This window comes from Equus asinus, chromosome 2 (genome assembly GCF_041296235.1).
Source record: "Equus asinus isolate D_3611 breed Donkey chromosome 2, EquAss-T2T_v2, whole genome shotgun sequence".
NCBI lineage: Eukaryota > Metazoa > Chordata > Mammalia > Perissodactyla > Equidae > Equus > Equus asinus.
This window is the reverse complement of record NC_091791.1, coordinates 183101833-183233100: the sequence shown is the minus strand read 5'-3', so window position 1 is coordinate 183233100 and position 131268 is coordinate 183101833. Positions and strand designations below refer to the sequence as shown.

The following is a 131268-nucleotide window of genomic DNA, read 5'->3' as shown; positions in this document are numbered from 1 at the left end:
TAAGTTAGACATATAAATTGGTCATAATCTTAGCAGATATAAACATTAAAAATTTAAAGAGAACTGTAAACATCATTTTTAAAAATGTATCTAACAGGATCTAAATGCCATAGTAATTCAGTACCTAATACCATCCATCCATTTAAAAAATGCATTAAGCTCTTGGTCATTTGGAAATTTTACATCCTTCAGTTTCCTCCTTAAGCTCACATAGTGTGTCAGTTATCAAGGTACTGCCCCAGCTCCGAATGCGCCCGTCAGTGTCTGCTCTCTGATCAGGGAACTCCTTTAAGTAGCCCACCTTTAAACTCAGATGAGCTTCAATTTTCTCAGCGAGGGCCCCGGGGACAGGGTAGAAGGAAAAGGCCCTCCTGTGGTTCCCGGGCAAGCCGGGGCTGGCAGCCTGCTGTGAAGACATCGGTGGAGCCTGCCCCAGCCGGGGGCCCTGACCTGGTCCCTCTGTCAGCTTGCAGCCTCAGCCTGACCTGCCATCAGCTCTCTTGACACACAAACCCACCCACAAGCTTTGAAGGCCTGCCTGCACTGGCACCCGGACTCCCCCTGCCTGCCCTGCTGTGAGCAGCCTGCGTGCTGCCCTGTGATGCGGAGGGTCACTCGTGGGGCTGCCGCTGTCCAGCCCACCCGCTGGCCGCAAGACCATGCCCTTCTCCAGCCCCCGGGCCTCCCCCTGCACACCCACGTCCCTCATTGCTGTTCGCCCGCTCCCACCTGCACTCTGGATGGTGCATCAGCATCTGCAGACCAGCTCAGGCCTCTGGAGCCAGCAAACATCCCTGCTCTCCCGGGGGCTGACCTGCACCTTTGCAAGGAGCGCAGAACCCCCCCTTCCCAGCCTGGCCTCCGGTGAGTGCCCTCCCTCAGCCCAAGGGGGCCAGAGAGAGCTGTCTGACCTCATGATTGCTCTTATCATAGCTAATCATTCTTTACATTAAACTCTCCCTCTTTAAACGACTGTGTGCTTTGTCTCCTGATTGCCCCAGGATGCTGCAAATACCCTTTCCCAAATGCCCCAGGCTGCTGCAAATACCCTTTCCCAAATATCCCACAGCTTTTTATCCAAATGTAACATACGTTTGTTAGGCTTTCATTGATTACTTATATATTTTCTGCAACAAAAATATATATAATTTAAAAAGTGTAATTTTTTTCTTATAAGACTATGTTAAAATCTTTTCTCCTAGATTTAGTTTTTATACACTTAAATACTTAATTGGTCAAAAATGTAAATATTATTATTCATATATATAAATTTATATATATACACATACTGATTTAAATGAGTATAAAGAATAAACTTATTAGAGCTGTATTTCTTAATGCAATGGATGAGACTGGGTCTTTTTTTCCCAATTAGTTCCTACTCCATGGGTGACTAGTACTTATTCCTGGAATGAGTCAGATCCAGCATCAATTCTATTCCTAGTTTTCATTTTTATAAACACAAGTGCTAAAAAATACTTTTCACGTAAATAAGTAGATGGGAAGAGAAAGAGTTTTACTATAGCAATGTCGCTCGTTCTTTGAACTCCTGAGCTTATAGGACCAAAAGCACACACTGGTCTCTCATCAGAAATTATTTTAGATAAGTGAATTGGTTGAAAGCAATCTATTCACTTTCTCAGCACTAACACCAGTATTTCAAATTTCTCTTTGGAGCTCCAGAGGTTTGTACACTTTAATATGATGCATCCAGGTAAGATTAGGACCGGGTGAAAGGTATGCATCCTTTTATAACATGGGAGAAAGGAAATTGCAAAAGGGAGGGTAGGAAAGGAGAAGCTGCACCTTCCTCATAAGTTCATCCTTGGGCAGAACAGCTTTGGGAAAGAATACACATGGACGGTGAAATTCTGTGGATTTTCCTAAAAGCATACCTGATACTGCTCGGAAATTCTTGGCATACTCCAAGGGCATATACCCCAATGTGAAAGCTCTAGAGAACTACTGTTTATGTGGCAAAGAAACACTAGGATGCTTATTTCCACATTATTTGTAATGAAAAACTAGCAGCAACTTACTATCCATCAATAACAGAATGCATTTACTGTGGCATATCCTCAGTGGAATACTATACAGCAGTCAAAAATAACTAAACCTACGTTTATTAACATGGATGAGTCTCAAACAGCATTAAGTGAAAAAAGCCAACTTCTAAAATATATATATAATACTATTGATGTACATTTTTTTTTTTTTTGCAGAAGATTAGCCCTGAGCTAACTGCTGCCAATCCTCCTCTTTTTTCTGAGGAAGACTGGCCCTGAGCTAACATCCGTGCCCATCTTCCTCTACTTTATATGTGGGACATCTGCCACAGCATGGCTTGATGAGCGGTGCCATGTCCGCACCCGGGATCTGAAACAGCAAACCCCAGGCTGCCAAAGCAGAACGTGTGCACTTAACTGCTGTTCCACTGGGCCGGCTCCTATTGATGTACATTTTTAAAAGGCAGGAAAAATAGACTTACATATTGTACATAAACACATTTAATTAGAAAAACAAAAAAATTCACATACTCTTCACAAGAGTGCTTACCTCTGGGACATGAGGGCATTCCATAAATTTTTTTCTTGGAAAAAAAAATGGCAAAATGTTAAATTTGTTCTATCTAGTAAGTAAAGGAGTATTCATTATATTATTTTGTTCTTTCCCATACTTTTTAAATATTTGTAATTTAAAATGTCAGTATGATCCGAGTTACCAATAAATGCATGACTATGGATTGACTGGTTTCATGATCCTGGCTGAGTCTAAAATGTGGCCAAGACAGGAGGATGGAGCATTGCCTTCCGCTCACGCACGCACGAGTGCGTCACATTCAGCTGAAAGAGGCTCCAAGAGCTACCGAGAGTTTAAAGACTATTTAGTTGTAGGTACAAAAGTTCCAAATGGACTTTTTTCTAATATGTCACTGTAGCTGACTCAGTTGTATCTCAATTTAAAGTACTATTGTCACTAGAGGGATACTCATTCAATATGGACGTTATATAAAACAGCCCCGGTTATTTGGAGTGTTGGCAAGGGTCCAGAAGTAAGTATCTAAGACTCGGGGGGCCTGCACTTTATCATCATCCCCTGCAGTAACGCTCAAAGGTGTCGCATTCAGAAGAGTCACTTTCACTTCCTTTAGCTCACTTTTTCTTACTTTCAGCATAATTCTAAGAAGCCTGTTCGTCTGGTTTCTCCATCTACAGTAGATTAGAAGTGGAGGGGAGGCGTGACTGGAGGGCATGGATGTTTACACACCTGAGAAGACAGCATGACTAATCTTAAGCCATTTGTGGGCGAACTTCAGTCAGACTTACACGCCCCGGTAACGTGCTTGAAATACATGGCAATGATAAATATCTGTAATGACCCTGAATCAACAGGAAAGTATATTATCTTCAGAATATCTGTGTAATATGTTAATAGAATATTTTTTTTTTAAGTTTGGCACCTGAACTAACTGTTCCCAATCTTCTTTTTTTTTCCCCTCATTCTTCTCCCCAAAGCCCCACAGTACATAGTTGTATATTCTAGTTGCAGGTCCTTCTAGTTGTGGCATGTGGGACGCTGCCTCAGCATGGCCTGATGAGCGGTGCCATGTCCCTGCCCAGGAACTTAACCAGTGAAACCCTGAGCCACCAAAGCGGAGAGCACGAACTTCACCACTCGGCCACGGGGCCAGCCCCTTAATGGAACATTTAATACATTTTAGAAATATTTTCACACAAGATAGTTAAGAGTTTGTGTGTAAAAGAATGGACTTTAGTCAATCAAGAAATATTCACTTAAGTGAAATTTTCTGAGAAAATACTGGATAAATTAGCTAAGAAATATGACTGGCATGTATTGAATATTTACTGTGTGCCAAGCATTACTTTAACCACTTCACAAGAAAGTATTTAATTCTCACAGCAACCCTGCGGTACATATCACCCCCATTTCATATGTGAGGAAACTGATGTACAGAAAAGTTGAGACTCTTGTCCAAGGTCATAAAACCAGTAAGAGGTTGAGCAAGATTTGGACCAAGATGGTAGAACTCCTACATTATACAACCTGCAGCCTGCCACTCTTAAATACTACAACTAGACTATTACTAGGCAGTAATACCGTTTTTCAACTAAGTTTTTCAAATATACAGATATTAAACTTTAAATTTCCATACTCTCCATGTACCAGTATTCTTGCTGTGTTTCTTGAATTGTGTTAACTGTCTGGCATATTTTAGAGTGTGTGTGTGTGTGTGTGTGTGTGTGTGTGTGTCCCCATATCACCAATTCTATTGAATCTTAGAGCCACAGAAAGATCACGTAGGTGTATGAATTTGCGTCTAACACACAAAGTGTGTGTGTGTGTGTGGAGACACACGGTGAGAATGTAAATGTACTACATAATCTACTGTATGTGTGTAATTTTATTTTATTCTAATTTGTAATGAGAAAAATTATCCAGTTGGCGTATGGTATATGGTTAGCCTACCTACTGGCGAGAGACAGTCAAGGTAACTGTAAACTCAGAACAGTTACTACCTTGTAACCGTAACTGTTTCTGGAAGCTAAGAACTCTACTTACCTGGGATGACACATTGTTAGAGATTTTCAAGTGATTGGAATATATATAATCTTGGTCCTTTATAAACATTATTTCAGCTATGTTTGTAGACCCAACAAATGGAGAAAATTTTTAAAAACTAGCTGATCAAATTACAGTTTTGTTAACATAATATTAGCTGACTAATTTGATCATGTTTTTCACTAAATTAATAAAATCGAGAGTATTTTCGCACCTTGTAATCCCAAGGGGTCATTAAATTAACAGATCCAAAATTTTCAGACCTAGGTAGTTAATTACCTGACTCCTTTCACCAAAATAAGGAAATTAAATTCTCTTTTGATAGGAGTGGATTCTTTGATAGTACTTCCTATTACACTAATAAGTATAAATTTATTAAAATATCAACTAGTTAAGTGAGAATTTAAGATTTCCTTATATAGACTTAAAGACTAAAATAAAAGATACTCTGAGAGCAAACTATTTCAAAATATAAAGTTAACATAAATATTTAGTAATTTGAAAAAAGTCAAAAACGACTTAAACATAAGTTCAGAGAAAATGAATTATCTTTGGTTGAAATAAACATAATTCAAAATAAGTTCCAACAAAGAAATGGTAATAAAAATTTTAAAGCACTTTGTATCATTTCTAAATAAAGGAGAGTCAATATAATTATGGTTTTAATAAAATAACATGTCCCCAAAATTAGAAATAACAAAGTGGAAATAGAGGGCATGTACCTCAATATTTATAAAGGCTATATATGAAAACCCATAGCTAACATCAAACCCAACAGTGAAAAACTGGAAGCTTCTCCCCAAAGATCAGGAATGACAATGGTGCCCACTCTCACCACGCCTATTCAACATTGTATTGGGAGTCCGAGCCAGAGCATTTAGCCAAGAAAAAGAAATAAAAGGCATCCTGAAATCAGAAAGGAAGAAGAATACCATTCTATTTGCATGTGACATGATATTATACACAGTAAACCCTAAAGGCTGCACCAAAAACCTATTAGAACTAAATGAATTCAGTAAAGTTGCAGGACACAGTATTAATATACAAAAATCAGTTGCATTGCTAAACACTAACAACAACCTATCCAAAAAGGAAATTAAGAAAGCAATCCCATTTACAATGGCATCAAAAAGAATAAAATGCTTACAAATAAATTTAAACAAGGAAGTGAAAGATCTGTACACTGAAAACTGTAAGACATTGATGAAAGAAATTGAAGACACAAATAAATGGGAAGATATTCCATGTTTATGGACTGAAAGAATTAACATTTTTAAAATGTCCATAATACCCAAAATGATCTACAGATTCGATGCAAGTTCTATTCAAAATTCCAATGGCATTTTCCACAGAAATAGAAAAAGAAATCCTAAAATTTCTATGGAACCACAAAAAACTCCACATGCCCAAAACAATCTTGAGAATGAAGAATAAAGCTAGAAGCATCACACTTCCAGATTTCAAACTATATTAACCAAATCTATAGTAACCAAATCAATATGGTATTGGCATAAAAACAGATACATCATCCAGCAGAACAGAATAGAGAGCTCAGAAATAAACTCATGCATATATGTCAACTAATTTTCAACAAAGGAGCCAACAATATACAAAGAGGAAAGGACAGTCTCTTCAATAAATGGTCAAACTATTCACATACAAACAAATGAAACTTGACCCCTCTCTCACACCGTTCACAAAAATCAACTCAAAATGGATTAAAGACTTTCACGTAGACGTGAAACCATAAAACTCCTAGAAGAAAACACAGAGGGTAAGCTCCTTGACCTTGGTCCTGGCAATGACTTGTTGGATTTGACACCAAAAGAAAAGACAAAAAAAATCAAAAACAAGTGAGACTACATCAAACTAAAATGCTTCTGCACAGCAAAGGAAACCATCAACCAAATGAAAAGGGAACCTATGGAATGGGAGAAAATATTTGTGAACCACATATCCGCTAAGGGGTTAATATCCAAAATAGACAAGGAATTCATATAACTCAACAGCAAAACAACAAATAACTCAATTAAAAAATAAGCAGAGGATACGAACAGACGTTTTTCCAAAGAAGACATACAAATGGCCAAGAGGTACAAAAAAAGGTGCTCAACATTACTAATCACCAGAGAAATGCAAATTAAAATCACAGTGAAATATTACTTCACTCCTGTTAGGGTATCTATTATCAAAAAGACAAGAGAGAACAAACGCTGGTGAAAACGGTGGAGAAAAGGGAACGTTAGGCACTGTTGTTGGGAATGTAAACTGGTGCAGCCACTATGGAAAAGCAGTGTGGAGGTTCTTCAAAAAATTAGAAGTAGAACTACTGTATGATCTAGCAATCCCACTTCAGGGCATTTACCCAAAGGAAACGAAACCAGTAACTTGAAGAGAAATCTGCACCCCAATGTTCATAGCAGCATTATTTACAATAGCTTAGACACGGAAACAACCTCAGTGCCCATCTGTCAATGGATAAAGAAAATATGGTGCACATATTTATATACATATATATACACACACACACACAGAATATTTTTCAGCCTTAAAAAAGAAGGAAATCTTCCCATTTGCAACAACATGGATGAATCTAGAAGGCATTATCCTAAGTGAAATAAGTCGAAAACATAGAGAGTAGTATGGTCATTGCCAGGGGATAGCGGATGGGGAAAATGGGAAGGGACTGCTAAAAGGGTATAAACTTTCAGTTATAAGATAAATAAGGTCTGAGGATCTAATGTACAATATGGTGAGTAGAGGTCATAATACTGTATTTTATCATTGAAATTTGCTGAGAGTATAGAACTTGTGTTCTCCCCCCAAAAAAGAAGGTAAATAGGTGAAGTAATGGACGTCTTAATTAACTCAGTGGGAATCCTTTCACAATGTATACGTATATCAAATCATCATGCTGTACACTTTAAAAATATTACAATTTTGTCAGTTATAACTCAACAAGGTAAAAAAAGATATAAACGCCATAGATACACTATTGTTGACAAGAAGGCTATTCTCAGTCTGACAGATTATTTGTCCTTCTCACTGTTGCTTTTAGAATTTTATGTCCTTAGTATTCTACGTGTTCCCAAGGACACGTCTAGACGTGGGTATCCTTTCATTAACCTGCTTTGGACTCAGGGTGCTTCTCCAGTCTGAAGAACTATGTCTTTTATCAACTCAAGGAAATTCTCAGCGATTTCTTTGAAAGTTACCTCTCTTCCAGGCTCTCCCTCTGGAACTCACACAAAGCTCCTCTTGGACTCTCCATTCTGTCCTCCACGTCCTTTCACCTCTCCTTCATAATTTCACCCTCTTATCTCTGCACCACATCCTGGTCATTTCCTCAGATCTGTATTTTAGTTCTCACATAGCTGGGTCCAGTTTGCTGCTTAACTCATCCCTTGAGTTCTTCTAATGAATGTTTTTTCATTTCTAAACATTGTTTGATTTTTTACAACTCTGCCTTGGCCTTTTTCATACTGTCCTGCTCTTTCTTTGTGGCTTTCTTCTTTCTTTTGTCTCTCAAATTATTTTTAAAATATATGGTATAATCTCATTCAGATTACTCTTCCAACGCAATTACTTGGGTTGTTAATGTTCCCGTCTGTTATGTCTACTGGTTTCCCTGAGTGGCACATATTTTTTTGAACTCGATTTTGGTAGGAAGGATGGGCACGCACATTCACGGCAGTAGAAGGATTACTACAGTGCAGCTTCTGCCAAGTCTTCTAGAGATTTCATATTCAGCTTTGAGTGCTCTTTTTTTTGAGGAAGATTAGCCCTGAGCTAACTACTGCCAGTCCTCCTCTTCTTGCTGAGGAAGACTGGCCCTGAGCTAACATCCGTGCCCATCTTCCTCTACTTTATATGTGGGACGCCTACCACAGCATGGCTTGCCAAGTGGTACCATGTCCACACCCAGGATCTGAACCAGCGAACCCCGGGCCACCAAGAAGTGGAACATGTGAACTTAACCGCTGTGCCACCGGGCCAGCCCTTGAGTGCTCTTTTAAGAGTCCCAGGTTTGTGTTGGAGTCTCTATACCCATTCAGATACGAAAGCATCACTGGTCCACTGCAGGAGTGCAAGTCTCCATCAGGTCTGAAGACCCCCAGTTGGTTCTGGTACCAGGGATATTTCCCCTCTCTACACTCTTAGCTCTCTCATCTCAACATACCCTCAAATCATTTAATATTTACTAAGCTGACACAACCTGCAGACACATTTAACAGATGACATCCAGAATAGAACAAAGTTATCCGACAACTGCTGCTTATTCTCATTTGGATATCGAAGTTCTATTATGTAAATCCTTAACCTCTTCTAGCAACTACATCAGATTATTCTGCTGCATACACACTATGCTCTACTCACTTAAAACTCATAGAGCTTTGACACAGGAACAACAAATAATTTTTTAAAATCTAAAAATGATACTTTATATTTATCCTGCATGAAGTTTTACATTTTTCACACAAACCTGTCAGTACCACACAGCAAGTTGGAAACCCTAAAAAAAAAACAAAAGGGAGGGAGAGATAAGGTAGTCCCTGCTTGTGATGGACCCTACTGTTTCTGCCTGCCCAGCAATCCATTCTTCTAACAGAGCTCTTCTTCTTATGAGAAATGTATTCATGTAATTCAGATGGGGACTACGGTTCCCATGCACAGTGGGGAGCTCCTGATCCCATGCCCCGGCCACAGGGGAGTGGTTTAGAAATCACCTTTACCCCAAGCCAAAAGAGTAAGAGCCATCCCCAGGAAGTTTGCTGGGACTTGAAAAATAAAGGCTCTCCCCCGTCCTGAGATTATAAACAGCAAATGCCATGTGCGTCCAGAGATGCTGCAACTACTTGGAGAGAGAACATTCCTGAGAATGGAACTACTGGAGAAAAGCAGAGCTGAGAAATTAGGAGAAAGACCTTGTTTGGATGATACAATTGAAGCCATTGGATATAACTGTGAAACAGTTGAAATTCTCAGTTACACAAACCAATATTATTCCATTTATTTTTCTCAAACTGCTTTGAGCTACATTTCCGTCTTGCAAGCAAGAAACCAAATACAATGTAGTAAGCTTAACTGCTCTTTACAGACAGCTATCAGAGAGCTCTTACATTCCACCAAAAAACACCCCATCTCTTTTGTAGCACTCATATCCAATTCTGTCAAAGTAGCCGCTACTTTGAAAGAAATAGGAGGTTTAGTCTGCAAAGGTTATAAGGCTAGAATCTAAACAGACTCGTGGTGAACCCTGAACCACACCTGCAAAAGCAGACTAAAAATCGCCAACTATACTCACAAAGTAATTTTATAGTACCTAACCACGTCTACAAGTCTTCTGGCTTCAAAAAATAACAAAACTTTTTTCAACCAACCTGGTTCAAAAAATGTGACCTATTTTTTATCTTAACTTTCTCTTAGCCTTCTCTCCCCTGCCCCAAATTCTAGCTCCAGAATACATTTTATGACTATATCCCTAAAAAATTATCCTAAATCCAGGAGGGGGAAAAGTCTACACACCAAGATATTACACGATCATATATAATTCTTCAAAAGTTCTAAAAAAAATAAAGGGAAAACATCTTAAGTGTTCAGCAAGAAGAAAATAGTCAAGTAAACTATATTCACCAAAGGGGAAAGTTATACAACCATAAAAATGAAGTTTACAAAGACTACATAAAAATTACTTATATTAGAGGACTAAGTTTAAGAAAAGAATATAAAATTATAGACACACATAATTACAACACGAAAGAAACTTGGAGGGTAAAAGGCCTGAAGGAAGCACAACACAACTGCAAAGAGTACTTGTTTTGGTGATGACCCTGGATGACTGTTTTGTCCTCTGCTTTGACCATTCTTTAACATTTTTTATAGGACTATGTATTACTTTTCTATTTAAAAAATTGTAAGATCAAACTAGAGGGAAAAGTTACTCAACCAGGACCAAGAAGTATTCTTCCTTGAAATGTTCAAGCCTACTGCATATCAACCCAAAATAATGCTCAGTCCAACATCTTGAACTCTGACCTATCCCTTTAACCATCCCTTCCAATGGTGAAGACAACAGCAACAAGAGAAAACTTGAGCTTCGAGACAGCAGACTAAGTACTTGCATTTCCACCTGCCTCCTGAGGCTCCAGTGAAATAAACACAAAGAACAACCAAGAGAAATAAACCCCGTAACACTGAAAAGAACAAAAGAGGTTAACACCAAATGAGAGGTTTCAAAATTCTGGAGGACAGAAGGAACAGACGGGATTAGGTCGGAGGATAAATTAGGTAGAGAAAGCCACAGCTTAGACCCTGTCACCAGGGGCTGGGAGACGTCTGCCTGACAGCGCCTGAAGCTGGGCTCAGAGCCAGGTGGGAGGCCGTGCACCTGACTGAGGAATGAACGTGAAAATAGGGAGAGTGGGTGAAGATCTGTGCACAGAATAACTTAGAGTTGGTACCACCATTCCCCTGCCACAACCCCAAGCACAAGGCAGTGAGCCAGGATTCGCCTCCAGCTAAAATACCGTACAGATATTCCCTAAAGAAATTAAACTGTTTCCAACCAGCAGAAGCTCCTAGTGTGAAGTGAGGTGACCTAGAGGAACCCCCTCTCGTCCTGGTACCTGGAAGGCCCACCCAGTCAGCCAGCTCCCCATCTGCTCAGCCTAAGGCACAGCCTATTAGTCACTGATTCCCTGTCTCCACCCCACACCCCGCCGCAAAGAGCTCCCAGCCCGATTCCCCACTCAACAAAGAGATCTAACAGGCAATTCAGGCCTTCTTATCTAGAAAAAGGATACATCAGAATCAGCTAACTAGTTCATCTTCATTAAACAGGGACGACTTAAGGCTTACCGGGCACACGAGGAGAGGAAGCTCGAGATGAACAAACAGAGGAAACAGAGAGAATTCAAAAGAACACTTTCAGAAACCTCTGATTTAATATGGAGAAATTCAAGATACTAGATCTTTACAAAAAGGACAGGATCTATGAAAAAGGAACAAAGTATAATAAAGAATGATCTTAAAGATTAAACATATGCTTGCTGAGAATATAAAATTTAAGGATCAAAATATAAGGTTGAGAAAATTTTCCAGAAAATAAAGAGAGAAATAAAAAAATAAAAGAGAAAAAGTAGGAAAGGAATTTACCAAAGATAAAATACAATTTCCCAGAGTTGGAGGACACGAGTCTTCAGAGTTCAAGTGCCTAACAAACTAACAGCGAGGAGCGCCCTCTGGTCCTGCCTCCCTGAGAGAGAGACAGAGAGAGACAGAGATAAGAGAGACAGACAGAGAGACAGAGACTGCTGCAGGAGGAGGGTTGGCGGACAGCCTCTCGTTGCGGCACCTCCAGCATGCGCACCATGACCAGGTTGTCCCCGGGGGCTCCCAGCCAAGGACAGAACACGCAGGGGCCTAGAGCAGAGCCATTCCCACCCAAGGAGGGCCACCTCTCACAGGCCATCTCTGCCGGGGCGCTGCCATCGCCTCGGCTCAGGTTTTCTCAGAGCCGCACTATAATCTGAGGCTCTTCCCACCCCGTCTTCCCTCCTTCCCTCTCTCCTTTCACAGATGCCAGCCCTGCACCACACTCGGCACTCTCTCCCCTAAATTCTTCCCAGGTGTTCTCCCTCAATAAATCAATGGCTAATTCCAGCTTGGAATCTGCTTCTCAGAGGACCTGAACTAACACAAAAATAAATGAAAAAAGTCTCACATGTAGACACATCAAAGTGATTTCTAGAACACCAAAGATAATGAAAAATCCTAAACAAACGAAAGATAACAAAAAAAATCCTAAAAGTTTCTATAGGAAAAAATCAAGTTACCAAGAAGAGAACAGAATCAAATTCCCTTCAGACTTCTCACCAGCAACAACAGATATTAAAAGGCAATATACTGATATTAATTATGTTAAAAGAACAATATATCCAAAATTCTGACCAATAATTCGATATCCAGATAAACTAACACCAAAAAAGGGGGTAGAGGAATAAAATTTTCAGACATGCCAGGATCCACAAACTTTACATTCCCTGCATCCTCTCTTAGGAAATTACTGGAGAGTGAACTCCAGCAAAACAAAAGACTTAAATTAAATAAAACAAAAAACAGCAAGATAGAGGAGAAACAATGGAGCAATCCCAAGAAATCAGTCAAAACGCAGGCTCTGTTCACGGCCTCGAGCATCGAGCAGCCAGTCTGGTCTGCGGCGGGAAGTCACAGGCCTCCAAGATGGTCCTTAACAAACAAACACACATCCAACAGAAAAGACACGAAAGAGAATTTTTTTAAAAATCAGGACATGACAATGTCAAATAAAATGAGAGGAAAACAAAGAAAGCACGTGAGAAAAGTGGGAGGCGGGTTGTATACTCTGCCCAAGTGTAAAACTAACCAAAACATACCATTATTTTAGGCTACTATTGGTAAATGAATAGAGAGTGGAGCAAGAAAAAATTATTCATTTCACTCTGATGTTTAAGAACATTCTCTTCAGAGTGACCCAGAAACTATGGGTCTAGGATTCGTAGAAGAGGAAATATAAATTTAGTATATGATTTGGCTTGATTGTGAACAATACTGAAATGACAATAATGACATAAATGCTACTTATTGATTTTTGTATTTTAGATAACTATGGACCAAGTATAAAAGCTGGGTTATGCTTGTAGGCATGATATAATTATTAGCAACCTTGAAAATATAAAGGTTTAGCTAAGAGAAAATAGGATTTGGGCCAGCATGGGGAAAGAGAGGAAGTGGAATAATGAGGAGTCCTAACAGAGCTTTAAATATATTAAAATTACAAAAGAAACAACAGAAAATTTTAATCTGGATAAATATCAGACATGAAGAGGAAAAAATGGGGATGGGAGTAGTGTGTGTTAAGTCCTGACTTTTCATCTCAAGGAATCAATACGCAAAGTGATAAACTTACTAAATCGAGTTAATAAATCAGAGATTAGAAACATAGTCACTCCAGTCAGAACGGCTGTGATTAACAAGACAGGAAACAAGCGTTGGAGAGGGTGTGGAGAGAAGGGAACCCTCGTACACTGCTGGTGGGAGTGCAGACTAATGCAGCCACTACGGAAAGCAGTATGGAGATTCCTCAGAAAACTAAGGATAGATCTACCATATGATCCAGCTATCCCACTGCTGGGTATTTATCCAAAGAACTTGAAAACACAAATGCTCAGAGATACACGCACCCCTGTGTTCACCACAGCATTATACACAATAGCCAAGACTTGGAAGCAACCAAGGTGCCCATCAAGGGACGAATGGATAAAGAAGATGTGGTATATATACACAATGGAATACTACTCAGCCATACGAAATGACGAAATCTGGCCATTTGTGACAACATGGATGGACCTTGAGGCTATTATGCTAAATGAAATGAGTCAGAGGGAGAAAGTCAAATATCGTATGATCTCACTCATAAGTAGAAGATAAAAACAATGACAAACAAACACATAGCAATGGAGATTGGATTGGTGGTTACCGGAGGGGAAGGGGGGAGGGCGAAAGGGATGATCAGGCGCATGTGTGGTGATGGATTGTAATCAGTCTTCGGGTGGTGAATATGATGTACTCTAACAGAATTCAGAATTATATTACGATATACACCTGAAAGTTATATAACATTATAATCCAATGTTACTGCAATAAAAAAATGTTAAAAAGTCAGGTTAAAATAAATAAGAGATTAGAGGTATAAACATTTCTTCTAAAACTCTAAAATCACCAGAATTAAATAGAGAAAAAGAGTTAAAAGAGAAACTAACTAGGAAGTATAACTGGGGATAAGGAGTAAATGGGGGAAAACTTGCTTTTCATCCTAAAATACTATTATTTGACTTATTCTCATTTGGTTATATTACTTTAATGAAAATGTATTTTAAAGCTAAACATGTTCATTTATTCTGGAACCCCACAGGACTTTAGACCACTCAGCCCACGTGAAGCCTCCCGTCCTCCACGTGCTCCTGTTGAGCGCTCTCCTTGCCCCCTCGACGATGTCTCCTCAGTCTGTGACCTCTCTGTTTACCCTGTCTGATGCGTCTGCTCCTCTGTCCTCTCCTCTGTACTAAGCCAGGACAGGTCTTCCCTGTCTGAAGGCAAACGACAAAATTTCACTTGACTGGAACGTTCTGCATCACACCTGTCCGACTGCTCTCTTTATTTTCACTTTCCAACTTAAAAAAGTCATCTTTATTTCCTCCTGAAATCTGGCTTTTAAACACCAAATGTAATGATGCTTTTACAGTCTTCCTTCTCTGTAATATTTTATCCAAGCATTTCACACAGAGCCTTTCTTCGCAGCCTTGTTTTCTCAGGCTGGTGAGAACGGAGAAGGAATGGCAATACCTCACCAGCACAGCGCTCCAAGGCCAGTCGGGCAAGGCTGGCAGGAAGAGTTCCAGTTACAAATGCATCATGGCTTTGTTCAGGAATATCTACTCTTCTCTCTTTTGGCACCGAAGAAAAACTCCAAGTAAACAACTAGAAACAACCATCTTGTCAACATAAGTACTGTAATATTTATTAGCTATACTTAGTCGGCTTTCCTTTCGTATTCATACTAACGTGCAAGAAGACTAATAAGAGAACACAAACCTAAGTTAGGGAAACATTCTGAGGATATTGAGCCCAAAGCTCAAAATGATGACACTGCCTCAGTACAGTTATCCTATAGTAAATCTCTACATTCCCCACTAAAAACAGTAAACATCTTACAAAGGAAGAGAAAAACAAGAAAGAAAGAAAATTGTACAGGAAACTAGTGAATGAAGAAAATTCCAATTCTGAAATTTACCATTAGACAATATCCTGGCTTTCTTTAAAATATAATCAGTTTTCACTTTTAAAAGTGGATTAATTTGTTGCTTTTGGTCATTCCTGTCTATTTGCAAGAAAGAGGGCACATTTTTGGTAAGATAATCAAATGAGAAAGATCCATATAAAGCATTAATTTTGAGCCTCAAAACTACTGAGAGAAGTAAAAAGACTAACTAATAGAGCCATATTTATGAAAAAACTAGCTGATTTTACTATCAATGCCGAACAAGTCTTTAAATCAATTAAAATTTATTTACTTAGGCATAAAGTTACTTTCACATTTGTCTACAACCACAGTAAATACAGTTCTTGGCATAGACACAGCCTTTGGAGTTTAAAACATTCCCCACTGCAAGATTACATATATAAAACTCCCACTATTGTTTATGTGATAGTGGATTCATTAACCAAATTAAAATAATTATACTATCTAGAACAAAATAAAATGAAAATAATTTACTCGTAAGAGTCATATTTAAATCATCTTTATTTACAAAATACTATCCTGAGAATTATAATTCCAATAAGCTTCAATTTGAGCAAAAGTATAATCTCTTAAGTAACAGCAGTTACTTAAACTGAAAAGGAGAGAAAAGTCACAATCACTTTTGAAGAGAGACCAGAAACATTGTCAAGTTTCCTGCGCTGGTTCTGGATGTTCAGTAGTCGGCTCATTTGAAGGTGGAGTCAACCCTGATGGGAGTTCACTTCTACTTTCAGGCTGTGGGGGTGGGGGGAAAAATCCAGGTCTTGGGGCAAAGTACTGAGGAAAACCTCTGGGTGCATAGACATTTCTCACTGTTCAAAGAGATTGGGAAAAGACATTTTTTAACTTTAAGCACCCGTATTGCGGTAACTTCCACTACCTATCTTTACATTCAAAAACTGACATCGGCATAATTATTTGATTTAACAAATGAATTATTACAACATTAATACTCCCTTTACACACAAGGAAAGGGAATATTATTGATTTTAGACAATCTTTGTCCTACGGAAATCTAACATCTTGACACCTTTAAAAAAGGAGAATTACTTCAAAATATACAAAAAGTTTCATGTAATACAATTTCCACCAGACTTAGAATGTAGTTCAGTAATTCTCAATTCTAATTTGATATTATCCTAAAATATTTCCAGTTAATCAAAGGCCATCTTGAAATTCCCCAAACAAAATCATTTTAATTCACCTTAAGCTTTAAAAATAGAGGAGCAAAGAAGGAAGGAATGACTGCATCAGGTAAATAATAGACTTGTATCTAATGTTTGATAACCATGTATTTATTCTGTAGAAACCTACAGCTCTAAATGGCAATGATAGGTATAAAAGCAATAAATTACTCCTTTTTTCTTATGTGAGGCTACGAAAGAATTTCAAGAAACTCAACAATTAGTCTAAACATGATAAACATTTTAGTTTTTAAATAAGAGGGACTGCATGGGAACCACCTAAGAAAAAGATTTAAAGAAATACTTTAGTCAGTAATTTTAGCGTTAAAATAGAAAATAATTATTTTTACCAATTGACACAGTAACCAGTTTCTATCAAATAAGATACAAATAACATCAGTCTTAACTAATCCTGCAGAAAGCCAATGATGTTCTTGATCCGGAAATACAAAAACAATTGCACATTAAGACGAATCAAGGTAAAGTCCCACTACAGTCTGCTGATGGCTGGCCACCTGCCCAACTGGGAAATTAATGGTACACCCACAGCACGTGAGAAAAATGGTCTTCCACTGTTTCACTACGTGAACAGAAAGTAGAATAAATATCTCTGATTTACTCTATAAACACATATTAATTTAAAAAAACAAACAACATACTTGAGAAGGGCGGCGGCGGCGGGCCCGGGAAATCCCTGGGTGGAAAGCAGTCTCGGGGAGCCGCGTACACGTGTCCCGGGGGCGGTGGAGGAAGGGGCGGGCCGCGTCTCACCATCGGGCCCCGCGCATCCACTGCAAACAACGGGGCTCTGACCGGCGGGACTGGCGGCGGGACAAAGCCGGGACCCGCTGCTCCACTTTCGGCGGGGAGAGATGAATCAGGCACATTTAAATTCTGTAACAAATTGACACCCGGCAGTCACTAAAACAGCAAAACTTCCAGTCGTTTTCCTGAACATCCTGGGCTTAGAAGCAAGCACCTGGGCACCCAGGCAAAAGCAGGCCATGCTCGTCTCAAAGGGCGCCAGAGAAAGACTGTTTTCTACCTCAGATGGATTTTGGCTATCACAAATATTTTCATTCCACAGAAAAAAGTTTTACCCAACAAAGTAAGGTTCTAGCTAAAGAAATAAACCCAAGAATCGTCCAAGAGTACCAAAAGAAACATTCTTTTATCAAGCATAGACTGAAAAAAAAGGAAAGATGCTTATGTTTATATTTTCAGGGTGACTCAACCCAGGATTGTAAACGTACTAAACAAAAATATACTTTCAAACATTCAAATAAAAATCTAAGGGGGAAAATCCAAATTCTTGCTTAACTATAGTAAACTCTCTAAAGCCTTTAGTCTAGAAGTTGTACTTTATCACCACAGAGCACAATCCAGAAAAGAAACAGCTATAATGCTGGGTAGGAAGTACATTTGTCAAAATAAGAGAAGCAGCTTTATATCAAAACTAGATTGCCGGTTAAATTTCTATTCTAGTAAATGTACAGACTAGAAGGCTCATGAACACATGGATAAAACTCCATTTTCAATACTTACACCAAGATCGTCTTTGCTATCATTTGTACTGGATTCCATTTCTGAAGACACCAGCCCATCTAAACATAAAAGTTAAACCATGAAAATGTATGATTTACCACTCCGTTCCTGGAATATCTCCAGATCACAAAGGACATCGATATCTTCCCACCCACCCTTGTTAGTGCCTAAACTAGCTTGATACCAGCATCCCAAGCTGGGGCCACAAGAACAGCTTGAGATCCTGGAGATGTCGGCAGACTCTGCAAGGGCACACGGCAGTGATGTCCTAGCTTGCTCCAGGCAGGCGGGCAGCAGCATCAGATTTCCAGGAGGCAGGAGCCCACCCCCTCCTTTCTTCCCTCCTTCCTTCCTTCCTTCTTGCACTTTTCTCCCATCTTTTTTCCATCCTTTCTTTTCTCCCTCCCTCCCTCCCTCCTTCCCTCTCTTCTTTCCTCCCTCTCATCCTTGCTTATTCCTCCATCAGGTAACATGGACTAGCATTTCAATTTAGCCACTGTTTCTAAATAAATGTTCCGTAGACGTTGTTATCAAGAACTGCTCTCTCTGAGACCATAAATTCAAACCAGCCCTCTCTGACCACAAGCACCTATCCTGTCCCAGCTTTCACAATGACCACTCTCTCTATACCTGGACTTGCCAGTCACTGAAGCTTCCAGCGCTCTGATCTAACAGCCTCCTCCTCTCTCCATTTCCCTCCCTAAGTCACCAGACTTGAGCGTCCACCGCTTCGGCCAGTCATCACCGTCCTCGCTCTCCCGGCCATTTTTCACACGTGTGTGACACCATTCCAGCCCTAGATTAATCCAGCTCTCTGCTTCCACTTGGTCTCCACCTGAGCCACTAAGCACTTCTGGTGCTAAACAGCAAAATAAACCACAGAGCCATGTAGACCGGCAGCACTCCAGGCTAAGGGCTCTGCAGCCACCCCTCCAGCTGCCTGCTGCCCAGCCTGCCTTCCGTGTCTTCTAGGCCAGTTTTCTCCTCAGCAGTTTCAAACCTCCATTCTCCTCAAACCGACTACACCAGTCACTTAGAAAGCCGCTGAACTTTTTGTACTCAAACATATAAATGGATCAGCAACTATACTCCATGATCTTTCCTCCTATTATCATGGAAAAGGATCCTCCTAGACATCTATAACCCTGATTCTGAGCTCAGAATCCCTCGCCTCCAGCTTCCTCACGTATCATCTTGTTTCCCCCTCCTCGCTTTCTGCTGGATCATTCTATCAGCAAGTCTCTCCCAACTGCTATTTAAACAAGAGAGAGAGGGAAAGAGAATACCCCTAGGCTACCTCTCTCCTTCACAATCAAGGATTCTTCTACATAAAGAGTTCGGAATTCCTCCCATTTTGTTCTCATTTTACTGCAATCTATTTGCAATAACCACTGCTCTACTGAAATTACTTGCACCAAGATCAAAAATAGTCTCTTTTTTGCTAAATTAAAATTGACACTTTTAGTCCATAGTTATGTGGTTTCTCACCATTGTTGACTGCTCCACCCCCTCTTGAAAGCTGGGCTCCCAGCCTTCAGCTTCTGTGATGGTCCCTTCCTCCCTCTCTCCTTTCTAGCCGCTCCTTCTCAGTCTCTTTAGTGGGCTGCACTACGGCTGGCCATCCTTAAATGGGGGTCCCCTCAGAGTTCCACCCTCAGCCCTATTCTCTTCTCTTCTCCTCCTTGAGAAATCCCATCCACTCCCACAGCTTTAACTTGATGTCTAACACTAAGGACTTCCAGATGCGTCACTCAGCTCCAGATATTTCCCCCAGGACTTCAAAGCTTGAGCGGCCTGCTTGAATATTCATGCAGGTGGATCACAGGTGCTGCTAATTTTGTAAGTTGAAAATGTAACATAATCTTTCCTGCGAAACTTTCTGCTGCTCCTTGTTCCTAGTTTCAGACCAATGAATGGCCCCAGGTGCCACAGCCAGGAACCTGGACATCAGCCAAGACTCCTCCTCCCTCACTCCCACATGCCTTGAACCCTAAATTCTCCCAATTCTATATTCTGTCTGTCCACATCTATCTATCCCCTCTGCTAAATCACCCACATCGCTCATGTAGATTTCTGGCACAGTCGCCTAAAAGGTTCCCCTCCTTTCAATCTTGACTGCTCCCTCCAATCTATTCACCATAATGCAACGAGAGTAATTTCGCTGAAATGCAGATCTGATTGTATTATTTCTCTGTTTAAAATCCTTTTTTAATGTGTTCGCATTATCCTGTGAATTGGGTCCAAATTTCTGAACAGGTTTGCAAGGCCTTGAAAACTGTATGCACTGCTTACCTCTTCACTGCTTGTTTCAGTACTCCCTGGCTCACGCTCCATGTAACCGCCATAATTTCCTAGGCACTCAACTCTAAAGCTTTAAAGATGCTATTCTCTCCTCCTGGAACATTATCACCATCATTTTCATCCAGCTAATTCTTCCTTTAATTACCAGCTTGTATGTCACTTCCTCCAAGAAGACTTTCTTGACCATCCCACACTCAAAACACCAACACCTCCTCCTGGGGAGTGCCCTAAAGCTCCCATAATCTTCTGTACTCATTACTTTTGTCACCATGTAGTGCTGTCGCCTCAGGCCTTTACTAGACCTCAAGGGATAAGGAATGCTCATCCTATTTGCCACTGAAACAGAGCCACTGCCATCAATGCCTGTCATTCAGTAAGCATTCTATAGACATTCAGTGCATCAGTGGCTGGTCCTCTCACTTCCATAAAGTACAGGGATCAAGACCATGGCTCTGGTGTCAGACAGACATGGCTTCAAATCCTGCCTCTGATACTTCCTACCCGAAATCTTGAGCACCTTTCTGAGCCTTGGTTTCTTCATCTATAAAACAAGGATAACAGTATCTACTTCATCGGTTCATTGTGAAGATCAAATGAGATAATTCACTTTTATTCCATAAATGTTTACTGAGCACTAAGTGCCAGTTGATGTGTTTCAACCATCTCTCTCACCATTCTCCTTCATGTAAATACCATATATGGACAAACCAGTACTAATCTATTACACATGTATAGAACTTTTCTGTTTACAAAACACTTTCAACACACATTAATTCATTTAGCCCTAAGATCTTATTAAGTGATTAATAACTCAGCTTTACAGCCATTATCCATCAATGACTCATGTTGTCTCTTTTCTTTGTTTTGCTTATGTTGCTCATTATTACTGGCACAGACCTCCACCTCTCAACTAATTTTTCAAATTCCCTCAAAAGCAGCTCAAATGCCACCTCCTTCATGGAGTTTTCCCTGATCCTTCAACTAGACGGGAGCTCTCGCTTTCCATGAACACAGTATATTCTTTCATGGGACTTACAGTATTAGTTAAATATTTAGGTTTTTGTCTTTTTCCCCTATTTAATTATTAGCTTCTTGCAGCCAAGCACTGTATCTCATTATAATTATATTATCTGCCATGTCAAGCAGGGTACCTTCTAAACAGAAGGCACTTAAAAATTACTTGCTAAATTGGATATTGTTCAATGCTTTAAAAGAAAAAAAAAGGACATGTAAAAAATTTTAAATGGCATTAGTTGAGAAACAGATGTTCAATCCACATATACTTTCATTCCATTAAGCTTGAATTAATAAGGGAAAACAACTTCAAAAGCCAAACAGTTAAAAAGAATTAACTTGATTATAACTAATAACAGAAATCCAGGCCACAGGTGTGCTTCTTTGCTTATTACTCAAAAAAGATTGATTTTCTAAAATAATAAAGATTATAACTGGTAATGCCCTCCCCCAATATATATCTTTTCCTGAGGAATTTTTTATCAATAAATTTATCTTAATTTTCTACTTATTTTTAATCTTTTTATGTTCTTAATGTTATGTACTCCAGACTGATACACTGGATATATGCTTTTCCCAACGTCAGTGGGTTGGTGAGGTGGTTTAAGTAAAAGAGTGTCTGACAAATAGTAGGCTGCTCAGTAACTGTTAGTTAAATCTTAGTGTAAAATGTTTAAACAAGGTTGACTGACTAAACCATCAACGGAGCATGCACTCAAATTATTTTTCTGGTGGACGCTCACATCCATTCACACTAGCCTAACTTCCCTGATTACTAAACAGGACATATGTAAGTTGACTGGAAAAACTAGAATATAAATCATGGAACAGAGTAAAATTTACCATCAAAGGTACACACAGTCAACCCATTACCAGGTGCCCTAACCAGCCAACGAGGAACGTGTAGATGCCATGGACGTGTACAATATAACAAGAAACACAAAACCAGGAAGTTTTCAGGAAAGAGATTTTGGCCTTAAGAGCTACCAGAGACGGCAATTATATTAGTCCTTTGTTCAGCTTCCTGCTCTTTAGAATGCCACCATTATCAAGAAACACATACGCACACACCAAGCATTTCTTACCTGCTTTACCCACAGATGGCATAGGGACACTCCTGAGTTCCGCTGGTCCAGACAGTCTACCAGAATTGGGATAAAATCTGTCATGCCTTGGCGGAGGGAGCGCTGGATCAGGATATGGCCGACCTAGAAAACGAGTTTTAAAAATATCTTCATTACTATAAAAGTAACTCGAGTTTCTTTAAGTTTAATATATTGAACACAGACATTTCTCCTGCTTCCTAAAACAAATCTTGGACTGCAAAAGTTTCCTGAGTAACTATTTAAGGATTTGTTCTATCACACAACAGTAACACCAGCATGGTTAAGAAGAGAATTACTAAGATGGATAAAGGATTCAAATGTTTTCAAGTTGAATACCGGTAACTAATCAAGTAAAAGCAGCATCGGCACTTAGAACACGAAGAAATAGTTTAATCTAATGATTGAGACATTTAAATGGAATGGAAAGAAAAATTCCCAGAAAGTAGCTGATAAAAGCACTGATCTATTCATATCATAGGTTACGACTCTGGGATAAAGATACCAATGGTATAGAAAGAATGTCTAAGAAACAGACCTAGGCAAATATGGACATCTGATTTAACATAAAAGTAATATTTCAAACTGATGAACGAATATATAGTATTAAAATAACGGCCTATCCAATGGGGAAAAAACTCCTCACACTAAACAGTAAAACAAAAATAAAATCCAGATTAAAGGCTTAAAAATCAAAACAAAATTTTAAATTTTTACAAGAAAACAACATATATTTTTGATCTAGGGATAGGTCTTAAACAAAACAAAAACTCCATAAAAGTAGGGATGGATTAAATTCACCCATAACATAATTTGAAATTTATGCATAACAATAGCATACAAATAACAGAGAAAATATTTGCAAAAAGACAAAAGATTAGCATTCAAAATATGCTAAGAATTCCTATTGAGCAAGAGATAAAATGGATCAGGCAATTTACAGGAGGAAAAACAAATGACCAACAAATGTGAAAAGATGCTCAAGCTCACCAATAATCAAAGAACCACCAAGAGAAATGATTAGATAAAAATTTTAACTCACATGGCTGGAAATATTCAAAACAGTCTTACATTAAGTAATAGCTACTCTCAAATACTTCACACATAACCACACTTGAGGACACTATCTATTAAAACCAAAAACACGCATAACCTTTGACCCAGCAATTTCATTCCCCAGACTCATCTCTAAAGATAAGGCGCAGAAAGGCAGTTCACAGCAGCATCATCAGTAAGGTGGGACACTGCAGACAGCCTAAATGCTCATCAAAGGAGACTGAGAAACATCTTGTGGTATATTTATACACTGAAATACTATACAGCAATTAGAGTAATAAACTCTATACATAGTAAAACGGAAAGAATTCAAGAACATAATGCTGACAAAGAAACTTGATAAAACAGAAATATACCTTTTTTTAATCATATATGGACTGTAAGTTTACACCCACTACTCATGAGTAGCTATGTCTGGGAAAGAAGGAAGGCCATGGCCCCGGGAAAGGGCACAGAATAGACCTCATTCATTTATACAGTGTGCTATTTCTGTTTATGTTTTAGTTACGCACACGTGCATGCACACACACACATATAAATCTGAAGCAAATACTAATATGTAAATTCTGGGAGGTGACATACAGGATTTTGCTACATATCTGTGTTTCTGTTTCTTCATCTGCAAAATGGGACAAACACTCTTAAGAGTATTAGAATGATTCATAAAAAGCACTTAATACCTGGCAAAAAGTAAACACCCCAAAGCAATTGTAATGATCAATTAAATTTTTATAAACTATGTTAAAATATAGTATCGACTAGTCTCCAATTTATGACCATAAATTTCAAATGGATACTCAACACTGCCCTGTAACATACCACACTTCATCGAAGTTTGAGCTCCTTCACTCTCAACGACTCCTGTATGACTTTTTTCTCCCTCTTCAACTCTCTGGCCATCCCCTCCGCGCCCACCCCAAGTTAATGAGCTTGCCAAATCAACAAAACATGCAACTAGATCCCCTCACCGACCCTCACCCAGTCTCTACATCTGCACCCCTTGCTCCACCTCCCTCTTTTTACAATAGATAAAGTGATTCAGCTCCTATCTAACTTCTCAGTTACACTCTGGATCCCAGCCTTTCTGTTTCCTACTCAAGGGCTTACTTTTATAATTATACCCTCTCCCATACATCATCAACTTCTCCTCCTATCCTGGATTATTCTCAACAGCAAATAAACATGTTGTAATATTTTCAATCTTTACAAATCTCATCTCTCACTTTTACTGAAAGCAAATTTTTTCAAAACGTCGTCTGCATTTGGTCCCACATCCTAACCTCCCCTCAATCTACTCTCTTTAGGAAAAGTGAAAATTAAAGTTTATGTGTATAAAACATACACAGCAGTACTTTATCAACCAAATACTAATCATCAGAACTTATACAGGATCATTATACAAGAAGATATAAGTGATACGAGCGATATATACACTCCCAAAAAACTGGTAGCCCCAAAATTCGGAAAGAGTTTTAAAGTAAATATCATCCTCTAAGAAGATAAAACCATTGCTGAAGATGTTAGGACCCCTTAAGTTTATGAGGACTCCAAAACCTCACCAATGAGATTAAAAAGAGCCTAAGTTAAGACAAACTGTAATTCCATCAAACAAATCTCGTCTAAAAATATGTTCGCAATCCAGGACAATGGTCTGCAGGAATGTCTACGAACCAGAGCGAGTAAAGTAAAATCTACGCCTGTGCTTCTAAAGCCAGCAAACCATTCTGATCTGCTCAGCCTGCTTGTCTTTCTCAAAGAAAAATTTAAGACCATCCTCATCAACCTGGCTATATATGTCTATTTGTCCAGCTCTTCAAGAAAAAGAGACGAAAGTAAGTTTTTATACATGCAAGGCTGAAGACCAGACTTAACTCACGGCAATACCACCAAGGTAACAGCCGCTCAGCCTCTTTGCTACCCCTTACATAAAATATATTATCCAAACCAGAAAAAGATAAGCTCTGACAAAATAACAGAAGCCAGGAACACACTCCCTGCTCTTTCAATAACTAAGACTAAGAATATTAAAGCTCAAAAAAGGACAAGGTGGAGAAGCGACATAATTCCCCTTTAATTCACACCTCTCTACCCCACGTCGTATGAGATTTGCTGAGAATTCATATTCTTTATTCTTCTCTATTCCTTTTCCCTGTTGGAAAAGGAGGCTGTACGACTAGACAGAGGACTAGAAGGATACTGAAGGCGAGCTCTGATCAGGAGGAGCACTGAGGATCAAGAACGCCAAAGAGTAAAAAAATGATAAAAACCGAAACTTTGTTTCATTAAAGTATCTGTGGTTTTCTTACTCTATTTTTTAAGTTAAAATCCTACCAAAATAAAATATTTACATGAACTTAGGCACAATTACGATCTTTCTTGTTAGATTCATGAATATAATTATTTACATATGATGAATTGTTACTCGGGTTAACACCAGCACTATAAATTATTTATAACTTCCCTGTAGACATAATTCTCAAGAATCAGTTAAAAGGCTAAAAGCCAAGAATTCTGCAGGTTCATTCTCTCACAGTCAAAAAGCTATCATTTAAATTCTAGCATTACTTTTCTCATTTAAATTATTTGTTACTAATATTGTTGAAACATGTTACTAATTATATAGTTTATATAAGGCAGAAGAATATTTTAATATCCATGCTTCTTAAAATGTATTAGTAACTACTAAATATGGGAGTTAAGAGATCAATTGTTAAAGATTTCCTAAAGACTTGCTGAGACTATTACACTTCAAGATTGCTTAATACGCACAGCTTTCTAAACAAGAACTGCAAAGGCAAGACAGTTACTTAGAGGCCATTTATCAGAAAAGGCTAACCAAGAAAATGAAATATTCCTTTCTTCCAAAGACTAATTTAAAACCCAAGAAATTGTAGAACACAAATATACTTTTTTTAACACAGTTATATAATAAGTTAAAATACATTATATAAATATATTCCCTCTGGTAAATTGCATTCATGACCTCAATTCTTTACCCTTCCTTGCATCCTTGTCCTCAAGAGGTGGGATATATGTCCCGCCGAATGAGTCTAAATTCTGTCATGTGACTTGCTTTGGTCAATCACATGTTAGCTGTTGTGACTCAAAGAGAGGCTTAAAAAAACACTTGCATGTTTTTTGTGAGTTTTTTTTTTGGTGAGGAAGATTGGCCCAGAGCTAACATCTGTTGCCAATCTACCTCTTTTTGCTTGAGGAAGATTGTCGCTGAGCTAACACCTGTGCCAGCCTTCCTCTATTTTATGAGGGACACCGCCACAGTAGGCTTGACGAGCAGTACTAGGTCCATGCCTGGGCTCCGAACCTGTGAACGCCAGGCCACTGAAAGTGGAGCACAAAAACTTAACCACTATGCCACCGAGCCAGCCTCAAGCACTTGCATGTTTCTGTTTTTCTCCTCCTCTACTTCAGCAGAAGGATGAGAGATTCACAGAATGAAGTTCCCTTTGTTATGGAATGAAGCACTGAGCAAGGTAAGTGATAGTGGTTAAATTTTTGTTGCAGCTCGGTACCTAAGAATTTATAATTGACTGGTTATCTCCAGAACATTTCCTGCTAAAACTCTAATTCTGATTACTATAAAACATGTGAATATTAACAACTTATTTATATTATTCATCAAGAACATTTTTTCTGCTTAAATTATAAAAATTTCTAACTAAATTCATAAGATGAATAAAACAAACTGAAAATGTCTGTTCATCTCAATGCTGGTCACAGAGCTGTGCTCAAATCTGAAAAAATCATCAAGTTAATGCGTAAGAATACTTGCACTTTCCTATTTGTGTATAAGGCTTTTTTTTTTACTTTTGATTTTAAAATAAAGATTCACAGAAAGCTGCAAAAATAACACAGAGAGGTTCTGCAGACATTTTACCCAGTTTCCCCCAGCGTTTACATCTTTTTTAACTACAATGCAACAAAATAACCAGGAAACTAACACTGGCACAATGCACGTGAATAGCTCCTGCCATTCTGTCACATGTGCAGATGTGTGTAACCACCACCAGACTCAAGATACAGAACTACTCCAACGCCAAAAACATCTTCCTCGGGTTCCCCTCCACAGTCACGTCCACTCTCCCCACCCAACTATCCCTAACCCATGGCAACCACTAATCTGTTCTCCATTTCTAGAATTTTGTCATTTCAAGAATGTTATATACACGGAATCACACAGTATCTGAGCTTTTGGAGAATTTTTTTTTCATTAACATAATGAGATCTATCCAACATTTGAGATCAACATCAACATCTGAGATCTCTCCAAACTGCTGCATGTACCAAGACTTCACTATTTCCAGTTGATTTCCACTGTGGGTGAGAACACACTGCATGATTTCCATTCTTTTCAATGGGCTGAGGTTGTCTCACCACCCAGGATACGATCTATCTCGGGAAATGTTCCATCTGGTCCTGAACGGGATGTGTATTCTGCTGCTGTTGGGTGACGTGTTCTATAAACACAGACGAGGTCCCGCTGGTCAGTGGTGTGGGTCAGTTCTTCTGTATCCTCGCTGGATGGTCTGTCCAGTTGTTGTATCAACTGGTGAGAGTGGAGCTGAAATCTCCAACTGTAATTGTGCGTTTGTCTGTTTCTCCTTTCAGTTCTATCACTTTTTGCTTCACAGGACTTTGCAGCTCTGTTGTCTGGTGTGTACACATTTAGGATTTGCTGTGTCTTCTCGGTCCATTTTATCATTATGTAATGTCTTTCTCTGTCCCTGGTAATTTTCTTTGCTCTGAAGTCCACTTTATCTGATACTAATAACAGCCCCTCCTGCTTTCTTTTGACGACTCTTTGCATAGCATATCTTTCCCATCCTTTTACTTTCAATCTACCTACCTACACTGTTACACTAGAATGAGTTTTGATGAGACACAATAGCTGAATGGTGGTTTGCTGGCTTGTTTTTTAATCCATTCTGCCAACCTGTCTTCCAATTGCTGATGTTAGGACAGTTTACATTTAATGCAATTATTGATATGTTAGGGCTTAAGTCTGCCACTTGCTTTTGTTTTCTGTTTCCTCTGTTTATTTTTCTTTTCTTTTTCCTGCCTTCCTATGGGTTACTTGGACATTTTTAGAATTCCATTTTGCTTTATCTGACCTAGAGTGTTTTTCAGTACGTCTTTAAAAACATTTTCCAGTGGTTGCTCTAGTTATTACACAACTTACCACAGCTTACCGGTGTCAACATTTACCAGTTCAAGCAAACTGTGGCTTAACCTGGAGCAGGAAGTCTCCCGGTAAGTTTTTAAAAAATGAACAAGGGGTGTTCACCGACGAGTTTAGACAGGAGTGCTGGAAGCAGTCTTTGGTTTTACTAACACCGTATATTATATGTTACTTGGTCTAACCACCTAGACTGAAAATTATCTAGCAAATCTCAATATTAACCATTAATACCTGGCTAAATTTTATATTACGCAGCTAAACAGACTACACAGATGACGCAGTTCCTCTCTGTCACGGTGTAAAAGACTCAAGTCCGAACAGGTAAAGCAAGTTTCAAAAACCACACAAAAAGATAAAAAGCGAACACTGGAAACCAGACTTCTTCAATTCCAGTCCGAATGCTTTCTCACCTAAACCATTCTTGCTCTACAACATGCAATCTGAGTCACAAACATAGAATAGAATCTCAGATGAGCAGATACAGCGCACCACACACTCTTCAAATCGATTTTGTGTACAAACTGTGCCAAAGTCAAATCAGCCTTATCCCAATACAGTGACCAAATCTGTGCGTTAACCTTCACTAATCATTTATACTCCACACAGAGTTTGGGAAGAAAAGATGACTAAAACTTATACTCGTCTATAAGAAGACTGAATCTCCAGCTAAAAATAATGAGACGAAAATGTTGAGTACTTGAAGAAACTAGGTCCCTACTTGCTAACAAAACCTCTAAGCAATAAAAATGTCTGGGCTAGAATACATAGGAAAAAGACAAGTTATAGTGTATCTTTTCTATATATCTCACTATATAAGGTGAGAAAGATTTTCACCCTCTTCAAAGTAGTTAACAGTGCAAAAACAAAAGATTCCTTGGAACAATGGAATCATTTAAAATTATTTCTGCTTACTCATCTCAAGTCAATGAAAATTTTAAAAATTTCTGCCAAGTACTAATATGTTAAGGGAATATATGAATTTTATGAGGTATGCTTAATAGGACTAAATTACAGAAAATCGCCAACAACTACAGAATACATACTCTTTAGAAATTTAGTTATTGTAGCTGTCCTATTATTTTTTAACACAAATGTCTTACACTAAAATATTTTCAAATTTAAGAAAAATTTTAAAGGCACAATTACTAATTTTCCGGAAAGCAGGACTCTGCACGAGTCCTGACAATTCAACATAATATAAAATGTAAGGGGATTACTTTAGATTATCGCCCCCTCTGTCTTATGGAAGTCCATACTTCAGAGCTGAGAAAACAGTGACAGGTAAAATGAAATGCTCAAGATTACACAAAAATTCACAGCAAAGATAAGGTAAAGCCAAATCTCCTCATTCTTTGTTCTCTAATTTACCAATTAGCTAACTGTAAAACAAAACACAAGAAACACCCCGGAAACCTGTCAGTGACTCTTTAGACGGGATGGCAATGTACCAAGGGCAAACGCTGAATCCTTTTGTAATTTTACTCTAGGTGGGAACACGGCTAATAGCTAAATGCATTTATCAGCTTTCCTCCAACTCAAGCCAGAGTCTCAGGACTCACTGAACCCCGCTCGTCCATAAAGTTTAGTCTCTAAAACTCCCTGCTGTGTCTGCAGAATTATCCCATTTCATTAAAATTAGAGATGGCACAGGTGATCGCTGTGTTCAGTCAAACCAATCAGGTACAGTATTTGGAGACACTCTCTATAGAATGGATGCATATCTCTTCTATGAAGACATCAATTCAGAAGCTCACAATTTTGAATTTTTAGTTAGACTTTGAAAATAATGAATACCAGGTTCCATTTCTAGCATGGCGGAGTAAGCTCACAACAGATTGGCCCTCTCACATAGAATAACTCTGGACAATCTACAAAAGAAACTACCTGTAGTGCAGCTACCACAGAAAGCAGAATGGAGGCTCCTCAAAAAAATCAAAAATAGAACCACCATATATAATTCAGCAATTCTACTTCTGGATATTTATCCAAAGTAAATGAAAACACTAACTCAAAAAGGTATCTGCACCCCCATGTTCATTGCAGCATTATTTACAATAGCCAAGACACAGAAACAACCAAGTGTCCACTGATGAATGAATGGATAAAGAAAATGTGATATATATATACATGATGGAATATTATTCACCTGTAAAAAAGAAGGAAATCCTGCCATTTGCAACAACATGGATGGAGCCTGAGGGCATTATCCTAAGTGAAATAGGTGTGACAGAGAAAGAGGAATACTGTGTGATCTCATTTATATGTGGAATCTAAAAAAAAAAAACAAAAAACAAACTCACAGAAAAAGAGATCAGATTTGTGGTCACCAAATATGGGGGGATGAGGCACGGAAACTGGATAAAGATGGTCAAAAGGTACAGACCTCCAGTTACAAGATAAACAAGGACTAGGGAAGCAATGTACAACATGGTGACTATAGTTATCGCTGCTGTGTGACATACAGGAAAGCTGTCAATAGAGTAAATCCTCAAAGTTCTCATCAGAACAACAAATTCTTTTTTCTCTCTCTTTTATTTTCCATCTATATGAGATGATGGATGTTACGTAAACTTATTGTGGTAATTATTTCACGATTCATTGTACTTATGATGTAAGTCAAATCACTGTGCTGTACAACTTAGACTTACACAGTGCTGTATATCAATTATATCTCAATAAAACTGGGAAAAACTAAAAGATAATAAAATAAAATAACTAGGCTTTGAAGCATGAACAAAAGTAGGCAGATTTGAGAAAGGAGTGGGAACTTGGGGGAAGGGACTGGCATGGGGGAAGTTTTCCACTTTTCATGGTTTAGCCTGAAGGCAGACCATAGTCCACCAGCAGCATAGAGCAGTCAAAACTCATAGAAGCTTCTGGCTTGAAAACTCAAAGGACAGAGCCCAAGAGAACCAGAGAAGTAGAGCCTAAAATTCTGAGTTTTCTGCCCAAGTCTATGGCTGACCCCTGAACCACACATCTGTGAGAAAAACTAAGCAGTTTCCAGCTGAGGCTAAAAACTGAACTGATATTTGAGCTGCTGCCCACCAAGGAGAGAAAGTCTACAGTCTGACCAACTCAACTGTCTTGTAAAACGAAACCAACAATACTCTTCAGAGACAAATCACAAACTCCAGAATTTCCATAACATCTAGGATACAATTCAATACTACTCCACACGCCAAGAGACAGGAAAATGTGACCCATTCATAAGGGAAAAGACAATCGGTAGAGGCCATCCTCAAGACGACCCTGACGTGACAGTGGTCACACAGGACTCTAAAGCAGCCTTTAGAAAACTGCTCAATGAGTTTTAAAAAAAATACTTCTAATGAATAAAAAGACAAGAGATTTCAGCAGATAAATCAAAATACAAAAGAAAAAAAACAAATGAAAATTCTAGAACTGGAAAATACAACATCTAAAATAAAACTTTTACTGGATGGGCTTACTAGGAGAATGGAGATGACAGAGGGAAGAGTCCATAAACTTGAAGATGGAGCAATAGAGATTATTCAACCAAAAGACAAAAGGAAAAAAATTGGAAACAAAATGAAAAGAGACTCAGGGATCTGTGAGACAGTATCAAAAGGTCTGAAAAATTATAGGTTTCAGGTAATTTTTTTTCTCTCTTTTTTTTTCTTGAGGAAGATTAGCCCTGAGCTAACTACTGCCAATCCTCCTCTTTTTTCTGAGGAAGACTGGTCCTGAGCTGACATCCGTGCCCATCTTCCTCCACTTTATACATGGGACGCCTACCACAGCATGGCTTTTGCCAAGAGGTGCCATGTCCGCACCCGGGATCCAAACCAGTGAACCCAGGGCCGCCGAGAAGCAGAACGTGCAAACTTAACCACTGCACCAGTGGGCCGGCGCCCTCAGTCAATTTTTAAAGGACATATGAAATACTTTCTAATTTTATGAATGAACAATAACAACAAAGTCATTGCTGTCTGAGTTCTAGGCTCAGCTGTTTGCCCAGCTAACTCGACTGTCAGCTAACCTCTCAGGGAGCTCAGTGCCCGTCTCCATAAAGTAAGGGCAACGGATAGATCAGTGGTTTAAATTTAGCTTTCCTCAGAACCTACTAGGGAGTCTTCTAGAAATACAGGCCTTGCCGCCAGAGTTCATGTTCAGGTCTGATCTGAGGTGAACCCAGGTAGCTGCATTTTCCTGAGGTTCCCTAGGTTCTTTCCGGTGATAAGCCAAGTCTGAGAGCCACTACACTAAATAACACTTGGTGAGATGGGCAGAGCGTGTGACGAGGACTCTTGGCACTGACAGCTTGTAAATGCTCTAAAGGAAAGTCCTCTCACAGATGCAGAGATAGGATATCCACCAAAATCTTGCCATCAAGCCCCTTAAGAAAGGGGCTGTAGTTTACTCACCTTTATTTTTGTCACACCTAAACTTTTTAATGACTGCTAAAGTCAAGAAAGAATCTTTGAAAGATGACGTCCTATGCCACCCCCAACAGATGCTTAGTTTGTAAGTCACAGCATATATATTTCTAAATAAGAAAACAATAAGAAAAAATACTCAGCTTTCTCAGAATTCTTCAGGTATTTATTCATTGAATAAATATTTACTGAGCCAATACTACAGGCCTAGCGTTGTTCTGGGTGCTGGGGACACAGCAGTGAACAAAGTGACACAAATCTCCATCTTTACGAAGCTGACAGTTCAGTGACATCAAACAGAGGAGAGCCAGCGTATCAGAAGCTACGAGTCCACAGAACAGACACACAACCACAGCAAAGGCTGACTCCTGCAATTAAAGTTTTCCCACCACAATATTCTTCCCTCTCCAATTTCTCAGGAACGAATCTGAAGTAGCATATATTTTTTAACGTAATTAATTTATACATAGCAGGCACAGCTCACTTCACATAACTGCCCCTGAAACACTGTGCATAAATAAAAGTTTAGCAAACTAAATAACTTTAAATACATTCCTTGGGAAAGTAGGGGCTATTCAGAGAAGAGCAGGGACGGCCTGACAGGACGTTCTGCTGGGACTCTTCTGGTAAGTCTATTTATTTTGGCAGTTAATCTAAGATACAGTGTTCAATGAGAAAAGACAATTACAAGAAGGTGAACAGTATAATGGCAGAGAAACAATGAAGGGATTTGTACACCTATGTTTATGAACGTATACCCAAAAAAATCCCCAAAGATAGAAAACTAAATTCTGGGAGGCGCATGCTAAAACGACGAGGGGGATTTTTTTACTTTCCTAATTACGCCTTTTCTCCCTTGTCTGGATTTTCTAAAATAAACATGTACTACTTCCATGAGCAACAAAAACAATAAAGACATTCCATTTGGGGGGGTAAAACCGCTTTCTGTAATGTGAACAATTACCCCTAATTATTCTGTTTGGAAATCTGTTATTGTTGTTCTCTAATGTATATCCTGGTTTTTCTTAAGACACGGCACACGCGTCCTCCTCTTTTCTCCCATTCCTGTATGTGGCACTTACTGGTTGCCTTTCAAACATAAATCACAGTGATACTCTCTCCATACCTGCTGGAGGGATCATCATCCTGCGGTCCTGGTCCCAGGGAGGTGACAGGGACCCCGTGTCGGAAGGCGCTCTATGAGGGTCAGTCAGCCTATCACAGCTTGACTCTCCTCTTTCATTGCTAATCTGCTGGTCCAGAGGATTCCCTGGGCCTCTCAAGCCTAATTAAAGAAAAAAAATACAACTCTGTTTTATCTAAAAAGGGAGTATAATATCTATCATCAAATAAGATCCAGACACTTTTTAAAAAGTGAAAACAATCAGATTCCAACAAAGTTTCCCCAAGACACATGAGACTAAACTCTATCCTGCCAAAGCCATTTCTAGGACAATGAGGACAAATAACTTTGCCACGTGCATAAACAAACATTTGCCTATAACATTCACTTTTAAATGTTATCACCATCATCATTTACATATATAAACCAGTGGTTAAACTGTAAATTATAAATACTAAGTCTGAAAATAAGAGTAGAAAGTGAATTGTAAAGATTTCTATACCAGATGAATAAGATAACTCTAAAATGAGGGTTTTGTTGCTTAAACTAACTTGCTAATAGTCAAAGAGAGCGTGACTCCTTTAAAACAGTAATAATTCTGCAACAACTCAAAGTATTTTTTAGAACAACTCTCTTAGAAATGTACTGATTAACCTAAGAGCCACTCAAGAAATTGCATCTCAATGTTGCAATGTCTCTCTCTACTTCTGCCCCAAAATAATTTTAACCAGTCTGATTACAAACTTTATACCCACCAGATAAATTTGGCTTTAAATGGTTTTTAGCAATTTATAAATATCAAATTCACCTTCAAAAAGAGGTCACAACTCTGAAGGCAAATCTAAAATAAGAGTTTCAAAAACAACATCACCATTAGAATAAACACTTTGAACATGATAACGCTCATCTGGATAAGAAAATCTTTACATTTATAAAGGAGGCAAATCATTTTAAAGTTCCCTTCTTATGACCATAGAAAGGATGGTACCTCAGTTAATAACTCATATTCAATTAAAATGGAAAAGACAAATGTAAAAAAACTTTAAACCATTAAATAACAAAATATATTAATACCTCATTTATCTGTCATTTAAGGGGGAATGAGGTCTTCTCTAAATTATATTACCCAGAAAACAAAAGCTTATTCCCTTCATGGAACAGCTTTAACAAAAACAAAAATTGAATAGAAATCTTTCTAAAATGCTTCCCACATTCAGTACCTCCTTTAAGAAAAGAGACAAATTAATTTGACCTTTTTTTAGTACCTTGTGCAAATCAGTATAAGCATTTTTTTTTAATATATAGTAATCTTTTTTAAAGTTTTCTATCTACTCTTTTTTGTAAAGCCAGGAGGTCAACTGACTTTTATGTCAGAAGGACAACTATCTCTTTTCTCTATAGTTGTACATTCTTGTAAATTCCCCGAATCTTCCCTTCTAGCTTGCTCATGCTTCTAATCAGCTCATTAGAAGAAAAAGGTGGGAAAGCAGAAAGTTAAATTGGTAAGAAATTTGCAAGAGTCAACGAGGCTGAGTTCTTCTAGAGGGAAGCATAGATCTCTAAGGAGACATTCAAAGGCTTCTCCTGACTGCTCACTTCCAGAGGACCACCGTACAGGCCGATGGACCACCATACAGGCCGATGGACCACCATACAGGCCGATGGACCACCAGGTGAAAACCTGCAAACTGGAAAATGCTAAAGGGTACAACATTTCATTCAGACCAAATGTTACACACAATTTACCCTAAGAAGAAATTATTTTCCTTATACTCAATCTTGTTTAAACACATATCTCATCCAAACTCTCAAATTTAAAGAGAGAATAAAAGGAAGGACGAGGAAGGGCACTGCCCACCCTTCTTCAGTGGGTCATAGAAACTTTCAGTCCAAAGCAACTCTTTTAAGACCTGCTGGTAACTTACCTAAAACTTCTGTAGCTTTTCTAACAAATAGTAAAACACCCTTGCAAATTATCTAAACGCATCGTATCTTGAAAGTAACTAAAAAGGAGAGGGAAGTAATTTAAATAGGAGAGGAGAAATGAAAGGTAATTTTCACTCTAATTCCAAGTATTTCGTTGGCTACAAGCAGTCCTTGACTTATGCCATTCAATTCCCAGTGATTCACATTTGCAGTTTAGCCAATTACACCCTTATTTCTAGGGCACTGTTTTTCAGGCTGGTAGCTGCAACCTGTTGTGGTATACGAAATCAACTTAGTCTTAATCCACATTTTTTTTTAATGAAATGGAACAGAACTGAACAGACAATATCAGAAAGCATCAAAACTAGTAAGGGTAGGACTCGTGCATGTAACAGGTTTCAACTGCATTTATGTTGGTGTGTAATATGACATGAGATAAAATATATTTTTCACTGTAGGACAAGGTAAAAACTTGGGGGAAAAACAGATTTGGGGCACTTACGGCACACATGTGAATTTCTAAACTAGTCCCCTTCCTGGAGTGCTCAGAACGAAGCTCTCCTGGAATCCAGTGTCAGACTGCAAGTCAGCCTCTTTCCCTCGCAGCTTTCGGTTCAAAGCCCACAGAAGCAGAGGCTCTCTCTGAAGCGTCCCCAGGCTGAGGACCATCTGCAGCGGGACTGAGTCCACAGACTCCCTGAGAGGCTATTTTGATGAGCAGTACCCTTTTGAATATACGCGCATTGGCAGGTTGGGTTTAGCTTTGGTGTTTTATTTAGCCTCATTACTTTCTGTTCCTACCACAGATTCAATCTGCTAGAATCACTGATAAAAAGCGGGGGAGGGGGACACGACATGGGAAGAAGGCCACCAGCTCTTACTAGACACAGACTTGGGCTAAAAACCTAAGACTTCTGATCCTGGAATAAACAGGGCTTTCTATCGTTGAATTTTGCCACAATTCAAGGGGAAATTTTAAAGCAACTTGACAAAGTGAACACAATATGGTGAGCGATCAAAGGAAGAAATCCAGGTGCACAGGGAACACCAGGTGAGCGCTGACGCGGCAGATGCAGACAGCCCAGCAGCGAGCGCGAGCTGGAAGCAGCTCCTGAGATCCCCAAAAACACAGGAGGCGGCAACAAAGCGGACAATCTCGGGCCAGTCCCACAAGCACTAGCAAATGAGTTAGGTCTCCTTTAAGGTTCCCATGAAAACCCTGCCTACAAGAGAACACCTCTAAATTCCTGGACTCTAAAAAGAGGTGCCTTCCTTTCTGATTTTCTATAGACAAAGATCATGATAATGAAGTAAAAAAAGATTTTAAAAATTCTACATTCTAGTAATGCTTCATTAAATACAGTTTTATGCTAGGTTATATTATTATTGTATGTTCTGTATTCTTTATAAAACTTTATATTGCATAGTATGATATGTCGTTTTTAAGAAGTCAAATATGATTTTAAAATATATGCATCAAGCGCTTGATCAAAATGTAATCTATTATAACACCGTTTCTAAGAGAAAAATATTTTAAAATTAGATGTCATAGAGCTCCTTTTCCAGACAAAAGTCACCCACAATAAGTGCAAGGAATGCCTGTATTTTCCAAAGGTTTATTTTAAAGATCATTTGAAAGATAAGTGGAGATGAAAATATACAGGAAGGAAGAAATCTAGAGCAGTAAAGATGTTTAAACAATATACCTCTTCCTCGTCCCCCTGGAAGCAAAGGTGAGAGTCTGAGTGGGCCCTCCAACAAAGTGGGAGGGGAGAGAAAAGCTCTCGTTTCAGGTGAAGGTCGACCCAGTGGTGAGGGACCATATGGGGAATGCTCTGGAATAATTAAAACAGCATATTTAAAGTCATAGCTTCAATTAGCTACACTACAGATTAGAATTCCATGTCAACAATTACCATCAGGTCATCCCACTGCAATTTACGGTTAATCCATGTCCTGAAAATTAATTATGCCTTGGGCTTTGCTAATATGAAATAGAATTAAATATGGAACCCTGTGTTTTTGAGGTCTGTCTAGCAAATGGACGCTATAGTCAATAAAAACATTATCCTCTTGGTAAGTAATACGCTTAAATAACCATACAATATTAAGCAAGGGATACTGGTGATATTTTGGAGTTATAAGAGGATTTGGGGGCGCATAAAGTTTGGTTTGGTTTTGTTTTTAACGGTATTAAGCTTCCAGATATTTCAGCTGGCGAGGGTTGTAATATGGAAGGGCTCAGTTTAAAGTAGAGCCAGATAGGCTGTATTGGGCCACGAATTATTTGAGTAAAGTTCAGATTTTGAAAAGTAGGAAAAACACACAAAATACTCTGAACTATCAGAAATTACTTTTGATTCATTACCAGTGAAAATTCAATTTGCATATACTAATTCATCAAATAAATCACTTTATCTACAAACTATATAACCAAGAGCCCTATCATTTACAAACTTCACCCCTCCCAAATTACAGTTATGCTTCTAAAAATCAACAGCAACATCAAAAAACTGAAATACCACCAAAATAACACTCTTTAAACATGTTAAATTTATTGCGTAGCTTATATAATATTCAAATATAGTTACAACAAAAGATCAAGGCATTATTTACCCTGAGACTTCTGCATTAGGTTCAAACAAAAATTTTTTCTGCATAATTCCCCCCACTCCAAACTTTGTTACTATTTGAAATTCATAATAACCTGCTATTTTTAAAATGTAGGGGGCTGGCCCAGTGGCACAGTGGTTAAGTTTGGCGTGCTCTGCTTCAGCGGCCAGGATTCAGTTCCTGGGCACAGACCTACAGCACACCCTGGCAGACATGCTGTGGCAGCATCCCACATACAAAATAAAGGAGGCATGGCACAGATGGTAGCTCAGGGACAATCTTCCCCAAGCAAAAAGAGGAAGATTGGAAACAGATGTTACCTTAGGGCCAATCTTCCTCACCAAAAAAAAAAGTAGAACTAGACTTTCACGTTAACGAAAACTGGACTCTCAAAAGTGATTTTTAAAACTTTTCAACGGCTATTAAAATGGGATTCCACCTATATAAAGATAGGTTTCTTTTCACTGCCTCAGGAGCTTAATTTCAACTCAACTGAAATTACTTTGAAAAATCTAAAGTATTTGGGATAGTATTAATGCTAACTCATTAACGAATGGACTGAAATCTTAAATACATCTTCCAAAAAACTTGTTCTCTCTTGGGGATAATTAAAGCAATCAAAGCTCAGATTATTAAGGTTTTCCCACTTTTTTAATTAATACTTTTCAATAATTAAAACCCAACTGTTTTAATTCTTACTTTTATAATGCAAGCAAAGTCCAAAGAATAGTTAATATGTAAACAGTCACAATGTTATTCCATTTAAGCATTCCTTATTCATTCTCCCCAAAATTAATTAATGAGTAGCTTACTTCATGCCAAGCACTTTGCTTTTCAAGGAGCTCAAGGTACTAAACATGTAGCATCTTATAAAATTGCACTGAGAAAGGGAGGCAGCAATTATTTCCATTATTGCTAGGGAAACAAAACTCAGAAACTTGGGAGACTACGAGAGAACTAAGATTACAACCCTGGGTCCAAAATCTAAAATATTTATAAATAATAGTGTTAGTTTACACTAATATAAACTCTATGTGCAATATATACATATATATGTATTTTAAATGAGGGGTTAAAAAAAAAAAAATGCTACCTCTGCCAAATGCTGCATTTGGAACATCAAGTGCATAAGGATCTTTTTCTAAAAGTTCAAATTTAAACTCTGTTTCTGTTAATCTGCAAATAAAGAACAAACATCTCTAAGTTACTCGTCCAAGAGAAGCACCCACATTTCAAGAAAAATGCCACTATCAAGTATGAGCTACACTTCACTATCTCAATATCTGCACAGAAGAAACAGATCTTTTCAAGTTATTCTGACCAAAGCACCTTTCTACATCCCCCACTAGTTATTTTGGGGTAAGAGGTTTCTTTTTGCCTGGTGGCAGTGATGTTTCATTGAGGTTTGGAATTGTTTTGTTTTTTCTTCAAAAACAGACTACCATCAGTACTACTGCACAGAATCCACATTTTACAAACAGCAGGGTCCTCCAAGGTCAACCAGTTCATGTCTCTCATTTTACAACTACGGAAACTGAGGCAGGAATTTAAATGATTTACTCAAAATAAAAGTGCCTGGAATAAAACACAGGGCTCCCGCTCCGACTCATGTGTGCTTTCCACTGTAATGCTAGCCATATAATTCCAATCATAACATAAAATACAAATCCGACTAACTCTTCCTACTATTTTACTCCTAAACCGTTTGTCTTGAAATTTTTTAAAGAATCTTATTTCTAGTTCTTGGTCATCAGATCTGAAATAAAACATTTAATCTTTTAGTTTTAATTTCTGAGTAGAAAAGCCAAGCAAGAAAACTAAAACTAACATTGGATAATGTTAATAGTACATTCTAGCAAGAAATGATAACACTCTGGGAAGACTGTCACAATCCTGACAGAAAAGCATCTACTGTTCCCTTCGATCATACCTTGTAAATTTTTATTCTCCCTTTCATTTTATTACTGTAAAGCAAGGCCACCCAATACGATAAAACCAGGGGATGAGGAGAAATAATAAACATTTATTCTGTCCACTTATAAACTAAAAGATGTCGATACTCTGAGAATTACTACGTCAAAGAGATTCATTCTTTCTCTTTCCATCCCTTGTAACCTCCTTCTACCTATTCCAGTTTTTAAAAAAAATTTTTTAAGTTACCCATTTTACAGAAGAATATGTGAACAGTTTCCTTCTTCCGTTAGAGTGATCTCTCTAAGACAAGAGTTTCAAACAAAAAAATCTAGTAACTTATAGTAAAACTAATAAATATTTCACCACTAAATATGCTGGATTCACTGCAAGTTTTCTTGTTTATCCTTATAAAAGTACTAACTAATTAATAAAATAACTAAGAATAAAAGTAATAACGAAAGTTTTTAAAGTGTTCCCACTAAAATACTTACTTTTGTCTGTTGTGAGCATTTTCTTTCCTTAAATCATTGAGGTTTCTTTCAGCATTCCGTGCTGCCAACTTAAAGAAAATAATACATTTTTAAAATACATTTATACAAACTTAAAATGAAAGATACACATACATAAATATCACAATGAGAACATACAAAATCACAATCAGTTAAGTAAGGATCTATTTCAGGAAACTCAATGTAAAGACTTTTAATTTCAGAATTTTTTTAAAGGGAACGAGTTTCATGTAACCAGAAGATATGAGCCTAAGGTTGGAGCTTCATCATGTACGTGCCAATGAATGCTGTTATCTAGATGCAAAGTCAAGGATTAGCATTATTTGACACTGTAATATCCAAACAACATGACAAGAGCCGTGAAGTAAGAGGACCCAAGCTCAGGTGATGGGAATGGGGCCTCAGGGCCATTATCCATGGGAGCACCCACCATGAAAGCAGGTAACTGTCTCTGGAGAGAAATCACCGCGACTCTGTGAAACCATAAAGGTCTAAAACAGTTCATAGGATGTGACAGGGGCCATTTTTTTAAATGGCTGAATATAAGTAAAGCATGCTGCTTTAAGTACACAGCACTGTAAAGATTCTATTCCTATAGGCTTTCATATTTGTTTAGTGACACTTTAATAAAATAAAAGGTTAGAAAAATCAGAGCATATATGTTATAGAAAACAAAGCTTACACTTATAATAAATACCAAGAACATGCACTATTTCCAAATAGCGGTGGGCACAGGTGAGACTTGCATGGAACAGTGCATGTTCCCCAGTCATTCCGTGGACTCTGCAGATCAGAGGCAGCAGAGCACGGAACGTCAGACCTGCCAAACTAACCAACCCACTGGGGCAAGCGCATCCATCCCACAGAGGTAGGTAAACTGACTCAGTCTATAACCACAACTCTTTACAAGCAAAAAGAACTCTGCTATCAAATACAGTCACTTAAAATTGTGAACTACACGTGAGAATTGACTTTAACTGGCCAAAGAATAAATTATGTAAATATTCACACACACGAAAAAGCTTAACCATATTTTAGCACTCGCTATCAAAAAGATTCCACATGTAAATCATTTCCCAGTATATAATCATATAATCAATTTTGTACTAACAAAAAAGAATGACACCATAACAATTTTAGTTAATAAAATATCAACTCATTTAACTTACAACAAGGCAGAACCAAAATTACTTCTAAATGTTTTCTACATAGGATAGTATGACATATCTACTCTTAAGTATAAGGCACAAAACAATGCATAGTTAATAAGTCAAAAGTAAATTCTACTGTGATTATAGTGCTAATAATATTAAAGATATACTTACAAAAAACATATAAAAATAAATGATGGCAAATAATTACAGGCTCTTGAAAAGCTTCCAGTTAAAAGTTAGGTAAAACTGTAATTTCAATGAATGACCATGCTGTACTGTAAAACACCGTATTCAGAAAGTAAATACTTATAATTTGCAAAAAAGCATTTTATCAGGTACAGATGTTAAGGGAAAAGAAACAGTCGCTATCTTAAGAAGCTTAAATCTGTGGTAGGCACAAATACAAATGACTACGGTACTCGCCATAGGACACATAAAAACAAAGTACCATGTGAGTTCAAAGGAAGAAAAGATTATAGCTAACAGGATGCAGCAAAGAAATGCTCAATGGAAAAAGTAACATCTGAAATTATGAAATTATTTATAACAGTAAAAAAGTAGAAACAAACTAAAGGTTTATCAAATAGAAAAGGTTTATATAAATTATGAACCATTCATAGAAAAATACCTATGATATACTAAGTAAAGAAAGCAGGTTATAAAACAGTAATATATAATATGATTCCATTTTTTTAAACATATATGTGCTTTTATGTCTAAATGTATTCAAAAAAGTATGGAATAATTGAAAGTGATATTCTTGGTTACTTCTTTGTACCTTTCTATATGGGCTGAACTTTTTTTGTTTTGTTTGTTTGTTTTTTTATTTTTTTCGGATGTACATCATATTTCGAATTCTGTATACATTACATCATGTTCACCACCCGAACACTAATTATAGTGCATCCCCTCACATGTGAGCCTACTCACCCCTTTTGCTCCCCTCCTCCCCCCTTCCCCAATGGTAACCACCAGTCCAATCTCCAATGCTACGGTTTTTTTTTTTTGTCATTTTTATCTTCTACTTATGAGTGAGATCATATGAACTTTTATTTAATGAGTATTTATTATTTTTATAAAGCCTGAAAAATATCTTTTCATTTTAAGACATAAGGGCATTTCTGCAAGTTTAAAAAAAAAGTTAATGTCATTTACTAAACAAGAAATTCAATATACAGTAACAGAAAAAGCACAAGACTTAGAATCTAAAAGGTCAAAATTTCAATCTCTATTCTTTACCCTCTGAATGTGTGACCTCGGGCTGTTCTGTCATCTGCAAGACCTGAATTATAATGCCTATTTTATGGTTATTGTGTGGACTGATTGAGTAATATATATAAAATGCCTTTAAGTACAGTCCCAAGAACACAAGATATTAATAAACTCAATTCCTCTCCATCTTTAAAAAATAATCTGCATCTGAGTGCTTAGAAAGTGGTGAGGAAGGGTCGGCCCCATGGCCTAGTGGTTAAAAGTTTGGTGCGCTCTGCTTCGGCAGCCTGGATTTGCAGGTTTGGATCCCCGGCATGAACCTACACCACTTGCCAGCCATGCGGTGGTGGCAGCCCATATATAAAGTGGAGGAAGACTAGCACGGATGTTAGTTCAGGGTAATCTTCCTCAGCAAAAAAAAAAAAAAAAAAAAGGAAAGTGGTGAGGAGTGGTGAAGAAGACTAAAATCATCATTTCCAAGCTCAGCTTAATTTGTTAACGAATCTTCACTGTATTGAGCGAGCCCTCAAGACAGAAGCATACAAAATCTTAGAATTGGAAAGGAACTTGACATTCAATGTATCTAATTTCTCACCCTATGCTGGAATCTCCACTCCAAGAAATATCTATGCCTAAGATGCCTAAGAAATATCTTCCAAGCTTCAGTATAACATAGTGATAATGACAGCTAACACTGAGTGCTCTACATGTCAGGCACCTGGCTGACAGCCTGACATGAGTTGTCTTATTTAATCATCACAATAACTCCGGGAAATAGGAACTACTGACACTTCTAACTTACAGGTGAGGAAACTGGTGGCAGGTGATGGAACCAGGATATGAACAAGACAGGCCGACTCCAGACCCCATGTCTGTACCCACTATGCAAAGTGCCTCCCCTTGTAGACTCTTAGGGCCAAGTCCCCCAAAGGTCAGCTATTGCAACAGCTCCACATGGTAGAAGGGTCATTCTTATCATGAGTCAAAACCTGCATCCCGGTCCTTTCCTCATACAGGTCTCCCCTGGGGCACTGACATGCCATTTCTCACAGTGGCCTTTTCCTTAAAGTCTATCAAGTATTCAACAGTGAGAAGCAGATACCTGAGCTGTCTGACTTTTAGAACTAGAAGGGATGTTAGATATCACTGAGTCCAATCCACTGTTTACAGAGGAGTAAGCAGCCCCAGAGAATTTTAAGTAACTTGCCCCTAATAATCAGTGGCAATCCAGCGCCCTGAAAGAATGAATCCATGAACATTACATCACTGTCCCCAGAGAGAGGATAACTCCTTGCAAAGAAACAATGCTGAAAGCAGAGACGGAAACATCAGATTCTTTGAATAACTATGTTGTAACAAGGTATTCAGTTCATAAGGAACACAATTTCACGACTGGTGAATTAAAAGAAACTGATTTTTTAAAACTACCATTACTTTTGGTGTAAAAGTGTACCTATCACACCGCTCATTTAAATTAGGAAAAAGAACAATTTGACAAAAGAGCTTAAGAGTAATTAATACTTACCCAATTATCATGTGCTTTTTTCTCATGGGAAATAATCTGAAAAAGAGAGTCATTAAAATACTACTGGTAACTTAAAAACATTCACATCTACCACTATGATTTAGGACACAACTCATAAACTCAAAAAATCACAAGTATCTCTGAAAAGTCAGTCAGTAACATTTTAAAGCACATGTCATATACACACGCTCTACTCTATTACACTTTTAAAACAGACACTGAATGTAAAGACAACTAAAATTTTTGTCCAGTAAACTTCTATTTTATGCAATAATCAACTACAACAGGAGCTGCCAATTAAGAGATAACCGGCCCAAATGAATGTGAGACCAGATGCTGACAGGTTTGTTTGTTTACGCAATCCCCAATCCCAGCACAGCGGGAGACACTGGCAACTTTAAACAGGGTCTCTCAACCAGAACCCCGGGCTCCCTGGAAATGTTCCACAGCCACAGGCAAACCTCAGGAGAGGCACACAACTAGTCAGGTAACTATACTCCTGCATCACGACAGAGATACCAGTTCAAACACATCAGAACTGTTTGAAGTTACACACACACACACACGCACACAACACACACACACACACGCACACAACACACACACACGCACACACATACCTGCCCTTGATAAGAACGAATAGTTCTCTCCAATTCTTCTTCAAGATCTTTGGCTCTCTTTCTATAAAGAATAAATAATCATTCTACTATTAACATATACTAAGAAATGATAGAACAGAGTATCTCTACTGAAAATAATAATTAGGACATCTAGAGTGCTTTGTTTCATGTAAAAAATAAGTGCAGAACTCTACACAATAATCACCTTTGAGAGGTTCTAAAGTATATTTTTTCCTGATGTAATTTCAACATTAATTAAGCTTTACTTAGGATGACCTAAACCAAAGGTCATGCAAAGATTTATATGCTATATTGGTTCATTTTTTTTTAAGAGGCATGATCTTGAAAGATTTATTCAGATGACTATAATCTTAGAATTCTTGGAAATCAACAATCTGTGTGAAGTAAAATGCTACTTATTGGCTTTACAAGACTAACAAGATAATTCCTTCTTTTGGATAAAACTCAAGCTTACTCTTCCCAACGTAAAATGAAGTCTCATGACTTTTGGGGACACTGCTGAATCTTGCCCCTTATTTTCTCTGGGTTTTCTATTATTTTCATGGAACTAATGAGGAGCAAACCAAGGTAAAAACTAGACTCATAGTCTTATAAACAGAACTTTAGTTGTGGTTCACTCTTCTTTTTATGGCATACTTCCTCAGCTCATTAATATTGTATACACTCCTCTCCATTTGAACCAAAGAGGAAAGACCTTGAAATTAATAGCGATTCATAAATTTCTTGACATTAACATAAAATAGGATTGCTCACATTCAAATACAACTAATGCACAAGATTTAAAATCACACATGCTAAAAGAAAAACATTTTTTCTTTTTCCTATTTTCTGTAAAATTGAAGAATAGCAAGACATCAAATGAAACAAAAATATGTTGTTTTATTTTTTTTTAGTTGCTTTATCATTTTTCCTAATATTAGGTTTTTGGATATTCTCCCAACCTCAAAAAGAAAAGGGTAAAATATATTTAATACCTATAGGTCTCCAGCTCTTCGGCCGCATGGCTGATCTTTTCATCTGCTTTGGAAAGTTTCTCCTCTTTCTCCAGCCGGTAATTTTCCTCTACTGTTAATTTCCTTAAAACAAAAAGCATTTTATTTCTTTTACTACATGTCATAAAATAATCAATTATATCTTTTTAATTATAGCACAAGTGGTGCTTCCCAAAGCAATTTGCATAATACCACTAAAAACATCATATGCAATTAAAAAAAGTATCTGTGTAAATACTCCTGGTGCGGAATTGAATATTGTAAAGCTTCTTATCTAATACAGCATTACTAATATAGAAGCTTCAAGAGTTATCTCTAAGAACTTGTCACAGAAATAAGATTGTCAAAGGTAAATATTAATAAAAACTATGATGACTACATATTATTTATCATGCCTTTTTGTAACGAAACATTGCATGTATTAGACAAGAAGTCACCAACTAACAAACTGGGTTTCAATAATCTTTAAATTGGTTGTTCAGTTGTTAAAGTAGTGATCAGGCTTCCAGGTCAGTTCATCCAAAAAAACCCTCATAATGAACCCAGAGTAAATAAAGTGAGTGGTAGCACTAGTCCTACTGACTACTTCTAGAGTTCTTACAATGATAAGAGCTAACTTATTGAGCCATTAGTATACGTCACAAACAGTCCTCAGACTTTTATATGTATTATCATCTTCAGTTACCACAACAGCTCTACAAGAAGGGTACTATTTTACAAAAAGGAAAATGAAGCACAGAGAAACCAAATAACGGGGCCAAGGCCTAGACCTAGCAAATCGTGACCCCACTAAACCCACGCTGCTTCACATGGGATCAGGAACAACACTGCCCTGGAGAATATTTCTTGAACACCACAGGAAAACACATCGGGACTCCCAACTATGGATGTCTCCCTTTCTTCATGATCTCTGGGCAGGAACATGACAAAACCACTGAAGGACTTCTGCAGGGCAGCAGTAAAAGTTTTCTGTTCTACACGCTACCTCACCTATGGCTTAGAAAGCGCTCCTCAGGTCAATCGCTTCACAGGTGTCGTAAGAAAATAAAAGTGATCTCCCTAGGAAGAGCCTGAAAGTGTGATGGGCTTAGAGACGCAAGAGAGCTGTGTTCTTACAGACTGCGAAGATTGAAAAGGGCCAGAAATTCTCTGACACCCCTCCCACTGCGAGGTAAAGTCTATGACCCTTCCCCTTGAATTCGGGCAGGCTCATTAATGACAGAAATCACGGTGTGAAAGAAAGCCTAGTGATACGACTAAACGACAGTCACATCTTACTGCACATACTTCAAGCAACACATCGAGCTTCTGTGTCCCCCTATTTCCTTCTCTCCAATATGAAATTTGGAAAAGTGCTAGTAATGTAATGTATCAGTCATGAAAAACATCAATATAGCATCTAAAAAATGACTGAATCAGTCTGATTCAGGCAAGAGTTTTAATTTAACATTTTTCTAGGACTATCAACTCTCTATAATCTACTCTGAAGAACAATCAGAAGCATAATTCACTGAATTTGAGTTAACATTTTAATTTAAATATAAGAATGGAATATACAATATTTTGGGAATTCAAAGCATTTCAGGGTAATAAATGAAATCACGATATGAACAACACAGACACAGCTAGGATTCTACTCAGCTTCCCATCCCTGCTTTCAATACCTACAGAAAACATCTTTTCTTCTTTGAAATTTTAAACATTACTCATTAAAATTCCATAAGCAACCATTTATTTTTTTCTTCAAAAGATACCCTCAAAAGTATTTCTTTCATCCCAAATAATCCCTTTTATGTACAAAATTTACTCACGGTATCTTTCATCCTAACCTAAAAAGAAGGGCCCATTCCTAGGTTTGCTGACGGAAACCATAAGGCTCCTCCGCAGGTCTTGCATTTGGTCGAGTTTCTTTCTCTTTCATACCCTGAGCAGTCCCACGTGGCCCAGAATTCCATGAACAGCAAGGTTTTAAATTCTGAATTGAATCCAAAGCACGAGGGAAGTATGCAACTTGGCAGTGAAGGAGCCTAAGCAACCACCCAGCATCCTGACCTCAATGGAGTGTTAATGTCCTCTGCCAGTTTCCAAATACACACAGCAGAATCTCATTATTCCTGCTGGTCGCATTCTATCAAGTAACCACAAACCCTCAATCAGCAAACACTGAACCCCTGCTCCTAGGGGAGTCACAGGGTTCGGTTCCTGGGAGCTCTGGTCACAACATTTTCATCAATCAATACACAACCCTGTTTTCCGTGTTTCTGTTAAAGACATTTGATTCAATATATTTTCTTGATTCATTAACAACAAACTCACAGCCAACAGGATTAAAACTTATGCCCCAGAAAAGCTTATCTGACACATGTATTTCTCTACAAGGCACACCACAGCCTTCCTGCACTTAGGAATACTAGACAGCACTTCAGTACTACACGTGGGGGCCATTTTAAACAGCTAAATCACCAACAAAAAGCATAAAAAATGTGGGGGCTGGCCCAGTCGTGTAGTGGTTAAGTCATGCACTCCGTTTCAGCAGCCCAGGGTTCACTGGTTCAGATCCCAGGCGCAGACCTACACACTGTTTATAAAGCCATGCTGTGGCAGGTGTCCCACATATAAAATAGAGGAAGATGGGCAGGGATGTTAGCTCAGGGCTAATCTTCTTCAGCAAGAAGAAGAGGATTGGTGGCAGATGTTAGCTCAGGGCTAATCTTCCTCAAAAAAAAAAAAAAGCATAAAAAATGTGGTAATAAATACACTGAGTAAAGAACACTCATGCACAGAATAAGAGCTAAAATAAGAATGTGGAGTATCGCCTTGTTTGACCTCAACTGGAATCATGCACAGTGGGCAATTCAAATTTTTCACCACTCTGTGCATGTCTCTGAATGACCACTAAAGCTCCATGAGTATTGATTCTGGGTTACAAATAAACTTTCTCAAGTAGGTGAATTCACAAATATAGTCTACAAATAACAAGGATAAACTCTATAACTTTTATTAAGTATTCAAAAGGGCCTGAAAGATTGTTATATTTTATTTCCTTTTCTGATGAAAAAAATGTGCTATATTGGTATTTGAAAATCTGGAGTCTCCAAATAGGTATCTCTAGGGTCTTCTGTGTACCTATGCATTCAGGCACAAGCACACTCATGCACACACTCTTTCACACCAATATACAAAGGCACTAAACATATTTATCCATATACTCAACAAATACATAATGAATAGCTACCACGTGCCAGGCATAGTTTTAGGCACTGGGAATATGGAAGAGAAAAAAATAAAGCAATTCTCTCTTGGAGTTTACATCTAAGGTGGGGAAAACTAAATAAATAAAGACAATCCATGAATCATCAGAGGATACTAAAGCCTACAGAGAAAAACAAAGCCAGATAAGGGGAGAGGGAGTAGCAGGTATTATTCCAGTTAGGGCAGGCAGACAAGGATTCTTTGAGGCAACACTTGAATCTAGATCCAAGAGAAATGATGGACTGAACCTTCTATGGAGGAACAGCGAGGAACAGCGTTTCAGGCAGAAGAAGCAAGAGTCAAAGAGCCTGAGGTAAAGACGCGCTGGCATGCCAAAGAGCATCAACCAGGCCAGTGGCTGGAGGGGAGCCAGGGAAAAAGAAAATGAATAAGCTGAAATTAAAGAGGTATCCAGCGGCCAGATCTTGTAGGGTCTTCTAGGCCACGATTAAAGCTTTCGATTAAATTCTAATCGTGATATGAAGGCACATGGAAGTTCCAAGCAAGATAGTGACAATACCCATAATTTAGGTTTTAGAAGGATCATGCTGCTGAAAACACAGTGCAGGGAGTTAAGAGCGAACAGAGAAAGACCACTCCTGAGGCTAGTGCAATAGAGCAGTACTCTACCACACTATTCTGTACTACACCGCGCAATGAGGCGGTCCTAAGTGATGATGGCTGCGATCGGGGGAGGACGGGAGGAGGTGAACAGTGGTTAGATTCAGGATAGAGGAAAGCTAACAGAATTTGACAATAGAATGAATATGGGATATAAAAGAAAGAGAGGAGTCAAGGACGTTTGAGCGGCTACCCTGAGCAACTCAACTCAGCAAATGACACCCCCATGAGACGAGGAACATTTGGGCAGGAGCGATTTACCCAGGGGAGAGGAATCAGTTTTACAGATACCAGAGATGGAATTAATGGCTACTTCCATTACTAGGATGTCCCACCCAGATTCCCGGACCTAGCTTTGTAGTGTTAGAAAGCTTCAGGCCATAATTTGCTGACTATTTAGTAGAAATTAAAAAGGATTTTATAAACTAGCTTGAAAATTCCAACATCATTTACAACATTTTCTTCCTTGAATAAAAAGTGTTTCAAGATCAAATAATTTTCTTAAAAAAGAATTGATAAACTATAATCTGATCATAAATTAAGAACTTTGAATAATCACACAAGCTGAATATGCAGTATTTCTATGCTATTCTACTTGCCTTGCAGTGGAGTTATCAACATTACTATTACCTGTGCAGTGTCATTTCATTTTCTTGATACAGTTCAGTCATGACTTTAAGTTTCTGCTGAAGCTTTTGATTCTCATTTTCAAACTCTTTGTTTTCTGACTGTAAAGATGCTTGTTCGCTCTGGAGATTTTTAATACACTCTATGGAAAAATTTTAAAAGTCACAATTAAAAGAGTAAATATTTTAAGTTGCACATTAACATTTCATAAAGATAAAAATTACTAAAAATATTAAATTATGAATAAACCAAATTCTTTCCAACAACAGAAAATCTATAAGGTATTTTTTTCACCTAAATGCTTTTCAGTATTTTAATTAAAGAGTTATATAAATTATTATAAATTTCTTTTATTATTTAAAAATTTCCTAAAACCTTCAATATTCTAATTCTAGCATCTAATTTTCAGTCTGGGAGTCAAAAGCCACTAAAATTCTCAGGAAAGTTTTGGAGATGAGAGTTTTGAAGACAAATATTTTTAGTTCAAGATTCCCTGTGAAACTACTTCACAAGATGAACAATGACTGTTTTTATCTAGTAAAAAGTTTACCTGTTAATACTTAAACTTCTACTCAGCCCTCCTTTTAAGCTTAAATTTTGATATGTTATGAGTCAAGGCAGAAATCTGGATCTTCTAATAACAAACACTCCTGCTAGCTTAAACCAAATCAAGACCAGAGAGAAAAACACCAACTTCAGCTTTGTTTCGACTCCTAAACCACCTAAAAGAATCACCTATAAAAACGCAAATTAACAACTCTAAAATAATTCTGAATGCGTTATAATTAGTGCATTGATTGTTTTTAAAACCTCATTTCTTTTCCAACATAATAATGTCAACTCTGAACTCCTTGTCTCCCAAAACGTGTATGAATCACCATCACAAATCTTAATACAAAACTCACTCTGCCTAAGGAGAGCAGCTTCAAAATCATACTAACACGCATTAAAATTCTAGCAATTACACGTAATAAAATGTAATTATTCTATAACATCAACTAAATGTACACACCAAAAACATACTTTAATATGTTAACATTAAATGACTAAATGTCCAAGAAATTGTGCGCATCTTTCTCTCCATAGAAATTTTTAAATCTATATCAGAAAAACACCTGTTGACCTTGGCTTTAAGCCATTGCCAGGAACAGTCACTTAACAGACATTACTGTTGGATATCATCTCTAGTAAAATTGGATCAACCCTATTGAAGAAAAAACTATAAACCAACACTTAAATCTTCATTATATTTTTGTACTTCTGCTGTAGCAATTTTGTCTCAAACCCTCTGTATCTCAGAAGAGCTCTGCAAATGATTACCAAAAAGGCAGGAGCAGAGGGGAAACAGTTTAGAAGAAAACTTTCCTATTATGAATAGAAGATCAATTATAAAAAGTTATATTTCACGGCCCATTAAAAAAAGAAAGCTAGATTTGGAAGAAGGGTACAGGCATAGGGTCTCCAAATACTAGCTTTAGAAAATAATAAAGATTCACCAAGAACTTGTATTAAGGGATGGAGTCACTGTGAGCAAATTCCTTGCTATTCTGGCACTTACTCCACACAGCTCCTCACTAGCCTGTTAACAGTCTAAAATACAGCTTCCTTGAAAGCAGGCTCCATATCTCTTCCTTCTGTAAATCTCTCACGGCTTTGAGTACTATGTTTTACATGTTGCAAACTTTATTTTTAAGTTAATATTAATGTTCTTCAAAATCCAAAAAATATCCAACTACCAACATCATGTGAATAGGGCTACAATTTTTTTAATAATGTGTATCTTTGGTGTTCAATGTTTTCAAAAAGTGTTCTATCATAAATAGAGTTTACTCACTGTAGAAATTTTTCAAAATACAGACAAGTAAAAAGAAAACATAAAACCATCCATAATCCCAACTTTGAAGATAATCATTGTTGACATATAAGTATGTCCTTCCATTCTTTTTTTATGCAAATAGTCACGGTAAATTTTTTTTTTTTTACAAAATGGGATGCTACTTTATCAACTTCAAAAAAAAAATTCAAACATATCTGACAGAATTTGGTTACTTTTAAAAAAAGAACTATCAACAAAATAAAAATGTTTTCAAAGAAAAAAAAACACTTCAGGTCTACAGGCCTAACATCACTCCTTCTCCAGGTGCTGATCCACATGCATGTACATTACAGGAGAAAACAACACTACAAAAACATCTGATCAATTTTGCAATTAACAAAGATTTTTAAAAATTAAGTTTTAATTCGCTACTTTTCAACATCTAAAACCATACCACACATATAACACTGAAATTCAAAGGTAAGTATGGTTTTACATGTTTTTTAAAACACTTCCATTATTTTAATTTCATATCAACATGGAGGAAACTGACATGCCTTTACCAATAACAACAAAAAACTCAGGACTAAGTTTGCGCAAATAGCCAACAAAAGTAATAGTAAAAAATACAATCAACCTGGGTCTTCCCATAACTGATTCAATGAATGGTGCCATTCTCTATAAGGAGATGTATTTATTTAGAAAAACTTTAAAAGTATACAGATTACCTACCTGTAAGCTCTTCCTTTGTTTTATCTACTTCAGATAATTGAGTGTAAATTCGGTTTCTTTCTCCTTCCAGGGTTTTTAAAGATGCACTTAACTTCAAAGAATGGGAGAAGGAAAAAAGAAACATTAATCAGTTATACCAAAAAAAACCAAAAAATCTCAATATACCATCCCAAACTTTTGAAGGTCTTTTACCACTTTGATGAAATTATTGCCTAGAACGCACAAACCAACAATGAGGATTCCACCTTGGAAAGTGAGCAAAGTCATCAATAGTTGTAAATCTCAGAACAGGGACAGAGATCAGCGAGGGATGCTTAAACTGTGGCTATTCTTACTCTGTTCACTTGCAAAACATAAGCTTTGATTGAAGCAATCTTCAAACTACAATACCAAGACTTACCATGGATCAGTAAAGATCAGGATACCACTACTAGGTTGGAAAAGAGAAGGGATAAAACAGGAGAAAGTGAATCTAGTATTTACTTCTCAAAACAGGATATGGGGCAATAGGAACAAGAAAATACTGAGACCAGAGGAAGAAGAATGCTCAGAAGAAAGTAGGAGAGAAAATATAATAAACATTGTTAATATATTCCTTACCCAAAGAAATGAGTGCACACCTTGAAAATTTTTATTATGACAAATTGTAAGAATTAACAGTATCAATTTCTAAAGTTATAAAAAAGAAAAAAGCAACTGATGAAGAAAATTCTCATCACTTCCAAAAATTCTGATCTATTAATGTGGTAAGTATAAAATGGACTTTTAAAATAGTTACTACGGTCATATGGGTTTAATGAATGCTCCATTTCTTTCCCTAAATTCTTTATACTTATGTAGCAATGCAAACCTTAGCAGCATGTATCAGTTTCTTCAAACCGCCTTTCGGTGGATTATCTATAGTAAAAAACAAAAACATAACAATAAATTGGGAAAACAGTACAATGCCACAACAGATATCCAAACGGTTTTACTAGTTCACTCAACTAGAGCCTCACACCCCCTCTCCTTGCTTTGATATAAGGCAGACTTGTTCCTAGGAAGATAAACAGTGAAAGCCCTGAAGCATCATGCTATCCTTTAACAAGGGTCTTCACTGCTAACTCCAAAAAGAGAGTATCAACAAGGATGTGGTATTCACCTAAATGCAGTCCACCGTCTCAACTATTCCTGGAATCCTTCAGCATATCAAATATGTAAAATTATACTCCAAATTAAAATAACATTGAACGAGCATGAGTTTTCTCATTAGAAAAACGGTTATTTCTTACAAGATAAAGCAGAAGTGAAAAAGTACAAACAGATCTGCGTGTATTTGAGAATGTAATTTTCTTCCAACACATTAATGCCATCATCAAGGAAAATTTGTTAAAAATCATACTCCTTCTCCTCCGTAATAAAGTTGTTAATTACGCAGGAGGTGGAGGCAGAGAAAAGAGAAAGGACATAAAAGTCTCAGAACTACTACTTGGGGAAACTAGGTGAAAGACACACAAGACCTCTCTGCATTCCTTTTGCAACTTCCTGTGAGTCTATAATTGTGTCAAAATAAAAATTTTGTCAAAGGAACTGGTTTGAGAATACAGTGAACCTAACGTTTGCCTGAGTTTCCAGACTGGAACCAGCAGTGGCAACAATTTGGGATGGCCAAGATTAAAACACTGTGACCATTGGAACGATCTACCCACAGCAAAGAAAAGAAGTATCCTAAGGTATCCATTTACATTATACTCATGTTTCAAACTACCCACCCATCCATTGATTAGGTTACAGTACAGGAAAAAGCAGGCATGGAAATGATTATGATGCGATGTGAGAATTGCTCTAACAAAGATATGTACAACATACAAAAGAACAGAGAAGGAGCTGTAAGTCGGAGCAGCTGGAGAAAGATTTCCTGAAAAGGCGATATTCCAGCGGAAGCTTAACTGTGAGGGGCAGTGAGAGAGGGACAGAGCGTTAGAGACAGACAGACAAGCTGTGGAAGCACAGGTGCGAAAAGAACATGGCGCACATGGGCACTAAACGGAAATACAAGAGCCAGTCACCATTTTTAGCAAAAGCAGGAGTCATGACTTAACAGCTGAGTACAAACCATTTTCTGAATCGCTCGTCATGTCCAGTTCCAAGTTATCATCATCCGTCATGTCTTCTCCAAGCACAGCAGCCCAGTCTTTCATCTTTAGCAAGCGTTCAGTCAGAGACTTGACATTTAGTGAAGGGGAAAAAAAGAGAGAGGGCAATGCCTTATGCTAACGGTCTGACAACTTCTGAACGTACAGTTGTAGTTCAAAATTCAATCCACACAGATTACAGTACATGAGCTCTCATTCTCCATCTGGTTCTAAGATACATAAATACTGTGAAAAAGTACCATTTACTGACTGTTAAACTCTGAAAGTTAAAAATAAAAACCAGATATTCCTAAATCAAATACAATACCCGATAATGATCCATTTTTGCTAAATGGATCACATGACCATAAAGTAACAAAACATTTTCTTATACGACATTCCTCACATGTCACAAATAAGAGTGGCCATTAACGTGACAGCAAATTTTGTGTGAAGTCAGATCCACAAGTGAGATACACGATATATAAAAAGATCACAAATCCGATTTATTCAAGTAAACAACTAGCTGAAAAGTTCAACTGACATAAAGAAAAAAATGATAAAACGATAATAAAATGACTGTGCCATGTATTTCTGAGGAAGGACCCACCCAAAAACCCATTCTGCTCTATAATTTCCACCCTTCGATCTCCTCCCTCTTGAGAGTTCCAGGCACAGACAATGTGGCCTACAGCTTTGAGGAAAGCCTGAGATCAGCATCTCATTCTTGTTCTGTTTAGGAAGCATCCCAAGTCCTTTAGTAGAGTAAGTTCAGGGGAAAAAAAGTAAAACAGTATGCCAAATTATGAATACAACTCCTGAAACTGAAATCTTGAAAGCATCCTTAGCAGCAACATAAACAGCATAAATGCATAGCTTTCAAGATGACAACGTCCATCTCACTGTGTAGATTACAGAATGTTAGTTTTACATCTTATTACTTGATACTCACACCTGAGCATCTTGAAAGTGTAAGATTTTAAAGATTAGGCAGGAAAAAAGGGGTAGGAGGGGGAGAGAGGGAGTAGAAAAAGTCAACCAATCCTAACAGTAACAGCAATTATTCCACTCCTATTAGAGTCAAGCTCCAATTAGGTTTATTTTTTAAAAGTATTCATCTCTGTGAAAGTACAGACGCCAGCTAATCTATGAGTTACAGATATTCACCCAATACATATAACTTCATCTGTCCAATTTCTAAAATTTTTTCCAACCTCTTCTTATCAACAGAAACAGATGGAAATCTAAAGACAACAGGTAAAATCCATTCTTATTTTTCTTTCTCCATTAAATTCATAGGCTAAACACAGAGGGGAGGGGAAAAAAGGACACATGGATTGTTGATACATATTCTACAAATCTACAAGGCTTCAAGGAGCATTTGGCAGCAAGGATGACAATACTGGTACAAACTGGAATGTACGCCAAAAAAGTAAACATCCTCAAATTCGCCAAATAAATTATCAAAATAAAAGCTGCTAAAAACAAAAAACTTCAAATTTCAGAATGAGTATAAAATTTCAGCTGATGCAGTCACTAAACCAGCAAGGCCATTTACCTTGATCTGATTTTCCTTATCATGTAGAACTTGTTCTGTATACACTTTGGAGTCTTCAAATGCTCTTTTCTGTTTATTAAGTTCACTCACTTGTTCTTTCCATTCCTCAGCTTCTTGTAAAAGCTAAAATTCAAATCCCACAAAAAGAGAAAAGGAACTCATGTTATCTTATCACACTTACACGTAGACGCACTTAATATATTTAGGTGTATCGTTAATAGATATCATACAACATAAAGTGTTGCCAAGAAGGGAGAGAGGAAGGGATGGAAAGAGACAAGGAGGGAGGGAAGGGCCAGTTCCTGTTTCAAAGAACTTTCAAAAGAGGGGTAATGTGAAATAACAGACAAACATTCTTCACTTGATTTACATAATAAATTTATATCAAATAAAAGGTTTTTTGAGACATAGATATCTGTTAGATTTGACCATTTCTTTCCATTCCTGATATCCCATATAACATGCCATACCTTACTTGTATTAAAATTTGTTTTTTCAATCATGTGCTATTTTCTGGTTAAGATAACTAACCTTCAGAAATACTATTAATCTGGAACAGACTGAATTCTGCATAAACAATCTTTTACTGTATATACTTCTGCAGGAGAGGAAAGACTCTGAACATGACATAAAAGGTAAAGATCACTATAAAAAATAGACCTGACTACATAACACTTAAAAGCTTCACAAATCAAAAAATAACACAAAATTTAAAAAGAAACAAATAACTAGAAAAGAATTCTTAAAACATATGTAGCAAAGGGTTAATAACCTTAACATGCAAAGAGCTCTTAAAGATCAATAGGCAAAAAAAAAAAAAAGAGCAATTCACAAAAGAAACAACACATATATACATATACACATATATACATATGTATATGTATATATATATAGGAAGCCCAAATTTATTTAAAGTCTTTAAGCTCTATTCTATCAAACAGTAATTACTGGATTTCTCTGCAAAACTAAGCTTCATTAGTATATTCCCTAGCACAAGAAAAACTAATCCTTTTCTATGAACGTATAACAGAATAAGAAGACACTGACAGATAAAAACGAATGAGGATTAAAGAAAAACACTCAGGAGGCTGGCCCTGTGGCCGAGTGGTTAAATTTGCGTGCTCTGCTCCGGCGGCCCAGGGTCTCGCCAGTTTGGATCCTGGGCGCGGATGTGGGATCGCTCATCAAGCCATGCTTAGGCAGCATACCACATGCCACAACTAGAAGGACCCACAACTAAAAATACACAACTATGTACCGGGGGACTTTGGGGAGAAAAAGGAAAAATAAAATCTTTCAAACAAGAAAAAAAGAAAGAAAAACACTTGGATTTGGTGATTAGGTGGTTTGTTTAGTGAGTTACTAAAAAGACTGCACACACAGTTTGCAGTCTTAGACAGTAAAGGAAGAAATGTATTAGGATACGGAACCAGTGAATACAGAACAGTTTATTTTAAGAACTTTGGTGATTAAAAAGGAGTTAGACGAAAGCAGGTGTAAAGGGCAAGACAGTCTAAGTGCAATTTTTTTTTCAAGATAGAAAAGGCCACTTTTGATTACAACATAGTAAATTTAACACAGGGTTTATTACTACCTTCTCCTGAAGTCTACTAAGATGACACCAGAGATATTTAGAAAAAAAATCATAAACTCACAAGGGAAAAAGAGGATAGGCAATGGCGAAAAAGACAATTCTAGAAGTGGAAAGTAGAAAGACACGGAAGCATGGTAAAAGACTTAGCAGACCAGACAGAGCTGAAGTCTAAGGCAGACGATGGGAAAGTCCAAGGCAGGTTGATTTGGAACAACCCAGAAGGGCTCCTGATTTGGAGGCACACATACTGGGGTATGAGTGGGACTGAGAAGAGGAGGACTGCCCAAAAGTCTGCATAAAAAGCAGTGAGAAAGTGCCCGCTGTTCTCCCTGCACACACACATACACACATTCTTGCTCTCAGTCCACCCCGCCCTCCACCCCAGCCCCCGTCGTCTCACACGCATGTCTCACACACACACACCTACTTACACACGTACACACATCTGGCAAAAGCTAAGAGGGTTATTCTCTGGAGAGGTGGAACCTGAAACTCTGGGACACCTGGCCCAGGTGAAGGTGAGAGTGACACTGAAAACATAAATGCCGTAAGTGAAAGCTGACTTCCTAAACAGTGAGATACCAGTGTCCCTGACCCCACTGAGCTCTCACCTCACTGCTGGCAAACAGGCTCAACCTCTGAAATGGGAACTGGGGAGGAGTTGTCCCTGTGGAAATGGTCTTCAGATACCACCAACTGGGGATTCTCCAAGAAAACACCCTCACCAGATCACCCTACAGAAGAGCCCGCCACTAACAGACGCAGAGCTGCCAATTAGCTGTGGAGAGCGTCACTACTAAAGGAGTAGGCAGCCAGGAATCACCAAATATCCGAAAAAAGAAACTTAGATAAAACAGAGAAACAGGAACTCAAAGAAACACGGGAACTGAAAAACACTTCAAAAAAGAAAAAAAGCATAACATCTTCAGCAAGACAAGACACCGCATCCATCAAACAAGAAGCCATAAGCAAAACAACAAAGAACTCTGACAAGTGAAAAATATCAGAGTAAGTAAACAAAAGTTCCACAGAGACAAACGAAAGAAGACACTTTCAAATAATTATCATATCTCATATAAAATACACCCAAAAAAGTATAAAATAATTCAAGCAAATTTCCCAGAACTGAAGAGCCAGAGCAAGAGTTTCCAGATGGAGAGTGTCCAACAAACGCTTGAAAAAAGACCCACACTAAGGCACAGCACCAAGAAATTTCAGAGAACTGGAAACAATGAAGGATATTAAAAGCTTCCAGAGAGGGAAAGAGCACATCACAAAAAAGGTTCGGCAACCCAAACAGCATACGCCTTCTCAAGAGCAACCGGAAAGTGAAGACAGGGGAGCAATAATGTCAACGTTTCAAGAAAAAAAACTTCTAACCCAGAAGATATCCAACCAAAATGTCAGTAAGCGTGAGAGAGGAAGACATTCTCAGGCATGCGAGTTTTTTAAAAGTTACCTCCTACACCTCTTTCTCAGGAAGCCAATCAAGAGAATTAACCATAAAAGGGCAAGTCTCGGATACAGGAAGTAGAAGATCCAACACAGGAGAAAGAGCAGGGGAAGGATGGTGGGGGAGGGAAACCTCAGGACAACAGAAGCATGACAGAGCTGGAGGACAAGCTCCTACCAGACCAGGAGGATGGAGGACCCCCGGCAGAATCGCTTCAAGAAAAAAACGAAATCAGTAGATCAACCAACGCGTTTGAATGCATAAATAAGATATTTACACCTCCAGAACTAGAGAGCATACAGATGAATTACAGATAAGCTTATAGGAAACAAGACAATTATTAGCTTGAGGACAAAGAAAATGTTAGCTAAAACAGAATATGTAATCAGAGCACATCACATGGCTCAGCTGCGAGTAACATTTAGAAAATCACAAATAATGTAATCACTCAACAGTTTTCCTACTGAAACAGTATAACTGTATTGGGAGAACAGTGGGAGAGGACATGTACCTGGGTGTGTGGGAGTGTCTGTGTGTGAAGGAGAGGAGGCGGGTAACAGCTCAGTCCTCATTAGGTGTGCTCACCAGAGCTGCTTCTGTCCTTAGGCCCTAGACACACAGCTTCAATAACTCTCATGGGTATACATTCTCTGCCCTCCCTCAGTCTGGCTTTGAGGAGCTGGGGCTAAATGCTACTGGCTGTGATTACCAAATGCTGAATGCCCGCGGCTTACCTTCACTCCGCAGGGAAGAGGGTGCTGGGAGTATATACTTTTGATTCCTATACAAGAGAGACACCAAAGGACACACAGGAGATTGCCCTGCTCTCGTGCTCTCCAGGAAACGCCCACGCTTGCCCCTAGCATGTATGCCCAGAACATTCACAACCACATATGCACAAGCTGAGGAGTCCCTATACAGTACAAACCTGTTTCTGGCTTTCCTGAAGTTGGGAATTTTCACTCAAAGCATCTTTTATAGCTATCTTAAGTCGTTCTTCACTCATCTGAAATATTTTGAAGGTTGTTTTGGCCTAAGAAAAACACAGCATATCGAGTTTATAAGAATTAATTGAATACAATAACTCTTTTTACCCCCATATCTCAAATTCTAATATTATATCTTATTCCTTAATGATAAAAAGAATAGTAAAAATAAAATGATTTTCAAAAACAACAGACCTATTAGACCCATTAAACTTACTTCAGCTACTTGTGATTTGAGGGCTTTTGATTCATCTTCTAGGGACTGTATCCTTTTTGAAATATCCACCATCTGGAAAGACAGTATCAATCAAGAAACAAGTATTTACTAAACTCCTAGTTTCCAAGATGCCATACATATTAGATATCTTATTACCCTAACACTTTTGCTCGAAAAGCGACAGCTCAAATTATGAAAGCTTCTCAGCCATATGCCTTAAGGGATTTTATGTGAAAGTTAAATAACAATAGTATTTCATCTCATCTTTAATATGTCATAACCTTTACGTTATATAGATAAGTCCACAAATATCGTATCTTACTAAATAATCTCACACACATCAAGATCTTCCTTAAGACAGATTTAAAATGGAATGACAAATAAAGGAAAATTAAAATGGTAACATACCTTTTGAGTAATAAGAAAATATAGATTATGCATGTGATTACTCAATTTAAGTTATTTATGTGAGCTACTTCCACAGTGCATAGAGAAAATTTCTATAAGAATATGCAAGAAACTTACCACGGTAATGGTAACCTCTAGCAAACGAAAGAGCTAGTGGATCTGGAAAATGTCACTTTCCACTTCACAGCCTTCTGTGTTCTTCTAGTTATTTACCGTGCATGTAATATTTTAACCAATATACTAATTTTTAAAACTCAGTAACTTTCTTTTTCCTACAGTCTCCCCAAACACAAAAGCCTTACCAATTCATCTTGTTCAGAATGTTTAGATTTCTCTTCTTTTAACTCTTTTTCTAGAAAGAGTATCTCATCCTCAAGTTCAGATTTGGATCTGTCCAGCTTTTCACAGATTTCCTAAAAGAGGAAGCCAACTTTATAAGACAGACTGGAATTTTTGGCCAGGGTAAGTCAGACGAGTATAATCAAACACATATGCTGTAAGTTAGAGTAAGTTTAGTTTATATATTTGTTCATTTTTACAACACTGAAACAACAGCAATTCTGGCAGGCATCAGTAAACTTTTCCAGTAAAGAGCCAGAGAGTAAGTATCCTAGGCTTACAGGCCATGCAGAGTCTGTGCCAAGTACCCAAGTATGCCCACGTAGTAAGAAAGCAAAGACAATACATAAATAAATGAGCATGGCTGTGCTCAGTAAAATTTTCTTTACAAAAACAGGTGGAGAGCCCAGAATTTAGCATGCCCAACCTCTGCTCTAAAGCATTATAAAGGGAAAAATGAGAAATAAATCCAATTTAATATAATTAACGACATAGTAAAATAAAAAATAAACCAAAAAATCAAGATTGCTTCATAATAATATGCTACATTGAATTAAAGACATATTTTCTGTGACTTTTCTAATTTAAAATGATTAGTTATTGGATTATTCTGGATTTTAAATACTATAATAAACATACCTCTGATATTTGTGATCCTTCAACAAACTTGGTAAAAAAAAAAAAAAATAAACCACAAATTCAAAGAATTTAATGCAGGCCAAAATAAAAGCAGAACAAATACATATTATACTATAGTGGTTAAAAAACGTATTTATATATATTTCCCCAAATTTGACTATCTGGTTATGTGAATTCTCTGACTTGAATCAAAATTACTCTACTGTTTTGATTTTATCTACAGTTTCAACCATCAAATTTTTTTAAGTTGTAAATAACAGTTTATATTCAATGATGTTTGCCAATCTTGAAAATAAACTGTATGTTTTTAAAAATTACTAAAATTAGAGGAAAACTTCCAAAATGTTCACTTTAAGGTAAAAATTCGGCTAATTTTACTGCTAGCTTATGTAAATTCAATACCTCGAGAATAAATTGGTGTGTTTTATTTTATCCACAATACCACAAAGCTTGAGGCAATGTCTTTGTCCTCTGGTTTTTGCTCTTTTGTTAGCATGCTAAATGTCTTCTAAAATTCTGTTTTTTAATCAATCTACTAAATTACTACTGGAACAGTAGTAGTTAAAATTGAAGGTCAACAAATTTAAAAAAACAATTTTAACAAGTTCTTAAGGATATTAATAGGTAACACATGAAGAAAGAAAAGATTAAGAAATTTATTTCATTTGGAATTCAATTTATAACTTCCTTCAGACTCTACTAAGAAATGCTAAATCATGCTACATAGTTTCTGATGATGACAGAGACCTCGGTGATTAAGAACTGCCAGGCTGGACTGACTGAACACGTGGACCAAAGGTACAGAGTCCATTATTTTCTGCTTTAATAATGGTATGCTTTCTACAACACTTCCATCTTTAAACTGCAGTAAGACACTCCTATTACTTACTCTAATCTGTCGCATCTTTCCTAAATGACAAATTGTCATACTTTCCTTCCTTACTATTAGCCAAATCATACCCAGCTCAGAAGAGCCGACTATGCACATCTCTTCCCAATGCCACATTCAGTGACATCATGTTGGTGCCTTGAAATTCGTCATTGGGAGTATTTATACAACAGAACTCAGCAAATGCTACAAAAAAAGGCTCCTGCTTTTCAAGGAGCCAGTTGTTAAACATTTACCAGCACACTACTGCTTATAATAGAAATCTTTGATCTAATTCTAGTCAGCTCCTAATAAACTGGGATGAAGTAAAGGCAAGTATTGCCACACAAAATTTATTGTTGCCAACTACTCCTAAATTTACGAAGATGAATCCTATTTTTCCTCTCTGGAGCAAACTGAGTCAAAAACGGAGTGAGCAACTTAATACATTTCTCAGAAATGAAGAATAAACAGCGTCTTATACAGCCTTGGAATCCAGTGAACTGAATATGCTTCACTCAAAACAAGATAGCAACAAAAGCTCAAATTCTTAAAATAGTTTATGCTACCTAATAACATTCTATTTCCTATATTTACCTTCTTTAAGTTTTAACATCCAGAGATGCTCTTTCATGTTTCCTTTTAAATAGTTTTGAGATTATTTTTAAAGTTTGCATTATTTAGTAAGAATCCTTCCTCCAGCTGTTATAATTATACTATTTGTTTTTACCTCCAAACTTTGTGCTTCTGTTGACTCCTTCTCAAAGCTGGCATCCTTTAAAGATGACTCTAAGCCTTCATACTGAAAGAAAGCAACCCTGTAAGCAAAAACTCTACAAATTTTATTCCAAATTTTATCTAAATAGGTGTCTAGCTAGCAGACAGAATCCACTCCCACATGTATGTTAAATCTACTTGGATTTACTGAGCTTTAAGCTCTTCAAATGTGACCACTATAACAAACAAAGCCAGGGTACCTAACACACCAGAATCCACTAGCTTCAGCAACAAGTAGCAGAACTTCACCTTTAAGAATAAGAGAGCTGTCCAGAGTCTGCCTACTCACTGAAGAGAAATCTATACTAAATGGCCATCAGAAATTTCCACTTCTAATTCATATCACACAACAAATAAAGCAAGTAGGGAATATAAAATGTTTAAAAGATAAAGAGAACAACCAAGGACAAAGTAAAATAAAAATGAAACATACAATGCTATAAGGTTTAACAAAATGTGCTTATTTCAATGCTTCCAAAAAAAAATGATTAAATGGAAGACTAGGTTGTTTGGAGTCAACCTTCTCACTAAAAACAAGAAGAGCTAGACAAAAACACCAAAAAACAGAATATGTCAAAGACCTCAGAGAGCTATCACAATAGTGACAATTTGTGACAAAAGAGGGAATCCTCAGAAAGACAAATCCAACATTTGACATTTACTTCCTGGCCTCCCCCTCTCCTCCCCCACAAAAAGGAGAAGATGCTAGGCTGAGAAACTGAGCAGAGATTTTAGCAGAAGTGGGAGCTGAGAAGACAAAACTTAGAGTTCAGGACCTGCTGAGTAGGATGAGCCATAAAGGTCAGGTTTTAGGATGGTACCCTATGGTAGGCTGAATAATGACCTCCCCAAATTCCATTCTAATTCCAGAATTTCCAGACGTGATTAAGTTAAGGCTCTTGAGATGGGGAGAATATACAAGATTATCCTGGTAGGCCCAAAAAAATCCCAAGGGTCCTTATAAGAGGGAGGCAGAAAGATGGAAGTCAGAAGACGATGTGAAGATGGAAGCAGAGGCTGGAGTTACATGGCTGTGAGCCAAGGAGGGTGGGTAGCTTCTTGAAGGTGGAAGAGGCAAGGAATGGATTCTCTCCCGGAGCCTCCAAAAGGAAACAGACCTGCTAATATCTTAATTTTAGCCCTACAAGATTGGTTTTAGACTTCCGACCTCCAGAACTGTAAGAGAATAAATTTGTGTTGCTTTATGCCACTAAGTTTGTGGTAATTTGTCATAGCAGCCATAGGAAACTAATACCAACCCACACCGTCTACCTTACAAGAAAGTCGAAACCAGAAACACATCAATCCTTTGAACTGAGGCCAAGTTTCCAAACATCTCAGTCTGTAATTAAAGTAATCTAAGATTTCTGAAGTCCCTAGCCTAGCTGTCTATGAGAAGTAACAGTGAATCCTCACTGGAGAAGGGTAATACCACCCACAGCTTCAAAATTACCTCTACAATTTTTGTTACACTATCACTGACACTCAACATAAAATAATCTGGCATTCAAGAAGACAAGATCCGACTGAGAACCAAGAGAAAAAATGAGCAAGGGAAAAGGACTCTTGGAGGAGGCAGATAAGGGAGTTCTCAGCCAGACATTAAGATAAGTAAGCTTAACATGTAAAAGGAACTAAAAGACAATAGCGAACCAGAGAAAAAGAATTACAAAGAGAGCCACATTGAAACTGGAGAACTGAAAAAGGCAATAAATGAAATTCAGATGTCAAAAGATGATTTAAGAGATGATTTGACATAGACAAAGACAATTAGTAAAACGGAAGCTACAGCAGAACAAAATATCCAGACTAAAGTGTGAGCAAAAAGATGGAAAAATCCAGAGAACACAAGAAATATATGGAATATAGTAAAAAGCTAAAATACAAGGATTTAGAGTTCCAGGAAGAGAGAACAAAAAAAAAAGGCAAAAAAAATATTTGAAAAGATAACGACTGAGTGTTCCAAAACTAAAGAAAGACATTATACCACAGATACTAGAAGCAACACCGCTGAAAATCAAAGACAAAGAGAAAATCATAAAAGTAGCCAGACAGTTTCTTATAAAGTTAAACCATACCTGCCCTATGACCCACCAATTCCAGTACTAGGTACTTACTAAAGAGGAGCAAAAAGACCTGCCCACCAAAAACAACAAAAAAAACTGGTAGAATCATCATAGCAACTTTATTCATAATAGTTAAAAGCTGGAAAGAATCATATGAACAGGGAAATGGATAAAAAATTGTGGTATACTGATACAATAAATTTACTTAGAAGTAAAAAAAAAACAAAAACCTACTAATATAAGCAATAACATAGTGAATCTCAAAAATATAATGCTAACTGATAAAAGCCAGACAAAAAACAGAGTATGATTTCATTTATATGAACTCTCTAACAGACAAAAACTAATTTATGGCGACAGAAATAAAAACAGTAGTTGTTGGCAGGGGTAGGGGACTAACAAATGAGCATGCGGGAAATTTACAGGTGATAGAAATGTTCCATATCATCTGGAGGTGGTAGACACATGGGTGAATATACTTGTCAAAATTCATAGAACTGTGTATTTAAGAATGTCCATCTACTATATGAAAATTATACCTCAATTTAAAAAATTGAAAGAGAAAAAAAGATACAGAAAAGAACATAATACCATCAAAATTCACTAAAACTTATAGCTGACTTTGACCAACAAACAACATGGCAGGAAAAAAAAGCAGGAATAGGGGCCAGCCCTGTGGCCGAGTGGTTAGGTTCACACACTCTGCTTTGGCAGCCCAGTGTTTCATCTGTTCTGATCCTGGGCGTGGACATGGCACCACTCATCAAGCCATGCTGAGGCGGCATCCCACATGCCACAACTAGAAGCATCCACAACTAAGAATATACAGCTATGTACCGGAGGGCTTTGGGGAGAAAAAGGAAAAAACTAAAATCTTTAAAAAAAAAAAAGAAGCAGGAATAATCGATGTTCAATGTGCTTAAAGAAAATAACTGCCAACTCAGAATTCTATAAACAGCACTATATAAAATGAAGAAATAAAGATATCCCAAACAAAAATGGGGAGAATTTATCAACAGTATACTCCACAAAAGGAAAAACCAGGGTATTCTTTAGGAGGAAGGAAAATTATCCTAGATGGGAGCAGGAACGAAGAGCATGGAAAGAATAAATGTGCGGACAAATCCAAACGAACATTGACTGTTTCAAATAATAATAAAATAATTTTGGAGTTAGGATAAATATAAAATCAAAATATAGTACAACAGCTCTTGAATAAAAGGGGAAAATGGAATTAAAGCCTTCTAAGATCCTTGCATTGCCCAATAAGGAGTAACAGCACTAATTTATACTAGACTTTAATAAATTAAGGATACATGTTGCAATCTGTAAGGTAATCATTAAAAGAATATAAAATAATCCATAATTAACAAACTCACTGACACCCAGCCCTCACAGCCTAGCGGTTAAAGTTCAGCACGCTCTGCTTTGGTGGCCTGGGTTCGGTTCCTGGGCGCAGAACCACACCACTCATCTGTTAGTAGCCGTGCCACGGCGGCAGCTCACACAGAGGAACCAAAAGAACTTGCTACTATACACAACTACGTAGTGGGGTTTTGGTAGGGGAAAAGGAAGGAAGAAAAATGAGGAAGATTGGCAACAAATGTTAGCTTAGGGTGAATCTTCTCCTGTAACAAAAGAAAAAAAACCATTGCTACAGAAAATACTTAATTAATAGAAAACTACTTCAATCCAAAAGGAAACAAAAAGGAAGAGAAAAAAGAATACCAAACAGGTAGGCCAAAGAGAAAATAAATAGTTAAGATGGTAGATTTGAGCCCTAATAAACTTGAAATTACATTAAATGCAAATGAACTAAACAGTCTAACCAAATACAAAGATTTTTTTAGCCTGACTGAAAAAAGCTAAACCCAGGGCTGGCCCGGTGGTGTAGTAGTTGTTTGCACACTCTGCTTCAGCAGCCTGGAGTTTGCAGGTTCAGATCCCAGGCACGGACCTACACACCGCTCACCAAGCCATGCTGTGGTGCTGTCCAACATACAAAATAGAGGAAGATAGGCACGGATGTTAGCTCAGGAACAATCTTCCTCAAACAAAAAGAGGAAGATTAGGAACAGATGTTAGCTCAAAGTCAATCTTCCTCCCCTCAAAAAAACCCAAAACTCAATTATATATTGTTTCCAAAAGAGACAACTTAAATCTAAGTGTATAAAAAGGGTGAAAGTAGCATAATGGGGAGAGATCTACTATGTGAATACTCAGCAAACGAAAGCTGGGCTAGCTAAGCTAATATGAGACAGGCAAGAATTACCAGAGATAAACAGGGGCATTTCATAACGACAAAAGGGTCGATCTAACGAGGAAGACAAAACAACTCTCAATCTGTATGCACCTAACATAGCCTGAATATACATAAAATTGACAAAACAAAAAGAGAAAAAAAAATCCACAATCATAATGGGAAATTTTAAGATACTTCTTCTCAATAACCAATAGACAACATGAATAAAAAATTAACAAGTGACTTAATTTTTTAATTTAAATATCAACAAACTATAGTAAATAAAACAGTCTGGTACTGGCATAAGGATAATGATATGTATATATCTATATTGTAGAAAACATTTACCAAAATCCATTTTATACCAAGCCATAAATTAAGTCTCAAAAAACAACAAAGGACTGAAATCATACAAAGCATATTCTCTGAATTAAATAGAATTAAGCTAAAAGTTAATAATAAATTATTGGGAAATCCCGATATGTCAGGAAATTAATAAATACCCTACCAAAAAAACAATGTTTCAAAGAAGATATCATAACAAATATTTTAAAATATTTTACACTAAATGATCAGGAAACCATGACATGTCAAAACTGGCAGAGTGCTTTAACAAAAGACAAACTTCCAGAGTAAATTACAACTTTAATGCAGAAATTCTAACAGAAGGCTAAAACCTCAATGATTTAAGTACCCATCCCAAGAAGTGATAAAAAAAGAGGAGCAAATAAACCAAGGAAAAGTGGGAAAAGGAAGTGTTAGAGAAAACAATGAAAGAGAAAACAAATAAAGTAAAAAGGATCAACTAAGCCAAAGATTGTTCTTTGAAAACACTAAAAATATTGATAAACTACTGTCAAGGCTGAAAAGGGGATTAAAAAAAGAGGGAGAGAAGGACAAACAACTAATATCAGAAATAAAAGACTGGACATCACTAAAGGGACCATGAACGTTTAGAAAATAACAAGACAATAAACACTATACCAGCAATGAGCAAATCAAATGTGAAATTAAAAAAAAAATTCCATTTGAATAGCATCAAAAAGAATAAAATACTTAGGAATAAATTTAACAAAAGAAGTGCAAATCTTGTACTCTGAAAACTACAAAACAGTAGTAAAATAAAGACCTAAATAGGGCCAGCCCAGTGGCGTGGTGGTGAAGTTCCCACACTCTGCTTCAGCAGCCCGGGGTTCACACATTTGGATCCTGGGTGCAGACCTATGCACTGCTCATCAAGCCACGCTGTGGTGGTGTCCCACATACAAAATAGAGGATTGCCACAGATGTTAGCTCAGCGACAATCTTCCTCAAGAAAAAAGAGAAAGATTGGCAACTGATGTTATCTCAGGGCCAATCTTCCTTACCAAAAAAAAAAAGGCAAAGGAACTGAGTAGACATTTCTCCAAAGAAGATATACAAAAGGCCAGTAAGCACATAAAAAGATGCTCAACATCATTAGTCATAACAGAAATGCAAATTAAAACCACAGTAAAACACCACTTCTCACCCACTAGGATGGCTATAATCAAAAAGACAGATAGTAACAAGTGTTGGGAAGGATGTGGAGAGATCGCAACACTCACAAACTGCTAGTTGGAATATAAACTAGTGCAGTCACTGTAGAAAACAATTTGGCAGTTCTTCAAAAGCTAAATATAGATCCAGCAATGCCACTCCTAGGTATATACCCAAAAGAATTTAAAACATATATCCACACAAAAACCTGTATATGAAAGTCCAGAGCAGCAGCATCTATAACAGCCAAGAAAGTAAAATAACCCAAATGCCCATCAACTGACAAATGCATATATAAATTGTGACAGGGAATACTATTTGGCAAAAAAAAGAAATTAAGTACTGATACATGCTACAAAACGGATGAACCTTAAAAATATTAGGCTGAGAGAAAAATGCCCATCACAAAGAATCACATGTATGATTCCATTTATGCAAAATGGAATCCCGAATAGGCAAGTTTATAGAAACAAAAAGTAGATAAGTTGTCTAGGGCTTGGAAGCGGGGAGATGGGGTGAAGGGTGATAGCAAAGGGTGTGCAGGGTTTCTTTTTAGGGTAATAAAAATGTTCAAAAATTGATTGCGGTAATGGATGTACAAGTCTGTGAATATACTAAAAACCATTCATTTGTACACTCTAAATGTAACTGCAAATTATATAGTATGTAATTATATCCCAACAAAGGTGTTAAAGAAAAAACTACACAATTTATAATAGTTCCAAATGCCATCAGATACCAGGGAATAAATCTAAAAAAAGACATGCAAGACCTCAACACAAAAATGTATAAAACTATACTGGATAAGAGCTCAACACTGTCAAAATGTCCATTCTCTCCAAATCAGTCTATATATTTAAAGCAATCCCCATCAGATCCCCAGCAGGCTACGTGCAAGCATGCAGGCTGGCGTCAATTACTGAACTCATTTAAAATTTACATGAAAAGCCAGAGGGCCACGGCAAGCCTGAAGAAGAACCAACCTGGAGGTTTAAACTGTCAGATATTAAGATTTATCATAAAAATAAAGTACATAAAAAAAGCATGGTACTGGTCCAAGAAAAAAAAAATAGACCAATAACACAGAAAAAAGGAAAAAGATAGATAACCATACCTTTAAAAACGAGAAACAAGACCTGAACAGGCAATTTCACAAAAAGGATATCCAAATGGCCAATAAATATAAGAAAATGTGCTTAACCTCATCAGTAAGGGAAACACAAATGGAAACCATAATGAGACACCAGTATGCACATACCACAATGGTCCAAGTCAGTGAGACTGGAATAGGAGAAGCAACTGAACTCTCAGACTTCGCAAACAAACTTAAGCGCACACGGAAGCACCTGTGTTAAGAAGTATAAGGTCCTCGGAGTCTAGCGTGAACGTCAACATTTTCAAAAATGTCTTACCTGTTTTTGAACAAGGCTAAATTTTTCAAGGAGTTTACATTTTTCTTCCAATAGTGTAGAAAGTTTTACAGCAAGCTTTTTCTCTCTTCCTAAAAAACAAAGTTAATATTATCATGTGTGAATTGTTTCAAGTTTTGAAATTATGAACAACAATGATGAGATCTGAAATAGAAAAAAGAGCTTACCCACATAAAGCCGGCTTCGAACCTGAAACAAATTTTTAACAAAAATTACATTAAAACAAATATACATCCAGGTAAATCTAATTTATTTGATTTCTACTGCCAACCTAAAAATAACAGGTTTCTTAGCGCCTTAGTACAAATATAAGTTAGCCAAAATGTGTTCTATTTCCACTGAGAAAAATGCTACATGTTATGGTCTCCCTACTGAAGATTCACATTGTGTATCAGCACATGAAAGGCTCTGAAAGAAGTCCACCTTGAAGACACCTGTTTCATCTCATTTCAGTTCACTGTTCCTCAAACATATGTGACCCTAAAACACACTGTTTCAGGAAGCCCCTATTATCATCTCCTTTCGAGCTAATTTTCAAAATAACACAGTTTGAGAAATGTTACCATAGGGCCAGGGATCTGAACTGACTATAACGAAACAGTACACAAACCCCTTTTCTTCTTGAACCTCTGTCTCTCTCTCAAATAAGGAGGAAAAAATTCCACGTGTAAGGAGGCCAGGCTTAGGGCTGAGGTATATAAGTTAAGCGGAAAAAACAATGGGGACTTAAATCATCTACAGACGATGTATGGGGATAAAATAAAAAGAAAGAAAATTTCAAAGTCAAGGGTACAGTAGATGAGCAATAAATCAGTGCACTAAACATCTGATTGAGGAACGATCTCAAAAGGTACCAGGAAATCACAAAAAAATTGAAAAAAAAAGTTGAGATATAGAAGTCAGAAGTAGAATGGTGAACATCTAAAGAACAGTAGTCCCAAAAAGGGGGCGAAAATATACAAAATGGAGAAGAAATTTCCCAGAATTAAAAAATATAAAAGATCTCATATTAAAAGGTTCTAGAGAATTCTAAAAAAGAAATAATAAGAAAAAGCTCAAACCTAGACACATTATATTGAAGTAAGAATATCAAACTGAAGGTTCTAAAAGCCTCCACAGAGAACAAATCACTTACAAATGAATAAGAATCACATTGACATTAGACTTTTCAATAAGTAACATTAGATGTAAAAAGACAAGAAAGTAGGGGTTTTAGAGTATTAAAAGGATAGAACTTTGGACCTAGAAAGCTTATACAGAACAAATCACCACTCATTCCAGTGGAGGGACTTAAGTCAAATATCCTCAAGCATTCAAAATCAAGTGTCAGAAGGTTTGCCACACAAAGACCCACACTAAAAACAATCTTGAGAAAACTTTTCAAATATGAAAAGAATTAAATCCAGGAAACCTTGCAAGAGATATGTAAATTAAGGGTGATAAAATATCTTGGTAATATTTGCTGTTGTCTTGAGGGATGGGGAAGGGGTGCAGGAGAAAGGAAAGAACCAAGAAAAAGACAAATACAGCTAGAACTAAAATTCTAGATTATACGAACATGATGTGGGTTGGAAAGTGAAGGAGACCAAGGATGTGAGAGTATGCTAAGGTTCTTGTCTTCTTAGAACACAGAAAGTGGAACAAATTAATAAACTAAGCTGGAAGAAACTAGTCCAAATACATCAATTATCAATATGTTCTCCCAAGAGAAATTTACAAACATACAACAGGAGACGAATACAAGAATATACACAGCGGCACTATTTGTAATTAAGAACATCTGGGAACAACTCAAATGCCAAAACCATAAAGTACACAAATAAACTGTAGTATATTGTTACAAAGTAATATTCTAGAACAATCAAAATGGAAAAATATTTGCCTCATTCAAAAATGGGTGAATCTTAGTAACACAGGATGGAATAAAAAAAGTTTCAAAACATGATACTTGGCATGATACCAAATAAAATTACATACTATCCTCTTGAAAGATATACGTAGACATGACCAAAAAAAATTATTTTAAGGCGTGGAAATAATCCCCACAGGATCCAGAACAGGGTTACCTCCAGCACAGGGAGGCAGGGGAACGAAACGAGGGAGCATCACCTAAGGACAAGTGACAGTCAATGGTTCTGATTCAGGCTGGGCGGTACATTCACAGATGTTAGTACACCGTTAACAGGAAACGCAGACCAAAAAATAAATACAGGGTTTCAGGATTAGTGTAGAATACTTCTACAAAGAAATTCTTTAAAATTTTCACACTTAAAAAAATTCCTCTAAGTCCATATTCAGTTTCTAATAGCCACACAGTAACATGAGTAACCCACATAACTACAAACTTGCTTCCTTAAAGTAAAAGATAAGTTTCTCATATTACTTATATTACTTGTCCAGCCTGAAGACAGAATGAACACTCTCTTAGTATATAGCATTGGTTACTCACCGATCGAAAACTTCTCCACAAAAACAATAGAACAGCAAAAAATCCAACAATAGCTGCACATATCACCAATTCCCAGGGAAAACCATAGAAATTAGAACCTGGTCTCATATCTTCAGGCAATGCTGCCACAACCTTCAAGACAAAGAAAATTAACTTCTTAAAAATGCACTTATGATAAACAGTGTTGATTACAAACTGCTATACACTACATGTTTGGGTCCCTCCAAAATTTCTATGTTGAAACCTAATCCCCAATCAACGGTATCTGGAAGTAGGGCCTCTGGGGAGCGATTAGGTCATGAGTGAGGAGGCCTCATGAAGGGGATTAGTGCCCTTAGAAATGAGGCCCCCAGAAAGCTCCCTGACACTTTTGCCACGTGAGGTTACAGTGAGAAGACCATGAACCAGGAAGCGTGCCCTCACCAGACACCAGATCTGCGGCCTTCCCAGTTTCCAGAACTGGGAGAAAAATGTTTGTTGTTTAAGCCCCCAGGCTAAGAGACTCTCGTTATAGCAGCCCGAATGGACTCAGACACAAACATGAGTACAACTGTAAACACTATTAACACCCTTTTCACGAAACACGCTGGCAGACTGCCACCAAAGAGGTTATTTTTCTGGCAACTTTCAACCACTATCACCAAATGAGGAAGCACGGTATGCGGAAATGCAATGATTTTCAAACTGGAGTTTACAGAGATGCCTCAGAGCTTCTGAGCAGGAGAGTAAGAGGAGAGAAGGCCACAGAAAAAAGGCCAAAGAAAGAAGCTGAGTTCAGGTGCTCTCATTCTGACTTCATCCAATTTAGGTTTTATCTGTAGAGTATATTGGGTACCATCTAAGATTTCCCTAGAAGAGAAAAAAACGGATCTGCAGTTTTTTAAAAAAAAAGTTCGACAACCACTGATGGAGCTCTGGGTTTGGAATCTGAATTCCTGGACCCTACCTGTGTGGCTCTCCCCTCTTATCTATAACGGGAATGATGCTGTTTGAACCTGCAAGGCAGGGACTCCATAAAGGTAACGATTTCTATCACTCCTCCGCCAAAGACCATGAGCCTGCAGCCACGGCTTTTCCACGTTACTTCTCTCCCTAGCAGGTCTTCAGCGCAGAACAGCTTAAGGCTTTTGCAGTTGCTTCTGTATTTCATCTTTTTCTGGGTCAGCTCATTATTCATCCTCATCCAATGGGTTATTCTTTTCTTTCTTACCAGGCCCCAGATATTACTCAATCACATAAAAAGGAAAAAGGTAGAGGAGGAAAGAAAAATGCCTTTGTACGAAGAACCTCAAGTCAGATCACGTTGGATTCTTTCCAAGGTTCAACACAAAACCTCTGTAGCAAATCTTCCATTTTTAGGCCCTTTCTACCTAGAAAAACACCCTTTAATATCGCCCCTCAAAAGTCTCCTCTCCAAAGTCTTTTTTATAACTCTGATCCATATACACACTCCTTCCAAAATGCTATCTATAGTTCATTAATCTATATGAAATAAACCTGATTATACCTCTAAAAAATACCGCTTTACCCTGATCTCTGCCTCTCCCTACTTTACCCCAGTTACCAGTTCACAGAAATGTGACATCACTAGAACCAACCAATGATTAAAAAAAAAAATACTTACTCTGTCTCTGAGAAAAAGAGACATTCAACACACAATACTGAGGAGAAAAGAAGTTTTCCTTACAGTTTCTATATTCTCCAACCATCTTACTTTCAGCTAACTATTTCAAAACATAAAATACACACTACTTCAAGAAATCTAATCATCAATATGATTTCTTTACAACATTACAACACTTTAACAGACAATTCTAAAAGCATCTCTCAGATGAAACATGTAATCATCTTCAGTATAGTGATATTTCTTAAGTTCAACACCATTTTATCAGCCCTTCTATTCTAAAAGGAGATGGTAAATTCTAGGTTAAAGCCTTGAGCTGGTTGGATCTGGTGGACTGAGGAATAGCAAAAAATCTGAGCTTCAAGAATGCATCTCAAATCCATTGCTTTAGTCTTAATTATTCTGGATTCTCAAGGAGATTTTTCACTTTTTTTTTTAAGATTTTATTTTTCCTTTTTCTCCCCAAAGCCCCCCCCCCAGTACATAGTCGTGTATTTTTAGTTCTGGGTCCTTCTAGTTGTGGCATGTGGGATGCCACGTCAGCATGGCTCAATGAGCAGTGCCATGTCCGCGTCCAGGATCTGAACCAGCGACACCCTGGGCCGCCGAAGCAGAGCACATGAACTTAACCACTGCACCACGGGCCAGCCCCAATTAAATTTTAACTACAATATTGTACGTTATCTCACAAAAGTATAGAAAGAATAACCAAACTTATCAAACATCAATAAATATAATGCAATACACAATTACACGATTTGGTAAGTGGCTCCTAACTTTTAGAAGTGATGGGCAACCCTCCATAAACTATGGTAGCGATAATTACAGAACACTTAAAACCTATTCCACTCCCAAACATGAGGACTAAAGGAGTTCTAGGTCAAGCATCTCAAAAGAATCAACTAATCAAGTTGACAAAATACAGTACGGCTAAATTGCAATTGCTTTACAATACTGGTTTATTGAGCAAATCTACTTGGATGTCCTGGAGGGGGTCACCACACAGAAGGACCATGTGCTACAGTCTGTGTTCTACTGAAACGGGGAAACTGCCTGCGAATCTCAATGGTATCACCCTTGATGTGGGGAGGGAGGAGGTCACTCCCAAAGCCAATCATCCAGGTAAAAGGAGAGGACCTCTAAAAGGAAACCGGTATTTGATCTTAAGCTGGTAAAACCCCTGTTTCTCCTTCAGTCATTCTCTCTGGGGACCTAGAGTTTGAAGAAGGCAGAGATGGGTGCTAAAATGGCGCCTAGCACATAAAAATATGCTAGGGCCTAAAAGGGGAGAGAGTCTAGGAGCCTGGAGAGGAAGGCATATCATGTAGGCTAACTGTCTGTGTCTTATTCTCTGTGGCTTCTTCTTTTTTAATATACAAACACTAAGCAAGGAAAAAAAGAGAGAAGATTCAAATCACTAAAATCACTATTAAAGAATATTCCAATCCTACAGAAATAAAAAACGATTATAAGAGAGTATTATGAACAATAGCATGCCAACAAATTAGAAAACCTAGAAGAAACGGACAAATTCCTAAAAATACCAAAACTAACTCAAGAAATAGAAAATCTGATTAGACCTATCACAAGTAAATGGATTGAGGTAGTATCAAAAAAAAACTTCTAACAAAGAAAAGCCCAGGACCAGATGGATTCACTAGTGAATTCTACCAAAAGTCTACAGAAGAATTAACACCAATCATTCTCAAACGCTTCCAAAAAACACAACAGGGAACTCTTCCTAACTCATTCCATGAAGCCAGTATTACCTTGATACAACAGCCAGAGATACATCACAAGAAAAGAAAACCACACATCAATATATGTAATAAATACAGATGCGAAAATCTTCAACAAAATACTACGGAACCAGGGGCCAGCCTGGTGGCGTAGTGGTTAAGTCTGCCCACTCTGCTTTGGTGGCCCAGGTGCATGGGTTCAGATCAGAGGCACGGACCTACACACCACTCATCAAGACATGCTGTGGTGGCAGCCCACATACAAAAAACAGAGCAAGATTGGCACAGATGTTAGCTCAGGGCCAATCTTCTTCACACACATACACACACCAAAATACTAGGAAACCTGGGGCCAGCCCCACGGCCAAGTGGTTAAGTTCACATGCTCCACTTCAGCAGCCACGGTTTCACAGGTTTGGATCCTGGGTGCAGACATGGCGCCACTCACCGAGCCATGCTGAGGTGGGATCCCACATGATACAACTGGAAGGACTCACAACTAAAAATATACAACTGTGTACCAGGGGTGCTTTGGGTAGAAAAATGAAAAATAAAATCTTTGAAAAAAAAAATACTAGGAAACCAAATCCAGCAACACATAAAAAGGATTATACACCATGACCAAATGGAATTTATCCCAGGAACACAAGGTTGATGCACCATACAAAAATAAATCAATGTTATACACCATATTAATAGAATGAAGAAGGAAAAAAAAACACAATCATCTCAATAGACACAAAAAAGAGACTTAGAATCCAACACCCTTTGATGATCAAAACACTCAACAAACTGGGACTGAAGGTAACTTCCTCAACTTGATAAGGGGTATCTGTGAAAAACCTACAGCTAACATCATACTTAACGGCGAAAGATTGAAAGCTTTCACCTTAAGATCAGGAACAAGACAAGGATGTCCATTCTCTCCACATTTATTCAACATTGTACTAGAGGTTCTAGCCAGGTCAATCAAGCAAGAAAAAGAAATAAAAGGCATCCAGATTAGAAAGAAAAAAGTAAAACTATCTCCATTTGAAGATGAATCTTTTACAGAAAATCCTAAATAATTCACAGAAAAAAAAACTATTAGAGCAAATAAACAAGTTCAGCAAAGTTGCAGGCTACAAAATCAATACAGAAAAATTAGTCATATTTCTATACAATAGCAATAAGCAACCTGAAAGTTAAGAAAAGATTTGCATTTACAATAACATCAAAAAGAGTAAAATACTAAGGAATAAATTTAACAAAATAAGTGCAAACTTTCTACTCTGAAAACTATAAAACGCTGTTGAAAGAAATTAAAGAAGATCTAAATAAATGGAAAGACATCCCATGTTCATAGATAGGAAGACTCAATATTGTTAAGATGGCCATACTCTCCAAAATGATCTACAGAGTCAACACAATCCTCCTCAAACTTCCAACTGCCTCTTTTGCAAAAATGGACAAGCTAATCCTAAAATTCATATGGAAATGCAAAAGATAGCATTTTCTTATATACAGATACACAGACATAGATAGATAGATACACAGCCCTACAGATAGACCTATCCATCTATCGATCCTTATACTAACCAAAACAATAGTGAAAAAGAAGAACAGTGTTGGAGTACTCATAGTTCCCTATTTCAAAACTTACTACAAAGCTCCAGTAATCAAGACAGTTTGGTAATGGCCTAAGGATAGACATATAGACCAATGGAATAGAAATGATTATCCAGAAATAAACTTTTAAATTTATGGTCAATTGATTTTCAACAGTGGTACCAAAACAAATCAATGGGGAAAGAATCGTCTTTTCAACAAATGGTACTAGGGCAAGTGGATATTCACATGCAAAGGAATGAATCCTGACACATACTTTATACCATATATAAAAATTAACTCAGAGCCAGCCCTGATGGCCTAGCGGTTAAAGTTTGTCATGCTCCACTTCAGCGATCCAGGTTTGGTTCCCAGGCGCAGAACCACACCACTCGTTTGTCAGTAGCCATGCTGTGGCGGTGGCTCACACAGAACTAGAAGGACTTACAACTACAATATACAACTATGTGCTGGGGCTTTGTGGAGGGGAAAAAAAAACACATACGTAAAAAAATTAATTCAAAATGGATGACAGACCTTAATGTAAGAGCTAAAACTCTTAGAAGGAAGCATAGATATAAATCTTTGTGACCTTATTTTAAGCAACGGTTTCTTAAATATGACATCAAAAGCACAAACAATCAAAGAAAAAAAATAAATTGGATTTCATCAAAATTAAAAGCCTTGGTGCTTCAAAGGACACCATCAAGAAAGTGAAAAAGACAACCCATAGAATGGGAGAAAATATTTGCAAATCATATATTTGATAAGGGTCTGGTAGTCTGAATATATAAAGAACTCATAACTTCAAGAATAAAAAGACAAATAATCTAATTTTTAAAATGAGCAAAAGAACTGAATACTTCTCCAAAAAACATACACAAATGGCCAATAAGCACATGTAAAGAAGCTCTACATCATTAGTCAGTAGGGGAATGCAAGTCCAAACCACAATGAGATGCCACTTTGCACTCATCACCAGGGTGGCTATCAAGAAAAGACAAGAGTTGGAGAGGATGTGGGAAATGAGAACCCTCATAAACTGCTAGTGGGGATGAAAAACGGTGTAGCCTCTGTGGAAAACAATTTGGCAGTTCCTCAAAAGTTAAACATAGGGTAAGTATGACCCAGTAATTCCACTCCTAGGTATATACCCAAGAGAACTGAAAACATTCATTAAAAAGACTTGTGCATGAATGTCCACAGCAGCATTATTCTTAATAGCCAAAGAGTAGAAACCACCCAAATGTCCATTAACTACGAATGGATATTCAAAATGTGATATATCTATACAATGGAGTATTTTTCAGCCATAAAAAGGAATGAAGTACCGTTACATGCTACAACATGGATGAATCTTGAAAGCACACTAAGTAAAAAAAGCCATACACAAAAGGCCACATATTGTATGAATCCATCTACAGGAAATGTCCAGAATAGACAAATTCATAGAGACCCAAAAATTAGAGGTTGTCGAGGGATGGTAGAGGGGAGAACAGAGACTGAGTGCTAATAAGTACAGGGTTTCTTTTTGGGGTGATGAAAACGTTCTGGAATTGCGGTGATGGCTGCACAACATAGTTAATATATAGAACAGTCACTGAATTCAACTCTATAAAAAGGAATTTTACATTAAGAGATTATATCTCAATAAAAAATAATTTTTTAATTAAAAAAATTATAAAATAGAGCAGTGTTATGCCATCCCAGCCCCCAAGCCAATGTAGTGAGTACAGTGGCATTTAGCAAAAAAATCATACAGGTGAAGATATTGTTCACAGGACTAGAAAAACTCCTACAAAATCTAGCTGCCCCTCTCCATGTCTCTCTCCATTGGCAACCCTATAAAAACCAAGTTTTGATTATCGTTTTTATTGAAGAAAGGGAAATACGTGCAATCTGAAATTACCTCTTCTCCCACAATATGCTTCTCTTCCTATAAACTCTATCTCCGTGCATGAATAAGCTGCCAGAGTCAGAACCCTGGGAGTCATTCTAGATTCCTTCTCTCTCTCATCCTTCACATCCAATCAATAAGGTCCTACCCATTTTAGCTATTAGCTACTAAATATGAGCCCATTCAGTACCCTCTTCCCTTTCCCCACCCGACAGCTCTGTCACCTCTCCCTTACGCCCTATTTCTAAGGCTGTTTTCCTTACATCTAACCTACATGTTATACTGAAATTCTTCCACAGCCCTCCCGCACCTACCTCACTTGCAGCCTACTTAGGACTCCAGCAGGCTTCACTGCACAACCCTCCCTGAGCCCACTTTACACTCCAGTAACACAGCTCCCAGGGCGCTGCTCGCACCGCGCTGTCCCACGTCTCCTCTGCTTAAGCTATCGGCTCAGTCTGGAGAGGCTATCCTCAAACACTTAAGAAAAGGTAATCACCCCTCAATTTCCCCAGCACTTTGTGTGCATGCTTCAGTAAGCACTGCGTCAGTTCCTACTTTGTACTATGTTTTTGTCTTCCCTCCCTTAACAGACAGCATGATACCAGTGGCCCAAAGCACGTTAGTCCATTTAGAATTTCCATAGAACTGTCGTTCTAGACACACTACGGTTGAATGAATGAACACCACGGCAACAGCACCAAAACAGAACCCAAAAATCTTCACTGCCCCAATATTTTAAAGGGCTTTTTAAATTTTTTATGCAAATAGGCTTTTACAACGTGGCGACATAAATGTCCCTAAACATGTCAACAGACACCTATAAACACTTAGAAAAATCCCTGCAACCTCATTATAAACTGAACCTTAAAAAACCCAGAAATTTCCAACACTTAATATCTCCAGATTTTACATTAACATGACCTTTTACATTAACAAGACACAGAAAGAAGCGAAGAACAATCTAACTTCTGGTAAAGCATCTCCAAGAAGCATTCTTTATTAAAAGACAACGCAGAATAAGAATCCCAACTCTTAGGCGTCCTTTCAAGACAACGGGAAGTTCCATCACTAAAGGAACTCATTTCAGAGGATCAGTCCTCAAGTTTCTCACAGTCGGGGGGAACCACGTGTCACTGACCCCAGTTCAAAATAAATAACGTGACGGAAAGGCTAATTCGTTTCAGGAACCGGGAAACAGTTACCCCATCTTTGCAAAGTCCCGCTAAGCCAATGCTCCGTTCACCTTCCTCATCTCCAGTTCCCCTTGCACCACAGAGAAAGACAGCCCAGCATCCGACGAACCCGGCTCCTGCCTCGGCCACAGCTGGAGCCTGGCGGCAGGTGAGAAGCGGCTTTGGGACCCGCGACCACTGCCGCTCAGAACCCAAAAGCAAAGTCTGCGGCTTCCTCCCCCGCGCGGCTCCCGCGAGCCCTGGGCCAAGTCACCGGGACCGCGCCCGCACTCACCCTGCGCAGCTTCTCCAGGACCAGCCCCAAGGACGGCGCAGGGGCCGGCCTGGGCCCCTCCATGGCGCCAAGGTCGCCCCGGCTGGAGCGGCCGCAGCCAGGCCTGGCAGAGCCACGACAGGCGGCAGAGAAGGCGAAGCGTTCCGTCCGGAACCCAGACCCGCACCGGGCAACCGGAGCGGACCACTGCGGAGCCGGCTGCAGGGGGCAGCCGACGGAACGGCGCCGCCAGGCCTCACGGGTCCACGCGGCCCCCCGGGAGCTTCGGACCCCACGTTCCGCTTTCCGTCCCGGCGATCCCAGGGTCCCAGTCCGCCCGCACACGCCCGCGACCTGCCCTCCCCCGGCAGCTCGACCCCCCGGTTTGGTTTGGGCTCGGCCGCGGCGGGGGGGCGGGGCCCCGGGGCCGCGGTAAATTTCCCCTCCGGATTCGCGCGAGCTTCGTAGACGTGTCCTGGTCGTTCGCTCTTAAAGGGGCCGGCGCTCCACCGCGCGAAGCCACTCCCCCGCCCCCCTTGGAAGTCGAGAGGCCCCGGGCTGAGAGAGCGGGCTGCGGCCCGCCCCGCCCCGAGGACCAGGATTACGGCCTGAGCGGCCTCCTCGGGTTGCCGCGGTGGCGGCGAGGCTTCTCCGGGAGGCTCGTCGGCGCAGCCCCGGGGGTGAGCGACCCCCTTACTCCTGCGTCGCCGCCAGCCCCGGCGCCTCCTCCCGCCGCCCCGCCAGAGCCTGCGGGCGGCGCCCCGCGGGAGCCCAGCCGGCTCAGACCCCGGGGCCCCTGCCGCCGTCCGCGCTCCGGCCCGAAAATGGCCTGCAGGGCCCGCGCCCGTGCGGCCTGCCAGCCGCGTCTGGACTCCGGACTCTGGACTTTGGAAGGCGTCTCGGGGCAGCCGCGGTCGGGCGGGGTTTGACCTCTCCGGCGCAGGAGGGCATCGGCCCGGCCGGGGCCTCCGTCGCCTCCGGCTGACTCACCCGGGCCCAGCTCTGCACGACTGTCTTCACCTGCTGGCGCCCCGAGTTACCCAAAGGCTAATGCAACCTGGGGCCACCTGGCCGGGCGCCTGCTGCTCCCCCTGAGAAGGGAGCTAAAAGAGCACCTCGCCCTCTAAATTTAGGACCCTATTTTTAGGTCCGTAAAGGCCCGAGGGCTGGATTTGCTGGTGGGAGGCGTCCATAGCTGACAAGAGGTGTAAAGGATAACCCCCGCGGAGCCTCCTTTGCCAGCAGACTAACACGCTCCCCGAGTCCGGCCTTCCAACTCCAGCCCCCAGTGGAGCAGCTCAGCGAGAAATTCCCGCTTCCTGAACGAGTCAGCCAGGAGCGCCCAACAGTTGAACAAAATCTTAAACCCTTAGGAAATTTCCCTAATGTAAGCTGTGGCAGCGACAGGACTGTTGTGCCAAAAAGAATCAAAAAATGGCCCAAGTTCACAGCAAGTGATTTTCAGGACCCAAATGCGGCCTGGTACTCGGGAACGCAAAGTGCTGTCTCTCGTTTGCCACATCAGCCAAGGGAGTTTCAGGAACCGTCCGTATCAGTAGCAGAAATTGCTTAATAATTCTCCGTTTTTAAGGTATTACGCAGCCTTCATATGTGTTGGACGGTGTGTATTGAAATTAAATTATGTGACTAGCTTATTAAAGTCAAAAGAGAAGCATAGCCAAAATTTTATCTTTAGAATATCTGAGAATCTTAGAACAATGTATGCCTCTATTAGAACATTGTACTACTCGTAAAAATTGTTCAATAAGTCTAAACATTTTCAGGGAACTCCAGAATCATTTTCAGCTCCCGGGGCTTATTTATAACCTAAAACATAAAAAGAAAAAAAATCCCTTTGCCCTCCCTAAGGCTGTCTGTGCCCTTTTCCAATTTTTCAATAATTACCATTCCAAATATTGAAAACATAGATTAGGGACAAAAGAATAAAGGAAATTTTTTTTAAAAAGAAAAATCTAAAAGTGCCCCCCTTAGCAAAAACACAGTCAAACTTAAACTCAGTGCCAGATTCAAACCTGATTTCTTTCCTGTACACTTAATAGTCATGTAGAACTTACCTCTTCTCTGGATCTTCAATTCCAATTTTTTAAAAAATTCATGTTAAAATATCCTAACATGTAAATAGAGTTCTACCAAGCGCCTCATATCCTGGAGAAAGATTTCGGATTCTAACATATCCTGCACTCCTGTTTCCACACTGACTCTGATCCTGTTTTGACACTTCTGTGGTAAAGGGGTGCTACAGGTGGAGTTGTGACTACCAACCCAATGTCCAATTTCATGGACGTCACTCCTGATTACATAGATTATTTTTTTCTCAACTATCATATATGTTACCACCCTCTTAAAATCTACAATCGAAAAGAGAAATCCTGAAATGAGTAACTGATAAAAATTAAATTAAATGTTTTATGCTATGGTCTATTCATATAGAGTACATGATTTTTACCATGTAAAAGATAGTCAAAGATTGTTCTCCTTAAGGAGACATGGAATTTTGCTGTCTTAGATAGCCCTGCTTTAAAGGAAATGGAGACCAAATGCTGTTAGTGTTTGTGACAGCTATTAGAAAGCGTCCGAGAAGGCTGGAAGCATGCTAACCAGCAAACCTTGTCCACAACCTAGAAATTGATTTCCCTTATGAAGGGCCCCATTGCAAAACTGTAAGTACTAGTTACTTCCATTTAATTAAACAGGCAATGTCACAGCCTATAAGATTTAGTCCTTTGGAAGAAAATCAAATGTGCGGAGCCGCATTTTCATTCTCTGCTGGTGAGGTAAGACTTGTTCTCAGAACATAATGAATCAGGAGCTACCTGTTGAACAAGAGCTGGGTAATTTCCCTTGCTTATTCTGCATATAAAGCATTCTAATTAAGAATATATAAATGTAAGAACTCATAGAACCTCCTCAATTATAAAGTTGATAAAAAGTAGTATTGATTCCTATTGCTTGAACTATTCCAAGAAGGTATGTTGTGTACAACACCTAACTGAAATTACCAGCAAACCAAAACAATTACCTGAAACGATTAGGTAGGAAGAAAAGGAAACCCTTTCACCTAAATTTAACTGGAAAATTGCTCAAATTTTCCATTTACTGCAGCTATTCAAAACAACATCATAGGTGCTCAATAGGTACACTAAGAGTGTTAGAATCCTAGATCTGGTAGGAATTCTTCAGAACGGTTAGTCCAAACATTATGAACTTAAAACCCTATGGAAGCCAAACAGTTGAAAGAAATGTAGGGAAGTGAAGAATGCCTGGCTATTCAATGGAAGCCTGGGCTTCCCGTTGCCGTATGAGAACGGGTGGCTATGTGTTACAGCCTTCTGCTTTTTCAAGAGAAGCCAGAAATCCAGACTTGTTATGTGAACTCACCTTTTAAATGTTGGCCACTGGTTCATAATTTTTTAAGCAATGCACAAGCCAGTTTTGCCAGCAGCCTGTCATCCAGGCTCAGATTCTGCTATTAGAGCTTTAAACCTGAGACTCCCCCAGACAATAAGTGACTTTCCAAGGTCATAAGATAATTAACATTAAATTCAATATTTTCATGTCTAAAGAATTTCAACCAAAATGGTTCAAGTAATGTATTTGACTATGTTTACTGAGTCCACTAAAATAAGCATACTTAGCTTAGCCTTTATTAAATAAGCACTTTATATGAGAGGTGAATATGGTGTACTGAGTAATAAATTATTTTTTAGTTTAGTAACTTCACTGGTATAATTTGGGGGGAGTGAGATGACAGGTGCCGGATATGTCAGTAGGACATACCAATAAGTAGAATTAATTCCATGGGGAGTTGAAAGTTTTATTATGACTATTTTTATAATCGTTATTATTACTATTAGTTTTTCTTTTCTCCTATGCTAGAGCAGAACTCTAAGTAAAGTTTTTAATCAACATCTTCAACACCAAATCATATAGAGTAAATTAATCACTTCCTGGGCTTATTTGCCAGGTAATTTCAACTCCCTGGAACCTAGCAAAGAAATTAAATGAGGAGGAAGTCTCTGAAAGCACAATGATATCATACCATTAAGCCCAGTTTTCACAAAGACTTGTCACAGTGACACCACCATCTACCTGGTCACCCTAGATAGAGACCTAGTAAGTTAGCCTCACTTTTCCATTTTCTTCTCCTTGCTACATTCAATCAATCATTACATCCAGTGAACACTATCTACAAAAAAAAATCTGTCTAGTTTGTCCTTCCCAGTCATTTTAACAACCATCATCAGATATTAGGCCAAAAGTTTAAAAATGTGGCTAGTGGGCCAAACCCAACCCACAGAATGTTTTGTCTGACCTGCATAGTACTTTTTTTTAATCTGAATATTTGCCAGCATTAAAAATTTGGATATGTCTATGTCACACAAAAATTCTGGATTCCCAACTTTTCTTGAAATATCAGAAGATCTGGCAAAAGCGGACTGAAGGTCAGCAGCAGCTACATCCTTCGGAGGAGGCTTACCCTCTGCAGCTTGTTCCGGTTCTCACCTTCACCTGCGCTTCTCTCATTTCCTTTGAGTTTGTAAACCCTGATTTAGATCTCCATTATTTATTTCCTGAACTAATGCAATAACTTCTTGACTGGGCTCCCTGCCTCTGGTCTTTACCCATTCAATCCTTATTTGATAGTGTTGACAGATAGACTTTATAAATGACGCTTTTTCATTTTACTCCCTGCTTAAAATTCTTTAATAGTGCTGCATCATCTACAAGATAGAGTTTGACCTCCTATCATAACATGCAAAGCTGTTCTTGATTTAATCCCTGTATACATCTTCAGTCTCACCCTATATTCGATAGACTGAATTGCTCATAGTTCTCCAAAAATGCCGTGACCTCTCCCACTTCTGTACTTTAAAAAACATTCTCTCTTCAACCTAGAATGGTCATCCTTTCTTTTTCTGGCTAATTCCTACTCTTTGTTCGAGATCAGCTCAAGCACGATCTCCTCTGGGACACTTTTCCAGGCTCCTCCTCCCCACCTTCTCTATCTACCACTTCCAGTCAATCTACTAGGCAGCTCCTCCTGTATATCAGTAGCATCCTATGGCTATTACAGCACCATATTATAATTATTACTTTTCCTACCTATGTCCTCCAACTAGAGTGAGCTCCTTGAGGGCAACCACTGTTCAATTTCATCTTAAAATATAAATGAGAAGATAAAAGTGCTTCCTCAATTATTTCTATGGTAGCAATAGATGAGAAAAGGAACTAACATTGGTAAAAGGCCTCCTCCGTGCCAAGTACTACAGCTAAGTCCTTCAGCAATATCTCATTTACAATAAGTGAGATAGGATTTAATAGGATTTAGAATAAATGAAAAAGTGGACAGATGGTGGAATTTTAGTTACGGCTTGGTTGAATTTTGAGGTATTAATTGCTTTTGTAAGATTCTCACATTACATCATCTTGAGGTCACAGCTGTCATTCAGATACTAATAATTTGCTTAAGGCTCATTTTTCAGTTTGTATTATTTGAGTTAACTCATTTAGTATAATTTTCTCTGATTTGAAAAAAGGGGAAGAAAAAAACCCAATGCTCAAGATCAATGAAGCTTAAGAAAAAGTTTTCAAAAATTCTGACAACACCCATGCAACAACCCATGCAACAAAACCTTCACGTAAGGAGAAATCTTACATGTAAGATTTTATGGAAAGAGAAACATTATGTGGCGTTTACATAAGTAGGATTCACTCAGACATAATTTGCAGCTGCTCCTATACTTAGTAAACTAGGTAAAATTATCGCAAAAGATATAAAAGGTCAACTTACCCTTTCTGTAAGACTTACAACTGGTGAAAATGCAGACTTCGTGAAATCATAAATATCAATTTGAAATAAATATTCCAGACTCTGACACTCAGAAGCAGCTTCTGTTGGTTTATAAATAAAAATATGTTAACACTTGATGTGATGTAACTTTTGAATCTAATTTCTTTCTTAATTGCTGCATTAGAGAACAAATAACTTGTTTCTTACCTTTTTGAGCGATGGAATCTTGAGAAGACAGAGAGTAATCAGTTGAAAATGTTTGACTGCTTGGCAGAGTATTTTCCTCAGATCTGTCTGTTTCCACCTGAGTAGGCCCTTCCGTATCTGGTGATGTTTTTGATTTTTCATCATTATTTTCAGAAGATGGAGTTTTGAAGTGTACTTCTTCATGAATTCTCATAGGTAACTCTGTTTCAGAGAGCATATCTGCAAATAAATAAAGACAAATGTTTTGGTGGGTTTTTTTAATACTTGCTTTGTTGTGGACTTCCCTTTTGTTTTCTAGGCAGGTCATTCTTTGAACCTTTGTGGTCATTGTGACACTTCATTATGGAAAGAGGTCACTACAACATAAATTGTAGCCTGTATTAGTTCCTATGGCTGATGTAATAAATTACCACATGCTTCGTGACTTAAACAATACAAATACACTCTCTTAGAGTTCTAGAGATCAGAAGTCCTAAAACCAAGGTGGTGGCAGGGCTGTGTTCCTTCCGGAGGCTCTAGAGGAGAATCCATCTCCTTGCATTTTCTACCTTTTGGAGAGCATCTACATCCCTTGGCTCATGGCCCCATCTTTCATGTTCAAATGCAGAAGTGAGGCATTTTCTAATCCCTCTCTCTTACTCTGACCTTCCTGCCTTCCTCCTATAAGAAACTTTGCAATTCTATTGGGCCCACTAGAATAATCTCTCCACCTCAGGATGCTTAATTTAGTCACATCTGCAAGGTCCTTTTAGCTATGTAAAGTATCATATTCACAGGGTCTGGGCATTAAGAGATGGACATCTTTGGAGGGCCACTATTCAGCCTACCACATAGCGTTTCTCTTATTCCTTGACCTGGCAAGAATTTAAAAACTGTATACAATTCAATTCTCTATATTGTCTTTTTGTTCTAAAAAGTATTAAAAAAAAAACTAACATAACTGTCAACAACAATTGTGTTCTACTATAGAAGCTTATGTCTAACAATAAGATAGCAAATAAATCCCCATAGGATATCATTCCTCTTAGATACATTTATTATCCAAGAAGGTGTAATATTTAAATAATATTGCAAATATATATATATATATGTATATCTCCTTGCCACTCAAGAAAATTGGTGAAATAGATTTTTCTTACTTTGTTATAGGACCAGAAAGAGTCAAAATAACCAAAATTATTTACAGTATCTACAGCCTACTTGATATTGATAGTTAATTCTGTTGAATAAATATAACAAACTGAGCTAGAAGAAAGGCACCTTTAGAGCTTACAGCAATTAATTTCCAAGTTCTGAAATCTAGTCCACTGGATCATGTATATCCACAATACATATTTGCTAATATGTACTCTTAAATATAAAAGCAATTATCACTCAAACTTTTAATGAAGTTGCTCGAAAGGTGGAAGAACCACCCACCACTAAAGAAACTATATTATTCATTTGCATAGAAAGGTAGCCATATTCTTAGGATGTTTAAAACAAATTCAAAAATGATAAGGTACCAATCAAATGTCGGGTATTGTACTTTTTCTACACTCTTGGAGTTACGTTAATTTCAAAGTTAAACCTTTGTTTTCCCCTCCTCCTATGTTCAGTATATTGTTATATATCATAACATATCATCCAGTGAGTATATTAAAAGAAACAGTGAATGAATGGAAGCTTTTTAAATCCTCAAATCAAATACATTCTTTATTTCAAGTGAAAATTTTAGAGGAAAATATGATCAAGAGCAATCCTTATTGGTTAGCACTTATAAGATGTTGTCTATTTTAAAGCACATTATATTATTTACTACTTTACTAGAGTGTGTTGTGTAAAACAAATGCAGATAATGTGAGTCCAAAATATATTCTTGACATCATTATTTATTTTAGGAATTACCCATTTACTTTAGAAATTATCAAGAAAAGGTCGACAGCACTAAAATAACATTTTGTGTGTTTGTGTTGGCTCAGTAAAGGGAAAATACTGATATTATAAATAGAATATAAAAGTAATAAGTATGAGATATTCTCATTCAGCTGTTAGTAAAATACACGCTGCCATGAGTACACACAGGTATATGCTTGTTCTCTATAACAGACCCAAGAACAGCATAAGGCTGTGCTGAGAAATCAAGTTAAAATCAACAGTAAATTGTATTTTGAATTTCATTTCTATGCTATGAATGTGTCTGGAACAGGCAAAGCTTCTCCTGAGATTGATGTTTCCTTAATTTGGTGATCTCTTGAAATTCACATATTGCTTCAGTAAGATGAGAGTGCAATAATTTCTGAAGGGAAACTCAAGAAATTCTAAATCTTATCACTGCTTTTTTACAGAAGTCAAATAAATCTATGCTGTCAGATAAAAACGCATATTATCCAACTAATGATATGATCATTACTTTAGGGAAAATATGTTTTGTTTTGCATTTCAATGAAACAAGGCTGATAGAAGTTTAAATAAAATATTCCTGGCTTTTCTGCTTTTATGCTGTATATTAAATATTTAAATGATTTATACCTTTAAATGATAATATACCTGAATTCAAATTTAGAGTGAAAAGATGTATGCACATCTCTCGAGAACCTTCATTTAAAAAGGATTACTCTTCCCCAAAATTAATTTAAAAATTTTTAATGTGAAACACGTATGTCAAAATTTGCCACATTTGTGATGTTGCATCATACATTTATGTGCATGCCATGTCAAATAGCTATCAATTTATTTTAAGACAATTAATTCAGTTTTCAAACATAGTTTAAACTGATCACTTGATCAAATTAACTTATCAAACAGGGTTTAAAAAAAATGTTGAGACTAGTCTTAGCCTGAAGTATAGTATTCAAGTAAACTTCAGGATTGACGTCTCAGTTACCCTTTAAGACAAGGATAGAAAGGTGCCACTGCAGTCCCGACAATCAGTATTAAAGGGCAGCAAGCGAATTACTCAGTGTGTACGTTCGCTCCTTGAGCTAGGAATTTAGCACAGCACTTTGACGCTGTCACTTATTTAGCGTTGTTTAAAAGATGAAGGTCCCAAGTGAGCAAACCCATATCAGTAATTTAGTAACGCCGTCTGTGGACACTAAAGGTAAAAATGAGCAGTCAACTCAGGAGTCTGAATACAATGGGACTGTTGTACAGACAGGACTCAAATAGTGATCCACAATGATGTTGAATGCATTAGGGGGAAAAAAGCCTTATTCAACAATTAATTACATTCAAAATGTGGCTAAATTGATTCTTTTAAAACATTATCTTAAACTGCATTTGAAATAAGTATATATGTTAAGAAAAATGACTATTTCCTGTAGTATTTTCATATTTAATTACAGTTTGAAGGTATTATTTTCACATGACTTGAATCTAAGCTTTACGATTTACATTAGGGCCTCCCCGCGGCCAAGTGGTTAAGTTTCCACACTCCGCTTTGGCGGCCCAGGGTTTCACCAGTTCGGATCCTGGGCGTGGCCCTAGCGCTGTTCATCAAGCCATGCTGAGGTGTCCCACATGCCACAACTAGAAGGACCCACAACTAAAAACATACAACTGTGTACCAGGGGGCTTTGGGGAGAAGAAGGAAAAATAAAATCTTTAGGAAAAAAAAGATTTACATTAGATACAGATATACCTTTCTTACAATTGTTTATAAACAGAATTTTAAGTCAGATAAAATAACGAATAATTTTTCATATTTAACTGTACTTGGGAAACTCATTATTTAAATAAGCTCAACTGGAGTCCTTTTGTAAAATAGTTATTAATATTGTAATATAAATAGCTGCCCCCTAATTTGTCTGTTTTGCAAATTCCTGTATCAGTGTATTAGTTTTTCTGTAAATGTGGTTATCTGGAGTCTCACCTTTCATAAATATTGATTCAAGATCAGTGATTCGTTTTTCTTTTGCACTCTTTTTAATTAAGGCAAGTTTTCATTTGTTATCCCCTAATGGAGTTGTTGCAACTACCTGAAAACATTGGCTGTTTTGGCTATTTCTCCAATATCCAGAAAATAGGGCCGGTGGCTTTACCTGAATCCCTCTTTGAGTATTCCTTTTTTAAAGCAAATTTTGCATGACCCTAGGTGGTTTTTAGTTTAAGTAATATTGTAATATTTTGGAATAATTCACTTTGTTTATGTAGTATGACATCTCTTTTTTCTGAAACTTAAAGGAACTTCTGAATGTTTCCGTAGAAGTCCCTCAAAGCTATTCTAACTGCTTCAATGCCCTATTCTCATTAGACCATTTACCAAGTTCTTCATATTCAGAAATTCTCCCAGCATCACTATGTGAAATGATAAATAAATTCTACTAAAATGATATTCAGGATGCCCTGGAGTTTCTAATAATATGCTCTAAGAGATTTTTATATATCTAGATTTTGAATCTACATATCTGTAGATCTGAATATATAGGCGTATGTCTATCTCTGGGCCTGATGTTGTCTTGCTTTGTTTTAGTCTCTCTTCTTCTTCCCAGTTGCTCTCAACTGCCTTTTCACAAATATTCCCTTAGGATCTAATAAGTTTAGAACCAAATAATTTCCTCTTTAGTCTTTGACAATCTAGGTCTCCAATGTTTTTAGTCTTGGAAAGCATCACACCTACACCTTTCTCATTCAGACAAGGTTTAGAATCTAAAGTCTATATTCTGGTTGAGGATGTTGACCCAGTAAAGAGCTCACATTTTGGAGAATATTAAGAAATGACATACAGTTTTTCTGGAAATGCAAGAAAATCAACTAGTTCTAAAGGAAATGTGTTTCCTTCGGAGTTTGATCCTGTCTCAGGAAAGGTTTTCTGTCATTCTACGATTTAACTATTTTGGTATTATTGGCCAATATTTGCTGACTTTCTAATCTGTCCATCAGAGAGACATCAGAATGGAGGTGTGGGAAAGTCATATTCTGTATTGCTTTACTTAAAATACAATCTGCGTGTTTTTAATCATAGGAGTTACTAGATACTTGGACATCTAGATCTAGAAGGATCCTCTGATACTCTGCTCTCTTCTCTTCCCCTCTGTTGAGCTCCCGGAATTGAGACTCAAGGGAGAAAGTGGGAAACTTTTACCTTAGTTTTGCTTGAGTTTCCTTATTATCTTGTACACTTAAAGAAAACCCTTATTAACATAGTTCTTCTTGGGGCGGGGAGGAGACTACAGACCTAGAATAAAATATTATTTAGGAATCAAGACTATTTTGAATTATTAAAGTTACCCTTGGCTTAGGTTTCTAAAAAAACCATTCAAATATAGTTGAAATGGGAAGGTGTAAATGAGGTAAAAAGTGAGTGTAAACAAGAAAAAATCCTCATCTACCAGAAAGAAAGTACATGAACATTGTCCAAAATAGATTAATCAAAGCAGAACAATACAAAGATTTTATTTAGAAAATAGAGATAAATACTAAAAGACATTTTACTTTCAAAAAAACATTATTGTCCCTGGGACAGAGGTGGGAGTAGAGATGGACAGAGGGAACAGAACATGCTTTTTTTAAGAAAAGAAAAAGAAAAACAAAATACCTTAGCACTGTTTATATTTTTAAACCTGTTTATATATAATACTTTGATAAAATAAAATTTATTGTAAAATACCTTAAGATCTTCTTGGAATGTCCATATATCTCCAATCATTCTTTTCCCTTGGGATTTTATTTTATAAAATTAAGATCTAAGTCCCAAAGTAAACCAGAAATAGGTAAAATGGCAGTTGATAAGGTTGTTGTTGATTATCGGGTATTTTGAGAAACATGGATTCCTGGACTTTTTCATCTGATTTGTATTTATAAAAGTAAATTATGTTTAAAAAGTATATTATATTATAGACATTTTAATACTAACCTGACTGACTGTATCCGCTTTTCAACATCATATTATCTGTGGGATAATTTCCAACTGAAAATTCTTCTGTTTCATCATTTTCAACTGCATTATTTTCATCCAGTATCTGTTTGGCAGATGGCAATTCTGTTTCCTTTGGAATGTTCTGGAAATTCCAAGGGTTGTCAAACTTATACAAGAACTTTTTAAAATACAGTAAGGTATCAGAATCATCTCTCTTCTCTAAGACTCTTTCCTTTCCTATTTGGTCTTCAGTTTCCATAATTTTTATTGTTTTTACTTCTTGTTCTTTATCAGGGTCAAATTCGTTTGTTGGAGGATGTTCATGTTTATCTCCTCCACCTCCTTCTTCATTTTTTTCATCATCTGCTATAATTTTATCTTCATTGGCATATGCAAAGCCTAGCATACCAAAACCAAAATCAAACCAACTTGGCTTGAGAATTGAGCTATCATTAGAGATTGTGTCTTCTTTTTCTGTTAATATTTCTGTATGTGGAACTGTGGGTTCTTCCTCAGGTGAAATGGAATTAGGAACATCTTGTAGTGGTGGATTGTTTTCTTTGGACAATACTTCAAGCCCTGTATCCTCACCTCCAAAACCTAAATAACTTATAAATCTACCACCAAACCAACCCGTGGCTTGAGGATTGAGAATGTGCTCTGACTCGGATGTTGGTTCAGACTGTTTCTTTGGCACTGAATCGAATTCTGATTCAGATTCTTGCTTATGTTCTGTTTGGGGCTCACCATTACTTAATTCCTCTGGGTCATTCTCATCTTCTACTGCTATTTTTCTACTTCGAAATGAGCTTTCTTGTGGAGGCTCAATAACTGACTCAGAAGTCTTCCCCTCAGCTTGTTCACTTCCAAACCCAAACCATCCTTTTGTTTCAGGCACAGTTGAGGATGGTGTGCCGTGATCCGCTTCTGGAATAGGGTCCTGTTCCACACTTCTGGCTTCTGCTCCTTCCCAGTCTTTTGATTCACTAGTACTTCTGCTATCTTCAGGAACCTTTGATGCTGGAAATTGGTCTTCAAACAAAGGACTTTCAGAAGTTAAATAAAATCCAGGTTCTATCTGAAAATCACTTTCATATACACTAGATTTTTGGTCTTCATTTTCTTCATATGGAAATATATTTTCACCATTATCACCGTTTAATTCATTATCTTCATTTTCAAATGTGTAGCTTACTCCAAGAAGACACAGAAAATCAGATTCCTAAAAGGAAAAAATTATGATTGACATACAAAACTCCATGCTTCTCCCTAAATCATTTAACAGATGACTATGATTTCCCAAGGCCACACACCTAGCTCAACAGCAGAGCAAAAACTAAAACTAAATCTCCTAAACTCAACCACTTGTATCACAGCTGAATTCTCAGGGTTAATGATATAAACATAAATAAAAACCCTTTTACATTAGGATTTATTTGTTATCAAATGGTTGAAGAATTTGAGAAGCAGAGACAATCAAGGCCTTGGATATGTTCTGCAAATAAACTGATGAATAGGCATACATGTCTGCAGAGTCTTACTCCTCCTGAGGGTGCACTGAATGGACACATGCAGCTGAGCAGTGACTGGAGGGAGAGGAGTCTCACAGCACAGGGTCACAGCTCAGACAGACCAGAGACTCGAAAACTTTAAGGCCTGGTTAAAAGCTGCACTGAGACATTTAGACTTCTTTTATTGAGATAAAACATATGGCCGATGGAGGTGGGGAGTCCCTCGCTCATCTCACAGCACAGCCAAATCATCAAGAAGAAAAATGGTGAAGCTATTTTTTCTTAAATCTTAAACCATGAAACAGTGATATGTGTGCACTGCTCTTTGCATATCACCATTGTGAAATGAGAATAAAGCTCAGAATTTTTGAAAATAAGCTTCAGAATTACAATTTTACTGTATATTTTTGCCACTGCAATATAGTAGGTGATTAATAACAGGCTCTGGAGCCAAATTCTCTGGGTTCAAATCCTGGTCCTGCCATTAACTAGTTTTGTAACCTTGGGTGAATTACATGACCTTTCTAAACCTCAGTCTTCTCATCTGTAAAATGAGAATAATGATAGTACCTACCTTTAGGGGTGTTGTGGGGATTAAATTAATCAAGTGTTTAGAATAGTAACCGTCTCTAGAAAACACTAACCTAACCTAGCCCAAGGTTACACTACCCCAGAGGAGCCAGTAATACAAAGATAAAAAAGCTCAACCCCTTGCGTCTATTCAGGACAACTCTGAAAGGCCATCCTGGCTTCAGAGTTCCTTATGGAATCAATTAAGACCTTTTTTGCAACTGCATCACATTTCACTTTCTCTGTCTGCCCAATCCCACTTTTTCTTTTGTTCCCTCACAGGTGCTATTCCTGAGAGTACTCTCTAATAAACTTCCTTCAATGCAAAGGTCCAGCTCAGAGTCTATTCCCCAGGGAAACTGACCTAAGAACTTGGGGCTTTTGTATGCCTACTATGTGCTCTGCACTGTGCTGGTGCTGGAATTCTATGGTAAACAATAGGAAAAAAGTAATTATAAATTGTGATAAGTGCGATGCAGGAAATAAACAGGAATCTGTGATTAAGAGCAGTAATTCTGGGCCAGCCCAGTGGCATAGTGGTTCGTTTCACACACTCTGCTTTGGTGGCCTGGGTTCACGGGTTCAGATCCCAGGTGAGGACCTACACTACTCGTCAAGCCATGCTGTGGTGGTAACCCACATGCAAAAATGGAGGGAGATTGGAACAGATGTTAGCTCAGGGACAATCTTCCTCAAGCAAAAAGAGGAGGATTGGCTACAGATGTTAGCTCAGGGCCAATCTTCCTCCTTCCCCCATACCACACACCCTGCTGAAAGAGCAGTAATTCTGTTAGAATCATCCTAGAAGGCCTCTCTGAGGTACTAATAATGTTTCAGCTGTGACCTAAAGGATAAGAAGGAACTAGTCAAGTGAAAAACTTAGGAAAAGCATGCCAACCAGAGGGAACAGGCTGCTTGGAGGGCTGGGCTGGGAAACAGCTTGGCATATTCTAAGAACAGTCAACAGGCCAGTGTGGCCAGGAGCACAGCACATGAGGGGAGAGTAGCATGAGACAGGGTCAGCACGGGAGGCAGGAGCGGATCACCTAGAGCCAGGGTAAGGAATCCGGGCTTGATTCCAGGTTCAATGAACCTGGGGACCAGTTAGCAGGCTGTTGTAGCATCCTACTCAAGAGATGATGATGCCTTGGATTAGATGTATGGGGAGAAGACAACATACTCCAGATTTTTTTGGAGCTAGAACTGACAGGAACAGTAATTATACAGTAAATGGACAGTTAGTCCCAGAATTTGTGCTGAGAAAGAGCCAGATAATAGACAGTCTGCTTCACTAGGCAGACTCACTTCACACTGACCGCCTTTAAGGTAAATTGGCTTAATCTGGAATCTGAATTTAGTGGACTAATCAGATTCACATACTGAAAAGTCACCTTCTGATTCCCTTTCTCATCATCAAGTCGAACATTATCACACCCAACATTATCAAGCTTATTTAAAACTCCAACGGCAAAAGAGGTTGTACAGATATGAGACCTAGAGAGTGTGAGGGAAAATAAATTTTGTCCCAGTAGGACAATAACATTAGTAATAATATCTAACACTTACACAGCACTTACTAAGCGCTGTTCTGTTACATATGCTCATTTTTTCCTCAAGAAATTTATGAGGTAGCACGATATAATCATCATCTTCATTTTACAGATGAGAAAATTAAAACACACAAGCCCACGTAGCTACTAAATGGCTGAGTCAAGCTTTGAACTCAGCCCACCTCCAGAATCCAGGTCTAACCACTACACTCTACTGCTTGTCTGTTGATTTTTCAGAAAGCAAAATCTTTGCCTGTCATCAACTTTGTCTTACCTAATTTTATTCACATACGCAAACTATTCCTAGAGTGAGTTCTCAGACCAACTCTTTTATGTATTCACTATACAAGATACATAACACATGGGCACTTATACTACAGAAAGCTGTTTTAGCCAAGAAATTTTAAATCCAGTTAATAACTGAAATGAGTTTACTCACTTTAGTTGATATTTGAATTTCCTCGGATATGAACACCTCTTCAATCTGGACCACATCGCTGGGAAAATATCCAAAGTCCTTTCCCTTCTATGAAAATGAAGAACAAAGATTAGCAGGGAAGAGTGATCAAAGCAATAATAAATATTGAGCCTCATTTGACCCCATGTCCTTGGCTTTCATCTATTTCAAATCACAAACATTAATTGGCTTTCATTTGCCATCTAAAAGAAAGTGAGTGAAATCATATTCCTGTTCTTATTCAAAAGAACAGCATTAATTTGAGGGAACAAAGAGCCAAGCTGTAAAATGCCACTCTCTCAAACTTCAGAGCAAAAATCGTCCCACATACTCATTATCTTCCTTTTTGTCTTTCTTGGTGACCTTTCTCGCCCAGGTGGACCACAGATTTCACTAGTAAACCTGGGGTATCAAAGGCAAGGGAATGGTGGCAGTAGCCAAGCTAGATGGAGCTGTGACAGGGTCAGCATTTTCAAGATGTCAAAGTCAGGTGAGAGGTTTAAACTCTGAAGGCAGAGACGGATTCATCAAGATAGTGAAGATCTATGAGTCCTCCAGAGAGGATTGGATTCCATTCAGGTTTCTGGGGCTACCCTGGTAACAGAGATCCTCTTAATCCAGTTTAAGTACATGCAAGATGTCCCCTGAGAGTGAAGCCTTCACACAACCACGCTCAGCCCGTTTCCTATCCCTGTCAAAGTTTAAAGGACAAATTTCTTTGGTCCTTTGACCCAGCACCGTTACCCGTCGATTGTGATTCTTCCAGCTCTGCAGTTGCTGCAACTATTTGGAAAGTGACAGTCTGAGGGTGAACTCTGCAGTGTGGTTCCTTCAACAGCTATATGCCAGACTAAACACCTAAGGCCCCAAACCAAGCGTGCTTGAACCTTCATCCTGGCTCCACACATCACACACTGCTTTTGTGCAGAATTATCATTTTTATGTATAGCAGACAAGAAAGAATGCTTGCTTTTCCTTTTGTGATACCTACTGTGTCATTTTTCTTATAGCTGCATTGGATGCCTCCAACGCATTCAAGACATACACTGGCATGTTTAAGGGACCATAAGCAGCAAGGAATCTTGGGAGCTGCAGAGGCCAGACAAACGATTCTGGCCAGCGACAGTCAGAGGTTCCGTCTTAGATGGTAAAAACCAGGATAGATCCAAACAGCATCTGATCCTTCAAACAGTGATCAGAGAGGCTACACAAGAGAGGGATATGATGCATATTCAGTATGGAAATGATGTATGTATCAGGTTGGTCACGCTTGTTCAGCTTGGAAGTAAAATCGTTTATCATAGCGTCTTTTCATTATAAAGCATGGTACAATCAAAGATAGAAACTTATTTTCAGCTGAAAACATTAATCATTAATTTTCTTGTGTTTATATCAGAGAGATGACTCAAGCTTTTAGGAATTTCAGTGTAATAGGACTTTGGGCCATATGAAAGTCTCTCCCAGTTGCTCTTTTTTCCATGAAAAATTCATATACCTCGCTTCCCTAGGCTACTAATCTTTCTGAGGACCTCGTCAATAACTACTCAGTCCTTTATTTGCTCAGAAAGACATGTTTTTTAATTTGATTAACTAAAATTTCCCAATCTCTCTTAAACTTGGCCATTGGCAGCACTAAGGGATCCCTGGGGTTGCCTAGCCATCTCATGATTTCCATCAGCAACTCTACAGTATGTAAATTTACTCTCCAGGTAAATATAAAATCTAAGTTCAAAGACTATGTATGATATATAAAATAATTTCAAGGCATTCTTAGTCTTCCAACCCAACCGGACTGCCTTCCCAAAAAACTACTTTTATAGAAATTCTGGAACCAACACAGAACATGACCATTTTTTGTTTGTTTAAATATGTTAAGGGCATATATATATATATATATATATATATATCACTTTGAAATTCTTAGATAAAGTTTCTTTAGAGATGAAAAGCAAGCATCCTTGTGCAACTGGTCATTTATTCTGCATTCAATTTTTAAGACTAGATACTTACACTTCCTGCCCACAAATCTTCCCTTTCTCCTGCAAGTTTAATATAAACAGATATCTCTTCTCCCTTAGTGAAGTTCAGGTATCGGCAGTCAGGTCCTCTGTAATCTCTCAAGGCTAAGACTCTGCTTATTAAAGCTATGTAAGAAAAACACAAAATTTAAATTAAAATGTTATTTCTCCCCCTCCCATCTTGCCCTCCTCCAATCCATCCTATGTATTCCCAAATGGCAATTTCTTCATATCATTTATGACCTCAGAAACCTACAAAGACTTCCCACTGTGCACAGAATCAATTCTAAGGTCTTTGGCTTGGTACCCAGTGCTGTCCATAACCTGCTCCTTCTTCCCTATTTAAAATGACCTCCTCTTATTCCTTTATAGTCAAGCTCATCTATCCTTTGTCTCTGGAATGTGTTGTTATCATTCTCATCAGCAGGGAAGGGAAGGAAAATATCATTAGTTTTCTTCCTGGCACCTACTATATTCCAGGCATTACAATAAGCTCTTTCATCTCTTTACTTTATTAAATCCTCAGAACAGACCTATGAGGTAAATAATCTCATCTTAGGATAACAAATGAGCCTTGAACCAAATCTCAGCATGTTGGTCACACACCTGATAAGTGGTGGAGCTGGATTTGCACTGAGACTCTTCTCACTGTAATATCCGCCTTCCATATTCTGAGCTTTTCTTTCTACTCTTTCCAAAGCCTAGAAACCCTTCAGCCTCTGTTCATGGTCAACTCCTATCCTCCTTCCTCTATGAGACATCCCTAATTGGTCCAGCCTACTCTGTCCCTTCTCGGAACTTCACTGTTACCAATTATCCTTACATTGTATCACCCTTTACTGTTTCATATTGACCAGTCTTGTCATCATTCACTAGAATGAAGATTCCTAGAGTACAAGAAAATGACATTTTATTTTATTCTCATTAGATCTACAACCCACCCTCCAGATCCAGCACAGGGTAGGCCCTCAATAACCATGAATGATCATAACCACATATGCTAGGTTTAGCCCTTCAACACATAACGTAATATACATACCATATTAACTATTATAATTATACTAACATATGTAAAACATTTTAATTAAGTGATGCAGTTCAAGTTAAAATAACATTGTATATTATTATCAATTTGAATGTTCCCTTTCCCTGTTCTGTGTCTGGCCCTAAGGAAACTAAAATGAGGCTGTAAAGAGAGAAAGAAAGATTATTATTATTATAAAACATCATCTAGTAAACTTCTATATATTAAGTTACATGTCCAAATGATTAAGGAAAATGTTTACTCAAAAAATTTACTTATAAATTATTTATGTTTATACTAATAACATTTTGCGTTTTTAATTTACATGTTGTGAATTAGAAATAATTCTCACATACTGGAGAGATAGAACATACTTAAAACAATTTAATACATTGGGAACCATAATACTGATAAAAGATAAATTAAGTTTTTAAGCAATAAAATGAAAATTAATTTCTCTTTATAGAATATAAAAGTTTAATATTCAAGGATATGAATAAAATTATATACTTCTAACATTAATTTCCGTAATTTTACTTAATAAGTGGACAAGAAATGATTAATGTTTGATAAAGTTTAGACAATAAATCACAATGGTTTGAAATAAAAACATTTTTAGAAAACTTGTGAGAATCAGAAAGTTCTGACTGAATTAGAAACTAAAAAATATAAGGGCTTCATAAATAAAGAACTATTAAATGGCTTGATATCTTTTTTAATGCAAATCAATTTATCTTAAAAAATAGTAAAATATCTGATTAGTTTGTTTTTGAGGTCTGGATTAATATTTTTATAATTTCTGATATATTTACATATAGGCTGATCTTCGCTCTTTTGTATATTTACATTAAAAACTATCACAAAATGCTTTGCTTTCAGCGTTTCCTTTTTATAGTGAACCATACTTTATGACTGCAAATATTTCTCAATGAATTAATGCTCATTTTTATCACACATATCCACAATAACATTTTATGTCATTTCAGAGCCTCAGTTGAAGAAGAAAAGAAGAGAAAAAAGAAAAGCAGACTTACTCTCACATTCCAAGTCACCACATTTTTTCCAGCCGGCCAGCAGTTTTGTGCTCTCCAGACAGTTTGTCAGAGAAATAACCAAAAGGAGGATTCTGTGGACTCCCAGCTCCGCCATGCTACAACAAGCAGGAATCCCAAACATGGCTCAAAGCGATTGCTTGGACTACAGACACGCCAGCTCCAACAGGAGATTCCCCACTCTCTTCACTAAACACAACAGAAAAAGGTTTGGGTTTTTTTAAATCCCTTGATAACTACATTTTTCTATCAGTGTTTAGGCTTAACTTGGGACAAACACTCTCTGTTCTCAATCTGCAGTGTCAGGTGTCCAGATAATACCTAAGGGTTTAATAATTAACAGGGATTTTTAGTCGGACTCACGTCTTACAAAGGTGGCCCATGTAACACTGTCTGGCTTAAAGGCACCTCGCTTTGGACAGGACAATTCCTACAACAGGCCTCCGCGAAAACGTAGTCCATCTCTCTCTCTTAGGGTCTGCAGGGAGGTCAGTCAATACATACAAACTGAGTGTTGTCTGCACGCAGATACCAGTGTCAGTGGAGGAAGCATATAGTTACGCGTGGCGGCAGCAATCATTTATGTTAAAAGCATGGTTTTGAAATATCATGATGAAAGTTATTTGAAAAAATATCCCACGTTCATATTTAAAAAATCTTCAGTGTTACTATGAAGTTGAAACTTGTGTTTAGTTAAGAATAATAGTTAAAATGCAGTAAGTACTTGTTATGTCCTGGATACTGTCTTAAATACTTATTATATGATCTGATTTAACCCTCACACCAACTCTCTAAGGTAGGTAATATTATCATCTCCATTTTTGCTTATGAGGAAACTGAGGTACATAGGGGTGGGTTGAATCACTTGCCCAAGGTCACACAGTGAGTGGAGAAGAACTTAAACCTCGGCCCTGCGACGCCCCTCCCTCATAACCGCTATGCCTTACCACCAAGAATCAAGGCATCTGCCACAGAGATGTCTGCTCCGTCTGCAGCAATTCTATTCCAGGAACAGCAGGTACAATCTTGTGCGCTATATTTAAAATTGTATGCAGATTTCTGGAGGTGGAGAGAGAATGAGAGAGAAGTCTGAGAGAATCTTCATCCATATGGTGGGAGTATATAGTGTGATTTCAAGTTGTATTCACTTTCTTCTTTCTAACTTTCTATGTGGTTTCACTTTATTTTTTAAAACCAGCGAACGGGGTCCGGCCCTGTGCCGAGTGGTTAAGAGTTGGTGGTGAAGTTCGCGCTCTCCGATTTGGCGGCCTGGGTTTCGCCAGTTCGGATCCCAGGCGCGGACATAGCACCGCTCATCAGGCCGTGGTGAGGTGGCGTCCCACATGCCACAACTAGAGGGACCCACAGCTAAAAATATACACCTATGTACCTGGGGGGCTTTGAGGAGAAGAAGGAAAAATAAAATCTTTAAAAAAAAATAAACCTGTGAGCATACGTAGTTTTAAAATAACAATAAAGCTATGAAAATCAAGCTATTTGAATATTATTATCACTTAAAAGGGATCAGAGCCCTATATTGGGATTTTTTTGTGTAAAACACTAGATCTCAGTAGATTTGCAGAAACCATGGTTGTCCTGTGTCACTCTTGAGAAAATATTTTTCCAACCCCTTTTTTGCTGCACCTTCTCCCTGTATCTCGGGCACGCCAGCAGGTACAAGGTTGACAGAATGCAGCCCTTGTATGACACACCACCCCCCTCTAGTACCTGACGTAAAGAAGACAAATATCCAGCACCTGAGCAAGCTAACATGAAGGACTTCCGCTTTCAAAGTGCTGAAAAAGGAAGTGTGTTTTCTGTTTGTCTGTTTTCCAAAAACAATAATCAGTAGCGGGGGGGCAGCCAATTGTGCGGCGGTTAAGTTCGAACCTTCCGTTTGGGCTGCCCAGGATTCGCTGGTTCGGATCCCGGATGGAGACATGGCACTGCTTGGCAAAAGCCATGCTTTGGTAGGCGTCCCACATATAAAGTAGAGGAAGATGGACACGGATGTTAGCTCAGGGCCAGTCTTCCTCAGCAAAAAGAGAAGGATTGGCAGCAGATGTTGGCTCAGGGCTAATCTTCCTCAAAAAAAATATTTTTTTTAATAAATAAGTAATCAGTAGGAAGCCTGCTTTCTTAGATCAAAGATTTGTGTCCTTAGAATCTGCTAGAGCATGAATTTGAGGATCACTTGGCTTGCAATCAGAGGATGGCATAGCTGTACACATCCACACTCAAAATGTATAGCTTAGTTTCTTGACTACTTTTGCAAATCTATAGACTATGTCATTAAAGACATTTAAAGAAAGATTAGCCCTTCAGTTTCAAAATTTGGCACAGAATTGTTTGCAGAATGTATAAGATCAAATAGATAATATTTAATAATTAATATCCTTTATCCTTTATTGTATTCAATATTGAAGACATTTTGGCTAAATTCTGCACTAATTAATTTAATTATGTTGTAAGTTAAGACAGAAAAGAACCCAGATATATTTAAGTTTGTCTATTGATTGGCCTGAAGGAGATTTGAGTCAAGAAAAACAAGAGAAAAATTGTTGCCCAAGATACCAGCATGGAGAGATTTGCTTCTATAGAAATGCTCCCACTTTCTCACTACCTGATGCACTCAGATGATCTCATTTTATGTTCAGATCGCTATTTAAATATATCTTAACAAAATATCTGAAAATGCAGTAGCACAGTGTTAACTGTGTCTGATAGACCCAGATGAAGAGGTGGTACGTGAAAGGGATAAGAGCATTTAAAGAAACAGAAGCATCAGTTTTCACTATCAACATAGTCATATTAACTTAGCCAAATATTATCTAATTGCTGTTGCACTTTTCAGATCAAGTGTTGTGTCAATATTAAAATATAAAACTGCTGCTGAGGAAGGTTTTACAGTAACAGTTGGGAATACTGGTTTGGAAGGCCTATAGCTTTCTTCAGAAACCATACAGGAGAGAAGAGAACCTACTGCATAAAGCTAAAGAATGAATCATCAATGCCACGCGTGTTCAGTATCTTAGCAATGAAATCGCTGAGCAACCCTTTCCAAGAGAACGTAAAGACAGAAGCACGCATGCTGCTTGGTGAGCTTATTTCTGATACTATGTAGTACTATCTTCTCTCTCAGGACCTTAGATTTCCTAAAGTGGGAACATATTTCCTTCAACCAGCAGCCTGTCAGTCTGGCGCTTTATAAGACAGAGAAATTTGATTAGAAGGTCCTTGGGGTAAGCTGAACTGATGAAGCTGGGGTGTTTTTCTTCCTAGGCAGGGGGCACTAGACCAGACCCTTTGGATACATTCCCATGTAGACAGCTGTGCAGTGAGAGAGAAGGTCCAGGAGAGACTGAGATTCGAACTGGTGTGGAAGATATGGAGATGGCCCCCCACGCTCCCTCTTCAAGGCAAGACTTTCTGCCCAGCTGCAGGGAGAGCAGTCAGCCGACAGCCCTCTTCTGGAAGCTACTTCAAGGTCAGCCTCAGCTGCAGAGAGCTGCCTTACCCAAGACCGCCCCTTCCCAGGTGGTCTAATGAATCCGGTGAAGAAATGACAAGAGAGTAAAAAGGCAGGGCTGCAACGGCAGCCTAACGTGGGTGCCCTCACTGCAGAGCTCCCTGCTGGGTTGACTGAAGCTTTGTAGAGCCTGCAGTGCAGTTTGGCTTCCTCCTCTGTCCAATCCCGCTTTCTTCCTCGTCCTTTCATAGGGGTTGATCCCTTGAACCCCAAACTCAGTCTCAGCATTTACTGCTGGGGACCCAAACTCAGAAGCTAGTGATCCACAGACGCAAAAAGAGGAGATGGCGGAACACACACATTTTGGCCCATCATTCATGCTAGTCACTCCGTGGCTCTTCTTACCTTTCTTTCTTTTGTGCTGCTGAAGGCTGTGTTTTAATTCTGCCCACTTTTTCTCCTTCTGCGTTATCAGTCAGAGTTCTACCAGGAAACAGATGGGTATTCCATTTTGAGGGATGGCACTCCTCAATGATTGAGGCGATTTTAATGAAGGACTATTTACAAAGGTGTGGGCAGAGTTAAGGGAAACCAACAGGGGATGTAACATCCCTAAGCATGAAGGAACGGTGACCACTGCCTGGAGAGAACTCTAGGAGAGGGCTGCCCAACAGGAGCTTGAAGGCTTCAGTAAAGGAACTCAGTCAAGAAAACCTCACTCTTCTACTTGCTGATCTCCTGATGGCACCTCCTGTTAACCAAACCAAGCCAGATGCCAGAGAATGAGGGAACCCTTTGAAGCAATCCTAAAGGTCTATGTTCCAGGGACACAGAGCAGAGTGGCAAAGAGTGGAGAGTGGATTGGGAGGAGCAAAAAGAGAATACCCCGTACACTATCATTGTTCCTTTACTAAGTGTTTTTGAATAATAGCATGCAACATCCTCCACATCCAAGATGGTATGTGTACGGTCCTTGCTGATCAGGGGACTGAATTGATTGGTCTCATCGATGGGTAAGAAAAGAATTTATTGTTTGTTGAACACCAGCTTCGTACCAGTGAGCTTAATATTTCATAAACAAATCTCATCATCTAGGATAGGCATTATTTACTGAATGCACATGATGTGTCAGTCACTCTTCTAGGGCCTAGAGGTTCAGGAGTGAACAGGACAAAGTCCTTGCTCTCATGGACCTTGAATACTAACAAAGGGAGACAGACAAGAGCAGGCAAACAAATAAATGAACGAGGCAACTGCAGGTAGTGATAAGTTATTACGCAGAGAAGTGTCTGCTTAGATAAAATTGTCAGGGATGGCACCTCTAAAGAGTGACATTTTACTTAAGATGGAGGAATAGGAAGGCAGAACATTCTAGGCAGAGGGAAGATTTAATGAGGAGGTCATACTTAACTGTCTGAAGCTTGATTACCAAAGATTTGAAGAAAAAACGAAGGAAGCATACAGGATGCATTCCAGTATGTCAGAAACAAGGGTTTAAGGTGGAAACTAACTGGGCGTGCATAACTGAGAAACACGAAGGCAGGTGGAGAGTGGTAGGAGATGTGGACAGAGGCCCAGTCATGCGGGACTTTGGGCTGTGGGGTGAGTGCCGGTTTTATTCTAAGTGCAATGGGAAGCCAGAGGAAGCTTTAAGGAAGGGAATGGCATTACTTGTGGCTTTATCATATAACTTCACTTTTTCGATTAGCTAACTCCTACTTATTCTTCAAGTCTCTCAGGTTAAATCACTTAATAAATACATCACTCAATAACTTTTCTGAATGAAAGAATACATTTGTGAATGAATAAATGAATTGATTTCTTTTTATGAGCAAGATTCTTCATGCCTCATGACTAAATGAAATTCTGTTTTCAGCTGTGTAGCTCAACAGCTCTCTCATTTCAAAAAGAAAGTCGAGTAATCCTTTTGATTAATTTTCTCTTCTGTAAAAAATTTTGGCAAAAAGAATTGGATCCCATATGTATCTTTGTCTTTGGGTTGATATTACTAGCATCAGTAAAAGTCTAAATACCCAGCAAGCAAAGCTATGAAAAGCCTTTTGATTCCCAGATTACTGTAAAGGATGCTTGACAAGTTGCTATATATGAGTAGGTTAATGAGCAGGAGTATAGAAATATTTAGTATTCCTACTAATTTCCAATCATCAATATCCCAAATATCTTTAAGAACCCATATGGGTCAATTTTATATACTGTTACACCATCCCCTCCAAAATCATCCTCCTGCACTCCCTACTGCCATCCTCTCCCCATTTATGTACCTTTTCCTTCTTGCCTCTTTTTGTACCCACATCCCTAAGTACTTCATGCCCTCAAGCTTAAGGAAAAAATTAACTTACCCCCAAATCAGGAACTCAATGTTTATGCCTCCCCCAAATAATTAGATTTTTTAAAGAGTTCATAGAACAAAATTTTTGCATGGAAATGAATAGATAAATTTTTTAATAAGCATTATTGATTATTTATTTTATCCACTTGTTTCAAAGACGTGTAGAATAAAGGATCTGATGCCATTCTTTCCCTTATTTTTTTCTCTCCCTCTTCTTCCAGATTCTCTAGGCCATCAAAATAAATGCCCCTTCTGTCAATGGACGCATGCTAGAACTCAGCAACCTGCTTAACCTCTTGGAGCCTCAAGGTCTTTGTTCACAGAATGAGAGATTTGCACTAAACAAGCTTCACAAGTCCTTCCAGCTCATTCTGTGGTTCTCTGAAATCTCACTGACTTCTGTAGTCAGAACATCAAATTGGACTTTGTGAAACTTCTCTTAACAAGAAGGCCACACTTGATTTCTAAAACTCAATTACCACAGATTAAAAATAAATAAATAAAAGACTTATATGGCTGCATCCCACTATGTTAGATACAGGGGGGTTGGGATGAAAATACCAATAAACAGTAACATACAATAAAACATGCATTCATTCTCTTATTCAGCAACTAACTTTTGAGTGCTTGCTGTGCACCAGGCGCTGTGCTAGGCGTATGGAGCCCATGGGGAATCAAGCAGACAATGCCCTTGCCCTACAGAGATCGTCATCTATGAGGGAAGACAAATAAGACAAGTAATTCAAGAATATAAAGGAGATATTTAGGATTGGTGACTAGGAATTCGTAATTAATTCATTGTGAAGCGAGGGAGAAGGAAAAGTCAAGAATGACTCTGGGGGCCGGCATGGTGGCGCAGCCGTTAAGTGTGCACTTTCCGCTTGGGTGGCCCAGGGTTCGCCGGTTCAGATCCTGGGTGTGGACGTGGCACCGCTTGGCAAGCCATGCTGTGGTAGGCATCCCACATATAAAGTAGAGGATGATGGGCACAGATGTTAGCTCAGGGCCAGTCTTCCTCAGCAAAAAGAGGAGGATTGGCAGCAGATGTTAGGTCAGGGCTAATCTTCCTCAAAAAAAAAAATATGACTCTGTTTCCTAGGTGGACACGGAGAGCGAGCATGGTAGTGCCATTTACTGAGACAGGAGCATAGAGAGGAGCGGGTTTGGAGAGAGGCAGAGGAGGGTCATCAGTTTGGTTTAGGACGTGCTGAGTGAGTGAAAGCAAAGCAATGCAAATTATTTGCAGAAAAAAAATCAAAATTTGATGGTTTTGGGAAATTATTTGTAAGCCTGTTTTCAGAAGGCTTACTTTTATTTTGAAATCATTTTAGATCTTCAGAAAAGTTACAAATGTAGGGTTCCTGTATCCCCTTCACCCAGCTTCCCCTAATGTTAACTTCTTATATAACCATAACACAATGATCAAAAATTAAAAGTTAACATTAGGATGCTACATGAACTAAACTGCAGACTTTACTGTAATTTGCCTAGTTTTCCAGCTAATGTCCTTCTTCTGTTCAAAGATCAAATCCAGGATACCACACTGCATTTAGTTGTCACATCTCCTTAGTCTTCTATGACAATCTTCTGTGACAGTCTCTTATTCTTTCCTTGCCTTTCATGACCTTGACACTTTTGAATGTCCCTCACTTTGGGTTTGTCTGATGCCTTCTCGTGACCAGACCGAGGTTGTACATATTTGGGAAAGGATATCACGGAGCAGTGCGTCCTTCTCATCATAGCCCATCAGTGGGTACACATGATACCAGTATGTCTCATTCCTGGCATTGTTCGTCTTGATTACGTGGTTAAGATGTTGTCTGTCGGGTGTCTCCAGTGTAAGGTAACTGTCTTTCTCTTCATACTCGATTCATTTGAAGGATGTCAGTAAGTCCAGCCCTCTTTCAAGAGAGCGGCATTTAGCTTCAGCTCCTGGAGGAAGGCGTATCGAAGAACTCAACAGTTTTTAAGTTCTTCAACCTGGCTCATTATCTACAGTGTATTTACATATTTGTTCAACTCTAGTATACATGCAAAGTAATTTCAAAATTGATAACCCATACTGTGTGATAAATAAATTTACCAGAGTTAGATGTTTGTGTACAACTCTTTTTGTCTATAGCCTTACAGCATCTAATCAAAACACTTTGTTACAAAGTTATTTAGGCTAGCTCCTTTCTTCCCCATCCCTTTCAGTGTGGTTATGTCATACATTTGTAATACACTTAGATTTATTTGTCATAGCCTCCATTCCCTCTTGGGTTCCTCAGCCATCCAAGCTGATTTTTTAAGATTTGCGTACAGTAAAATTAACTCTAGGTGGCACACAGTTCAACGGGTTTTGACAAATACATTGTCATATACCCACTACCACTGTACCATGTAGAACAGGTCAAAGTCGTTTTAAAGTCAACATTTAAGCCAAAAACTTATTTTATCTGAATTACATGGAGAATTCTTAACTTTGCCAATTCTCTTCATGAGGCTTATTAATACTTTAGCAGAATAGAAAGATACTTAATATGTACGATCATTGAAAGCAAAATAAATATATTTTTTGATCTTTGCAAGATAAAACTCCAGTAAAGGTTACCTTTGAGCCTGTCTACCAGTTCAAAGTTGAGGATGCTTAAACAAATAGCTAACTTTTGTGACTTTTTTTTCGTTAGTCAAAAATTGGATCAATTCCACCAATCTGACATTCAGTATACAAAAAGAAATGCAAAATAAAAATCAATTATCAGATTCATCAAATTTAATTAAAATACATTTGGAAACATAATAACTGATTTTTAAAATGTTATTTCGCACAGAAATAATTTCCATGACCCATTCTGGTCTCAATACACTGCCAGGCAATTTCGTCTGCTTTTACATAACTATCCTCCAGCTTGGCTTGGCTCTTGATAAAGTGGTGGCAAAAGGTGGCAGTGGGGAGGGAAGAGAGAAGCAACAGGAAGGTTAGAAAGGGAGAAAAAGCAGAAGCCTCCTTCTCTGCAACCTCAGATGAGGGCTGAGTGAGGCAAGGTGGGTGCAATCCGATTCTAGGCTTTGAATACTGGCCTCGCCTCCCTGGGTTAGCCTCACAAAGCAGAAGGTACTAGAGATGGAATGCATCCAGCAGGCAGCGCCCCAATTCAAGCACACGTATTTATTCTTCTCCTAAGCCTGTTATCTACAAGATAACAATCAATGACTCATCACACACAAGCCTACTGTCTAGTTTAAAAAACAACAAAAAAAATACACCGTCTGACTAAGCTCAAGAAGCAGCATATGGTAGCATTTTAATTCAGCAGGCTCTATTAACAATGTGCTGCTGCTGATGAAGACAACAAGAAATCATTTGAGAAGGTGCTTTCCAAGGCTTTCCCACCAAGCAGAATTAATCCACTAAATCCACTACAATTATATTACTAAATACACCCATCCTCTCAGCCTCGAGAGTAACCGTGACTTGAGCTCGCCATAGCTTCATAGAAGAGAGTCGCATAACAAATGCCTCAAGCATTTTGTGTTACTATCGCCATAGGCATTTAGTTCACATTTCCTCAAGACAAAATATTTTCCAACACTATTTACCATTCATGATATATACGAGTCTACATTTTTCATTACAACAAGATTTGATGTAACAACCTCCTTAAGTATATGTTTTCTCTAACAAGTGATATTTTACTTTACATCAAATTGAAAGGATCCAGGGCAATTTTTACTGACTTATAAAGCCTTTGTGGGGCAAATTTGCTAGTTAAGATTCCAGAAACATGTGGCATGATGTCATCCTGACTAGTCAGTCAGAGAAGCTCACAACTTGTGATTTTTTTCCTGGGTCACGTGGGATTACGTTTTGTTTATTTCTTTATCTCCTACAATGTGATGAAAGAGATATTGGGAATTCATCTTCACGAACCACACTATTTTGGAAGTTTCTGAAATTATCTGAATGTTGTCATTACTGTGGTTGGTTTAGGAATGACAAATTCCCTTTCTAGTTATAAATTTTTTAAGCATGATAATTATGTCCTTGTTCACGTCAACATTGCAGATCTCGATACCTCTGAAGGAGACTCCAAAGTATCAACTTTCCTGTTCTTAATAATGTTTTCATTCTACACAAGTCACCCCCCTGGACTAAGCAGTCTTCTCTAACTGGAGGAACATCTAATACTGACTCTCAGTTAACCTCATTAATAATGAGAATAATTGAATAATTGACATTTGGATTTGGAACATATTATGAGATCCTGGGAATAATTGCTGTTACTTTTCTAGTAACATTTTTCTTAAACTTACATGAAAATGATTCTATATTTGATAGACCCTGAGGGTATGATGTTAAGCAAAATAAGCCAGACAGAGAAAGACGAACACATATGATTTCACTCATATGTGGAAGATAAACAAACACATGGACAAAGAGAACAGATTAGTGTTTACCAGGGGAAGGGGACTGGGGGGTGGGCATAAGGGGTAAAGGGGCACATACGTATGGTGACTGACAAATAATGTACAACTGAAATTTCACTATCTGTAAACTTTTATGACCTCAATAAAATTTAAAAAAACTTTTTAATGATTTTATATTTCTCCGCACTTATATGAACTGATGGGAAAAAAAAAAACCCAACTTGAAGGTAATCTTGGGGGCAAAAAAAATTGGCTGGAATTTTAAATTTCCTGCAAATAACCATAAAAGTAAAAATTCACATTACAACCATTAGGTACTACAACTAAGCTTGACTGTGTTACAACTTCCAATATGTTTTCAAGATCTCGTGCCTGTGCCATCTTAAATATCTGATCCCCTAGGGCCTCAGGGCAGCCATTTTGCACCTGTCAGCATTAAAAGCCCTTGTGATTATTCTTCCTGAACTTTGAAGCATGTGCATTATTAGAAACAACACCTGGGGAGACCATGACATTGTACTAGTATAGCAATGAGGCGTGTGATTCTGTGACTCAGCTGGACAAGACAAGGTACAGAGATAGCCCTCTTGGAGGAGTAGTGAATCACTCTACAGATGTCTTCTGTTTGATTATCCTTCTTCATGGACTTTATTCATCCTCTTACCTTCAGCCCACTTCCCCCTTCAAAAAGTACAACTTTGGCTTTGTGAAGTGCTGGTAGCCTTGACATGAATCTAGGATTCTGGACCAAATGTCACTTCTCACTATTGCTGGGGATAAAAATATAGAAAAGATTTTTTTTTTTTTTGAGGAAGATTAGCCCTGAGCCAACATCAGCTGCCAATCCTCCTCTTCTTATTTTTTTGCTGAGGAAGACTGGCCCTGAGCTAACATCCATGCCCATCTTCCTCTACTTTATATGTGGGACGCCTGCCACAGCATGGCTTGCCAAGTGGTACATAGGTCCACACCCGGGATCTGAACTGGCGAATCCAGGGCTGCCGAAGCGGAGCATGGAAACTTAACTGCCGCGCTGCTGGGCCGGCCCAGGGAAGGTTTTCATTTGTGTGTTTATGAAGGATTTTTAAAAGAATAGCTACACCAACTTGTTATAAGTACAAATGCTATATAGACTTTAAAAGCTTCAGTAATAAAATTAGCTTTGATCTATAATTAAAATTTCTGTTGATGACAAAATAAATATAAAACAATGACAACATTAAATAAAAAGCTCAGAGAAGCTTTCCCTTTATTCTTTAAGCTTCCAAAATATCTAGAAATCTAGTTTAATTTAACTATGTGGCTACCCAGAAGAATCTGGGAGCACAGTTTGAGATAGTAAAAATTTAGTTGAAGAAGTGCTTTCTATTTGGGAAAATACTAAGATCCTGAAATTATGAAAAGAAACAAGAGAAGTACCACCTGTCCTATTTTCGTTTGTTTGGGATTTGTAAGTATGCATCTTCCAGTAGATCACTAAACTATAACCTCACAGAAGTATAATAAAATTGGCCATGCCCATCTGATAGGAATTTATGAATCATCACATCAGGCGGCAAGGACACATGGAATATTTCCACATTTTTGCCTTAGATATATTTCAAGAGCTCTTCACCCACTGGATGATGGGCATGTGTACTTGACGAACTATGTGTAGTTGGAAATACACTTACTCATGTGCGTTCCAGAATTAAACAAATCCTTAAAAAGTCCTTATTCAATAGATCTATATTAGTCGGGGTAAGCTAAGATATGCCATGGTAACAAATAACCCACAAATGACTAGAAGAGCAGTGGCTTCATTCTCACTCACAAAGTCAGTCATGCAACTTTCCTCGGTGGTTTTCTTCGAGGTGGTGACTTGGAGATCCAGAATCCTTCTATTTTGTGGTTTTTGCCATGGTAAACATGTGGCCTCTGAGGTTATCATAGCAGGGAAAGAGAACGTGTGGATGATAATGTTTGGGCTTTCATGGCCAGGCCTGGAAGCACATCCCCTCTGCCCATTACCCCTGGACAGAACATGGCTACAAGCTAACTGCAAGGAAGGCTAAGAAATCTGTGTCTAGGAAGAAGAAATACTTGGTGTCAATCTAGGTAGTTTCTACCAGAAAAACAAAGAGCTATTGTTAGTCCTGAACTAGGCCTACAGAAAGATGTGTACATTTCTCTTTGCTCTGGAATTTCAGCAACAACCTTGTCTTCTTTAAATGAGCATTAAATTGTGGTTTTGTTCAAGTTGGTAAGTACTGAACAACTGTGAGTGTGAGGTCACGTTCCCTGACAAGATGTGGAATGTCACCGTTCTATATTGCCTATGAATGTGAGTCACATGCCTTAGCTCAGCAGAGTAGAGGCAAGACTGCTAGTGTCTTCTGAAAGCTGAGGAGTTCAACAGGCCAAATGACTAACTAGAAAGTCCCAACCCTACCCTAAAAGTAAGCCAAAGGAGGGCTTGGGGACAGTCCAAGAGTCTTCTAAAAAAGGTAATACTGCATTTGCTCCAACATGTAGAATGATCGAGCCACAAGATTTTAAATCAGCACTGTCCAATAGGAATAGCAAGCCACATATGTCGTGTTCCAGCAGCCACATTAAAACAGATAAAAAGAACCAGGTAAAATTAACTTCAAGTATAGTTTATTTAAGCTAATATACGCAAAGTGTCTTTGTTTAATTAGATAATTGTACTAATTTCCTATTCACTGCTGTAACAATGGCTTAAAATGAACAAGTTTACTCATTTATTCAGTCATTCATTTGTTCATTCATTTTTCTGTAGATCGGAAGTCCAGAGTAGGTCTCACCGGACAAAACATCAAGGTGTCAGCAGGGCTCGTTCAGTTCCGGAGGCTCAAGGGGAGATCCGTCCTCGTCTTCTCCAGCTTCTCAGAGGCCCTTCTTCCATCTTCAAAGCCAATAACGTCGCATCTCTCTGTGTCTCTTTTTTTTTTGCAGTCACATCTTCCTTTCCAATTTCAAGGACTCTTGTCCTCTTGGATTGTCAATTTACCTGTTAATTTGGGTATTCTTTTGATCACACCATGCATTAGCAAAATAAGCATAATCTTACTATTCCATGCTGTTTATGTAATCGTAAAATATCAAAGAGCGGAAAATTGTATCTGCAGTGATGACCGGGAGAAGTTGATACTTTTGTATTATCAGGGAACCCAGTGGTGCTAGTGCTGCATTCACATAAAAATGAGGCAACTGCAGTCCTCTGGAGGGCACGGATGATGCTCATTGTTAATGCAGATCTGCTGTATTGATGAGCTGGAAGGCTCCACAGTTGTCTACACGGTGAGATTTCTGAAAAGGGAGTTTGCCATCTTATGAACCAGGGTTTCTTTGCTTTTTGTTTCCCCCAGACTGTCCCTGAGCTAACATCTGCGCCAATCTTCCTCTATTCTGTATGTGGGATCCCAACACAGTGTGGCTTGATGAGCGGTGTGTAGGTCCAAACCCAGGGTCTGAAGCTGCGAACCCTGGGCCACCAAAGTGGACTGCACGAATTTAACCACTATGCCACTGGGCCAGCCCTCTTGCCATTCTTATTTCACCTGTATCCCCCATTCACACTGTTTTTTGGGGGGAGGACCAGATGTTAAAGTAAATCCCAAATGTCCTGTAATCTCACCTATAAATATTTAGACTGTAACTCTAACAGATGTTTTAAAAACATAACTACAATAACATTACCACATTTAACAAATTTAACAATTCCTTAACACTTTCTAATACCTGGACTCTGTTTAAATTTTCCCAGTTGTCTCCCAAAGTACTTTTACAGTAAGTTGGTTTGTTTCAACAAGATTCAAACAAGATCCACATTTGGTTGATATTTATCTATCTCTTAAGTCTCTTTGAGTCTATAATAGTTCCTTCTCTCCCTTCCCCTTTTTTCAACTGTCCTTTATTTGTTGAAGAAATCAATACATTTATCCTGTAGAATTTCCCACATTTGGGATTCAACTGGCTGCATCCTTGTGTTGTCATTTAACCTGTTCCTCTATCTTCCACCCTGCACCAGATCTAGAATCCGCCACTTCTTCAAGAGGCCCTGCTTCCTGTTGTCGGAGGATGGTAGTTAGAGACTGCAATTGGCCCTGGGGATGCTGACTGCTATCGGACCATCATTATTTCTATGCCCTCTCAGCAGACAAAGCTAGGAAACATGTGAATTATAGAAAGAAAAATAAGTCATGAATTCATATGGTTATTTCCAACTCACATGAAATATTGTAGTGTTTTTCATTAAATTCTTTGATTTTTTATATTTGTATCTCTTTTCTTTTTTACGCTGAAAATCCATGGTTCTAATGACATTAACATAATTACTTCTTTGTTTATGCATATATATAATATATACACGGATCGTATATATTGTGTGTAAAATAGTTTCAAAGCAACAATACTAATATTACCACTAACAGTAGAGCTACCTTTTGCAACTGAATATTTCAGCGTGGTTCTTTTTGCTCCTTAGGCTGTAACCCACCAGGGAGGTACATCAACGATGGAGCTTTAAAGTCATTTGCAATAATTTTTTTCTGTGTGGTTATACCATCAATTTGATATACCCCAAGGTTTATTTGTATCCATTTGTTTCAGATTTTTAGGGATTTTTTTTTCCGTTTTGATTCAACTTTTCCAATCATGTGAAACATTCACGTGGTTCCAAAGTCAAAACTATAAAACAAGGTGCAGTCAGAGAAGTCTTTCCAACCCTCTTCGTTCCTCTGTTTCACAATATAGGCTTTTATTAAGGTTATAGAATTGGACTGAGTGGCCAGCCCTGTGGGCAAATGGTTAAGTCTTTGGTTAAGGCTTTGGTGGCCTGGGGTTTCATGGGTTCGGATCCTGGGGGTGGACCAACACCGCTCATCAAGCCATGCTGAGGCAGTGCCCCACATAGCACAATCAGAAGGACCTACAACTAGAATACACAACTATGTATTGGGGGGTTTTGGGGAGAAGAAGAAGAAAAAAAACCTTGTTTAAGATAGGCAACAGATGTTAGCTCAGGTGCCAATCTTAAAGGAAAAAAGAATTGGACTGAATTGTTAAGAGAGCCTGATAACAGAGGGAGATTGAACAGAGGTAACAGTTATGGGGGGGAAATTACACATTAATAAGTTAAGATTTATTATTCAAATCAGTTAAATATGTTATAGGTCCAACCATAAAAGAAATTCTCTTATCTTCCTAGTGAAGTGCCTTACTTGGTCTCTTTAACTATGATTCAATCAACCATTGGATAGGGAAAAACACACAGAAGTCTCCACTGTAAACAAGAGGAAAACGAAAGGGCTTTCTGCAAACTGGAGAAACATCCCCAAATCACCTCGATACAGAGAACAACTAAGCAGAAAGTTGTTGAAAGGAGAAAGGAGCTACTCAAAATAGCACACAATACATGCACACAAACCCTAGGGCTACCCTTCATAAAAACGTGCAGGGCCTGTATGAAGAAAACTGAAATTTTACTAGGATAGATGGCAGAATAAATGGAGAGGCACACTAGTTTCTGTTTAGACAGATTCCATATTCCAAAGATGTTGATTATTCCTAAATTATAAAGTCAATGCAATCATAATTAAAATTACGACCTTTTCGGGAACTTGAAAAGTGATTCTAAAGTTTTCATTGAAAGTAATGTAAGTTTAGGTGCCAGCACGGTGGCGTCGTGGTTAAGTGCATGCGCTCCGCTTCAGCAGCCCTGGGTTCACAGGCCCGGATCTCAGGTGCAGACCTATACACGGCTCACAGAGCCATGGTGAGGTGGTGTCCTGCATACAAAGTGGAGGAAGATCGGCATAGATGTTAGCTCAGGGACAATCTTCCTCAAGCAAAAAGAGGGAGATTGGCAACTGATGTTAGCTCAGGGCCAGTCTTCCTCACACACAAAAATAGTAATAATATAAATACGTTTTGGGAAATTTGGGAAAGAAGCATAATTGGGGTCATCCCCACATGTGCAACACTAATCCCACTGGTCTGCCTGAGACTCCCCGGGCGCCAACCCTAGTCTCCAGCACGGCCCCATTTCTGCCTCAACAAGGTGAAAGAAGCTATCATGAACCGGGGACACTTGTCAAACTGCAGACACAAGTGCACACTGGTGGGAAAGGAGCTGCCCGCAGAAAGAAAGGGTTCATAGAAGCCACAGCAGATCAGGAAAAAAACTTTAACTCTCCTTAAAGAACTTAGAGAGAGTTCAGGTAAACAAGCTCTCTGGGAATGAAGAGGTGACTATGTTTACAAACCAAGGGACAGTGGCGCTCTTTAACAGGAATCTCTGGCAGCCAACATCTTCACCATTACAGGCCATGCTGGGACAAAGCTGCTGATAGAAATGCCAGCAGCATCTGAAACCAGCTTGGTGCAGACAGTGACTGGTTTAAGGAGACTGGCTGAAGCTCTGCCCAAATAAGCTGTGGATGGGAAACCCTGCTTGCCACTGGAGAGGAGGATGAAGTTTCAGATCTTGCGGAGAATGGTGCTGAGGCTTCCAGGAAGGAAGCAAATGGAACTGAGTCAACTTCTGAAGAAGACACAACTTGAAGAAGTTACGGGGAGCTGCTATTTTATGTTATGGCTGCTTTTTAAAACTTTGTTCATGGATCTGATAAAATCTAGCTCTTTAATATTTTTAAGCCCCAGCCCGTTGGACACCTCAGTTCTTTTCAGTTTTGCTTATACACAAGTCATTCTTTGCAACTAATCAAGTTGAAGCAGCCCAGGAATAAAGTTTGAAACAAAAATTAGTAAAGTACTTTGCCGAGTTAAAAAAAAACCCAACATAATTGGGAGAGGATTTAGCACACTAGATATTAAAACCTACTATAAAATGACTAAGCAACACAATACAGCACTCCATTGAAGACAGTCGAGTCCATAAATAGACCCCAGAACATACAGTAATTTGCCATATGATTGCATTTCAATATAGGGAGGAAGACAAAGATTATTCAATAAAACATATTCGGAAAACTAATAGCAACTTAAAAAAAAGAAGTTGATTTCTACCTCTTTTTTTTTTTCACAACTAAATTCATTTCCGGTAAATTAAAAATTAAATGTAAAAGAAAATCCAAATTTATAAACATGCTAGAAAATCTGTTTGACTCTTTATTAAAGAAATACAAATCAATACAAGATTTTTACTTCTGAGATTGCCAACAAAAGAGAATATAGTTGACAAATCTCAGCACTGGTACGGATGTGGGGAGAAGGCAATCTCCTCTATCGTTGGTAGGAGTGTAAATTTGTATAATTTCCCAGTATGCTTCAATGTCTCACGGACCCATCAGTGTTGTGTATACAATTTACTAAAGGCCAGTTTCAAAACTGCCTGAGAATAAAGGGGAAGCTCACATAATAGTGGAGAAAATTGGGTTAAGTATTAAGATGAATTAATTGTGGGTCACAAAATGACAGGCAATTTGGGAGAAACACCTTATTAAAAGACATTATAAAGTGATGTATCTTAATATGCTCAAAAGACATGAGAAAACTTAAAAACTTAAAAGTTAAAACGTGACTCTGGGTGGTGGGGGAAGGGGAATGAAGAACAGGTAGGGGCTTTCATATTTGTTACATTTCCTAAGCTGGATGCTAATTTCACAGGCGTTTGCTCTGATTTTGGCTATTCTTTTCTGTCCGCAACATTATTACATAGTAAAAAGTATTTTCACTGCATGAGAGACAGAGATTAAGTAAATTCTTCTGTTTGAATCAATTTATACACTGTACTGACAAATTCAATTCTTTATTCCTTGTTTGCCATATTTAAATTAATGATATCTGAGAACACGTTTATTTTCACAGTGAAGAAATTTTTAATAAAATATATGAAATTTTTTATGAACTTGAGTCAACCAGAAGTTGTAGCCAAACCTACTACAAGTACAAGCAAAACTTCTAGAGTAGTGGCTGGCAGTGAGGCTGCTGCGTGCTTGTTACACAAGCATATCCAGCCTGGGTAACATTCTCCAGGAATCTCTCTTATCATGAGTAAGAATACACACTTGGGCATCATTTAAGTACTTTTAATTGGATTTTTAAAGGACAGATTATATGTGTGTGTGCATGAGTGTGCACATATATATATGTACACATATAAACAAAATAAAATAACAGTGGCTTGAATACTTGTCTTTATAAACGAAGTTGTTTCCTTGAGGGGTTAAAATGTGTGATTCCACGACATGAATTAATGAACTAGATTTATCTGAAGAAATTATCTAGAATTCAGGATGGAGAGACAGAGATGAGAAACATAGGTTCAAAGATACTGAGAAAAGACTGAGGCCTAACATATATTTAAGCTGAAAACAAAGAGAGAAGAGAGAATGGAACAGAAGGAATATTTGAAGAGATATTGGTTAGGAATGCAAGCCCAATGAGGCAGAGATTTTGTCTGTTTTTCCAGGGCTATCACTAAACCTAGATGACAGCCTGATACACAGTAAGTGCTTAATAAATACATGTTGAATTATATTGAATTCTATTTCTAGTAATACGAGAAGCTAGACATCTAGGCCAACCATCCCACTGAAAACATCCAAAATGCCTGGGTAAAACATAAAAAGAAAATCTTCTTAAAGGTATTTATGAGAACCCAAGGAACGTTTTTGTTAAAGTAGAGGCCAAAGATGAGATGAGTTTTTGTAACAACAAATATCAAACAACTCACATGTTAATTTGAGAACAGAACCAAAGGAAAAGAAATGAGATCCAGAAGAATATCTCTTAGGAGAAATAAGCATTATATGCGTGATAGAGTTGATGGTCTGAATTGTTGGACCAGAAAAAGAAAAAGCCATAGGCACAGCACTTTTCATTTTAGCTTAAAAATCAGGTGGCTTATAAACACCACAAGAAATGTGTACATATGCACATCAAAAGACATGAACAAGTATGTTGGCAGCAGCACTGTTCATATTGCCCTCAAACTACGTGGAAACCACACAAATGCCTATCAACAATAGAATGGATAGATAAACTGTAGAATATTTACACAATGGAGTAATACACAGCAGTAAAAAAACCTACAGTTCCAAGCAGCAAAATTAATGAATCTCACAAACTTAATGTTGAACAAATATAAAAGAATCCATTCATATAAAACATAAAATAGGCAATAAACTTACCCTGATTTCTAACAATATGCTATGTTCATGGATTGGAAGACTCAATATTCTATAGGGGTCAATTCTCAAATTGATCTATAGATTCAAAGCAATTCAGATCAAAATCCTAACAGTTTTTTCACAGATATTCAAAAGCTAACTCTAAAATTTATGTGAAAATGAAGACGGGCAAGAATAGCCAGGAGAGTCAAGTAAAGCAAAGTGGGAGAATCTGCTCTACCTATTATTAAGACTTAATATGAAGCTACAGCATTAAGACAGTGGTATTGGCTCAAGGATATAATTATAGGCCAATGGGACGGAATAGAGAGCCGAGAAAGAGCACAATGAATATATGGATAGTTGGTATAGGAGAAAGGTGGCACTGCAGAGTGGTGGGGAAGGCACAGACTTTTTGATAATCGAAGTTGGGCAATTTGACATTCATATGGGAAAAAGAAATGAGACTTCACCCCTGACTCACACCATACACAAAAACCAATTCCAGGAAAATGATAGAGCTACACGTGCAAAGTGAGATAATAAAGCTTCTAGAAGATGAAATAGGAGACTATCTTCTTGACCTTGAAATAGGGAGAGACATTTTAAACAGGACACATAATGTATTAACTATAAAAAAATTGATAAACTGAACTACATTATAATCAAGAAATTCTCTTGATCAAAAAATACCACTTAAAAAGTGAAAAGCCAAGCTACAAAGTGGGAGACGATATTTGCAATGCATATATTCAACAAAGGACTCATTTCCAGAATATATACAGAACTCTTTAAAATCAAAAAGAGAAAGACAGACAGTCCGCAAAGACGATAACCAAAGGGTTAAAAAAAAATAGGAAAACATACTCAACTGCATTAATCATCTAGAAAATGCAAATTAAAACCACAGTGAGATATTATATCCCAACCACAATGGCTGAAATTAGAAAGACTGACAATACCAAGTGTTAGCAGGTATACAGAGCAATGGGAACTTCTATATACTGCTAGGGAAACTTAAAACGGACAATGACTTTGAAGAACTGTTAGGTGCCATCTGCTAAAGTGCTCTCTCTCTCTCTCTAATTTTGACCTAGGAATTTCACTCTTAAGTATACTGTATATCCATGCACATGTTTAGCAAAGGAGAAGAATGTCCTATAGCAGAATTTTTTGTAAAACCCCCAAATTTAAAACAATCTCAATATCCATATACTGCTGACAGACATCTACAGTGACATACAAAAATATGAGTGAGTCCCAGAAACATAATGTTGGACAAAAGAAGTCAAATACCAAAAAATATACACAATAGGATTGCATTTATATAAAGATTAAAAAATAGGAGAAAAAGTAAGCCACAGTGTTGAAGACGCATGCATCACTTTTAAAACTGTGAAGGAAATCAAGAAAGTGATTACAATAAAGTCAGGATAGTGGTTTTAAAAGATAAATTGAGGTACATTAAAATTTGAAGAATTTATTCCAGAAACATTGATTCAAATAAGGCAGTGTCAAACAGAATGGTTAGGAATGCTCCACTTAGGAACTAGGAGAAAGTCTTTTATAGAGCAGACGGGAAGCAAAGCAAGGAATTACTTGATTGGCTAGAGCTTAAGCAATTGCCTTATTTGGGAAAGCTCAGTTGGCTGTTCGTGATTGGTTGTTCTTAAGTTTCGATTTCTCAACCTTAAGGCCTCTACAGGAATTTACTCTGGCTTACGGGGTTCTTTTTGTGGAAGATTAGCCCTGAGCTAACATCTGTTGCCAATCCTCCTCTTTTTGCTTAGGAAGACTGGCCCTGAGCTAACATCCATGCCCATCTTCCTCTACTTTATATGTGGGACACCTGCCACAGCATGGCATGATAAGGGATCCGAAGCAGGGAACCCTGGGCCAGTGAAGCGGAACGTGGGAATTTAACCACTATGCCACTGGGCCAGCCCCTCAGGCTTAGGTTTTCATCTGCTTAGCGGGCAGCCAAGCATTAGAGACACTCATTCTAATGGCTTCTTTGTTTGATTACTTTAATAGTGGTTACCTCTGAGGACAGGAGAAATCGTTGGAAGGGGATATGAGAGGGGCTTCTTGGGTCCTGGCAATGCTCTGGTTCTTGACTTGGGTGATTACACAGGTGTTAGCACTATGTTAATTCATTGAGTTGTATATGGTCTGCTTTATATACTTGTCTGTGTGTTCTTCACAATAAAAAAGTAATCTAGGGGCCAGCCCTGAGGCATAGTGGTTAAGTTCAGCATGCTCCACTTAGGCAGCCCCGGTTTGGGGTTTGGATGCCAGACACCAACCTAACCACTCATCAGCCATGCTGTGCCAGCAACCCACATACAAAATAGAGGAAGATTGGCACAGATATTAGCTCAGGGCTAATCTTCCTGAAGTAAAAAAAAAAAAAAAAGAGGAAGACTGACAACAAATGTTAGCTCAGAGTGAATCTTCCTCACCAAAATAAATAAATAAATAAATAAACAAAAGAGTAATCTAATTGTTTATCCATGTATGAGTCAGGTATCTAGGAATAAATCTAACAAAAGATGCATAAAACCTTTACGGGAAAGGCTTTCAAGGAAACCTGAATAAATGGAGATATGCCGTGTTGATGGTTTGGAATACTCCATACTGTAAAGTGTCGATGCTCCCCAGACTGATCTCGAGCAGCAGTGTCCCAGAGAAACACAATGTGAACCACAAATGTAAGTTAGTTTTGTTAATTAGCCACATTAACAAAAAGAAACAGGTAAAATTAGCTTTAGTAATGCATTTTATTTATCCAATATAGCCAAAATATTATCAAGATGTAATCAATATAAAAAGTTATTAAGGAAATATTTTATTCTTTTTGTCATACAAAGTCTTTGGAATTTACAGCACATCTCAGTTCAGACCAGGCACCACTTCAAGTGCCCAGCAGTCACATGGACAGCACAGGTCTGTAGATCTGTCTAGGCGATGCAATCTGAATCAAAGTCTCAAGTTATCTTGTGGAATTGAACAAGCTGAGTTTAAAATTTACATAGCAGTGCAAAGGCCCAGAATAGCAAAGAACCTACTTTAAAGGAATAAGAAGCAGAGGCTTTCCCTACCAGACAGCACTTATTATTAGGATTAAGTAATGAAATCAGTGGAGTATCGGTTTCAGAGATAGACAAACAGACCCAGGGAACTGAGTAGAGAACCCAGAAACAGACCCAACTGGAAAGGTCTTTTCAAAAAATTGTAATGGGAAAACTGGTAAGCCATCTGTTTAAAAAAAGAAAAAAAGGAAAGAAATTGGAGTCCTTATACCATACTTGAAATTCAAACCTAAGTATTTAAACACTTAAGTGTGAAATGCAGACATATAAAGCTCTGAGAATGAAATATTGGGGAATACGCACACAAATTCAGGGTAGGAGAAGATTTCTTAAGATGTAAATGATTTATAGTTTTGACTATGTTAAAATTAAGAAATTCTGGGAGAAAATATCTGTGATAAATATAACCAACAAAGGACTAGTATCTGGAATATATATGGAACTCCTACTAATAAATTAAAAAAATACATCACCCAATGGAAAAATGGGCAAGAAACAGGTACTTCATAAAAAAATGAGTCCAAATTGCCAATAATAAGTTTATGAAAATATGCTTGAATGCATTAGTAATCTTAGAAATTAAAATTCAAATTACAAGATACTAACCAAAAAGCAAAAAATAGAGTAACAGGAAGATCCATGCACGGACGGCTCAAGTGACAGTGAACACAGTCACTTTGGACACCAGTTTGGCAATATCTGGTAACGTTCAATAAACCCAATAACCTAACAATGTCACTCCTGGGATATTTGTCCTAGAGAAATTCTCACACATATGCAGCAGGAGATGTACAAGAATATTTACAAACAATATTTTTTGTAACAGCCACAAACTGGAAAGAACGCAAAGAATCATTAGCAAAAATGTAAAGAATAAATTATGTTCATAGATATCCGTGTGTGTATACATTTGTATAACGGAACACTATACAGCAATGGAAAGGATTGACTACAACAGATGATTCTTACAAACACGATTAGGCAAAAGAAGTCACAAACAAGTGTAGTATGGTTTCATTTATATAAAATACAAAATCAGGCAAAGTTAAGTGAGATTTTTAAGATATATCTTTAGGAATGCATGCACAGGTATTCAAATTATAAAGTAATGCAATGATTATCACAAGTCCTCGGGGGAAGGATCCAATGGAGGAGGGACTCACAAAATGCTGCTAAATTACCATCAATGTTCTGTATCTTAACTCATGTGATGGTGACATGGGTGTTCACCATAGTCACCCTTTTGTAGTTGTATTTCACAACGCAAATGTAAAAGAAAGAAACATCATACTAATTGTAAAAACTTGGATAAAGTAGGGCCCGGCCCTGTTGCCAAGTGGTTAAATTTCCATGCGCTCTGCTTCAGTGGCCAGAGTTTGCAGGTTTGGATCCAGGGCAAGGACCTACTCCACTCACCAGCCATGCTGTGGAGGTGTCCCATGTACAAAAAATAGAGGATTGGCACAGATGTTAGCTCAGGGCTAATCTTCCTCAAGCGAAAAAAGAGGAGGATTAGTAATAGATGTTAGCTCAGGGCAACTCTTCCTCGGAGGAGGAAAAAAAAAACCTGGATAAAGTAAATGATAAAGAGTATCTCATAGTGTTGGCTTGTTGAGCAGTTGGTTTTTCAAGTTGTAATGGTCTCGATTAACAAAGGCAAGAAAAAACTGTGAATGTTTTAGCATGTGTGGAAAGATTGCTGCTGTAAAAATGAAGTTTGCATTTGGAATGAAGAGGTGACCTTACTCTGGGGTCATTCATACCTGTTAGTTCGTTTTCATGTGAAGAAAATCACACCATTGAGAAGTTATAAGAAAATGACGAAAACAACAGCATGGAAACTTATATTAAAGGAATATCATCACCAGTCATCTTTCTTCCAGAAAGTTCTTTCAGAATTCCCCATATTAGAGTGAAAGAAACCAGCAGGTCAGAAACTCAGTATTTAACACTTGAATTATCATCAACAGGATACACTCAGTGAAAATTCAATCAAGAGTAGCATGAAAACCACACACTACAGTATATTTCTAGCCACTTTCCAGCTCTCTTTCTCCATTTATAACATTTGTTGGTAACATAGAAAGAAATTGCCATAGGGTAAATCGCCAGAGGGTGAACCTCTCACATGTTTTGTCCCAAAATTGAAAAGTTCAATATATGAGCAGTTTAGCTTATTAACTAACAAGATAAGTGGGAAAATTTTTGAGCTATTTTTTTCCTGATGATAAGTGATTTAAAACATAATTCTATTAATTCAGCATAACACTGAACTATGATATAAATTTTATGAATTTAAAAAATAAATTCCAGGGACCGGCCCCGTGGCCGAGTGGTTAAGTGTGCTCTCTGCTTTGGCGGCCCAGGGTTTCACCGCTTCGGATCCTGGGCGCGTGGACATGGCACCACTCATCAGGCCATGCTGAGGCGACATCTCACATGCCACAACTGGAAGGACCCACAACTAAAAATACACAACTATGTACTGGGGGGCTTTGGGGAGAAAAAGGAAAAATAAAATCTTTAAAAATAAATAAAAAAAATAAAATCCAAACCCTTAAAAAACCAAAAATTTTGTGCTTTGGGCTCATCCTTATACTCCATTTGTGGGCATTTTCTCTCTTCTACAGACAAGAGGAATTTGGGAAAATCAGTTTAAGCGGCACTGGTTACAGCATCAAGGTTGTTAGGGTCTTTCACCGGCCACGTTATACTCCTACTCTATTTTCCTCCTCTCTTGATAAATAAAACCTATAATAACAGGAAAAGGGGAGAACTGGAAGAATAATCTTTTTATTTGTTTATATTGAAGAATAAGTTTTAAAACATGAATTTTATTTTATTAATTCTTAATCAAAAACCTAACTTAAAAACTTCTAATAGTTTTCCATTTAAATGAGAAAATAATTCCACGGTCAAATAAACATAGAACACAAAGTTAAATGGTATGATTTGCCACAGAATTTCTCAGGGTCTTTAATATGCTGATATACATTATAAATCTCTAAGGAAGGGATATACAGCTGTAATTTCTGAAACGTATTTGACTAGACTTTTAATATATTTTTTAACTGAATATACTTTGAAAAATGATGAGGTACAAACTCCATAGGCTGACATTCTGGGCTACCTACACTCTAACCTTAAATCTCTCCAAACCACAACCAACCAAACATGTTCTACTCATTGTCCCTGGAAACCCTCTGCCTTGTTAACATAGGTTTTCCCTAACTCCCTCAGGGCCAGTGAATATCCCAGCATACAATACTTCTCATTGTAAGTACTTATTTGTTTATTAAACGAAGGTGTCACCTCATAGGAAACTGACCTATGATATAACCATTAGAATCTTAGTTTTGGTAAATATTCTTGTGGGAAAACAGAAAAATCTTTGGAAGCTAAAACCACGATGTATTATATGCATCTGAATCTTTATTCTCTAGGAAGCAGTGAGGTCTATGTGATCTATTTGAAAGTACTGAATTCAGGAAAAAAAAACCCAACTTCTTTAGCTTAACGTATTATAGGAAATTATTTTATCTTAGCTTTTTCCTTTGAAAATGTTGAAATTAATATCTCCCTTTCAATCACCACTCAATTCCCAGTTCCTATTTGCACACCTGGCACACAGCAGATGCTCAATTTAAATATTTGTAGAATGAAAGACTATGATCACAGTAAAAGAAATCAGCTTAAAGTTTTTCTTTCAATAGTAGAAGGTAAGGACTACTACTCAATCTCTAACGCCGAAAGTGACTTCCTTTTACTCAGTAAACAGGTTTTCAATAAATGTTTCCTGAATAACTCAAAAGATAAACTGGGATTGTTAACATTGATATATTGAGAGACTAACTTGTTTTGGCTGACTCAGAAGTAATAACAATCTATAACCATGATGGAGATGGCCCTAAATATAGCGAAGGTACAGAAATGTGCACAAGTCTTAAGTATATAACTCAGTGGATTCCCACAAACTGTAACCATCACCCAGGTGAAGAAACAAAACTTTGCCATCAATCCGGAAGTTTCCTTCATGCCCCCTCTCAATCATTAACCTCTCCATTCTCCCCAAAGGTAATCACTATCCTGATTTCTCACACCATAGATTAATTTCTAAAACCATAAATTAGTTTCTGAGATTTGTGCCAATAGAATCCTATGTACTCTCTTACTCCCGGCTTCTGCTCAATATTGTGGTTGTGGGAGGCACCCATGTTGATGCACGTAGACGCAGTACATTTACTGCCATTGATGAACAGTATTCCACGGTATGAATATGCCACAATTCGTCCATTCTACTGTTGACGGACGTTCGGGTTATTTGCAGATTGAGGCATTTATTAATAATACTGCTAGACATCATGTACATCTCTTGGTGAACAGTGCATACTTTTCTTTGGATATATACCCAGGAATAAAATTGTTTGGAGAGAGGATATGCAGAAATGCATTTCAGCAGATACTGCTACTTTTCTAAAGCGGTTATACAAATTTACTCTCTCACCAGCAGTATACGACAGTTCCCTTTGTTCCACAACCTTACCAACACTTGGTATTGCCACTCTTTTCAATTTTAGCTATTGTGGTGAGTATCTCTTTCTGGGCTTCATTCTATTTCATTAGTCTATTTGACTCCACTTACACTGCTGTCACAGTCTTAGTTCCTGTAGGTTATAAAAACTCGTTTTCTGGTAGAGTACGTCCTCACCTAGTTCTTCAACTTTTCAGTTCTTTACCTTTTCTATTTTTATATACGTTTGAGAAGCTTTTAGTGACTTGTTATTCTGATGGCATTGGCCCATATTACCACAGCATGTAATCATTAATAACTTTCTTTTAAAACTGTCAATTTATTAGTTTATAAACTCAATTTATTGCTTTGCTCAAATTACCAGAGTATACATGTGCACAGTTCCGAGTTCTAGAGGTAGTGCACAGAGCCCTAGATTGGATAGAGCTCATTATCATCTTATCTTCTAATTCCTGTGACTGCACAAACCTTGCAACCTTAGAGTAACTGAGATGTTTCCTACACAGCCCCTTACATATCTTTGCTAATTATTACCAGAGCTCCAAACTAATTTCAGTCCTTAAGACACCAGCCCTATCCCTCTTCAGCTTCTAAATTCTCCGTCAACACTAATTTGTAATCTCTAAAGACCCCTGTTATATCTTTTCCCCCTAGGAAACTGCCACTGCTTTTACATTCTAACATTCCTCATCTTCGTAAGGAACCAATTATGTCGTTCCCTGAATATAAATTCCATATTTCATTTCTAAGAATAAAGAATTAATTTTAAACATTAAAAAAAAACCCAAAATTCAACTTTTAAAATGAAACCAATTTCTAAATGCACACCACTAAAAAAAGCTGGTAAAATTAAAATTAGAATTCTTTATATATACATCAGCAGAGCTTAAGATAACTGAAAATTGCTCTTCGTATTCCCAAGATCTCTTTTTTTCTCCCCATGTATTACAGCCCCATCACCACCACTCCCAACAACTGAGCTTTAAGCCAAAACTACTCTTTTCTATTAGCACCACAATTGTTCAAATTTTCCTGGGTAAAAATAAGTGAACAATACTTAATTTGTACAAAGGATCTTAATGCATGCAATTATTTTAGATTCACTAAACAAAATTTTTTTTAAGAACTAGGTTAAGTTTATGGCCATCCCTTTTAAGTGTTTACAAACCTTTTCCTCATGACACACGACACATAGGAAAAGAAAATTTGTACTGCATGCTGGAAAGTATTAAAATCTTTGGATGAAGTGACTCTTGGTGGAAACAAGTGGCCCAGGGATGCAGGTAGCTAACTCTGCAGTTTGAGAAGTTCTGCTCATTTCCTGTTTATTATTCCAAGAAAGGATTTTTTTAAAGCTTTTTCTTTTAACATGTTTGTTTACATTTACACAATGCTAGAAATGCTGCT

At 38.0% G+C, this 131268-nt stretch overlaps 1 protein-coding gene and 1 pseudogene across 17 annotated transcripts; one reads left to right on the top strand and one right to left on the bottom strand.

The window, feature by feature from the left end:
* Positions 1–15904: 15904 nt before the first annotated feature.
* MIA2 (MIA SH3 domain ER export factor 2) lies at positions 15905–103203 on the bottom strand. 17 transcript variants are annotated; one of them, XM_014844094.3, is made up of 30 exons: positions 102855–103203; positions 100789–100922; positions 98761–98847; positions 94688–95912; positions 88852–89070; positions 88645–88745; positions 74537–74668; positions 72255–72276; positions 72070–72158; positions 64785–64856; positions 63187–63213; positions 62511–62621; positions 61801–61872; positions 61526–61630; positions 57551–57673; positions 55974–56082; positions 54729–54775; positions 53879–53969; positions 51334–51472; positions 46813–46914; positions 45818–45878; positions 45198–45233; positions 41289–41356; positions 39977–40059; positions 37977–38105; positions 34348–34506; positions 22551–22673; positions 18151–18209; positions 17265–17499; positions 15905–16233 (listed from the first exon to the last, which is right to left on the bottom strand). In XM_014844094.3, the coding sequence occupies exons 1-30, from the start codon at positions 102994–102996 to the stop codon at positions 16067–16069; spliced, it is 4269 nt and encodes a 1422-aa protein (XP_014699580.3). In that variant the 5' UTR covers positions 102997–103203; the 3' UTR covers positions 15905–16066. The 17 variants fall into 17 exon arrangements, 15 of the variants coding, with proteins under 15 accessions (XP_014699580.3, XP_014699582.3, XP_014699581.3 ...); XM_014844096.3 differs by lacking the exon at positions 37977–38105; XM_014844095.3 differs by lacking the exon at positions 63187–63213.
* Positions 103204–103848: 645 nt separating this feature from the next.
* LOC123276888 (transcription factor BTF3 pseudogene) lies at positions 103849–123152 on the top strand (annotated as a pseudogene).
* Positions 123153–131268: the final 8116 nt, after the last annotated feature.

Bases quoted from the DNA above. Each gene is read 5' to 3' on its own strand.
- MIA2 (XM_014844094.3), bottom strand. From the start codon at position 102,996: ATGTTTGGGATTCCTGCTTGTTGTAGCATGGCGGAGCTGGGAGTCCAC. The intron at 88,746-88,851 runs GTAAGAAACAAG...ATAAACCAACAG, and splicing joins AGATTCCATCGCTCAAAAAG to AAGCTGCTTCTGAGTGTCAG. The intron at 57,674-61,525 runs GTTTGTACTGTA...TTTGAATTTTAG, and splicing joins TTCAGGAAAGCCAGAAACAG to CTTTTACAAGAAGCTGAGGA.